The sequence below is a fragment of the Schistocerca piceifrons genome, chromosome 1 (genome assembly GCF_021461385.2).
Source record: "Schistocerca piceifrons isolate TAMUIC-IGC-003096 chromosome 1, iqSchPice1.1, whole genome shotgun sequence".
NCBI classification, from domain to species: Eukaryota; Metazoa; Arthropoda; class Insecta; order Orthoptera; family Acrididae; genus Schistocerca; species Schistocerca piceifrons.
In genome coordinates this window covers 123,280,501-123,424,679 of record NC_060138.1, presented here as the reverse complement: position 1 = coordinate 123,424,679, position 144,179 = coordinate 123,280,501, and the positions used below count along the sequence as shown (strand labels likewise).

Here is a 144,179-nt window from a genome sequence, read left to right as displayed (position 1 = left end):
CTGGTCTGGGCCGCCATTTCTTCCAAAGGAATCATTGGCCCATTTTTCAGATCCGAAACGATTACTGCATCACGCTATCTGGACATTCTTCGTGAATTTGTGGCGGTACAAACTGCCTTAGACGACACTGCGAACACCACGTGGTTTATGCAAGATGGTGCCCGGCCACATCGCACGGCCGACGTCTTTAATTTCCTGAATGAATATTTCGATGATCGTGTGATTGCTTTGGGCTATCCGAAACATACAGGAGGCGGCGTGGATTGGCCTCCCTATTCGCCAGACATGAACCCCTGTGACTTCTTTCTGTGGGGACACTTGAAAGACCAGGTGTACCGCCAGAATCCAGAAACAATTGAACAGCTGAAGCAGTACATCTCATCTGCATGTGAAGCCATTCCGCCAGACACGTTGTCAAAGGTTTCGGGTAATTTCATTCAGAGACTACGCCATATTATTGCTACGCGTGGTGGATATATGGAAAATATCGTACTATAGAGTTTCCCAGACCGCAGCGCCATCTGTTGTTGACAATTGTAACTACTGTAATTTCGAAAGTTTGTCTGCCTGAAAATGTACTGTTGTCCCAAGCATATTGCAACAAACGCTGTATTTCTATCGCTGCTCGTTTAGTTTGTATTGCCGTTTCAAATATACCGGTCATTTTTGAAACACCCTGTAGATACACATGGGGAGAACATATGCAGTTATTAAAAAACGGAACTACACAGATTCTCAGCGGCAACAGTGCCAACTAATTTGCTGAACTCTAAATTTGTCTGGGGGCAGGCCATTTTCCTCTGCTGGGATAACTCCTGATCCGGACAAGATTAGTTCCATCAAAAATTTTCCATAACTACGTATGAAGAAACAATTTAAGCTAATTGTTTCGTCGATTTGTACCCAATAAGCCTTTAAATAGCTCGGACTTACTACGTATTTGATGAAAAATGCACTGTGAATTTGAATGAGAGGTTCTGAAAATCATTTTAATGCAATAGGATAGGCTTTAGTAAATTCTCACATTCTGCGTCATACTGATATGACGCAAGATTTGTGTTTAGTTACTGATGCATCATCTTGTGGATTAGGAGCTTACTTGTTTGAGGTACATGAGGAAGACGGAATAAGAGAAATTTGGGTCGCAAGTTTTGCCACTCGCATCTTATCTGAAGGTGAGTGCTCATGCTCTGCTACCGAATTCTAAACTTTAGCAGTGGTTTGAGCGTTTAGAAAATCCAACTGTTATATTTATGGAAAGAAAATTAAAGTCTGTTGTGACTATCGGGTGTTCAGATTGAGGTACCGCGCAAACCACTACACCCCGCTTACGTGATGGTCTTTGTCTGTTGAGGAAAACAATTTTGAGGTCATCTAGATATCCAGAAGAGACAAAATTTTAGCAGACGCGCTGTCACGATTACCACAAGGCTCGTCCGAATACACGGAACTAACTGAACGAACAACTGAATATCGAGTACTGTTATTGCATGACTTGTTTTCACCAATATTACTTACACATGTGCAGGAACATGGCTGATTTGCAGCACACAAACAATCATTAGCAGAAGGTGAAAACAGTGCTTTCACAAAATCCATTGGACGAATTGAACTAGCATATTCGACACAGCACTAATGATAGCAGAAATAAAGAGAAAATAAAATAACAGACTGGCAACAATAAGAGTAACTTTCCTCAAAAAGAAAAAGCTATTATCACTGAATGTAAATATGTGTGTAGGGAAGTCCTTTCTGAAAGCATTTGTCTGCAGTGTAGAATGCTCTAGATTAGATGGGTAGATCGAATAACTGGTGAATGAGGTACCAAATCGAATCAGTGAGAGAATTAATTTATGACGCAAACAAGAGTACATGAGTAGGGTTGGTAGAATACCTCCTGAGATATCAACAAACTTTTAATTTGGGTATGGGCTGACGTACGGGGGGTGGAGGTGGGGATGATGGCTTGGGCGGTCTGTTGAAGGAGAAAGCTTCTTCACTACAATAAACAAGTTCACGTGCATGCAGCTTTCAGTAGTTATGCAAATACGAAGAAACTAGCGTAGCGGGCTGTGCAGAATCAATTTTTGTTCCGAAACCACAGAAATACCGATAAAGAGGCGGCCTGTTGTCGCCTTTTATTGTTCGCCGTTCCCGAGTTGCTTCACTTCAGATTTATGGTGGTCTTTGCGACACATACAGTACAAGCTAAGGCACATCTGTTAATGACCTTGGTTTAAGTGTTCAGACGATATCGCCGATGACACTAGTGCCGCGAAGTAAGATACAGACGTATCAGTCAAATACAGGGTGATTCACGAAGATATGCAAATATTTTAATTTCTTATTCTACAAGTAAAACTAAAGAAAAAAAAGTTCACATAAACATAGGTCCGCAAATGTTTAGTTACGGAGTTACGGCTAATAAAAGATTTTGCCTGAAATTTAGCAACTTCGCTAATGTGAAGCCATCGCAAAAATGTACGAGGTTAAAGTAAAGCACGGTTTCCATTTATTTTGTTGTTATTGGTCTGGTGAAGCTAATAAAACCTCTACCAGACGTGAATCTGCAGTAGTTTTCCAAAACATCTAGAGAGGCAAAGGTTATCACCCAAGTAATTTTTTTTACTTTCCATTAAGAATGTAGAAACGTTTATGTCATTGTTGGAAACCGTCAGTGACTTGTTTCAGTCGTTTCCTAACCTTGAAACAAGTTACTATTCTTTGCTGTTCAATGAAATAACATAATAACTAGTGATGGGGAGCTCGTGAATGAGTCGTTCAAATGAACGCTTCACTCCAGTGAAGTGTGAACTAACCACTCAATTTCAATGAACTGGTACTTCAAACTCTCCACAGATAGCACACTCCACACTTTTTTTCTAGTTCGTTCACTCACTCTCCCTCTCCCACTACATTGGCGCTACTTCACTCATTCTCCCTTCACTCAGTCCTCCCTCTACTGCCTGTCGACGAATCGCGCAGTGAAATACACTTACAACAACAGTTGCACTTTGCTTTCCCATCACCTAAATCGGCGAAGAAACCCCAAATTTCACTACTTCTACGCGATCACGAGTTGCTAGCCATTGTATAAGCGTGAACAGACACAAAAATTGCTTTCCGAATAAAATAAAGAGGGATTTTACCTGAAATCGTACCAATGACTACAGGTGACAGTTTACGTTTTGAATTTAGAGGGTTATTATTCTCAACAAAAATAAAATCTACAGGAAAACTTCTGAATAATTACTTAACGTAGGTATATAGACTTTGTGACAGTGGTAAACATACTCATTCTATTTTGGATTAAATTTTAAAAGGAACATAAAATTGGACTTAATTTCGTTAGTAGCCCTAGTTTTCAGTCCATAAATACAACAAATAAGGTTTCACTTGGCAGATGAAGACTCTTTTTGGCGCTTCATGAGAAAAGTCGAGCAAGGTTAAACGTAATACCTTCTTCATATGTGCAGGTTTCTCTATTTATCTTTCCTTTGTCCCCTTCGACTATGCTGTATTTAAGTTAACTCAGACGCTATAAGACGCAAAACGTTACGTGGACGTTACTTCATAGTTCGGCCATCTGTTGGTAAAATTATGGAGTATTACGAAGCTTTATTGTACGAGCGAGGCGAAGCGAGCGTAGCCGCGGCTGAGCGGCGAACTGGACAACTTCGCCAGGCTTCCGTACTTCATGAATGAACTACTTCATTTGAACGCTTCACGGCAAAGAGTGAAATGAATGAAGTACTTCACGGGAATGAACGAGTTCGACCCATCTCTAATAATAACAACAGTGTATCTAAGTGAAACCTCACAGTAACTGTTGTAATTGGTAGATTATTTATGAATTAGGTATGCCTTCCAAATTTCCGACAGAGGAATACGCCGATATGGTGTTTATTTACAGCAAATGTAATGGTAATGCTACGGCTGCAGTTAACGAATATCGCGCACGTTATTCAACTCTGATGATTCCGAGTGCACGAACCATTAGCGGAGTACTTCGAATATTGAGGGAGACAGGTTCTCTACCTAGCGTTCATTATCAGTACGAGCAATCGATGCGTGAAGACGATGATGAGGATATTATGCATGCTGTTCAACGTACTGCGAGTACCAGTACACGACGAATCTCTCAATGATTAGGCATTTCACAGTCTAACGTATGGCGTACAGTGAAATACAATAATATGTATCCTTGCCATATACAAAAAGTGCATCATTTACATCCGAGAGACCCTGCCCTTCGCTTGGAGTTGTGCAACTGGTTAAATGCTAATCGGCAGTTACACAAATACATTTTATTTTCTGATGAGACAGAGTTTACTCGAGATGATATACACAATTTACATAACGAGCACGTATGGTCTGAGGCAAACCCACATGTAACAGTCCAACGCAATTTCCAGCAGCGATTTAGCATAAATGTGTGGTGTGGTATAATCAACACACACTTTATTGGACCATTCATTTTTCCAGGACGTCTAACTGGCGAGACGTACTTACAGTTCCTTCAAGAAGAAATGCCCAGCTTCCTCGAAGATGCTACGCGATTGCTAATTATTTTCAACATTATAGCACCCCTCCACATTTCATGAAAGCCGTAACTACACATTTAAATGAACATTTTCCCCAGAAATGGATTGGTCGTGGTGCTACACGTCTGTGGCCACCAAGATCGCCCGATTTATCACCAATGGGTTTTTGTGTGTGGGGATGGATGAAAGACCTAGCTTATGAGGACGAAGTAAATACACATGGGCATCACTTGCTCGCATTATGAATGCAATAGACGAAATTAAGAACAACCCTGTGAAACTGAAAAGAACAACAGAATCTGTTCATACACGTGCAGCTAATGCATTGAACTCTGTGGAGACATTTTTGAACATTTATTGCGAATGTATTGTGAAACTGTATGTTCACCGTACAACTTCCTTAACACTGAGCTTTGTTTTTTTCGGTTTGAAATGAATTCACGTGTGCTGTGGTATTAATAAAAGCAGATTATCTGACACATTCATACAGTTTTAGTTAATTACGACAATTTTTCCAAAATTAAATTGTCTACAACATCTGTTGAAAACTTTGTGGAAATGTCTGGAATTTAAAAAACAAGTTGGGCCAAGTAGTTGATAAATTAAAAATTTTACGAAATTACTTCTTTGCTTCTCTGAATGCTCTGGAAAGCTACTGCAGATACGCGTCTGGCACATGTTTTATTAGACTCACCAGATCAGTAACAGCAAAATAAATGGAAATTGTGCTTTACTTTAAATTCGTACAGTTTTGTGATGGCTTCATATTAGCGAAGTTGCTAGATTTCAGGTAAAGTCTTTTATTAGCCGTAACTCCGTAACTTAACATTTGCGGACCTATGTTTATATGAACGTTTTTTAAATTTTACTTGTAGAATAACATATTAAAATATTTCCATATCTTCGTGAATTACCCTGTATACACAATGGTCAAATTACTGATATTTCAACAAACTGGAAAAAGAAATAAGCATTATTAAACGAAGTGCTCACAAAGAAGGCATACATTTTTAGCAGTTACTTCAGTCTGTGTGACATTTCTTTTCTTATCTATACATGGTGTTAAAAAAGAGTTGAATATTTTGTGAGGTGGTTGCACCCAGCAAAATGAGGAAAAAGTTCGTTAACATGGGGTCTAAATTGCATACCTGAAGAGCTGTGAGCACTCGTTCGTCTTCGCTGCTGTGAACCAAATCTCTTCTTTTGAAGGAGCACTCATAGCTCTTAAGGTATTCATGACAGACCCCATATTTTAGACATTTTTTCTTGTTTTCGTGGGTACTACCACCTCTTAAAATATTCTACACGTTTTTTAACACCCTGTATATTGCCATCGTCAGATATGTCAAAATAAAACACTATTTACTCTTAAATTGCTTTTATCTAACGTTGTAGAAGTAAGTATAGCTTTATTTTGACAGACCTGCTGACGGCAAACATCGAAGGAATGGTGGATGGGCAGATGACATACGGGAGTAAGTGGATGCGTACAGACAAAGATTGTAACACGTGCAAGAGTATAGAGGAGGCTTTTTTCCAGCAGTAGATTCAAAGTGGATGATTAAATAGACGGCATTACAGACGGAGTACAAACTCAGAGATAGGAAATCAGCCGTGTCCTGTTAAAACCAATTAGCCAGTAATTCAGTTTACGCAGTTTAGAGTAAATGCGGGTTACCGAGATCTGGAATCTGGATTACCGGACGAGGATTTTGAGGGTTTTTGTATGTCCATCCTTCTGACTGAAGGTTTGAGGGACTTTTTGCGTTTACTTAGGTAATGAAATAGAACACCTGCAGCAGTACTTTCAACGTTATTTATCATATAGCTACCAGTTTCAGTGATCAATGCACCATCTTGAGGTCTCAACGGGCGCTGAGGAAGGGGAGGGGATGGGTGGTAAACTCCAATCGTATACACGTTGGCCACTGATGGGTTCGCTGAGTGGAACGTAGCCTACAAGTCATGAGACGCACGAAGTCTGCTTTCGCAAACACTCCTCCTCCCCACAATATTTAGAGCAGGTGTCAGGAAAATTGCGTGAATGCACCATTAGTATATAGGCCTATAAATAATTCATTTCACGTGGATTCGAGTGAAAACCATGCGAATCCACGCAAAGTAGCTCGGAACAACCCCTGTCTTAAACATGTGGCGCAACTTTGCCATTACGAAACATTTTTTACAGTGCCTAGCATTAATGTAGAGCTGAAATAATGGTAAGTTTAACCATTCGTTCAGCTGAAAGCCACGTGATTTTTAAAAAGAGAACCACGTTTTAGAATTTCCACAATTATTTACTTTGAAAAGGTAATTAAAAACAACAGTTCATAATAGAGGAAATCGCTAAATGCAAAAGATGAGAAATAGACTTTTAAACTTGTCTACGATGTAAGCTATGCTGCATTGGAGCGATATCACTAAACCAAAAGTAGCTTTGTGTCCTACGATGATCAAGTTGTTAGCCCAACGTCCCATGATCGAATGCCACGAAACGACTTAACTGCTGCAAATTTTGTCGTGGCAAGAACGCGCATACGCTCGGACCCGTGTAAGTTTTAGGTACTGGATATTTTGTTACTGTTTCAGAATGGAGTCTGCACCCGATACGGTACCGGGAGTAACGTATTTGAAGAAGGTGCGTTTGGTACATGAACATCAGATTCGGGAGACCGTGACTGAAGGTATGGTCTGAACTTGTCCAACGGTTGCGAGGTCTTTTGGAGTGGCTGGTTAACATTTCCGTAAACACCATCGGGGAGGTGGGTACCGCTTGCACGGCTTGTACCAAGCTGTCGTGTGATGCCCGAGAGAGTATTGAAATTTTAGAGCAAGTGGGTAATTCACGTCGGCAGGTTTTGCGCTTTTCAGGCTTGTTGCAATCATTTATACGATCGTATCTTGGATTTGAATTTCGTAAATACGGCGGTCGTCTGTTGTTCGCAGATTCAGTGTACACTCCAATAGACAACAAGTTTATTGAATTGGCAAGGGGAGATGGAAGGTGATGTTCCACAGTTACAGGGTGTGAATTATTGGACTATATGAAATAAAATCGTCATAACTTCTGAACGATTTGCGTTAGTACGTTCAGACTGCATGGTTTGCCGCGGGGCATAATGGGAATTGTATGGTTTGGTTTAGTGATGAAGTCCACTTTCATTTGGACAGGTTCCTCAATAAGCAACACTGGCGCATCTAGGGGACTGTGAATCAGCATTTCGCGAACGAGAAGTCTCTCCATTCTCAACGGGTGACTGTGTGATGTGCAATGTCCAGTCATGGAATAATCGTTGCGATATTCCTTGATGGCACCGTAACTACCGAAGATACTTGTAGGTTTTGGAAGATGATTTCATCCCTATTATCCAAAGTTATCCTGATTTCGACAAGATGTGGTTCATGCAAAACGGAGCTCGACACCATCGAAGCAGGAGAGTGTTTACTGTCCTGGAGGAGCCCTTTGGGGACCGTATTCTGGCTCTGGAGTACCCAGAGGCCCCTGGCATGCGCCTCGATTGGCCGCCATATTCTCCGGATCTGAAAACATGCGACTCTTTTTTGTGGGGCTATATTAAAGACAAGGTGTACAGTAATAACTCCAAAACCATTGCTGATCTAAAAACACCCATTCAGGAGTTCGTCGACAGCATCGATGTTCCTTCATTTCACCGGGTCAAGCAGAAGTTCGCTATTCGTCTGCGCCACCTCATTGCCAATAATGGCAGACATATCGAAAAAATCCGAATACCTGTAGTGACGTTTACATGTTGAACAAAGTGTGTGCACACAGAAGTTTGTAACTAATTTACGTTTTTTTTCATATACTTCAATTATTGTCACCCTATAGTTAACGTACTGATTTGCAAACTGTTAGTGTGCAAACTAAGTTTAGGCGAGGGTTTGCTAAATTACCAAATCCGTTAGTATCGATTATGAATCAGTATAAAGTTTGTCTTTGGTAAACAGTAAGGATATTATGAAGCTACTTTTATTAACTGTCTACCGTGTGCTCCTGGGCAGACAATTAATAAAAGACTCTTGGTTCAAATAAAAATTAATAACTACGAATAATAATAATAAAAATGTAAAAAGATATTCTGCAGTTATGTTGTCGAGAAAATGCGGCAGTGAGTCTGTACCTTCGACCATAGATGGTCGAAGGTCTGTACATAAAAATGTATATTCTTTGAAGCAAAGCACATTATTTAACGCTTCACAGCAAAATGTAATTCACAGATAATAACTGGGACTCTCTCTCTCTCTCTCTGTCTCTTTTGTACTCTGGTCTGAAGAGCACGCACGGTCGGCCATTGCCTACGTAAGTGTAAACTATTGCAATAACTTTATGTCAATTATGTGTTACCTAGTGTAAAATTGTTTTTACTTAAGTATTTAGTCCACCCATCCTTCCAAACATTTTATACATTTTGAAGTAACAGTTGCGATATCAGCAGCATTGTCGACAATTATTAACCCTTTCCAGCCCAGTGATGCTATATGGCATCATCATATTTAACTTTTTCCCAAGGCCAAACTATTTGTCCAAAGATTATAAACATGTGTGCAGGGCTTTCTAAAGTTCATTGTTCTTAGGTCGGCTACCGTGAATTCGCTAAAACAGAGAGCACCAGGTTACAATGCCTTGACAAAAGTATTGTTGCATGGTGTCCACGGTACAGTGCACCCAGCTGGACTTTCAAAATATTATATCAAGGTAAAGGAAGCAAACTAATATAAAAGTTGCACTAATAAATTATTGTTGAAAGTGTAAATTAACTAGTAAACAGTTTGAAAATAATCCTAGTTACGGTAATTTTCTGCTTGGAAGTCACAAACATGTGTGATTCCATTTGGCATCATTGGGCATTTGTTATGTTACCAAACGTAGTACATGCAATAACTTCGACTAAAGTTTACCATGATCTGTAACTCTAATATTTTCAAGTTTCTTTTGAAGCTTTATTATACTAACTAATATTAATATTTTAAAATTTTTATTGATATAATTTACCAGTTTTTTTTTGCTGCTTTAGTAAAAAATTTCTGGTTTGTTTACCAGACGATTCGCAATCATAAATCATTATCAGAAGAAGAAATATTGCTGCTTCTCGAAGGTGATTTATCTGATTTGCACCTTGATACGTCTGATGTGGAGGAAGAGATTGAAAATGCTCGGCAGCAGGACCCTACTACACTGGATATACAGTTTCTTCAAGGAATGGACCTTGATATGGTTGAAATTCTGAACCCTCAAGCCAATGATGAAGATGATGTTCCCTTGGCTTGAAGATTACTTGCTGAGCCAAGCCTTGCACCAAGTCATTCAGCTCAGAAAATTCAGTGTGATACACACCGGGATCTTCGGTGGAGAATGAAGGACATTGAAGAAGTGTACACATCACGTAATGCAGTTTTTTCTGACTCTCCAGGGGATGAACTGACACCTTTTCAGTATTTCAGAACAATGTGTAGTGATGACATTATCCAGAACCTAGTCGAGCAATCTAATCTATACTGCACACAGAAAACAGGTGCATCCTTAGATACAAATGTTCGTGAAACAGAAAAGTAGATAGGGATAAACATCCTAGCAGGTGTTGTGAAAATGCCTAGTTACAGAATGTACTGGGCAGAGGCTACAAGATTTTCTCCAGTAGCGGGCTCAATGCTTAGAAATAGGTTTGATAAGCTAAGAAATTATTTACATGTGAATGACAACACTAAAATGAAACGAAGAGAGGTCCCTAATTATGACAAGCTGTTCAAGGTGAGACCATTTGTTGACAAAATCAAACAAGGTTTTTCAATTATTGAACCTGAGAAACATAATTCAGTTTATGAATTAATCATTTCTTTCAAAGGTCGTTCGTCCCTGAAACAGTATGTAAAAACCAAACCACACAAGTGGGGTATAAAAGTTTTTGCCCGTGCTGGTTCTAGTGGAATTGAGTACGATTTTGAAATATACAATGCTGTAAAAAAACATAAAATTGTAATGAAATGCAAGTTCCATTATTGTATGTACTATTTTTCTTTAATAAACTGAATCAAATTGTGTAATTAAAATTCAAGTTCCATTACCAAGCACTGTGACATCCCAACCACCTGACTGAAGGAAACAAATCCTGCCCAATGATGCCACATGGAGTCATCCCAAATTTCCCTCCAAAAACAAAAAAAATAACAAAATTTCTTATAAATATATATTATTACAATCATTATGTAGGGAAATACGCGAAAAAATATTTTTTCCCACAAGTAAATAAAAGTTGGGCTGGAAAGGGTTAAACGCCACAGCTAATAAAAAATTCCTTTACAGCTTCCTGTGCAATACGACTGCGAGTACAACATACACGTACTCTGGAAATAAATTTCAAATATAGCAATAACAATTTTTTTAAAAATATTAAGAAATTCAACCAGGACTACAGTTCAGTGATTTCTTTACGCCGCTTCTCGGCCGATGTTTTATTAATAGCTTTTGAAGAATTAAAGAGAAAGAACATTAAGCAAATAAATTATTAACAGCTGCATACAATATTCACAACGCGACTGCACGATAATTATTTCTCATGCTTTTTATGTGTAAAATCCCTGAGATAGAAATTCTATTTGTAATATTCTACGTACGTAGTTACGTGGCGTACATTTAGACGCTTCACACTGAATCATAGATAATAAAATAAAACCAATTAATAAAACTGTCAGTTTAGAGAAGCACTTGACCGTTTCACAGCTTTCACATAATTATGTTTTCCATACACTGTATTCAGTGACTGTAGGATTCTGAAATAAATTAGTGGGTGAAGCTGTTGAGAGTGGCATTTCAATAAGATTTATGTAGTAAAATCTTTAATGATAAGGTGCTTGTCCGTATAATGGAAGACATGATAAATGAGTAAGTTTCCCGAGTGCTGGGAGCGCAAAAGGGGAGAGAGTATTCGTGAAGTCTGTATTGTGCTATCGGTGAAATTATTGGAAGATGAGATGGTACTCATATTCACTGAGGGAACGCGTCCGCAGGATTGCTCCTGTATGATGATACGCAATAAACTGACTTCGTTCGCTGATCTGTATAAGACGACGTCAGCAGTTGAAAACATGAGGTTTGAGGACCAAAAACGTGAGTTAGCCTTGGAAGGAGACAGGTGCTAGAACGTTAAAAGCGTGCGACCACCGAAAAGGTGGTCGCCTGTTTTCAATGGCATCAACCCAGCCACTTGGTCCAAATTCTGAACAGGTATTTCGGCATCGTAGTGTGAGAGCGTTTGGCCCAGTAACCCATCCACAGAGGAAGCGTTCCACGGCCAATAGTAGTTTACTATCGATAGTTTGGCTGTGTCGCTTGAAGGTTAAGACTGATAAGTTTTCGTGACCTCTCCATGACTACTTAGGCAACATTCTGGTGTGATTTTTTAACTAAGACTGGATATATGTTAACCTATGTTGGTAAACATTATTTTTTTAGTTTAAGAAGGCGGTATAGGTTCCCTTTTGTCGGCATAGCATTTAATAAAGACTTTTTGTAGTCAATAATGATCTCAGTACCCTAACTTGACTCATTCAAGCTAAACAAAGTTTGAACATGTGCTACGTCTCCTTGAGAAATTTTCTGACGTACTCTCCTATAAGTTGTGGGTTACTAATAAGATTCAATACCACTTTTAGTTGAGCGATTGTGCACCTGTGAGACAATCTCCGCATCGGTTATCGTCACCGAAAATGGAGTTACGTAGGTTTGTGGATCAGATTTTGAAGGAGGAGGCATTAGGCACTCTCTTCCTACGCGTCATCCATTTTCCTGGTGCCTAAGGCAGGTGGGCCAGGATACCACCTGGTAATAGATAATCCTGCCTTGAATCAGAAAGTGATGCTGGAATCTTTCCAGTCCCAGATTTATGTAATTGTTTCTCTTAGTTTTCGGGAGCTTTTTTTAAGCGTTGTTGGTATTTTATCACCAACACTTTTTCTACTTGTCCTAGACTCAGTTATGAGAAGAGTCACAGCAGGCAAGAGACGAGGAATCCAGTGGGGGATTCATAAACGTTTGGAGGATTTGGATTTTGCAGACAACATAGTTTTATTAGCTCAAAGGCTGACTGATATCCAAGCTAAATTAAACTTGCTGGAAGAAGCAGCAGAGGCTGCTGGCCTAAAGATAAATACAGACCTCAGGCAACATAACGGTTTTGTTTTCTGCCAAAAAATCACGAACAAGCATTGAGCTGTGAACAGGAGCATTATCATGATGCAATTTCCACAAGTGCGTCTGCCACGGTTCTTTCCATTTTATTCAGATTGTTTCACACAAGCAGTGTGTAACTTCCTGGTAGTATTCCATATTGACTGTACGACCCTAAGGCACGAATTCATGACGCACTATTCCATTGTAATCAAAGAAAACAGTGAGAAGAATCTTCACATGTGATCAAACTTCTCAAATTTCTTTCGCTCTTGGTTCTTTAGGTAGTTTCCATTTATACGGATGGGCCTTAATTTCAATATTATACTCGAATACACAGGTTTCGTCACCTGTTATAACCTTCTGTAGAAGTTTTGGATCATTGTTGACTTCATTCAGCAATTCCTGTGGGGGTGTCTTCACATTGTTTTTGGTCAAAATTCAACAACTTCAGAACAAACTTTGCTGCTACGTTCTTTCATGCCCGAAACGTGCAAAATATTTGATTGGCCTGAGACAGGCGATATGCCAACATCATCAGTTACCTCCCTGATGATAATTCGGTCATTTTTCCAGAACCATTTCCTTTACTACTTTCACATTGTCTGCAGTAATAAATTGATGTGCTAGGGCATCCAGGACGGTCGTAGATTTCAATGTTTTCTCGACCTCTTTGAAGTGTATACACCACTTGTAAATTCTTATTTTAGTCGCCAAAGGCACACTCAACATTTTTAACGTGGTGCTGCGCTTTATTCCATTTTTCTATCAAAATTTAATACATTTCTTTGATCCATCTTTTTCGATTGAAAAAATTCACTGAGCACTTGAAAACACATGTAACATTTTCGACTGTCAATAATAAGTTGAAAATTCAAAACATTTGAAAATACAAACATGCATCAGGAACATGTTTAACAACAGGATAAAAAAATTAAAAATGGGATGTTTAAAGCCCACAAAATTTAAAAAAAAAAATCCTGTTTAATTTTCATCACATGCCGTACATGATGAAATATTTCATATTTTCACTACTACTCCTCTATCCCTATTTGGTGAGGTCATAAAGTGCTCAAGACAAAGGATCCTTTTACAGGAGGAGCAGGGCTCAATTTCCTATCAGCCCATCTTGTTTTAGGTTTTTTGCTGTGTCCCTAAACCATATCTGGTTAAATGCTTCTGTCAACTATAACATTTTAAATCTAGCCTTCCTTCCTTCCTCCTCACCTGCACATGAAAAACTGTGTATGTTGTCTTAGTAACAGACTTATTTCAGAAACTACTTCTGCAGCTGTATCCTTCCAAAAGTATATAATGACAGCATGATGACATAACTATGATGTTCTAAATACTATTTTGTTATTGAAGAACCAATATTGCATCACTGATCCTGAGTTGATATGTTGCGTGAATGTGTAAGCACATGCAGCCATGGAACACTGTTCTTGCTTGTTCTTATAGCTCAATGTGACAAAGCAGTTCTTGAGTCAAGAAAATTGACAGTGTTCCACAAGGCGATCTTTTCATCAGAAACAAAATCATTGCTCATTTGAAAGTAAGAACTTGTTTTTGAGATGAACTGATAGCTACCAACTACAGCACCACCACCAGTCTTATGCAGGTCTTCTGGCATTTTGCTGGTGTTGCAACCTCCCTATAGAAAACAGCAACCTCATGGAAGTTCTCACACTTCATTTACACAATGTTTTGCGCTTTCCCGGTTGTGTAGAATTTAAACTCACACTTACCTTCTTTGGCTAGTGTAGGTTTCTTACAGCTTTGTTTTCATTGTAAAGAATTGGTCAATTGGTCATTCACCAAGTGTGCTGAATCAAGTATGCTAACCAATTGGAATCCAGAAAATCAGAAAAACATGTTACATGGTTTTAGTTCTTCAATAGTGATTTGCATGTGTCTTAGACTTTTTATTTGCCATCATGGTAGGTTTTAATGTGTTGGTTGTGATCATACAACTTTCATTTCAGTATAACATAAGAGAAAAGGATAAATTGCTACTGATCTCATAAGAGTTGATGTTGAATTGCAGACAGACAGAGTGATAGATTTCAGTGTTATAAACTGGACTTTCAGAATTCCGTTTAATATACTTCCTCACTGGCACAGAGTCTTTTGTAAAGGTGTGAATTTCTTTTGATATGCAGGATGGGAACTGTCTAACGATGCTTTGGTGTTTGTATCTTTTGTGAAGCCATGCTTCATAATATTTGACATACAATTCTACACATATTTAATAAATTAGATAACTTTAGTATATTGTATTAATAAGAATTATTAAATTCATAATTTAGTACATAGTTTGGACAGTTATGTTCCTTTGTGCAGAAAGTTCTCAGCAAACACAAATGTAATATCAGCCCTGCTTCAGAAAAATACTGTTCCAAATAAATAATTCAGTACACAGTGATGGAGCTCAACTACCATGTATCTGGATAAATTAATATTAACTGCCCAAAATAGTTAGGAGATTACTTAGTATCTTTCCAAGATGTCCTGCCAATGATGCTTACAAGGATGTGTCATCCCATTTCTGAGAAAAAGAGGTCTTAACAGATGAACATACAGATAGTCAGATAACAAATGAAAATAAAAAATCCATTTAATATAATTATAGATTAACAGTTTTAGCATTTTCTCCCTTTCTTATTCTGTGATATCTTGCTTTTTGCCAAATTTCACAATTCTAGATCAATGAGAAATACTCCATAGGTTTTAATGAGTGTATCGGTGAGTATATGTGACATAAATGGCTGTATTTTTATTGCATTGACTTGTTGTTGTTGTTGTTGTTGTGGTCTTCAGTCCTGAGACTGGTTTGATGCAGCTCTCCATGCTACTTTATCCTGTGCAAGCTTCATCTCCCACTACCTACTGCAGCCTACATCCTTCTGAATCTGCTTAGTGTATTCATCTCTTGGTCTCCCTCTACGATTTTTACCCTCCACACTGCCCTCCAATACTAAATTGGTGATCCCTCGATGTCTCAGAATATGTCCTACCAACCGATCCCTTCTTCTGGTCAAGTTGTGCCACAAGCTCCTCTTCTCCCCAATTCTATTCAATACCTCATCATTAGTTATGTGGTCTACCCATCTAATCTTCAGCATTCTTCTGTAGCACCACATTTCGAAAGCTTCTATTCTCTTCTTGTCCAAACTATTTATCGTCCATGTTTCACTTCAATACATGGCTACACTCCATACAAATACTTTAGAAATGACTTCCTGGCACTTAAATCTATACTCGATGTTAACAAATTTCTCTTCTTCAGAAACGCTTTCCTTGCCATTGCCAGTCTACATTTTATATCCTCTCTACTTCGACCATCATCAGTTATTTTGCTCCCCAAATAGCAAAACTCCTTTACTACTTTAACTGTCTCATTTCCTAATCTAATTCCTTCAGCTTCACCCGACTTAATTCGACTACAGTCCATTATCCTTGTTTTGCTTTTGATGATGTTCATCTTATATCCTCCTTTCAAGACACTGTCCATTCCATTCAGCTGCTCTTCCAGGTCCTTTGGTGTCTCTGACAGAATGACAATGTCATCGGCGAACCTCAAAGTTTTTATTTCTTCTCCATGGATTTTAATACCTACTCTGAACTTTTCTTTTGTTTCCTTTATTGATTGCTCAATATACAGATTGAATAACATTGGGGATAGGCTACAATCCTGTCTCACTCCCTTTCCAACCACTGCTTCCCTTTCATACCCCTCGACTCTTATAACTGCCATCTGCTTTCTGTACAAATTGTAAATAGCCTTTCGCTCCCTGTATTTTACCCCTGTCACCTTCAGAATTTGAAAGAGAGTATTCCAATCAACATTGTCAAAAGCTTTCTCTAAGTCTACAAATGCTAGAAATGTAGGTTTGTCTTTCCTTAATCTTTCTTCTAAGATAAGTCATAGGGTCAGTATTGCCTCACTTGTTCCAACATTTCTATGGAATCCAGACTGATCTTCCCCGAGGTCGGCTTCTATCAGTTTTTCCATTTGTCTGTAAAGAATTCACGTTAGTATTTTGCAGCTGTTACTTATTAAAGTAATTTTCACATCTGTCAACACCTGCTTTCTTTGGGATTGGAATTATTATATTCTTCTTGAAGTCCTAGGGTATTTCGCCTGTCTCATACATCTTGCTCACCAGATGGTAGAGTTTTGTCAGGACTGGCTCTCCCAAGGCTGTCAGTAGTTCTAATGGAATGTTGTCTACTCCGGGGGCCTTGTTTTGACTCAGGTCTTTCAGTGCTCTGTCAAACTCTTCACGCAGTATCTTATCTCCCATTTCATCTTCATCTAAATCCTCTTCCATTTCCATAATATTGTCCTCAAGTACATCGCCCTTGTATAGACCCTCTATATACTCCTTCCACCTTTCTGCTTTCCCTTCTTTGCTTAGAACTGGGTTTCCATCGAAGCTCTTGATATTCATGCAAGTGGTTCTCCTTTCTCCAAAGGTCTCTTTAATTTTCCCGTAGGCAGTATCTATCTTACCCCTAGTGAGATAAGCCTCTATATCCTTACATTTGTCCTCTAGCCATCCCTGCTTAGCCATTTTGCACTTCCTGTCGATCTGATTTTTGAGACGTTTGTATTGCTTTTTGCCTGCTTCACTTACTGCAATTTTGTATTTTCTCCTTTCATCAATTAAATTCAATATTTCTTCTGTTACCCAAGGGTTTCTACTAGCCCTCGTCTTTTTACCTATTTGATCCTCTGCTGCCTTCACTATTTCATCCCTCAAAGCTACCCATTCTTCTTCTACTGTATTTCTTTCTCCCATTCCTGTCAATTGTTCCCTTATGCTGTCCCTGAAACTCTGTACAACCTCTGGTTCTTTCAGTTTATCCAGGTCCCATCTCCTTAAATTCCCACCTTTTTGCAGTTTCTTCAGTTTTAATCTACAGTTCATAACCAATAGATTGTGGTCAGGATCCACATCTGCCCCTGGAAATGTCTTACAATTTAATAACGTTCCTAGATCTCCTGTCATTATATAATCTGATATCTTTTAGTATCTCCAGGGTTCTTCCATGTATAGAACCTTCTTTCATGATTCTTGAACCAAGTGTTAGCTATGATTAAGTTATGCTCTGCGCAAAATTCTACCAGGTGGCCTCCTCTTTCATTTCTTAGCCCGAAACCATATTCACCTACTATGTTTCCTTCTCTTCCTTTTCCTACTGTCGAATTCCAGTCACCCATGACTATCAAATTCTCGTCTCCCTTCACTACCTGAATAATTTCTTTTATCTCCTCATACATTTCATCATTTCATCAATTTCTTCGTCATCTGCAGAGCTAGCTGGCATATAAACTTGTACTACTGTAGTAGACGTGGGCTTCGTGTCTATCTTGGCCACAATAATGCGTTCACTATGCTGTTTGTAGTAGCTTACCCGTACTCCTATTTTTTTATTCATTGTTAAACGTACTCCTGCATTACCCCTATTTGATTTTGTATTTATAACCCTGTATTCACCTGACCAAAATTCATCTTCCTCCTGCCACCGAACTTAACTAATTCCCACTATATCTAACTTTAACCTATCCATTTCCCTTTTTAAATTTTCTAACCTACCTGCCCGATTAAGGGATCTGACATTCCATGCTCTGATCCGTAGAACGCCAGTATTCTTTCTCCTGATAACAACATCCTCTTGAGTGGTCCCCGCCCGGAGATCCGAATGGGGGACTATTTTACCTCTGGAATATATTACCCAAGAGGACGCCATCATCATCTAATCACACAGTAAAGCTGCATGCCCTCGGGAAAAATTACGGCTGTAGTTTCCCATTGCTTTCAGCCGTTCGCAGTACCAGAACAGCAAGGCCGTTTTCGTTAGTGTTACAAGGCCAGATCAGTCAATCATCCAGACTGTTGCTCCTGCAACTACTGAAAAGGCTGCTGCCACTCTTCAGGAACCACAAGTTTGTCTGGCCTCTCAACAGATATCCCTCCGTTGTGGTTGCGCCTACGGTACGGCTATCTGTATCATTGAGGCACGCAAGCCTCCCCACCAACGGCAACGTCCATGGTTCATGGGGGGGTGCATTGACTTAGAAGCGTCAAATTTTTACTTGTGCAGGGGAATGGAGATCTTAATGTGTGACGTAAATTTGTTATCCCTTCCCATTCATGAGAAAAAGGGTTTTTGACACACGGACAGACCAAAAAGTGAAGTTATGGATTGAGGTACCAAACCCTAAAAAGAGTAAAAAAATCTGTGTACTTCCATGTTCAGAGCCTTTTGCTCCTAAAGCTGAAACCATTGAAGATAGAAAAATGCAGTTATTTTATGAATGTGGAGTGAGAGCATGCTACATTGTGACAGCACATATATTGTTATCTTAAAACTTACATCCATAAGGCTTAGTCATAATTTGTAGCTTTATTCCTGTCTAATTTTATTTTTATTTTTTGTATTCATTTATATTGAACATTTTGAAACAAGTAAGATCTTTTAACATTTCATTCATTGTTTACAGACAAATGCAAAGAGGAAGATGATGAACTGCCAGAAGTGGATCAAAATGCTAAGAAGTCACTACGATCCAGAGCTACTACAGTGAAGTCCAAATGATACAGACACCGTGATAGAGATAAATCATGAACATCACATTCCATCTTGTTGGTAGCAGAAGTTTGCACATATTTCCATACCATCATATGTCTTCATTTGGTTGTCAGTGAGAGTTTGCACAGTTTATGAAAGTTAACAGGTTAAAAAAAAAAAGAGCTCAGTTATTTCCATGGAATCAAGCAAAGGCAGTCCTTCATTGTTACAGATGCTGTATGTCTTTCACTCCTTTTCATTCAGAATGAAGTCACTGCCTTTTCACTTTTTTTTCTTTTTTTTCTGTAATCAGTTTACTTTTCTGTCAGTGGCTATGTATATTTGCTGGAGGAGCATAAGAGACCTGGTTGATTGTGATCATCATTAAACTTGTTCATTAGCAGTGAGAACTCAATTGAATATGAATTCATTAAGTGCAAGATATATCTTTAATGAACACATGGAACATAGCTCTAAGCATGTGTGTAGTAATTGTTTTGTGTGGAATTTAAGGAGCTTGCATTTATCTGACACATCTAACTGTTCACTATATAGGTTTTTGGACAAAATTGTTTTTGTGGGTGCTGAATTTTCAGATAGATTTATCTCAAAAGTTGAAAAAAAAATTAAAAACATATTAATGAAATTTTGATGTTAATGCTTCATGCTCAGATCTCTGGATTCTGCGTCTTACTAGCTACATTGTCAACTAGAGAAAGTAGCAGTAATGCTTTTGTTATTAAATGTAATGAAATGTTGAGGCATAGCTGGGTGTAGTTCCTTTTGCTCTCTCCCCGCAATATCATGTTTAAATGTTTTTATGAGCTATTATATACTTCATATACTGCAACTGTGGACTGTGACATTATAGTAGATTTTTCATTGGAAATGAATTGAAGCAAATGCAGAACACTAGCAGGGTTAGTGACGTTCCCGTGTTCGAGCTAAAGTAATGTAATATCGTTGTGTTTTTATGAATTGCATATATGTTAGATTCCTGATATTGATAGCCTTTTTAATGCTTTTAAATGAAATTTTTCATGAATGGTTTCTATTTAATGTTGTCTTCATTGGTGTGAATGGAATTGCGAGATACATATCTGAAAATTGTCTTTATATGGCAATGGTGCAATAATGTTTCATGTTGTGAACATGTCTTAAAAATTCTGTTATATTGATTGTAGTTTCATTGTATCTATACAGATTCAGGCTCTCATGACAAGCTGAATAAAGATGCTACTGTGTGAATAAACTGGTTGTGATTTTTAACCATCATAATGACTACTAATAAAATTGAAATGTTTTGTTCTTGACCATCCTATTATCACATTTTAAATGACATTGCTAAGCTCAATACTTTATATGAGACACATTTAACATTGATGGGTCCAGTATGTAGCATCCTGTGAAAACATACCACATTTAACAAAATTCAGTAGATTAGAATAGTATTGGTTCAACAAATGTAATAGTAAAAAAAAAAAAATCTGGGTAATACTAGTACTTAGCCAGCACTGACATAGTAACAGTAATTAGTAAAAGTGAAATTACTCGGTCAGCAGGACAATATTACCATCACTACTTGGTGAGACCCAACAATATGAGTGTGTCATAATTAATGATGATTTGAATAATTTCATGGCTCTGACTTTAAAGCGTGAATCGTAAATTTTCTAGCAAGCAAACTTTTCAGTAAGACTGTTACGGTTACTGGATCATTATACCTAAAATGTTGGATTTTGGAAAAAGTTAGATGAATTAAGAGAGAGAACATGAAAGTAACACATATAAGCCTTCTGGGCACTATTATCATAGTAGGATAGATCTGGTAAAATGTAAATAATTTAGGAGTAAAGGAGACCACTCATCCAAAAGTAGAAGCATTGAGTTGTTGACAGGCCATACAAAAAAGAAAAATACTAAAAAAAAGAAATACTAACATTTGGAATGAATCCTTTCTCAAGCTAGTGTACAGGTAAAGAAAAGAAACACGCACACACGCGCAGTGTTTGCAGATGACAACATATAGCGGTACAGGTGTGTGTGAGTTTGTGCTCTACCTTGAGAAAGGATTCATTCTGAAAGCTAGCCAGTTTTGTTCCTTTTTTGTGTGTGCCTGCTGATGACTCAACACTTCTGCTTTTTGGTGTGTGATCTCCTTACTCCTAAACATTTTGTATTCATATATGCCTTTTATTTTTATAAGGCATAAGGTAGCCAGAATACAGCAGAACTGTGAAGGGCATGACTGTAGAATTTTGTGTACTTTGTTTAATGAAACAGATGTTCATTCATTCACTCACTATTCATTCATTCATTCATACACACACCATTTTCTCTATATTCCATTCTGAAGGAAGGCCTTCAGATATGTGGAAGATTCAAATTACACATTAACAGGCAGAAGCAGCTGCTTCTGCAAGGTACACTCACAACAAACTGTGATCTGTGCTAATCTACTCACACCAATAATTATGGGAATTACTAAGAGATTAGTTTATGAGTTTATTCACACCAGAATAATCAGTTACCTTGAAAAAGCCACTGTTGCTCCTCTTATACTACTTAGTCAGGGTTTTTATGTAATACTTGGAGCATTTGCATAACTTTATGTATAATAGTGTTTCAGCATGTACAGTTCCTACAGTCCTGATGTCAAAAAATATCAATTTGAACAGCGGAAACAGGTAGGATCGTTGCCCTATATGGCTTAGAGATATATACAGTAGGGGAATCAGAAAGGAAAGATTACAGGCTTTTTGAGACACGGTGTTGAAGGATAGTCCTAAAGATTTCACGGACAGAGAAAATGGTGAATAAAGAACTCTTCAACCAAAAGGGAGCAGAGACTGTTGTGGGGAACTATGAAGGACAGGAGGGTGTGATGGTTGGGCACCTATACAGACATTGCTCCTTCATCACGATATTAGTAATGACTAATTAGGAAAAATAACTGGAAGGAATCCATGATGAGGAAGAAGACTTCTTTAGTACATTATACAGATAAAAACAAGATCTGAAACTGGCAACATACTCAGAACTGAAGAGACTTGCCAAAGATGGAGAACAATAATTATAAAAAAAGACATTAGAGCTGTGCAGAGTTTATATCCCTGATTCCAGTTATTCTGATCAGTTGCAGAAAGACCTCTTAATGAGATATTCCTGTACTTTGTTTCTGATTATTCAGGGATTTTCAAGCTCCAGCCTGTTCAAAGTATGTACAGACAAAAGAGCATTGTACACTGATATAGCTGAGTGAGTACTGGCCTCTGTTTTAGGAGGACTATCTCGTGCTGTGTCTGGCCGTCCTAATTTAGGTCTCCTGTTATTTTCCTAAATCATTTCTGTCAGATGCTAAGAGAGGTTAAATAGTATTCAGCTTGTTTGTTTGATTATGGTAGTATCAGTTGTGGACTTCTTCAATGATTAATGCAGCTTCTGCTCGAAGACAAGGACTTAGCACTAAACTAATTTCTGTAAATAAATACCAAACTTCTCAGATACACACATGCAAATATATTCTTCCAGTTCAATACAAGGTTCTTAATACAAATACTATTGGCTTTGTAACAGAATTGCAAACATTGCTATAACCTTATAGTTCAAAATCAGAATTAGGAGAATTGACAGTTCAGAATAATATGACAATACAATCTTCATGTATCTTCCAAAGTCTATTGCGACACTGTTCATCTTTGGCTTTAGTTGAGGGCCAATGTTTTCCTCCAACCTGGGCCAGCAGTACTGAGAGTACTGAGAGTGTACAGAAGTGCCCCCACATGTACTTCTTCTCACGAAGTTACTGTGATCACTGTCCCATCTTGAGGAAGGCACTTGTCATCTGTCTTGCCACACGAAATTAAATAATAAATTTGCACAGCAGTTGCACTGTCCACAAGTCATTATAGTGTTTTAATCATTCGTTTGCATAGAGTTACACATCGCTATGGCATGGTGCATGTTTCAAATAGTCTTTCGTCTGGATAATGGTACATCTGGATACGGTCACCGACCTGGTGTAGCAAGATACGGGATTCATATGATCAATTGATGCATTTCCATTGATCTGCAGTCCTACCCCAATGATCCTACATTCGCTGTAATCTCAACTAATGATGTTGTTGTGTCACCATGAGAAAACCTAGATGTTGTCTACCATGGTGCCCCACATTCAACAAGGTGCACTGAATGGCATCCCCCAAAACACTTGTGCCTGCGTCAACATTGTACTCAGTCATCAGATCTGGTACGGATTGTTGCCTGTTGTGCTTTACAGAGCAAACAAGCCTCTGACCCAAGTTCTGTGATGAGTCATGGATGTCCAGTATCTTGTCACCTCCTTGAAACTTTACCATCTGTCTACCACATTCAGTAGATGCTCACGACTGCAGCAGACCAATTCCTCTAGCAGCAGACCAATTTCTCCTTTTCCGAGATTATTGTTCCCCGGTGCTGGGCCATAACAATCTGTGCTTTGTCAAAGTTGCTTGAGTCATTGGATTTATCCATTTGTGGCCTGTATTGTCACAAGAATGATTCCTCATTCATCTCTACTCTGCTTATATATTTTCCTTATTGGGTTACATGCCCGCATTTCCATCAGGCAGTATTCAATCTTGCTGTTGGCAGTGCTCATAATGTTTTCTCTCTATATGTATATTGATATTGATTGTTGAATCTGTTTTATAACAACTTCTCACTTTGCCAATCATAGCAGTTCTATCCTGTCAGTATAAAAGGAAATCACTGCTTTAAACTTGGATATTTATCTCATGCCCTTAATAACACTGTGGATTCTTGTTACTCACAAGCATAGTTTTTAGAGAAAGATGACTATTTGTGCCAGTGGCTCACTGTTTTATTTGTCACAGCTATCTCATATATATATTCTGCAGTTTTTCTGTTTCCAAGAGGGAATACATTTGTGCACTAAATGGTACTTCCTCTTTTACCGTCCATTTGATGTTATGAAGTGATGGCCTTGCTTTCTATACAGTCTCTATCTCTTTTTTAATACCCCTAAAATATTCCTTTTGCTGCTGAAAGTATACTCATAATTAACAAAATTGTAGCACTAAGAATGAGTTATTTTCAGTACCACAATCTTTAAGACTGTTCACACTGTAAAAAAGGAAGACCAGTAGAATTATTCAGGGGCTAGTGCTCACGGTAGTATATGGATTACTTCACAGGATGTGCTTAAGTTTATTTAAAGATTTATTCACTAAGCTCTTATTCTGCAAAGACGTGTTTTGTGTCAGCATATTGCTAAATTTGTGTTTCCATTTAAGTGCAGTTCTCAATCAGATATTTAGGGAAGCACTAACATAGCCAGCAGTGTCCATAAACTAAGTTCATGAAGAAACGTTGTATCATGTTAAACTGTATAGGCAAAACTGTGGTGGCACAGTGTGAAAGTCTGTGAAGTCCATGGCATGCTGGTACACAAAAAAGGTTAGTGAGCCTGCAAAGTCTGCAACACTCTATTTGTGGAGAGGTGTTTCATATATTGGTTCTCACTGTATGTTATTTGCATTTTGCACATAGTATTCAAGTAATACAGAAGTAATATGGTATAGTGAACATATCTGGATGACATTATGCATATCTGGTTTATTCTCATGTAAGAGGCCAACTACAGTCAGTGTGAGGTAGTCTGGAAGTTGAATGTACAGTAGTGTTGTTTCATGGCTGTGGATAAGACTTAAAGAATGGGGAAACTTTCAGCAGCAGTACACACCAAGCTGACCATGTCTGTTAAATTTCGGGTGCACATTAAATCATACAAATTTAGAGGCTGCCAATTCAACCAAATACCTAGCTATTACAACTACAAACAAATGAAATTGGAAAAATCATATAGATAATGTTGTTGGGAAGGCAAACCAATGACCATGTTTTATTGGCAGAACAATTAGAAGATGCAACAGGTCTATTAAAGAGACTGCCTACACTATACTCGTCCGTCCTCTGTTAGAGTATTGTTACGGGGTATGGTGCACTCAACAGAGAGGATTGATGGAGGACATCAAAAAAGTCCAAAGAAGGGCAGCTTATTTTGTATTAACATGAAATAGTGGGGAGAGTGTCATGGATATGATAAGTGAGTTGGGTTGGCACTCATTAAAACAAAGGCATTTTGCACTGCAGTGTGGTTGTTTCATGAAATTTCAGTTACCAACTTTCTCTTCAAAATGTGAAGATATTTTACTGGTGTCAACCTACATAGGGGGAAATAGTCATCATAATGATATAAGAGAAATGAGAGCTCATACAGAAAAATCTAAATGTTCAAGTCTCCCATGCACTGTTAGAAAATGGAATGGTAGAGACATAGTCTGAAAGTGGTTTGAAGAACCCTTTGCCAGGCACTTATGTGTGAATTGCAGAGTAATCATGTAGATGATGCAACCCTGAACTTCTGTCCATCAGTTCCTGTCCTGACCAGAACCTCATGGCAATCTTTGGGACATACAACTCCCATCATCATCATCATCATAGTGTGTTCTGCCAAAAAGCAGGTTTTCATTAGGTAACTCTTAATGCTCTCCTGTCTTCTGCCATCCTCTTCAGGTTTGTGTAAGTTCCACTTCCCTTTATGTCTTCTATCATCTTGTATCTCCTTCCTCTCAGTATCTTCCCACGAACTACGCCTTCCAAAGTGTCTGTTAGCAAGCTCTCCCTTTTCAATGAATGTTCCATCCAATTCTTCTTCCTTTCTCTTAGAACATGTAGCATTCTTCTCTTCTCACCAACACTTTCATTATTCAGTCTTTCCATCCAGCTTAACCACTTCATGCTCCTGCACATCCATCTGAAATACTTCTAGCCTTTTCTCATCCTCTCGTGTCAGTGTCCATATTTCTGTCCCATAAAGTGCCACACTCTAGTCAAAACAGCACCAAAGTCTTTTTCTCACACCTTTATCCACTGTACCGCACAATAATTTCCTCTTTCTATTGAATGCCTCCTTTGCTACAGCAATGCACATTTTCACCACCTGATGGCATCTCAAGTCTTCAGTCATCATACTTCCAACATGTTTAAATGCTCTTACAAGGCTAGTAATAACTTATCTTAATACTTGCCAGTCTCCTTTGTTTGGTGATCACCATACTCTTTGTTTCTGCTGTATTGATTGTTATCATCCCATATTCCACACATTTCATTTAGAACTTTCAGCACTTTATTTACAGTTCGTTTACTTTTTGCTGCTAATACCACGTTATCAGCACTTTTCCATGGGACTATAAATCACTGGCTTTGAGAGACCCCACTGCTTCATTACAGATGTATTACTCTCTCAGAAAGCCACTATGTGACTCAGCAAATGTGTATCTTGAGTGGAATGACTGGTTCTGTGAATGTTGCGATAATATCATAATGACAGACAAGATACAGTTGAACGTGGAGAGTGCTTCTTGAGATCTGTTCATTTGCATGTTTTTGGAGAAGGGAAATCAATTCCGTAAAAATAAACTGGATTCTGCAAAAAGAGTGCTTTTGAAAATCCAGCTCACTCTGTTTGTCCATGATCCAGAATGTTGCAGACAATGTCACCCAGATTGAAGCCATGTTCCTTTATGTCTGAAAGTTATTCAGCACAGTTCCATGCTGTTGTTTAGAGAACAAAATAAAAGCTTACCAAATTCCAGATTGATTTGTGACTTATTAAGGGCTTCCTAATAAACTGAACGCAACGTGCTATTCTCAAAAGCACAACATTGACAGATGTGAAATAAGTACCCCAATGGGTGTTATAGGGCAATTCTAGCCTTTGTTTGTAGTTGTAATAGCTAGGTATTTGGTTGAATTGGCAGCCTCTAAATTTGTATGATTTAGTGTGCACCCAAATTTTAACAGACATGGTCAGCTTGGTGTGTACTGCTGCTGAGAGTTTCCCCATTCTTTAAGTCTTATCCACAGCCATAAAACAACACTACTGTACATTCAACTTCTAGACTTAATAGCCTAATGGGCAATGTCAGAACCTCTGTAAGGCTGTTTATAGATGATGCTGAAATACCAGAAGTCTATAGCAGAATGCAGGAAGACCCACAATAAACCAGAGATTGGTGCTGAGACTGGATGCTGACCCTGGACATAGATAAATGTAACAAGTTGAACATGAATTAGCAAATTGATCAGTTGCTGTTTGATTATACTGGTGACAAACCCCTGAAAATAGTAATAATGGTAAAATATCTAGGAGTAACCATCCATTGCAAACTAAAGTGGAATGACTACATAAAACTAGTTTTAGGAAAAGCAGATGCCAAGCTGAGATTCATTTGAATAATCTTAGGAAATATAATTATAATTAAGAAGTGGATTATAAAAAAACTAATTTGGTCATTAATCTGAGATCCTTATTAAGGAAGATTAATGGAAGAGAAAGCAAAGATCAAATTAAGGGTAGTGCATTTCTCCTTGGGTTCATTTAGTAAGAGTGAGAGCAGTATGAAGATGCTTAGCAAACTCCAGTGGTAGGTGCTACATGTAAGGCAAAGTCCATCACAGAGTGGCTTACTGTTAAAATTTTGAGAGTGAGTGTTCCAAGCCAGATATGGCAACATATTGCTTTCTCCCACTTCTGTCCTGAACATGGTTACAATGAGAAAATCGGGAAAATTAGAACTCATACAAAGTTTTCCCTTCATTCTTTTTCGCAAACAGCTCTCACAAGTAGAAGTGGATTGAGGAGGGGAGGGTGGCTGAGTGGTAGTAAAATACCCTCCAACACACACTTTACAGTGGCTTACAAAGTTTAGATGTAGATGTAGGAACATGTTATAAGCCATACCTATATTGTGAAAACACTCAGCGTGGTGGTGCCTATGCTCTTATCTGCCTTGTGTAATGCCAGACGAAACAGCACTACCTGACACAAGTACTTGTAGCATCGGTACATCTAAAGTGTCATTGCGTGATGTGGCACAGCAGTTAGCACACATGACTCACATTCAAGAAGACAATGGTTCAAATCTGCGTTCGGCCATTCTGATTTAGATTTTTCATGGTTTCCCTAAACCACTCCAGGAAAATGCTGGGGTGAATGCTTTGAAAGGGCATGGCTTACTTCCTTTCCCATCCTTGAAAGAATCAGAGTTTGTGTTCTTTCTCTAATGAGCTTGATGCTGATGGGATGTTGAACACTGATCTTCTGTCCTTCCTTCCTTCTAGAGTGTTCAGTCCACTCCCTTCACATAAATATGGTTGAATGTGGCATCTCTTCCCTATGAGCAACTTTGACAGGGCAGCACATGTTATTAAGTGGCCCTCTGTTTGGATTTCTCCACAGAAAAAGCCACATAAGACTTGACAAATTAACTTCTGGCAGCATTAAAAGAAGAAAAATAATTAAGGTGGGTGTCTATGACTTTCCCAAAGCCTTTGATTTTGTGGACCATAAAATTTTACAAGTCACATTCAAATATTATGGCATTGATTAAAGCCCTCTTATATAGATGGTATCTTACATTTGCAACAGGAATGAAACTAAACTTAACAAGGAACCCCTTGAGTGTGAGGTTGCAAGAACCCAAAGATATTTACAGAATTCGGTGCCCCATGCATTGTCTACCATGCAACCACAATTTTGATTGCTAATGCCCACAGGTGATGGGACAGGAGGTATCCCATGGTGAGCACAGCATGAGGTTATGGAGTGTAGCTGAAATGCTTAGTTGATGAGTAACTCACAACAGTAGTACAGAGCTAGTGGTGTTGATACAAAATACAGCACTATCAACAATAAACAACAAAACATTGCATTATATCTAAAAACAAAGATGATGTGACTTACCAAATGAAAGTGCTGGCAGGTCGACAGACACACAAACAAACACAAACATACACACAAAATTCAAGCTTTCGCAACAAACTGTTGCCTCATCAGGAAAGAGGGCAGGAGAGGGAAAGACGAAAGGATGTGGGTTTTAAGGGAGAGGGTAAGGAGTCATTCCAATCCCGGGAGCGGAAAGACTTACCTTAGGGGGAAAAAAGGACGGGTATACACTCGCACACACACACATATCCATCCACACATATACAGACACAAGCAGACATATTTAGGTCTCTAAATATGTTATTTAGTTCTCTCTTTTTCAGACACACATCTAATACAAAACATCTGTAACCTGTCATACTCTGAGTAATACATCTTAACCCAACTTCTACACATGAGAGATTGAAACTAAATCATTTACAAAAAAGTTAATGCTGTTTTATGGTCATTTGTCTGTGCATTCATAGCTAATGTCTTAGCCAACACTTATAGTCGGTCGTTGATTCTGTCGTTATTGCTGTTTCATTTTTTAATAAATTTTAACTTTACCATATCCTTGGGGGGGGGGGGGGGGGGGGGGAAGTGGGTCTTTCAACATGTACCTCCACAATTGTCCCCACACTGTATGTTGACATGGTATGGAGATGTACAGTGTTTTTGCATGTAAGTAACTTATATGTACATTTGGTGTTAGGAGTCGATGTCCTTTATTTGTCTGCTTCTCTTTTATTTAATGGAATGGATATGTCAGCTTATACTATGTATTAGTGTTCTACAAAAAATTAAGAGATTATATACATAATACGATAGTTCATTACATATTGGAATTTAGCATGCTGACAATAATGTTCAGTTTGCTTTGGCCTCTTTGCTGGGTTTTGTGCCCGTGCACTAGTATGTTTGGCAGCTAAGCACAAGCCACTAATGGTGAACATGCTAGTTGCTACTGTTGTACGTGTGTGCACTCATTTCTTAGTGTTAATTTCACATTGAGTGTCACACTTTCACCTGAGTATTACATATTAAAGAATTGCTGTGGTGTTTTCTTTATTCTGGGTGCAGTGTGTGTGTGCTTGTTGTTCAAAATCTGACACTGTGGCAGATCTCCATTCTTATGGCCCAGGTATCATTATTACCTGTCATACTCGCATTTTCAGTAGAGAGAACCCTGGCCAACAGCATCCGTCAATGAGGAAAGTAATGGCTCGAACAACTACAATTTGCTTATTCATGTATCATGCGTTGTGAGACACAATACTCAGAAATTACTTCATTGCACATGTATATTAATGTCACCACACTTCACCGTCCACTTTGTTGTAAGACTCATATTGCTGTCCAAAACATTGTATAAATTTCTTGTCTTTAAAGTTCACTCCTTTACACAGAGTTTGGTTCTAAATGAAAATTCATACTAGTATTAAGTTACAACATTATATAATATGATAGCTTGTACCTATGGCTGGCATTCCATCATCGCTTATGCTACAAACATACATTTCTCATATTTTAAAATGTCATAAATTTTTCATTAACTGGTTTCTGTTACTACAGTTTGTTTGTTAGTTTTAACTTACCTTTGTTCACATCACATATACAAATTACTTGTGTAACACATTATTATGATACAATATATGCATATGATACATTTATATTTCATTTTATAGACATACTTTTATCACTTACGGGAGCTCATTACTTCCTTAGGTAGAGGAGGGAGAAAAACATTCAAAATAAGACTAAAACATTATGCATTGCTGGCCTAACTATGCTTGGCACCACCTACTCGTACGATAGTGGACTAGTTGCCAAGGAACTCTTATTTCAGGGAAATGATGTGTACTGACTAATCATTCATGTACTACACGTTGTTTCTTCAAGCGCTAGTGCTGTTTACTTAAATTCATGTGTAGCTTAGTGTTAATTATGAAGGAGTTTCAACCATTGTAGCATTATCTTTCTTGATTACCTGGAAATGTCATTATTTATGCTTTCATGTGACTTGATAAAAATTAATTGGTTTTTGTAAAATCACATACTTAAAATGTTTATATGTTCTTTGCAGCAAATAGGTACTGGTAAATGTCACAGAGCTATACTGCAACAATGCATATTTTCATTTTTCATTTGCCTTATGACCTTTGTATAAGCATCCTTATAACTAAATTGTTTGCTCAAAGTGTGGCGCATTTCTTCATCTGGTACCTGCTACTCTTGACGTAATTCTCGTCTTCTGCACCGTGATGATGCACTGGTCACTGAAATAAAAAAAAAAAAAAACTTAAAACTAACTCAAAACTAATTGCATTACGTAGCTTTGTGGCCACTGATACATTTGGTCATTACATCCATCTGCAGATATTTCCATACTTTGTTTAACTTCACAGACATTTTTTAATTCTGTTACCCGTTATAATCATTTACCCTGTAAAGAGACTTATTTGACATTACCTATGGTATTCTATCGCTTCTTCTTGGCTTACACATCTTGTATACTTCTGCATAATGCTTCTTTTTGCTTGTAAATATATTGTATATAGCTTAGTACTTAGTACTCTCTGTACATATATCAATAGGTTCCTTACTTCTTAGACAGTAGATGTAATTGCTTAGTATTTCCGTTTACTTCATATTTAAGTTAGGTACTTGTACATATTGCATTCCTATTCGGTTTCACCTTCTGCCAGTCTGCCACGCATGTGCACAGGCCAATGCCTCATCTCCTGCTATTGACATCAGTGCGTATTGTTGAGCGTGCACAGCTGGGCCATAAGTTAGTTCTGTTTATACTTTTGCTTCATGTGAAGCAGTGTATTATTTGTCATTCCTGTTGATTTTATGCTTACGTGTACAAACCAAAAGTATTACTTACACCTATACACATTACTTTATCCTAATATATCTAAAAAAAGATGGTGTAACTTACCAAACGAAAGTGTTGGTATGTTGACAGAGACACTAAGAAACACAAACACACACACAAAATTCGAGCTTTCGCAACCCAAGGTCACTTCATCAGGAAAGAGGGAAGGAGAGGGAAAGACAAAAGAATGTGGGTTTTAAGGGAGAGGATAAGGAGTCATTCCAATACCGGGAGTGTAAAGGCTTGCCTTAGGGGGAAAAAGGGATAGGTATACACTTGCGCACACACACACATATCCATCCGCACATATACAGGCACAAGCAGATGTATGTAAAGGCAAAGAGTTTGGGCATAGATGTCAGTCGAGGCGGAAGTACAGAGGCAAAGATGTTGAATGACTGGTGAGGTATGAGCGGTGGCAACTTGAAATTAGTGGAGGTTGAGGCCTGGTGGGTAATGGGAAGAGAGGATATATTGAAGGGCAAGTTCCGATCTCCGGAGTTCTGATAGTACATGCCAAAAAAAATTACACTTAGAGGAATGTACATTATGTGCAATTATCTTGTGATAGAAAGAAAAATGCTACCTTGCTTCATCATTCTATAAAAGCTTCTATATCTTTGTGAGGGTGGAGACCCTTGTCTCTCCCTGTTTTCTCATAGAGTAATCTGTACTTTCCAGGGTAAGGTATTTTAGAAATTATATACATTCCAGGATAGAGTAATTGACACATCTTATTAAGTTTGGCAATTTTTGTCAATTAAGGGTGCATGTGTAAGAAGACTCATTGCTCTTCAAAAGATTGTGTAACACATTTCAGTTTCTTATTATAAATTTTCTTCTATACTTGGTGCTGTTTCCGAGTGTAATCATAGCTTGTTTGATTTTGTCTTGTAGTGGCATTTCTGTAGTGGGTACTTTTGGTATGGGTGATTCCCACTCATTTGTTTGTTTTGCCCGGAACATCAGTTCTTTAGGTGTGAGACCTGTTGAAGAATCTGGAAGGTTATTGACAACTTGCATGAAAAGAGTCACATATTCTACCCATCAGGAGTGTTTGTTGAGGGGTCTATGTCCTAATAAAATGGTTAAATTCTTTAAAGACTTGTTCTGCTGGACGTGCTTCCGGGTGAAAAAAAGTTTACTAATACATGTTTTATGCCCAGTAAGGTTATAAATTGTTTCCACTTTTGCCCAAAGGAATATGAAGCCTTATCACTTAGTAGCACCTTTGGTTCACCTGTTCTTCTCAAATAGTCTTCCTTAATTCTTTTTCTGATCTTTGTCACTGTGGCATTTTTAATGGCATACATTTTGATAGGTTTCGAGAAAATATCGTATAGTGCCACTATGTATCTTACACCTCCTTTACTTCTTGGATATGGACCAGCTATGTCCAGGGATACTATATCTAGAGTTTTTTTTTGTAAGTATTGGTTGTAGCTCAGTACATTGTGACACATTGGAATGTTTTGATTTTTGACATATTGCAAACTTTATTAATACCTGTAGGACTCACCTTTCCAAATTTGCAAAATAACAAAACGTTGCAAGTTTTTCAGTAGATTCGCCTACTCCATAATGTCCCCATACTTCACGTGTGTGTCTTATAAATTCATTGATATAATCTTCAGGAATACACAAAAAAACACACACACACACACACACACACACACACACACACACACACACACACACACACACACACAAACAAACACACACAAACACACACACACACACACACACACACACACACACACACACACACACACCATTGATCAGATTTTTCATGTTTCCTATAAAACATATCGCCCTTGTATTCTTGATACCATTAACTTACCCTTCCACCTTCATCTTGCTTAAGGTTTTGCATTACTTTCGTCCATCTCCAATCTTGTTGTTGTGTAAATACAAATTATAGTGATTATGAAGCTCAAGTGTTAACCCTCTCAGACTGTTTACTACAAAACCATAAAAGGACTGTGACTGGAAGAAGTTTCAACACTCAAAGCACTTGTTATCAAAAGAAATGTGGAGCAAAACTTTTGAGAGTTTGGACCACAGAATCATGTTGGAAAAAGTCCAAAGGTATAGTATTAGAGGCACCACATTAAAATGATTCTCCTCATACCTGACAAATTGGAAACAAAAAGTAGTGACAGCACTAGAATATATTTTTTAGATGCAGGAATAATCAAAACTGGAGTCCCTCAAGGATCCATTCTTTGTCCTATTCTTTTACTTCTGTATATAAATGACTTAGATGTAAGCATAAAATCGCAACTAAATATTATGTTTGCAGATGACGTGAGTATACTTCTTACAGGGGATACATAAACACAACAACAAGAAAACATAAATAAAGCTACTGACCAGCTAAATGAATGGTTTGGAGCAAATAAACTAATAATAAATACTTCCAGAACAACTGTGCTTAATTTCTGTTTGAAGGGGGAGGCCTGTGACACTTTTGTGACAGTAAACGCCAGTGGAATTACACCCTCACTCGAAACAAAATTTTTAGGCATATGGTTTTGAAATGATTTTAAATGGCGGACACATATAACAAAAAGGAATATGACACTGAAAAAAGTATGCTACAGCCTACATTTACTTGCACACAAAGCAAGCTTCCACACTGTTAGAATTGCATACCTTGCCCAGTTCCACAGTATTCTACAGTATGGAATCATATTCTGGGGTAACACAGCTGCTAGATCAGTAATCTTCCAGACCCAAAAAAGAGCTGTAAGAGCAATGCACCATGCAGAACAGACTGACTCATGTAGGCCCCTCTTTCAAAAGTCTTCCATCATACATCTTCCCCGTCTTTTTATTGCAGAAAATTGTAAATATGTGAGGAAAAACATCAAAGAGATAAATAAAAACTGTAATGTACATGAACATAATACCAGGAAAAAAGACAAACTCCATGTTCAGTCAGTATGGACAACAGCCTATAAAACCTCCAGTACAAATAGTGCAATGCAAATGCACAATAGTCTGCCACGTGAAATTAACGTTATTTCTTCATTTTCTCTGTTTCACAAATCCCGAAGGGCATTCTTATTAGATCACTGCTTCTTTTCAGTGTTAGAATTCTTAAACCATGTGAAGTACAACAGACATGAAACAAGACTACGCAAAAATTGCTACTGCTGCTAAAGCAAGATCAAATATAATTAACTTACTGTACTATTAAAATAAATGTTGAAGTTATATGTAACCTGTATGTGCGTGTGTCATGCAAATGACATTCGACAATGTGTAGAGATTTACTGGATGAATAAATAAATAGAAATATAATTTTCATTTACTTACAAAACTTATGGTAATCAGACTGTTGTGTTGTACCTTACATTAATAACGTTTTGATTTCTGCATCTTGCTCTATTAAATCCCTAAATTCATCTAAACCTTGTGGTAACCTAGACAAGGCATCTGCAGTAACATTTTGACTTCCTTGGATATAAATGACCCTGAAATTGAATTCTTACAAGTCTAGACACCACCTAGCTAATCTAAGGTGCAACAGTTTACAGGTTTAAAGAAATAACATGTGACTGATGGTCACAGTAAACTTTGGTATTTTTACCCCACAAAAATGCCCATATTACAGCTGAACTTTCCAGTTCTCACACAGCTTAAGATCTTTCAGCTTCTGATAATGTCCAGCTAGCCAAACTGATGACTTTGGGTACTCCTTTACCTTCTTCTTCTCACATCTGGAACATGCATGCCCCCAGCCCCTCGGATGAGGCATCTATGTATAGACAAAAATCCTTGGAAATGTCAGGGTGGCTACGAATGTTTGCATTGACTAATGCCTGCTTAGTGTTATTAAAGTTCTACTGACGCTTATAATCCCATAACCAAGGCCTATTTTCTTTTTGTAGCACGTTGAGTAATGCATCACTGTTCATCAGTTTCTGTGGTATGAATTTACGAAAAAAGGATGATAGTCCTAAATAAACTTTTAGTTGTTTTTTATTCCTTGGAACTGGACAATGGCATATGGCATCAAGCTTTTTCGGATCAGGTAATATACCTTGTGCTGACACATCATGACTTGCTCCTCACCAAAACTAGACTTTTTTTAAAAATTGGCTGTTACTCCATATTCTGCAAATCATTGAAGTACCTGTTCAATCAGCCTGATATGTTTTAACCAAGTGGGTGTGGCTATTAGCATGTTGACTGCATAGACAGTGACTTTACTGAGCAATTCTGGTCCTAAGACCTTGTCCAGTGCAGAAATAAACATGCCTGCACTAATGTTCAGTGCAAAAGGTAGAACACGGAATTTGTAACGTTTGCCACCACAAACAAATGCCGTATATTTTCGGCTTTCTTCATGGAGTTTTATTTGCCAGTTGGATGCCTAGAGGTGGAGTATACTGAAGTATAACTTTAGAAGCTGTTCATCCAAATTGTCTGGCTTTATGTGTACTGGTACTATAATCTTGTCCTCAGCTTGTGGTCTTGCAGTAGCGTTCTCGCTTCCCATGCACAGGGTCCCGGGTTCGATTCCCAGTGGGGTCAGGGATTTTTCCCTGCCTCAAGATGAATGGGTGTTGTGTCGCCTTCATCATCATCATTCAGCCCCTTTACGGTTGGAGGAAGGCAATGGCAAACCACCTCCGCTAGGACCTATTAGGCGGTGTGGGCCTCCTGCATCATCCTCTACGCTCCTCAGAGTATGAGACATCATCATCATCACTATAATCTTATTGATAACTGTAGCAACTGAACTAATCTTACAGAACCATCTGGTTTACTTATTGGTAATACAGACTACAATAGGGTGAAAATGAAGATTGTAAAATTCCCCATTTAATCATATGATTGATCTCTTCCCTTACTGCCTCTCATTTTGCCCATGGAATAGGATATGGCATAACACAAAATGTTTCAAGTGGATACACTTCAAATTTATATTCATAGTCTTTGATTACTCCTGCTTCCTGACTGAAAACATTTGCATACTTAAATAACAAGTTAGAAAGTTGTTGTCATTGCATATCATTTAGTATCTGTGATTCACTTAGTTTCTCCTCTATCATTTCATAACTAACATCAGTGTTTGCTTTTTGTTCAGTATCAAATTTGTTTGTGAAATATACAGTTGGAAAGGAATATTGTACTATTACATTTGACTCTGGTTTGTTTTTATTACTTTTATCAGGTGTTTTGACTAAATCAATAGAAAAAAATCTGATCCTTTACATAAAAGTGGCATTTACCATTACCTATGGCAGTCTGTGTTTTATATGTTCTAAATGTGTTCATGCCAATAAGACAATTAACTATAAATTTGTCAATTATAAGAAAATTGCACTTCAATGTAAAATGTTCAGTTTGTAATGGAATAAGTGACTGATGTTTTACCAATTTAGTCTCACTGCCTGTAGCAGTTTGCACCTTGCAATTTTGGACATGAAATGTTGGAAATTAGCCTCTCTTCTTCAGTTCAAAGACAAATGCATTTGACATTAGGTTGGTAGTTGAACCTGTACCTAAAATTATCTGTTTGTCAATGTTAAATATTTTCACCTTAACAATTGCTTCTGCTTGTTGTTCCTGGATATTTTTTGTTGTATCTAACTCATGCTGATACAGGTCACCCTTGACGTCACCTTCTTTGTCAAATCTTATGAAACATGTTTGTAGTTTTGCTTTGTCTCCACTCACTGGGAGGTCAATAGCTTGGGGCTTAACTATGACCAGTTGGAGATTTCTGACGATGTAGTGTGCCGTTATTTTGCTCCCCAAATATTGGGTGCAGTAAAGTGTATGGCACGGCATTGTTGCCATGCACTGGCCACTGCTGCGGCTGACTGTTTCTGTATATGTTCGACATACGGCCATGTGATGGTGGATTGTAATTCGCTCGTGCACTGAAATTACTCCTGTTGTTTTGAAAATTTCTTTTAAATCATCTGTTTTTTCTGTTCCTGTTGTCGTACTCATTACCTCTGGGTATGTAACTTTGGTGTTGTGTACCATCCCTGCTGTGTGTTAACATCATGTTTCACTGACTGCTTTACATAACTATGTTGTTGCTGTTGTGCCTGATTTCCTGTTGTTCTATTTGGTACAGGTCTTTCCTCATAGATTAAGTTGATACAAGCAAGCACTGACAGAAAGTCTTCAGTGTTGTGCTCTGGCATTGTCACTAATTTTTGTTCAATGTGCAATGGTAACCCACTTTTCAAAATTTTTAATACATCTACTTGTGATATTGGGTTTGTCCAGTAGCATGTCTTGTACAGGTATTTTTCAAAGTATCCGCGTAGACTACCATATTTGTCATTGAATGGTGTGGGGTTGAAACCCTCATGTCTGAGTCTTTCTTGTAGTTCCCTCAGACCAGTATTTGTCGAGGAAAGTTCATTCAAATTGTATATAAGTGTTGCAACTTTTGGCCATTTCAGTTGCCCATGAAAGAACATCACCTTTCGTATATCCCACTACAAATCTGGTTTTCTGTACTTCCAGCTAGTTGCGTGGGAATACATGACAAAAAGCACTGATAAATACTACTGAGTTCATTCTTTCACAATCAGTAGTGAATGTAGGAAATTGTCAATGACTCTGAAACCTTTATCTGAAGAAATAGTAGTTAGGTACTTGGCACTTTCTGTCATATTTATGTTGTTATTGTAGTTACCTGTAACTCTGCCTGGTAATTTCTCAGGTATTGGAGTTGTGGGTATGTTTACATTTTGCATTGTACAACTGTCACTGGTATCTGCTGTAGGGCTCGTAACAATTTGTGGATAAATACCAACAGGTTGTGGTTTGTTTACTGTAGCCTGTATATTATTTATGTGCATATTTCATCATCTGGTAATATTTCCTTCTAAAAGATTGTGGATCCTACCTTCTGCAGCTTGTAGGTTAATGTTTACCTTGTTCACTATTTCATTTTCTTTTTTTTTCTGAATAGCTTTTTCTACTACCTCTGTGCGTGACTTACAATCGGTTACTAATTTCTCTGCAATGATATTACTCTAATCAAACATACCTTCTTCAGCTTAACTAATGATATCACTTAGATTTTCATTGATCTTCCGTCTCTTCTTCTTAGCACATGCTGAGTCAACTTATAATGTTGCTACCCTTAAAGTAAGCTCTTCTACAGCCAGAGGCACACCTTTGTAGTCTTTGTTTAGTTTGTTAATGAGAGTGGTTACCTTTTTTCTGTCGAACACAACTGGTTCTGTGTGGCTTCAATGTTTGTGTTCACAGCTGCGATTTTCTTTATCTGTTGCTCTACTAGATCATGATGGTCATTAAAAGAAGCTACCTTCTGTTTTAACTCTGGAATGTTACTGTTAACTTCAGAAAGTACTTCATGCTCTACTTGTTTTTTTCCAATTTTTCGTCAATATCATTGCAAAAATTTTCGGCTAAGTCATTGAACTTCTGTGAGACCGTGTCTTGCAAATCCTTGAATACTTGTTTTTGTTCTTGTTTTATTGTATTATATCTTGTGTGATGGTGTTCAGTTCCTGTGTCAAATTATCAGTTTTGGTATTCATATCTCATTTCATATCACTGAAATTTATGTTCATATTGTCTAATTTTCTGTTTATGTTAGATAATAACTGCTGTAGCAGTGAGCCGTACTACTGTTGTGGTTGTCAGCTGTACTTTCCAAGTTACTGTTTGTGTTGTGAACAAGTGGTGTCTGTAACATGTTGTCAAGATTCATATTTGTATCGCTCTCCAATGTTTCATTCATGAGCAATACCGGTATATCGCTCTTGGAGATGTGTGACATTGTCTCGCCAACTGTAAACATTGTGTTATGGAGGTTATCCTGCTGTGGAGTGTCGCTATCATTTGTCACACCTGTGACACTCATCTCTGGCTTAAACTTTCTGTGGTAGGCATGCATGGCACCTGAATTTCAATTGTTCAATCCCACAATTCTGCACCATCTTGGCTGATGGCATTTTTGCTATTGTTATCAACCATAGACATGTATTTTTCTGCCATGTTGTTTGCTAATTATTACACTTGATAATTGTAATTTACGTGTTGTCAAAGCCTGTTTTATGTCTACTGAGACATGCAAACTATTGTGCTGCAATTCTTTATTTTTTACTAACAACACATATCGCACTGAAAAATTCCTGTAAATTTTTCCACAATAAAATTCAAGGAAGGGAATAATGAGGAAAATATTTCTATCCACATTCCAAAGAGGCGCTGCCAAGCATAACCAAGCAAGCAACTTGTGTAGTCGTCCAACCTTTGCTGCATCGAACAAATACAGTTTACTATGGAAAATTTTACACAACCTGGGATCAACTCTTATTTCTTTCCAAAATTTCTCCTAAATTTTTGCCTTTTTGCTTCACTTGCTCTCCATTGTGATTCATGCAAACAGAATATACAGACAATTAGTTTTTGTGACTAATAACAATGTCATAGAAATTTCTTACTATAGCAGTAGTTAACAAACCCTACTTACAACTGGTGTCCTTAACTCATGGTACTTAGGTTGCCAGTCGTATTATCATAAAAAAAAGTAATTAAAAAATTGATTGGTAATTTTCCTTTTGCTTGCAATGAAAAGAGAATATTAGTACAACATATTATTATGAAATGTTCTGTATGTATGAAATAGTGCTATTGTTCATTCAATGACCATGCATTGTTTCTTTTTCTGTGTCCATCACTATACTGTATAATTTTTAATTATATTTGTCATCTTCTGAAAGCTTCTCCTTCTGTTGATTATATGAAAATATGACCATGGACGTCTTTTGCTCCATTTCAATTGCAGATGCAGGCAGTCAACTCCAGGACACACCAGTGCCTCTCAAGATGGTATAAAATATGAAAGAATTCTTCTTAACTTGGTTCTATACCACTTTAACAAAAATACTCAATACTGACACCGGCATTCAGACACACATATAATACAAAACACTTGTAGCCCATCATACTCTGAGCAATACATCTTAACCCAACTTCTACATATGAGAGAGTAAAACAAAATCATGTACAAAAAAGTGAATGATGTTTTATGGTCATTTGTCTGTCCTTTTTTGTGCATTCATAAGTAATGTCTTTGCTGACGCTTATAGTCAGTTGTTGATTCTGTCATTTTTTAATAAATTGTAACTTTACCATATCCAGGGAGGGGAGGGGAGTCCTTCACCATGTACCTACTCACAGCACAGAAATAGACAGACAACACATCACATAGAATAAGCATCAATTACAGCAAACAAGTAGAAATTCAAAAAAGGTCCTGCAAAATTGACATAAGTGCAATCCCAAGACGGCTGTGGATCTGGCCATAGTGAAAAAGAAGCACGGGCACCCACATGATGGGTGGCACACAGTGGACTGATGGCAACAACTTGCACTATATCTCCATCAATGCCTGGCCAAAACAGGAAAAGAAAATCACATAGAGAAGTCAGAAACAGGTAGAAGAGGTAAAAACAAGAGAGCAGATGGCCATGGCTGGCCAACCACGAGAATAAAAAGGAAAAGCCAGCCACTCTGTGACACATCAAAACATCCACCCTAAAAGCAATAGAGTGGAGAACACAAAGGGACAAAAAACGTTCTAAAACATATATACAATGATAAAACCCACTGTCACATATAAAATGTAAAACTAAATTAGCTGATGAGGCATTGTCAGCTAAAATTAATGGCAACGAGTCCAGTATCTGAAGAGTCCATCGCAGGGCAGTCAAAGAAGGACAGCTCAACAGGATGTGGGCCACTGTCAGCCAGGCACTGGACCAACACTTGGGTGGGTCATCATGGTGCAGGAGGTAGCCATGTGTCACCCAAGCATGGCCAAAGTGGAGCTGGCAGAGAACCACAGAGATCCTGTGAGAGGCCTGCATGGAGGACTGCCACACATTTGTAGTCTCCTTAATGGCATGCATTTTTCTGTGCATGCTGAAGTTATGCCATTTCATCTCCCAAAGCGAAAAAACATGGCAGCATAGTACCAAACATTTCAGTTGCAGAGAAGCTGATCTCCATAAGTGGTTTCCACGTAGCCAGTTTGGCCAGCCTGTTGACAAGTTCATTGCCTGGGATTCCAAAGTGTCCAGGGGTCCAGACAAACACCACTGAATGACCGGACCGTTCCAGGGTATAGCTGGACTCCTGGATGGTTGCTTCCAAAGGATAATGAGGATAGCACTGGTCGATAGCTTGTAGGCTGCTCAAGGAGTCAGTACACAGAAGAAACGACTCCCCAGGGCATGAACGGATGTGCTCAAGAGCACGAGATATAGCCACCAGCTCGGCAGTGAAAACACTGCAGCCATCCGGCAAGGAATGCTGTTCAGTATGTCCTCCATGGACATACGTGAAGCCGATCTGATCATCAGCCATTGAGCCATCGGTGTAAACCACTTTGTGGCCTCGGTTCATATCAATAATCAAGAGGACATGGCAGCAGAGAGCCACGGGGTTAACTGAAAGGTCCAGGCAAAGCCACGGCCTAGGTGTACACCATGGAGGTGTACATGAATGGACCTCAAGTATAGGTGATAAAGGCAAGGACTCCAGTTCAGAAAGAAGGGATCGGACACGAACTGCAATTGGAAGCCATGACCTGAGCTGCTGATGCGGGAGATGAACCACCGTGGGTGGGAAAAGGAGATGGTGACTCAGATGCACAGGGGAACTACAAATGTGTGCAACATAACTGGTAAGCAATGTACACGCCTAACCTGTAATGGAGGGACTCTGGCCTCCACAAGGACGCTGGTCACCAGACTCCTTCTTAAAGCTTCTGTTGCTAGGCAAACGCTACAGTGGTGCACCGGATCAAGTAAACGTAATGCTGAGGGTGCCGCTGAACCATAAACCAAACTATCATAGTCAAGGTGGGATTGAACAAGGGCTTTGCAGTGCTGCAGCAGAGTAGAGCAATCTGCACCTCAGTGGGTGTCGCTCAGGCAACTGAGGGCATTGAGGTGCTGCCAGCACTTTTGCTTAAGCTGATGAAGGTGAGGGAGCCAAGTCAATTGGGCATCAAAAACCAGTCCTAAGAATCGATATGTTGCCACTACAGTGATTGGATAGTCATTAAGATAAAGTTCTGGTTGTGGATGAATGGTGCGACACCAACTGAAGTGCATAACACACGACTTTGTGGCCAAAAACTGGAAACCATGGGCTAGAGCCCATGACTGTGCCTGTAGGCACCACTCAGCAACACCAGTACTGGTGGAACAGTACAAAATGCAGAAGTCATCTGCATACAGAGAAGGTGAGACAGACAGCCCTACAGCTGCTGCTAGACCATTAATGGCCACTAAAAATAGACACTCAATACAGGGCCCTCCGGGACCCCATCTCCTGGATATGGGGGAAACTATGGGAGGCACCAACTTGGACATGGAAAGAATGAAGCGATAGGAAATTTTGGACAAAACTCGGGAGCAGGCCTCGGAGACCCCAGTCGTATAATGTGGCAAGGATATGATGTCACCAGGTGGTGTCATACACTTTTCATAAATCAAAAAAGATGGCAACAAGGTGTTGGCATCTGGAAAAGGCTGTTCGGATGGCAGACTCAAGGGACACAAGATTATCAGTGGTAGTCTTGGCTCTGGTGGAAGCCACCCTGACATGGAGCCAGCAGGCCACATGCATCCAGGACCCAACCCAACTGCCAACACACCATACATTCCAGCAGCTTACAAAGAACGTTGGTGAGGCTGATGGGCTGATAGCTAGCCACATCAACTGGATTTTTACTGAGTTTGAGCTCTGGAATGATGGTGCTCTCCTGTCATTGTGATGGAAAGACGTCATTGCACCAGATCCAGTTGAAGATGACGTGGAGATGTTGCTTGTATTCAGATGAGAGATGTTTAATCATCTGACTATGGATCAAATCTGGCCCAGGAGCCGTGTCAGGGCAATGTGCAAGGGCACTGAGGAGCTCCCACTCTGTAAATGGGGTGTTATAGGATTCACTGTGGCGTGTAGTGAACAAGAGGGCTTTCCCTTCCAGCCACTGTTTGAGAATGCGAAAGGCTGGGGGGTGGTTCTCCGATGCAGAGGCTCGAGCACAGTGCTCAACAAAATGCTCAGCAATCGCATTTGCATTGGTAGAGAACATGCCATTTATGTTAACACCAGAAACACCTGTTGGGGTCTGGTACCCAAAAACACGTTTGATCTTTGTCCAGACTTGGGAAGGTGATATATGGCGCCCAATGGTCGAGACATATCTCTCCCAACACTCCTGCCTGGTGAAAAGTGGCCAAAGAAGGGGCCTGCCAAGGCCCCCTTTTTTTAACATCTTGAATGCCCAATCACAAGCTATGGACCAGTGGAAAGGAAGATCTTTACATAATAATGCATGGAGTGGTTGTGTCACACTACCAGAATTTAGTATGAATTTACGGTAGTTTGCAGTTTTGCCTAAAAATGCCTGTAATTCCGTGAGAGACATGGGGTGTGGCAACACAGTAATATCATCAATATGCTGGTGCAATGATTTAGTGTCATCACATGCTGCTTCAGATGGATTGTTGAAAAACTGTGTCTTGTCCAAATTGCTCTTTAACCCTGCAGATTGTAAAACAGGAAATAAAGCATGAAGGTGGTAAAAATGTTCCTCTGTAGCAGCAGCAGACATGACCACCACATGTCATCTCAATAAGTGATACAATATGGACCTTGTGCAATACTACTACTCTAAAAAGTGTTGAAAAGTAGCTGGTGTACATGCTGTACCAAAGGTCAAATGCTGATACTGATAAAAGCCCAAATGGGGTATTGATAACAAGAAAGCAATTAGATTCCTCATTGTGCAGCAGCTATAAATATACCTCTTCCCAGTCAATATTAAAAAAATAATTGTCCCCAATAATTTTGTCAACAGTTCCTCAGGGAGCAGCAAGGGATAGGTATCAATGATTGACTGTGCATTAACTGATTTTTAAAATCACCACAGAGGTGTAATTTTCTGTAGATTTATAGGATATCATCAGTGGTGCTGACCATTCACTGGAAGGATGTGGTCAAATAACACTGAGGGTTTGAAGATGATCTGCCTCTACCTGATCCTGTAAATTTATGAGCACTGGGTGGGCCCAAAAAGAGAGAGAGAGAGAGAGAGAGAGAGAGAGAGAGAGAGAGAGAGAGAGAGGCAGACAGATTTTTAATCACAATATGAACCTGAATTCTATTGCACAATTGCACAACCCAGTCCTGGAGAAAACAGAGAAGAGAATTCGGCATGGAGAGCATCTGACTGTTGATACAAAACAATAGTATGAAAAGGATAGTTCCTATTCATTTTATAGTTGAGATGCTGAGTCACAGAGAAGCACAACTGTCAGAAAATGAACTTTCGACCTACAAGACCTTTGTTGTCCTTTCCTCTTCCCACCTCAGCCTCCTCCTTACTCCCACCACACGGCTGCATTTCCCATCATGTGCCGCTGTTTTCAGAGTGGTCTCAGCAGTCAGAGATTGCAGTCATGTGTGTGTTTTTCTATCTTAAATGAAGGCCTTGTTCATATGGAACTTACACTTCATAGTCGATGGAGAATCCAAACATTTTAAAAGCACCCAAACCAAACAGATTTTCGGTGTAAGCGTTGTCTACTACTAGGAATGTTAATGAAAAAACGACAGCGTTGTAAGTCACAGGTGCAGGAAAGTGTCCAAGAATGGGAATCTATTGATTGTTATAACTCACTAGCCTCTGTGACACTGAAGCCAGAGGGGGAAGATCCTAGTCCATGTAAGTCTGAGGATTCACCAATGTTGCTGCTGCACCCATATCCACCTGCATTCTGAATGACATGATAAACACACAGACTTCAATCTATAACTTGCTTTGGAACATCATACTGCTGACAAACTGTTCACATCCATGTTGGTTTCATCCTCACTCATACAGAAGCAATGTGTACTTTCTTAGGGCATTTATTACACATTGCCCAGTGCTCGGGACACATGGTCCATTCATGCTGAGTGAAGCTGTATGGGCATGAATGGAGTGGAGCACAAGGCTGTCACTGTTGTGACATGGACTGTTGCATTAGTGTCTATGTTCCACTGCAAACTGACTGAAGGCTGGGAGGGGTCAGAGGAATTGATTTCTGAAACTTTGGGCCAGGCTTCTATCTGACTATCTGGAGCCCGTGAAACTTCAAATGACTGAGCTTTGTTCAACACTTCTGTAAGTGCAGGATTTTCTCACTGTAGAGCTCACTCTCAAACTTCCCTATCAGAATCAAAACATATGATGGCATCATGAATCATTTGATCTGCATAGAATTCCTTATGAACATTTGTCACAAAATTACAATGACATCTAAGTCCATGTAATTCTGCTATCCATGCCCCATTTTGACTGTTTGACCACTTTTGGCAGTGGTGAAACTCCATGTGAGCAGCAGTAATGTGAGTATGTTTACAGTGATAAGTAGAAAATAAATCACACATCTTATCAAAAGAAAGACTTGAAAGTTCTTGTAAGGGGTGAGCTGACACAACAACTGACACATGTGAGGTGAAATTCATGGCAAAAAGAAAAATGGCCTCACACAGCTTGATGTCTGTTACCCCAAATGCCTGCAAATGTTGCCACAGGTGTTTCTTGTAAACATTCTGGTCTTCGGCTGCATTTCGTATGCAGGGAATGACAGTAGATGTGTTGTTGGGGGTCGGGGGGGGGGGGGGAGGGAAATAGCAGTCGACAATGCCTTCTGTTGCTCAAAAAAAGCACTGGCACCATGGAAATTAAACTCAAAGAACTGATGACTGAAGTGGAACATCCTCATCACTCTAATGCCAAGAACACTAATTTATTACGTGAACTGTGCATACATATGGGAGGCAATTTACAACACAATGAATGAAACATTAGTGGCTGGGCAGAGCCTTGCACTCCAGCCTAGAAAGTAATTAATTACAACATAACTGCTGTCATAGTAGTAGGCTGGCTGGCATCTTGAGACGAAATAAAGTACAAACTTCGCATGTAAACTATAAAGTGGCGCACACACAAGTTTCTTAGTTACAGCAGCATTGTTCTGACCTCCCTACATACCCAATAAGTTTTGTCAAAATCATTTATTTACATCCAGGAATGTTCCCTTGTTAGCATCACACTGGTGCTAAGGACTCATTGTAATTATCCACACTATACAAGCCCAACACAATCTGACTGCTATACATTGATAACATGATTGCCAATAATTAACACAAAAGGATGGCCCTCAATTGCAAGAAGTCTTAACAATAATACAAATCCAAAAAATATGAAATTAAAGAAATATGAAACTACCTCAAACTATGTTAATTACCTGAACTCATTACAATCATTCGTGGAAACCTCATTCTTTTTCACAAGCCACTTAACTCACAGAAAATCTTCATAACACAGCAGTTACAGCAAGTAGCAACAACAGCCAGCTAAATAAAAAGATTCTAACTACTACAGACTATACGTACTAGGAGGCATTTGATTAGCAAAAGAAAGATTTTGTTGAAGAGCAAACAATGTATTTAGAAAATTTTACCTTATCTTGCAACACCTAGTTCCAAAAGTCATATAGCTGTCAATAATTCCACTCCCCAAACATTATCAACAACATCCATCTGCATACATTTCTTTATGTATGTTCTTATAAACACATCACTTCGTCTCACTTTACAATGCATGTCCTACCAACACACAGTCTTCACTAAGAACAGAAGCTCTTGCCAAAGGCACAGAGTGCTGTCAGTGATATTAACACAGTCTATAGCGCTGCCAACATACGAAGAAGCTACTTACATAGCCCCCCCCCCCCCCCCCTGAAAAAGGTTTACAAAGTGTTTTGGGCAGTGGCCAAAATTTTTATATTAACAATATCAAATAGAGCAGATGTGCACAAAGATTAAGTAATATGCTGTTGTTAATACAGTAAAGTTCTCCTCACAGTCCCTAAAGACATTCATAACCCATCAGAAGAGAAGTTTACTGCAAAAAGGCTGAGCAGTATATGAAAATGCACATGTAAGCAGTGCACAGCCATGCAGTTTGAAGAAGCAGTGTTGCCCTCCCTACAGAAACACAGTGCTGACTCTTGACATGAAGTTTTGAAATGATATCATAAGATTGGTAATGTACCACAACAGAGCAGACCCACAGCATTATCAGTTGAAGTCTTGAAGAATATTGGTAGAACTGGTGGGTCACCACACAGCAGACCCACTGTAGTCTTAGTAGAGAGTATAATAGTAGTGGGCCACCAAAGTTGCAGACCCACTGTAGACCTTCTAGAGATGAGCAGCAGCCATCCGTTGTGACACTAACACAGTCACATAATCTCTGTGATTTGACACATACAGTACTACCAACAGACAAATGTGTGCATTAAAAAGAATCCCCACTATTTACCTAACTTGGAGAACTGGCGTCTACACAATTACAATTTTACAGCATAAGAATACAATTACAAATGTAGAGAAAACATTATCATAGTAAAGAACATGATAATACAAATAACATTTGCAGTGATACAGGCTTTACAAAAAGAATAGAAATAAGCATATATATGAGTATTACAGGAATTATGACATAAGTAAATAAATGATAAATGGGAATATGAGTAAAAGATTAACTTGAAACATGAATGTTAAAAGAAAACATAACAGAATAAATAATGTCTGAACATCTCCCTAAAGTAAAGAACATGGTACAAAAACAGAGATTAGGTTTGAGGATAACAGTATTCCTCATCATAGTGAATGCAGCCTAGTATTAGAAGGAAAAAATTCTGTCAAATTTATCTTATCAGGTAAACACAAAGAGATAGGGAGAACACAGAGAGATAAAGGTACACATAAACATATCAGAGGGGTCTGTTTTCAAGTGTAAATGTGTCAGAGTGTAAGTGTAACATTTGAACCTGCAGTACTTGTGGTGTGCATTTTATACCTCTGCTTCATTTCTCTCATCAATAATATCCTTCATGCTCATGCTTCCTTTACTTCCAACCAAAACTACTTCATTTCCAACCAAAACTTCATTTAATTCTCACAGACCTCTCTTACTTCTACATTTGTTCCCACAAAAATCCTATCTAAGCATGCTATCTGTATTTGTTCTTTCAACAAGTGATTATAGTTCCATATTTTTCTTACCTCATCATTTGTTTTCAAGAAAATGCTACCTAAGCCTGTTGTCACTATACCCTATTTATATCTGTTCATTTCCTCTTTCAAATAATTGTTTCTCATTATGCAATACTCTTTGGTCCTCATAGCAAATTTTCTTATATGGCACACCACCTCTTGAGCTAACTTAAATCTACTGAGCTCAGATACATAAACTAGAGAATGAGGCAATGTAGCAGCACAAAAAAATTAACACAAACAACAATGACAAAGATGCAAATTGGCAAAGCAAGCAGCAGCATATCTAAATTAGTAAAGCAAATGCAACATTATAACTAATATATGGCAATATGCAGCAAACAAGATAAATAAATCAGTGGTAAAACTGGCTTAGTGCAGCATAGTAATACAAAATAAAATTCAGTAGGGCACTGCCTGACAAACAGCAGCAGCAAATGCAATAACTTATACTTAAACACGACAAAGCACAAGCAGAAAAAATGTTGCAGTAAAGATAGCAATGCAGATAAGGGAAATATATGTGTAAGTTTACAATAGCATGTGTGCATCTATGATCATCAAAACTATGCAAAGTGCCAGCACAAGGAACAAGATCTATACCGTCTCCGATGTAAAATGCATTGGTTCTACGTCACACCTTAACACACACACACACACACACACACACACACACACACACACACACACACACACACACACACACACAAAAAAAAAAAAAAAAAAAAAAAAAAAAAAAAAAAAAAAAAAAAAAAAAAAAAACAAGTTCTTGGAAAGGAAATTATGTATGTAGTTCTCACTATCCCTTCTCCTCCTTATCCTTCTTTCCTTTCCAAATGCTCTTTTTTAAGAATGTGGATCATAAAATTACTATTTAATGGATATGTTAACAGAAAGTGTTCACATTAGCATACATATTAAATTTTATTTTATGATGCCAATGCTGCAGCACAGCTAGAACAGATATCAATTAAAATAAGCAAATATGTACAAAGTAAAGAATAAAAACATCACTCAACAGCTGGTGGCATTTCATAAGTCAAGAAATTCTCTCAACTCTCATAGAGAGACACTTGTCATAATCACGTGTGTAAATGTAAGAATATTTCTTGTCAATTCATAAGCATTTCAGTTAGTAGCACAAACTTCAAACTTCAAAGTGTAATCATGTGTTTATAAGTAGTAGTGTATGTCATGTTTGTGGTGTGTTCTGCAAAGAAATGTCAATAGCAAGGTCAATAGCCTCTCATTCCTAGAGCTATGCGAGAGCTTGCTGGAGTGAGGCGAGCTTCAAAGCGGCTGAAGCAACACCAGTAAAGTTGAAAGGCAATGCAGCAATGGGTATATTTCAAGGTGGCTAGCATGCAGTGCAGCATAGAAGAGCATCACTTCAAGGTCACGTATACTCTTTACCAAAATATTCACGACAGTAGTTTCAGGTACAATGACAGTTTTTTTCTAAATGTGACAAAGCGTAGTAGTAACTTGAAGTGAATAATTTTATAGCAAAGGCCGAGTCAGAAAGCAAATTATTTCTCAATAAAGGGTTTTACATGAGAAATGTGGTGTAATCCTTACTTTTCTTAGTATGCAAAGATTCAACTTCAACACAATTATCATGCAGTACACATTGGATCCTGTAAGGTCCATTGTAAATCAGAAAGGATTTCTGACTCAAATGTATCTTCTAATGTGACAATGAATGGGATTTAATAAGAACTTTTTGACCAATGTGTAGTTTCTTTGCATTTGTCTTACTGTGTAGTTTTCTCCTTTTCTCCACAGTGTATATTTTTAAGGGTACAGGGTACTCTTCTGTCTCAATATTATGTAAAAATCAACACCCATTTCTTTCAAGCACTGTTTGTAATTTATATGCTTTACAAATTTTTTGTTGAATACAGGTAATGCAGCACACTTTCTAGACAAATTAAAAGTATTTTGAATATTTTTGAACCTTCTTTGGATTACTAAAAAATTTACAAAGAAATTGATGCATTTTTTCCCAAACTGCTTCCTCAAACTGAGGTACCATTTAATCCAATCCTGTACATTTGAAGGACACCAAGGTTTACCAGAAATGCATGACATGATGGCTGAGGTACTAGACCTATTTAATTCCACCTATTATGTATATTACAAGGATAAAAATATCACATCTTAAATTATAATTTTTATAATTTTTTCCTAATAAAATGTTATTTTTTATATAATTTAGTTGATTCTGTAATAAAGCTTAGGTCTACTGCATAATTATGGACTATTACAAGTTACAGAAAAAAATATTAGAGCAACACTTTATAAACTTTAGGAAATATTTATACCTTAATTCTGAAAAATAAAACATGCAGGAAATTGTGAATGAAGATATGTGTCCAATTAAACTGTGCCTCAGAACATTCCTGAAGCATAGTCTTCATCCTGCAGCATTTCTACATCTTCAAGCTTCCTCTTGGTATTCCTGTTAGCACTTCTTGCTTCTTTGGTAACTTGAAGAGCGAATCTTTCAGCTTCATGCACTCATTGTCTCTCACACGCAAGCAATTGATCTTCCATATTAGAGCCACATTTTATGCCTAAATTTCTCAGGACTTCCAACCTTCCTATCACTCCATCATCGAAATGTTACCACTGCATCTAGTACACCAACTTTTAAGGTATTTAGTCCTACAAAAACATTCTTGGGTAATCTTTCCCATACGCACTGGTTGAAACTTTCATTTGTATTCTGAGTGCCAAGCAAAACAGGGTCACTCACGGCTCTAAAAATTGGTTTCATTTCATTCAAAACAGACTCAGGTTGGTTGGTTGGATTAAAAGAGGGGGGAAAGGGCCAAACCATGAAGTCATCAGTCCCTTGTTCCAAGTAAAACAACGCCACAAGTGTGAGAATAGAACAAATGAGACTGACAATTCAAAACGATATAAAAGGGAAAATCACAAGAATAATGAAGGGCAACAAACATGTAAATGCACAAAAGGAGTCAAGGAAACCACAGAAACGCAAGAAATGGGATGAAGAAATTAAATCAAGAAAGCAGATTCCCTTGGCTGGCTGACCATGAGAATAAAAATGGAAAAGCCAGCCACTCTGCAACACATTAAATCCTCCACCCTAGAAGCACTAGGGTGGAGGACACACAGGGACAAAGGACATGCACTAAAACTTAAATCAAATGATAAAACCCACCTTCATGTATAAAACGTAAAACTAAATCAGCCGATGAAGCGAGTCCGGTAAACCAAGATTTCGTCGCTGGGCAGTCAAAGGACAGTGCACCAGAATATGGGCCACTGTCAACTGGGCACTGCACCGACACTCAGGTGGGTCTTCAAGGTGCAGGAGGTAACTGTGGGTCACCCAAGTGTGGCCAATGCGGAGCCAGCAGAAGACAACTGATTCCCTGTGAGAGGCTCACATGGAAGTCTTCCACACATTCATAGTCGCCTTAATAACACACAGTTTGTTGTGTGAACTGTTAAGCCATTCCATCTCCCAAAGCCGAAAAGCCTTATGGCATAAGTTAGAATGCAAGTCAGGTTCAGAGATACCCATCTCCAGAAGCAGTTTCTGCGTACCCTGTTTGACCAGCCTGTCGGCAAGTTTATTGCCTGGGATGCCAACGTGTCCTGGGGTTCAAACAAACACCACTGAGCTACAGGAATAGTCCAGGGCATAGATGGACTCCTGGATGGACGCTGCCAAAGGATAGCGAGGGTAGCACTGGTTGATAGCTTGTAGGCTGCTCAAGGAGTCAGTACACAGAAGAAACGATTCCCCAGGGCATGAACGAATATACTGATGTGCACGAGAGATGGCCACCAGGTCTGCAGTGAATACACTGCTGCCATCGGGCTAGGAATGCAGTTCAAAATTTCATCTGTGGACGTAGGCAAAGCCAACATGACCATGAGCCATCGAGCTGTTGGTGTAAACCACTTCAGAGCCCCGAAACATGTCAAAAATCGAGAGGAGGTGATAGAGAGCAGCAGGAGTAACTGAGTCATTAGGGTCATGTGAAAGGTCCAGGTGAATCTGCAGCCTAGGTGTACACCATGGAGGTGTATGCTGATGGACCTGGATGGGAGGTGGTAAAGGGAAGGACTCCTGTTCAGACAGAAGGGATTGTATGCGAACCACAATCGTTAGTGCTGACCTGGACCACTGATGCGGGAGATGAACTGCTGTGGGTGGAAAAAGGAGATGGTAATTCAGATGCTCAGGAGATCTACAAATGTGTGCAATGTAACTGGCGAGTGGTTGTGCACCTCAGATCTGCACGGGAGTGACTCCAACCTCCACCAGGACACTGGTCACCGGACTCATTCTAAAAGCTCCTGTCGCTAGACGAATGCCAGAGTGTTGCACTGGGCTGAGTACATGCAATGCTGAGGGCAATGCCAAACCATAAACCAGACTCCCATAGTCAAGGCAGGATTGAACAAGGGCTTTGTAGAACTGCAGCAGAGTAGAGCCATCTGCATCCCAGTTGGTGTTGCTGAGGCAGATTTGCCACTTAAGCTGACAAAGGTGAGGTAGCCAAGTTAATCTGGCATCGAAAACCAGTCCTAAGAATCAATATGTCCACTACAGTGAGTAGATCATCATGAAGATAAGGTTCTGGTTCCAGATGAATGGTACGACATCAACAGAAGTGCATGACACACGACTTAGCAGCTGAAAACTGGAAACTGTGGGCAAGACCCTTGTCTGCGCCTTATGGATGGCTCCCTAAAGGCGCCGCTCAGCAGCACCAGTACTGGAGTAGCAGTACGAAATGCAGAAGACGTCTGCATGCAGAGAGGGTAAGATGGACGGCTTTATAGCTGCCGCTAGACCATTAATGGCCACTAACAATAGTGATACACTCAATACGGAGTCCTGCGGGACCCCTTTCTCCTGGATATTGGGGGAACTATGGGAGGCTCCAACTTGGTCATGGAAAGTATGGAGCGATAGGAAATTCTGGATAAAAATCGTGAGTGGGCATTGGAGACCCCACCCATATAATGTGGCAAGGATATGATGTCACCAGGTGGTGTCATACACTTTGCGTACATCAAAAAAGGTGTTGGCGTCTGCAAAAGGCTGTTTGGATGGCAGACTCGAGGGACACAAGATTATCAGTGGTAGAGCGCCCGTGGCGGAAGCCACCCTGACATGTAGCCAGTAGGCCACGTGACTCCAGGACCCCACCCAACTGCCAACACACCACACATTCCAGCAGCTTACAGAGAACGTTGGTGAGACTGATGAGAGCTATCCATATCAAGCGGGTTTTTACCGTGTTTGAACACCAGAATGATGGTGCTCTCCTGCCATTGCAATGGAAAGACACCATCGCACCAGATCCAGTTGAAGATGACGAGGAGATGGCGCTTGCAGTCAGACTAGAGATGTTTAATCATCTGACTGTGGATCTGGTCCAGCCCAGGAACTGTGTCGGGGCAATGTGCATGGGCCGCTGAGGAGCTCCCACTTCCTAAATGGGGCGTTATAGGGTTCACTGTGGCGTGTAGTGAACGAGAGGACTTTCCTTTCCATCTGCCGTTTGAGGGTGTGAAAGGCTGGGGGATAGTTCTCTCACGCAGAGACTCGAGCATAGTGCTCAGCAAAGTGCTCGGCAATTGCGTTTGCGTTGGTACATAACATGCCATTGATAGTAACACCAGGGACATGTTGGGTTCTCGTACCCAAAAAGACGTCTGCTCTTCGTCCAGACTTGGGAAGGTGACATATGGCACCCAATGTACCTCTCCCACCACTCGTGTTTCCGTCGTTTTATGAGCTGGTGTAGACAGGCACGGAGCTGCTTAAAGGCTATCAGATGCTCTAGGGAAGGGTGTCGCTTATGTCACTGTAGAGTTCGCCGACGGTCTGTAATTGCCTCAGCGACTTCCAGCGACCACCAAGGGACCGTCTTTCGCTGCAGCACACTAAAGAACGAGGGATCGCGTTTGCTGCCACAGAAACGATTGTGGTAGCCACCTCCTCAACCATTACATCGATGTTACTATGTGGGGGAGAGTCGACAGTGACATCAGTGGTGCAGGTTTCCCAGCATGCCTTGATTAAAGCACATCTGGGCAGGCTTCCATGGGCCGGTAGTGACAGGAAGATGGGGAAGTGGTCACTTCCACACAGGTCATGTGCTCTTCAGTGGATAGATGGGAGAAGTCCTGGGCTGCTAATTGATAAATCAATGGACGAGTAATTACCTCGAGCCACACTGAAATTTGTGGCGGCCCCAGTATTTAAGAGGCAGAGGTCGAATTGAGACAGTAAAGTTTCGACATTTCTGCCTCGGCCGGTAAGCACGGTGTCACCCCACAAAGGGGTTACGGGCGTTAAAATCTCCCAAAATTAGGAAACGTTTAGGGAGTTGATCAATCAGTGCAGCTAATACATTCAGGGGTACTGCACCATCTGCCGGAAGATATACATAACAGACAGTTATTTCCTGTGTTGTCTGTATTCTGACAGCCACAGCTTCAAGAGGGGTTTGAAGAGGCACAGTTTCACTGCAGACTGAGTGTAGGACATAAAAATAAAATGCACCTGACACTCGATTATAGTCGCTGTGCTTCCTACAATATCCCTTATAGCCACGTAGGGCAGGGGTCCGCATTGCCAGGAACCAGGTTTCCTGGAGGGTAATGGAGAAAGCAGGCGTAAAGCTTAGCAGTTGCCATAGCTCAGCCAGGTGGTGGAAAAATCCGCTGCAATTCCAGTGGAGGATGAGATCATCGTGAGACTGGGAAGGCATGGAACATTCAATGAGGCAGTTTATGCCTGAGTGTCACCTGCTGCCACCGACGCTTTGCCTGAACAGTAAATATCCATTGTGCATGAGGGTCCGGCGTGATCCAGGTCCTCAGTGGATGCCAGAATCTACACCCCATCCTCTGACGCAGAGCTTGTAGGTAGCGATGGTGTGGGTGCCACTGCAAGTTCCTTATTGTTGGGGGTCTTCTTTTTCGAGTTCTTGCGCAGTTCCTTGGGTTTCCCTGGCTGGGAGGACTTCACTGAATCAGTCCCTGGGACTGAGGATGAGTGTGAAGCCATACGACCAGCTGCTTTTGGGCTCTTCAGCGACTGGCAGGTGTCATCTTTCCCACTAGCAGAAACTTGGGAAGGGAGTGGCCCAATTGGGGAAGGGCGCCTTACAGGGTGCATCGTGTCCATCATGCATTGAGATCTTTAGCTCACTTTCTCGTCGTCGCATTGCAGCCTCACCCATTCTCTATCTCTTTGGCGAGGACACCTTCCTGGGTGCATATTCCACCATGCACTATCCAGTATCACTTTGTGCCGACAATGACCATGGACTTCTTTACACCTCATATCGAGCACGGTAGCCAGTCCATTGTGGTGGGGCTGCCATGCCATGTACCCTGTTGGTTGTAGCCATTGACAACACAGGGATTGCACTGCTGATGCCTGTGCCATTAACTCACTACATATGACAAGGAGTAGATGCCCATCACCCTGGGACATCAGGACTCCCTGCAACTGCCATCTTGCCAGGTGGCCTTTGCTGCAGCTGGGTGGCGCCCGTGGGGGGGGGGGGGGGGGGAGGGGGGGGCTGGTCAAAGAGGGCGGCATCACAGTGGATGACATCCATGAAGCGTAGTACGTCATCTCTTGCTGGAGGTCTGCCATCAGCAGTCTCTAAGCGGGCCAAGTCTAACTTCAATGCTAAGAAAAATGACCCCAAGTCGTTCCCCTCCCCAGCTACACCATGGGAGGAACGCCAGGCTAAGGATGGCAGTGAAGCTTATTTGCTATGGTACCTCGTATGTACGAGAGTTGATGGGGCATCTTTCATGTTCATGAAGCCCCAGTTTTTTGTGGAGCATTTGGAGGACAAATTTGAGGAAGTGGAGGGCTTGTCCAAAATGCGCTCTGGGTCAGTTTTGATAAAAACAGCATCCTCTGCCCAGACATGGGCATTACTCGCTTGTGGCAAGTTGGGGGAAGTTTCTGTTACCATCATGCCTCATGGTCTAGAGTATTATATTCCACAGGGACCTTTTTTTAAGTCTGACGACGAGCTGTGAACCAATTTAGAGCGGCGAGGTGTTCATTTCATCCAGTGTGTCCATCGGGGTCCGAGGGAAACCAGGTTGCCACCGGTGCCTTCATCTTGGCCTTCGAGTATGACACATTGCCTGAGAAGGTAAAAGGTGATGGTCTACCACTGTGATGTTCTGTGCTTTAAGTGCTGGAAGTTTGGCCACATGTCTTCCTGCAGTACTTCCAGCCCCACCTGTCGAAATTTTGAATATCCATCACATCCCAATACTTCACGTGCCCCGCCTCCCATCTGTGTCAACTGCAGAGAGCATCATTCACCTTGCTCGCCAGACTGCAGGATTTTACAGAAAAAGAAGAAAATCATGGAATATAAGACCCTGGACCGACTGACCTACAATGAGGCTAAGAGGAAATTTGAGTGCCTACATCCTGTGGCTATGACCTCCTCATACGCCGCTGCTACGAGAACAGTAGTTGCCCATCAGTTCCTCAAATTTCTGTTGCCTCTCAGAATCAGGAGATACACCTGCGTCCTTGATGTTGCGTCAAGGGAAAATTTTGAAAAATGGAGGTCAAACCCTACAGGAGACCATCATATAAAGGCCGAAATTTGTGAGACTCCTTTTAGTCGCCTCTTACGACGGGCAGGAATACCTGTGGCCTATTCTACAGGAAGAGAATGCTTATGATGGTATATCTGACCGCTTTTGGTAACCACACCAAGAATCTGCTCCTTTAGGGCAAAGTCCGTGAACAGGGTGGTCATCTGTGGACAACTTGTGAAAGTAGGTGGCCCATACAGCTTTTCTCATTGCTGTAACATAATTCAATGGCCAGTCCATAATAACTCTGAAGAAAGTCTATTTCAGTTTCTGTCAATCTGCCTTGGACAGACAGTGATTTTCCATCAGACAGCAACTTTCCTTTCATTTCTCTTTGTAGCTTCCTCAATCTACCACCCATCTTCTTTTGCACATGTCCACAACACTCCAGTTTTGTTACCAACGTATCACCATAAACACTGAACTCATTAATTTTATCGAAAGCTTTAGAGTCCCCATTGCCTAGGTACTTTGTATATCTAACGTTGTAAAGAGGCACCGACCTGTGAAATATTTTTAGAGCTCCATCACGCTCCATACCTCCACTATAACAATCATAATTCTTAGAACACTGATGTTCAATATGTCCTTCAGTGTTACCATGGTGGGTGTGACAGTACTTAGATAAGCACTCAACATCAACAACTTTTCCATTCTCCAGAGAAGTAGCACTTACAACACCATTCAAGGAATGATGTCCTCAACGTTCTCATGTCCCATCAAGTGCAACAGCAATGTCCCAGGTTCCACTAATATTTACAGTTTCTTCTACTGCACCTTTCATAGATGCTTTAGATACAACCGTCAAGGCACCTAAAAGTATTTTTACGTACTTGCTGAACCTACTGGGTGGAGAAGGAAGGTCCATCAAACCACAAAACGTTTGAGCAGCCTTTTTTCCTTTTCCTATTGCACGCATTGCACACACAAACTTCAAATTCACGCCATACGATTTATGCACAATGTTCAACGTCATTTTCGAGGTAGATTTATTGCAGGATCTACACAGAACAACTAATTTTGACACTAAACCCTTCCTGCTACCTTGTTTTTCAGTTATTTCCAGACAGCCTGCACCATCACATTGTTTACATTTCACCACCTCTTTTACCAAAGAAGATAAGATGCCCACATCAACATCAACAAATCCACTACAAACAGCGTCATTGTTAACACAAAAATCTCAATCACCAAGAGGCGTGCCATGTGGAAGTTCCTTCCCTGAAGAACTTATACATAAGTTACTTTCAACATTGTGTCTCGCTTTGTTTGTGAACTGGTTACCATGGAGTTTCCATTTATTGAATTTCTTGGTATGTGGCATAGTTCGTATTTATTGCACACTAAAGGATATGTACTTCCACAAATATATGTAGCACCTGGGCAACAAACATTCAGTAACATGTGAACAAACTGCTTCAGTGAAACAAAAGTAAATACTAGCAAAGACAATCATTTACAGATAGTAGAAACCTGCACTGTCACCAACATATACAATGTATCATATGTATAATCGCTGGAAACAGAAAGATCACAGTTCTTTTCGAAATAATACTGGTTTCTGTAACAGAAACAAAGGGGGCGTGGCGTCATACATGATCGTAACTTTAAAATTTGGTATACATAGGTCATTTTTCATTTGAAACTCTATACTGTATATATCAATGTAATCATGAAAGACTATAGAATTTAATAAAGTCATAAAAAATTTCGATTTTTCCATCATTTATAAGTACCCTGTATCCTTAATAGCCAAATCAATTATATCTTTATATCGAAGTTAACATGTACGCGGAAAAGGTACAAGCTCTCTGATCTTGCTCAGTGGTTCCTCATTCGTCAGTACAAGGGTAGGTAGTAAAGCTTGGAGTCACCCAGCATTTCATTCAGTACATTTTGAAATGAGTGTAAGGATCCATTCCAATACGGATGCTTCTTGTGACAATCATGCGTTGACATGGGTTACAATGTGGAGAGTAGAACAAAATAAAAACAGGTTTGATTTTATGATTCCGAAACACGCATGACCAAATAGCAGATCTCAACTGTGGTCCGTTATCTGAAATGACCTTATCAACAGGTCCAACTTCACATAAGAAATTTTTAACGAAGTTGATGGATAGAGGAAGTGGTGGTAATATGGACCCCCAGTTTGTTTTTCAATAAAATGTTGTACACTAATACAATAATAGTACCTTAATTGATATAGTTACACTCTGCTGACAGTTAACTAAGACATTATATTGATTAAATTTCTTAAAATGTCAGAATACAGTTATTATTATTTTGTTTCCCAAAGATGATAAATTTGACTTCGAACAAGATGTGCAGTTAATATGGTCCCCATGGTGTTCGTAATATGGACTTCCAGTATATTTTAAGGATATTTTGCAGCAAGAAAAACGAAGAAATGCTTTTTATTTAAAATACATATTTATTATGAAATATAAAACCATAAAAGTGCAAAGTATCACAGTAATAGCAACAGAAGTCACAAACATAGTCCTCTTTCTCTGCCCCCACACATTCGTTATGAACCTATAAAGAGCACATTAGGCATTGCACCCATAATTTACAACGAACATCATTTGAAAACTTCCCATCACAGAATAGGCAAAGAGCATTGTCTTTATCTGGCTGGAGTTCACCAACCAGAAGGTCACATGAAGAATCGCCAGAACCTGTTGAGAGCCCCATGATGTCATAGTCAACACAATCTGAGTCGTCACTGTCCATTTCTTCTTGCTTAATCAAAGTTTTCTTCAACTGTCGACTGTTCTTACTAATGCCTCTTCCATGAGCATATGCACCACACCCTCTACTATGAGTTTGGGTTTGAGTTCCAGAACAAGATGGCTGTGATAATATCATAAGTCAAGTTCCTTTTGATAACTGTTAATTTCTATCATCCGCATCCATGGCCACAAAGATTGGCTGCAGCTTTTTTCTCTTCTATGTAAGCTTCTAATTCGTTTTTATATGGAGTTCCTGCCACAAGACTAGCAATACACGGTTTTCGCCCACGAGACGATGTTTTCGTTTTCTCAGGTTTGGAATGGATATCCCTGAATGCAATTTTAATAGGCTCATGGACATCAGTTTCAATAGCATCAAGGTCCTCTTCAGTCTGAACTCTCTTTTCGGGTTCCTGTTGTTTTGGCTGGTCGGCAGGCGCATGAATCGGGACTTCTTCCCCAACGATGAATTCATCATTTTGAAATATGTTTCTTTCTAAAGGATAAATTTCTGTTACCCTAAACCCATTTACTGCATTAATGCTGGCTGTACACCAGAGGTAGGCCTTGCCAAAGGGAGACGTTATATCATAGGGTCTGACAGGTTTGCTTTCATGGAGCATCCACCGACGAATATTCTCGCTGTAGTGAGTCTTAAGTACACCCATAAAAGTACGATCTAGGGGTTGCAGTTTGTGTGTTGTGTGTGAAGGCAGTGACAAAATGGTGATGAAGTTTTTTCTTGCCACTTCAATCACATCTATATTCCTTACATGGGAGAAGTGACCATCAAGGATGAGAAGAATAGGCAAAGTCTCTGTTGGCTTTGTTTTTTCAACAAAATGTTTCGGTCAGTCCATGAACAGGTTTGCTTGAACCAAATCAGATGGGTGGGCTTTCCCAATTGACCCAGGAGGAGCACCTTTCATGAGATATGTCTGCCATATTCGTTCTCGGGAATATGAACATTGGGGGAACATAAGAACTTCCCGCACTCAACAAACGCTCTGCAGCAGTCAGAGAACAAATTTGGCGTTTACCTCGGATTGCAATTACTTGCAGTACCTTAGTCTGAACCACACCAAGGCCTGTTTTATTGACGTTTCGCACATTCCTCTGGATTTTTATGTTTCTGGTATTCAGCTTGTAGCAAGTTGTAGAATGAGTTAACTCTATCATGGGTAAAGCCTTTTGCTAGAGCATACAATGTTCCAGATGACTTTCTAATTGAAAGCTTATCTTGATGACGTCAAAGAAAATTCCAACAATTTCATTTCTGAAACTTGTTGCAATTCCATTCCTAACTGCAAGTTGGTAGGCCAATTTTCGAACATCCATATGACTAAAACTATAGAATTTGTCCTCCGTATACTGTAAGCAATCCACTAGTTCGCTTTTTAGGGCTGTTGGTAGAGCTGGTCTTCTTCCATGCTTTTTAGTTTCAACATCTGCCATCTGTGAGGTATTAGCCTCACACACATACCGGCGCACAGTTGTTTTTGCTACAGCAAAATGTTTTGATGCTTTTTTTTAAACTCCCATCGTTTTGCCTAGGACAGCAGACACTGCCTCTCGTATTTTGTTTTTATCCCACACCTGCCTTTTGGGGGTTGGTTTAGGTGCCAGATTAGTCCTAGGCATCTGGAAACAAAAATAAAACCATTTTACAGAGTACTTATAATATGGACCCCGGGGCCCACATTACAAACACCAATAGTGGCCGTATTACAGTCATGTACACCTTGTAAACTCTTGTAAACAACTTAAAAACGAAATAATACCACACCTTTTAATCTATTTGAAACTGTTGCCAATACTTTCTAGGTTGTATGCATGGTTATTACATTCAAGTACTAACCAATAATGGTTTGTTATTAAAGTGAAATTCACATACCTCTTAAAGTTTTGAACAGGAGGTTGAAAAATATAACGTCAATGTTACTCAACCACAGTACTGACCTGCTTCCAACGCTCCTATAGGTCAGTGAGGATACTAGTAGACTAGTTCCAGCTATGACCACTAGAGTTCAGCTAAATGTTATTAACATATTAGGGGGGCCATATTTGTTGCAGGGGCCATATTACCACCACTTCCTCTACGGAACGTACAGTGGCTTTACATAATGGTGTGAAAGAAACAATTTTGAAGTAAGTTCAATAGCAACGAAAATGCATTCAATGTTTTAACAAGGAGTCAGAGAAGATCAGCTGCAGCTAATTCTTTTAATCTAGTAGGAAACAATGGAGCACGATGTGAGACGGTGGACGATTCACCTTCTTAACAAAGTTTGCGAATAGACAGAACTCTCCTAATTCTCTTTTCCATGTTGTTAAAATAACATGTCGTCAGAAGTATATGATAACATTTTTGTGGACCAAAATGTGTGTAGCTGAAATCTATGTACCAGATGAGCTTATTAACAAAATCGTCAGGAATACAAAGAATCCATAGCTTGTCGTCAACAGTGCAACGTTTGAAGAGTACCATATGTTATTTATAGCCAGGTAATACTGACAAATTTGTGTGTGTGTCTTTTTATGCCATTTACTTTTAATATCTTTCCAAATCGGATCCTTGTCTTGCTCACGAGCAATGTCCTTTAACCCTTAACTACTCTAGTGAAATGCTCATACACTAATACTCTAGTGGGGTCTCGGAGTACCCCAATAAGAAAAACGAAACTGTAATTTAAGGAAATTTTATTTTGAATTGCACTTTTATCACTGAATATTATAAACATTTTTACATATTTGAGATATGATTACAAACAATTTTGGCACACTGAAAATCTGTGGTTGGGGCAAACATGTTTTGAGCATTTTTCACGCACTATTTTGGTTTTCTTGTCCACATTTCTTGCACACATGTAGCAGCTTGCTTTCCTCATGGGTTCTGGCTCTGAAGATGTTGACGTAAGAGGAGTACCACCAAGTTTAACAACAACATCTCTCAGTTCATGAGAAAGTGGTCGGACATCTCGACGTTGTATATGGGGCTTTACTAAATCCATTCCAAGCTTTTGTAGCAATTCGCTTCTTTTTAAATCATTTGTTTCATCAAGTTGTTTGGTGTACTGAAGCAAGACAGCAGCATTGACTCCTACTATGTTTAGAATAGCATAAAATACAGACATTGGCCATCTGCGTGTTTGCCGTGATAACGAATAGTTGGCACACATTTGGTCCAGTGCATCCACTCCTCCCTTTGTGGTATTGTAATCAATGATCATTTCAGGTTTTTTCTGTTGAGTACTAATTTTCTGATTGTGATGCATCGATGAAAGCAACACAACAGCTCGACCTTTCTGAAGAACATAAGAACAAATTGTCTTTCCTTTGTTATGTCCAAATAATTCAGATTCTACTGGGCGCTTTCTGTTTGGTTTGAATTCTTCTGGGATCTGCGGTTTGTTTTGCTTTAGAGTGCCTAAGACAGTCAACTTTTTGGCTTCTAGTTGATCACAGAGTTCAAGTGACATGAACCAATTGTCTACTGTCACATGTCTATTGCTTCCCTCAATTGGTGTTAATAATTTCAAAACATCCTGTGCTGGGATTGATAATGTACTTTTATTTGTCACTTTTCCTGTGTAAACAAATGCATTGCATAAATAGAATGTTCGTGAGTCACAAAGGCACATAACTTTGAGGCCGTATTTGGCTGGCTTCTTGGGCATATACATGCGAAATTTTCACCTACCACGAAAGGGTACTAACATTTCATCGATTGTCACGTACACTCCTGGAGTATAATACTTTTGACATTTGTCTATAAAGAGTTCCCACACTTCTCTAATAGCTGCAAGTCTGTCACCAGCCTTCCTAGCATCTCTTGTAGCAGCACAATCGAATTGCAAACAAGACAAAATGAATAAAAATCTCTGAACGCTCATAGTGGCTCGAAACACATCACGACCAGTTCCATCATTAGCAAAAAGTCCAACAACATTTTCGTGATTGGATTTCATTACTCCAGATAAATAAAGCAGTCCCAGAAATGCTCTCAGTTCTATTATATCTAGCGGCTTTATGAACGCTGACAGAGATGATTCGCATTGCAAAAACTGAAGAGCTGAGTCTCTTGTAAAGATCTAAAATGTGATGGGACCAGTTTACTCTACAGTCAATCTTCACGCCTAGAAACTTTCTTACTTCCACTCTTTTATGACCTGTGTGGCATATTTAACAGTCATTTCTTCCTCAGTTTTGGCAGTTGGGGTGAACTGAATATAATTAGTCTTACTCAGGTTAAGTGAAAGACCATTTGCAGTGAACCATTTCATTAAATCTATAAGAATAGTATTAACAGACTCTTGAACATTTTCACATTTAAGACCATTAACCATTATGTTAGTATCATCTGCAAAGATGGTAAAATTGCACTGAATCATTGAAGAATAAGGTAAATCATTTATAAATAACAGGAACAGTAAAGGACCAAGAATAGAGCCCTGTGGAACTCCACAATTTATGTCTCTCCATTCCGATGAAATCATTCCACCACACAAATTGTCTGACTTATCTAAGACTACTTTCTGTTTCCTCTCTGTCAGGTATGACTGAAGCCAGTTATTTGCTACACCACTTATTCCTAGATGGTCTGCCTTCAGTAACAGTATTTGGTGGTTCACAGCGTCAAAGGCTTTACATAAATCACAAAATAACCCTGTTGTCACCATTTTCTCATTTAGAGATTCCAAAACCTTATCTATAAAAGCATATATTGCTTGTTCAGTTGACAGACCTTTCCGGAAACCAAACTGATGTTTGCTGAGAATATTGAATTTATGTAGGTGTTCTAAAATTCTAGAATACATGAGCTTTTCTAGTACCTTTGAAAACACAGTCAGGAGAGATATTGGTCTGAAATTTTTAACATCAGTTTTCTCCCCTTTCTTAAAGAGAGGCTTCACGATAGCATACTTTAGTCTATCAGGAACAATTCCTTGCTGCAAAGAGGCATTGAAAATATGACACAGTATATTGCTTACAGAAGTACAACACTGCTTTAACAATTTGCTAGAAATATTGTCTACTCCACAGGAGTTCTTGGTTTTCATGGAGGCAATTGTTCTTTCAATTTCTGATACTGTAACAGGTCTAATTGCATTTGGATGATTTTGTTAGGGAAAGCATTTCGCAAAAAGGTCAGGGCATCATTCACAGAACCCTTGCAGCCTATTTGCTCAGACACTGACAGGAAGTGTTTATTAAAGATTTCAGCTATGATCTCAGGATTTTGCACAAGATTCCCTTCATGTTTGATTATGAAGTTTTCTACAGCTCTTTTTTTATTGTTCCCTGTCTCCTTGTTAACTATTTGCCAGACAATCTTCATTTTATTATTGGAGTTATCAATTTCTTTTACATAATACAGTGCTTTTGATGTCTGAATAACTTTCTTTAGGATTTTACAATACATGTTATAATGGCTGATTAATTCTCTGTCCCTTGACCCTCTGGTTGCAACACAAAGTTCTCTCTTATATTTACATGACACTCGAATACCCTTTGTGATCCATGGCTTCTTTAAGGACGAGGAAATATTGTTCCTAACAAACTTTTTAGGAAAAGCTTCTTCAAAGTGGGATAGGAATTCATTTATGAATATGTTGAACTTTGTATCAACATCATCTACTCTGCGAACTGAATTCCAATCTTCATGCTGCAGCTTATGGTTAAAAAATTCCAGGGTCTCTTTGTTCATAAGTCTGATTGCCTTCCAGGATGGGACTGCTTTCTTGACAGGTCTGTAGTCATGTAGAGTGAGGAGCTGTCCATCATGGTCTGATATGCCATTTACTATTGCAGTGACAGTGAAGTTCTGGTATAAATTTACATCTAAAAATATATTGTCTATCAGAGATTGACAGTCAGGTGTGATCCTAGTAGGAAAGTCAACCACTGATGTAAGATTGTAGGAACTCAGCAAATTCTGGAGCTCTACTTTGTTGTTGCATTCCATTGCAAAGTTGACATTAAAGTCCCCAAGTAAGATAATGTCATTATTTTTAGAAAATAAGGTTGATAGTAACAATTCTAACTGAACCATAAAGACTGTGAAATTGGTTCCTGGTGCCCTGTACACTGTAACTACTATTAATTTGGAACTGTTTAAGGTCACTTCTATTGCACACACTTCAAACTGTTGGTCACTGCAATATTTCCTTACATCTACAGATCTAAAAGTTAAATTATTCTTAATCAAAATTACTACTCCACCTTTTCTCATGCTATCTCTACAGTAGTAGGTGGCAAGGCTATAACTGTCTGTATGTAACATTTCAATTCCTTCTGTAATATGGTGTTCTGAGAAACATAAGATCTGAGCATTGTTCCTAAAGTTTTTGTTATTTATGTTAACTTCTCTGTTATTTATGTTAACTTCTATTCAATAGTTTGTGCTCTGTTTACTTATATTTCATGAACATTTATGTCTCTCGCTGTTCTCCTAACACTTGTGACGCAAAAATATACTAACTATTTTGTAAATTACGTACAAAACGAATTAAAAACAATCATTATTTTTACGTCGCATATGCCGTCAGAGGAAGGCGAGCTTTCTGGCCGCTAGGGGCGCTAGTGTCACTTGAACTGTCAAATGGTAACAACTCTCACAGCAGTGAGTGTCGCGACTGTATATATTAGATTTTTTTAAAACTTTATTGTTATTTTAAAACCTGTACAACAGGCAGGCTGTCAGCAGCATTCTACGCTGCTCTTCAGCCATAGAATACACAATGAGAAAAAAACAGTAAGAATACACATAAGTTACAGAATGGTGTGCAATAAAACAGTAGACACATAAGGACAAACACAGAGCCGCTCACACTCGACGATAAACCACATGGCAAACTGTTGATACGACGCACAAACACTGAAGATGGCGATGGAACAGGTGAACGAGGAAGTGCGAGGCTGAGCACTGAACACTAAACACGACGGCACACACGAGATATATATTAGACTGTGACTCCGCGTTAAAAGGCAGCACTTCACTGAGGATTACCAAGAACACAGGTGCCATCTGTTGTTCCGTTCACGTACTATGTATTGTATTCTATCGCCTGGGGTTCTCCGGGACCCCACTAGAGCAGTTAAGGGTTAAAGGTGGAGTGACGAGTTTTAGAAAGCTACATTTTGAATGTAAAGAATACCGGAATTTTTCTCAAGGTTAGCTTCTGTGTTGCTTATGTCAAGGTCGGCCGGTGCACGTCAAAGTACGTCTGCAACAATGTTTTCTGTGCCAGGAATGTAGACAATTGTGAAGCGTAATTCTTGCAGAAATAATGCCCAATGTTTCAACCTGTCATGATTTAATTTTGAAAACATAAGAAATTGCAGTGCTCGATGATCACCATAAGCTTTTCCATGTTTGCCAGAAAGAAAGAAACTAAATGTACCAAATGCCCAAGCGATAGCTGAAGCTTCCAATTCAGTGACGGAATAATTTTTTTCTGATTTTGTTAGCACATGGCTAGCAAAAGCGATAGTTTTCTGAACAGTGATGTCATTTTCTATAACTTTAGAAGATAGAAATCCTGTGATAGGCCTGGGTGAGCTAAGATTAGCGCGTTAAGTTCGTTCAGAGCATCTAATTCCAACTGTGCCTGTTTGTCCCAGCTCCAAATAGTGTTTTTGCAAGTGAGAGAACAAACTTTTGTAGTTACTAAAATTTGCTTATTCAGGAAACGACGGTAGAAATTCACGAGATCTAGAAAACAGCGCACTTGTCTTTTTGTGGATGGAACAGGAATAGCTCTGATTGCTTCCAACTTTTCAGGATCCGGCTGAATGCCCTCAGAAGAAATAAAGTGTCCCAAAACCTTCACCTTTGTCCTACCGAATTCCTTCACTTTTGTCTTACCGAATTCAGATTTTTCCAAGTTAACTGTCCCAGATTCAGCAAAAATACGAAACAAACTGTTGCGAATACGATTATGTTGTTCCCAAAAGGCTTCTGCTATTAAAATATCGTCAACGTACAAGGTGATGTGTCGTTTAAAAAACTCAGGGAATATGGAATGTAGCCCACGAATGAATGCTGCCGAAGAAATGTTCAAACCATGAGGAAGCTTCCAAAACTGACAACAAACGCCGAAATAAAGAAAAGCCGTATATTTTCTACATTCTGGATGAAGTACAATTTTCCAAAAGCTGAATCTAAGATCAATCGAAGACAACACTTTTACGCCATTGAAATTTTGAAGAAGTTCTTCCAACGTCTGCAGCCTGTCTGTTTCAGGAATGATTATGGTATTTATTTGTCTGGAATCTAAGACAAACCTGATCGATCCGTTTTTCTTCTCAACAACATTTAATGGGTGATTGTATGAGCTTTCCGTTGGTTCAATAACGCCCTCGTCAAGCGTAGATTGTATTTCCGTTCTAACACGGTCCCTATAATGTGTTGAAATTACGTATGGTCTGACGCAAAATTTTGTATTCTCACGAACACGAAATTTGTATTGAAATCCTTTAATTGTTCCTGTTTGAGTAAAAACTGTGGAAGGTGATTGTAAGATATCAAAAAGGTCCTTCCTATCAGTGTCATTACAGCTCTCAATTGTTTGAATTTTTTCCTGAATTAAAACGTTAGTAACTAATACATCATCAACATAATCCTGTCAGTACTTACAAAGGGATCATTAGTGTCAAATTTCGTCTAAAATTCCAAACTATGATCTGACAAAAGGAAATAAAGCCGGTAATAAAGCCGATTGATTTACTCGTCATGGTTTGAAACCCAATCTTCAAATTTCAAAACTATTGACTTACCATCTTTCTCTAAACATATTTCAGCTTCGTCAAAGTTTAAAATAGCTATATACTCATTCAAAAAATTTATACATAATATAATCTCCGTTGACAGTTATGCAACGATAAGAAAATTCGTAATAAATAGGTGACTTTGACAAAAGAGTTCTAAGTTAGTTCGTTGGCTACGTCTATACTTTCTCCGAAAATTGCACCTTATAATTTAATTGTACGTAAAGGAAGTGTGGGCAATCATTCGATTTGTTGCATTTACTAAAAGCTGTTTCACTAATTAGCGAAATAGGACTGCCAGAGTCAAGTACTGCCGTAAATTTTAGGTCATTTGTTATGAAGGGAATAACAAGATGTGCAGTATTGTTCCGTTTCATGTCATGTTCCTGGAGTAAAATGTCCCTAATGTCTTCCATTTTCACATAACTGATAGTCATGGAAGGTACGTCTTGTCTCATAAGGACATTTTTTAGCCGCCTGCGGTGCTCCTAACCTAACCTAACCTAACCTATCTCTTTATTGTCGCGCGTCGTTACTGGGATTTGGAGGCTTAATTTCTACAATTTCAATTTGTCGAGAGGGTTCTGCCCTATTTGAATCACGCCAGTTTTGGTTAAATTAAGATCTGTTGTCATGACTATAACGTCTGTCGTCGGTAATTACTGTAGTTTCATTCTTGTCGATTAGGTGGTGGAGAATTTCTCCCAGAATCGTAATTACGGGGCAGACTGTTGGGTCTGAAGTCATTTTGTCTCGCTTGATAATAATTATTCTGGTTCCCATATTGTCTATTTCTACAGTTGTCTCTGTCATAGTCATTACCACGGAAATGTGATCTGTCTCTGTAATTATTGTTTTCCTGCCAATGGTTGTCACACGGGTGGTGTCTGTTTTGGTGACGATTTGCTTTGTAACGGTAGACTCGTCGTGTACGGTTATTGTTTCTGTCGTCACGAAATTGTGACGGATGTGACCTGTAATTGTTGTTGTTTTCCTGCTTTCGCATCATGTGATTGTCCGTGTCGATTTCCAGTTCTTGTAATAGTCCCCGAAAAGTTTCGATATCATCTTTACAATGTCCAGCCAAAATAACATGTCTTAAGTGATCACGCAATTTAATTAAGCAAATGCAAATAAGTTCCAAGAGGCTGTATGGGTTTGACAAATACTGATTCTTGTGTAACATATTTTCAAAATATTTTACAGGGCTGGAAAATTTAGACTGTTCGAAATGCTTCATCATTGTAATACTGTGTTTTACTCGATCTTGTGTAGCCTGAGACCAATATGCAGAAAGGAAGGCATCATAAAAATCTCCTTCACTGTGACAGTCGCGAATAACCGATCGCATTCTTACAACTGGTTCATTTTTTAAATAGCCACACACAAATTCTAATCTATGCTCTAATGACCAATTGGGAGGGAAACAATGAGAAAATTGATGAAATCAAACTGGTGGAGGTATGTCATTACTAGAATTCTTGAATGCTTTAAATTTACGTGTTGTGATGAAGAGCTTATAAAGTCATCGTGTCGGCGAGTCACAAATCGGTCATTGTTACATCGTGCCAGCGGTTCCATCTCAAGGCTTGGTGCACCCTGTCGACCAAGTAGTATTACTGTGTGACTTTTCCGTATTTCTAAATCCCTCTTCCCATGTCGGAGCGCGAGTATCCTCTGAAATATGTGATTCGTGTATCAGCTGTGCCAACTGATCTTGTACTTCCCGTATTTCTCTTTTGTGTTGCGTATTAATTTTGTTTAGTCTTTTTGAATTTCCTAATTTCCTCGTACTCCTCTGTGTCAGAAAAGGCTACGGGTCTTGCATCATTGAAATCATCATCTACCTTCTTAGATATATTTGTTAATTGATCCGAAAGTTCGGCTATTTTTCCGATAATGTGCCGATTTCCTCCACGTGTTTTATCTGAGCCAAATTTTAGAGTGACCATTTGAGTCGTAATCGTATCTATTGTGTCTTGTAAGTTTTCCTGATTTTTTACAAGTTGCGCAGCCATATCGGTAGATGCAACAGTGTCAGTTTTAGCTTGCAAGGTGTCATAATTTTCGTGTACAGTGGACTGCAGTTCTTTTATTGCTGCTTCTTGATTCTGTAATGTGTCTTCATGTCGCTTCCCACGCCCGGGTTCCCGGGTTCGATTCCCGGCGGGGTCAGGGATTTTCTATGCCTCGTGATGACTGGGTGTTGTGTGATGTCTTTAGGTTAGATAGGTTTAAGTAGTTCTTAGTTCTAGGGGACTGATGACCATAGATGTTAAGTCCCATAGTGCTCAGAGCCATTTGAATCATTTTTTTTGTCTTCACGTCGCGAAAAAATTGGCAGAATATGCTCACATATTTTTGTTTTTACGTCTTCAGAAATGTTTTGATATTTCGATTCGATTTTGTGTATGTCAGCGATTAAATCTTCACGTGTTTGTTCAAGTGTTTTTTTAATTTCGTCAATTGTGTCTAGCTTTTGAATTTGTTGCTGTGTTTGTTTCTGATTTTGTTCCATTGAGTCTAACTTTCGAAGCTTTCGGTCTGTTTGATCGAATTTTCGAATTAATTGCAATAACAACGCATTAGTGACTGAAACATTTTCCTCTGTGTTTTTTGTCAGTGCACTTGTACCGGCAGTATTCGTATTTTGAAAAGCAGAGAATGTGTCTTGACTTCATTGAGAAAAGTGTATTGATGCAAAGTGTATTGGTGAATCTACGGTATTTCCAGGATTTTGTTCTGTTATTTCGCATTCCTGAGCCGAACTGTTACCGACCGATCGATCGTCAACAGTTCCCTGTTCACGGATTGTTTCAGTCTCTGACCAGTTATTCATCGTCTGGTCCATGTCAATATGCACCACTACCAAATTATTGTTTTGAACACTTGTCAGTTCGTCACTAGGTGGTGCTAACATGCTACCCTCATCGTCATTGTCATTTCTCAATTTGCTTTGCAGCCTAGTCTTACCCTTTTCACTCGCCATGATTATCACACTATTTTACACAATAACACAAGAAAATTTGAAAGGCAAAAATAAGAAGAAACACCAAAATAGGCTGAAAATAGTAAATATGTAATTAGCTGCAAAAGCGACTTCGAGATACTTAGTGCAAACCCGCATGCATGCCACAACTGTGCTCATGGCAATAGAGTAATAAAATTTTCAAACTACAACTACATAGGAAATTTCACACATGCAATTACGAGCTAGCAGTAAACAACAGCTAATTTCTAATCATGCACGAATTATTAAAACTACAAGGAAATCAGAAGATTACAGTGAAGTATCCTCGGCTAAGGGTCGTCAGGTGAAACTAACTCTTTAATTATTATTTTTTTTAAATTAAAACACTGCCCTACAGAAACTTCCCTGACAAAGACAACTCAAACTTAAACTAGTCATTTATTATCCTTAATACAAAGCCCAACGCAATCTGACTGCTATACGTTGATAACATGACTTCCAATAACTAACACAAAAGAGCGGCCCTGAATTGCAGGAAATCCTACCTACCAATAATACAAGTCCAAAAAATATAAAATTAAAGAAATATGAAACTACCTCCAACTCTGTTAATTGCCTGAACTCATTTCAATCTCGAATCCCGATAGTGGAAACTCCTTTCTTTTTCACAAGTCACTTCCCCCCAGAAAATCTTCATAACATGAACTACAGCAATTACAGCAAGTAGCAACAACAGCCAGTTAAATAAAAAGATTCTAACTACTACATACTAACGACTAGGAGGCATATAATTAGCAAAATGGCTCTAAGCACTATGGGACTTAACATCTGAGGTCATCAGTCCCCTAGAATTAGAACTATTTAAACCTAATTAACCTAATGACATAACACACATCCATGCCCGAGGCAGGATTCGAACCTGCGACCGTAGCAGCAAAATGGTTCTGGACTAAAGCTTCTAGAATAGCTCGGCTATAGCGGCCAGCCATATGATAGCAAAAGAAAGATTTTGTTGAAGAGCAAACAAAGTATTAGAAAATTTTACCTTGTTCATGCGACAGCCAGTTCCAAAAATTATATAGTTGTCAATAATTTCACTACCCAAACATTATCAACAATATCCATCCTCATACATTTCCTTACGTATTTTCTTATAAACACATCATTTCATCTCACTTTACAATGCATGTCCTACCAACACAGAGTCTCCACTAAGAATATCATATTCATACACTTCCCTATCCACTCGCTAACTGCTGGTCCGTCCAACGACAGAATTTCTTGCTGAGGGCGCAGAGCGCTGTCAGCGATATTAACACAGTCTATAGTGCTGCCAACATACAAACAGGCTACTTACACAGTGACACAAATAGACCTAACATACCATTTTCTGAACATCTGAGAGAAAACTGAAAAAGTATCAATATTAGTAATTTTCGCGCTCGAGAAAAGATTGTGGATTTGTTTTCTAATGAAACAGATATTGAGGAGATGTTAGACTTTATTGAAAGCGAATTAGATAGCCAACAGTGATTAACCAACAGTGAGAGGTGATACAGTGAACTCAGATTTCTGTGTAAAGAACTGAAATTATACCCTCCTGGAGCCATGTACCAAACAATTTGTGTGGCAAGAGCAATTTGTTGCTCAAAAATGTTCCTTCTGAGATCATAAGTTAAACTATCCATTGAAAATAAAGATGCATTGAGAGACGCCTCTCTATTCTTTGTAATATCTATACCAAATGGTCGCTTCACTGCAGTGGAGCTGTAAAATCTGCTCGTCAAAATCTCAGTTTCTTTTAATCTGAAGCCATATAAGAAGGTAAGTTCCAAAGCAGTCACAAGAAAATTTTATCCTCATTTTTAGTATTTATCTGAACCGTTCTCTCTTATCGTTATTTCATGATTAGACATATAAACCAATGTCAAAATGGTGGCAAATCTGCACAGATAGAATCTACAAATTTAAAAGGTATTATTATTTGTTTTTGGAGGATTGGATGGGTCATTACATGATAAGTTTAAAATTATTCTGATCATCATTTATTATTAATTTTTGTTCGTTAATTTATAACTCCTGATTAAATCTGATCTTCGTTTCAAAGAAAGTATTAGCCGACTTCCTGTAAAGCAAGAGCAATGATCTGCTTTCCTTTTTTGAAGATTATGGACATACACTAGTTTCATTCAAGAATGCCCTTCAACATGGACGACCAGGGCTTCATATTTAGACGCCAAAGGATGGTCCAGGAGTTAAAAGCTGTTAATGAAACTACTGAAAGGTGTCAGTGACTGTAGATGAGGAGCAGAAGGAATCTGTATTGGGTTGAGTTCAAGATCAATGTAGACTGAAAGAATGCAACAATGAGAAAACATTCTCTCGAATATTCAACGTATCCTAAGAAGTAAACGGTATTTAATTCTGATTTTATGCAGTCCTCAGTAACTTTTACACTGACTAAAAATACAAAACCTAAAATTCCTAATATTAAAATCTGTCGCTCTAGTCGGCATGGGTTAACGTCACCCTATAGAGATGAAATTTTTTTTCAGAGTAAATCTAACCAAATAGAAAACATTTAAGAGGTGAGTGTAAAATTTTTCGAAAAAAAAGAATTTTTGCTGCAAAATAAATAACACTATCCATATGCTAATTTTCGCTTCGTCCAACGTTTGTTTGTCTTTGAGGCTTTAGTTACTATTAAATATGCAATCTTGCTCTTTTCGCTTTTGTAGCAGATTTATAACATGGCTGTCGAACGACGTCGGATCTTTTTCATGCTTCACACTTTTATTCGTCATATGGGCCTGCCTATCTATATCATACTGTACGATACTCTTGAACTGTGCCAACTGATGCTCGAAGTTCAAGAGTAACAGATAAGACAGTTGGCGCGACACCGTCAGTCGTAAATAAAACTAATACAGATAAGATAACCATGTTTAAGTGCCGAGTCAGCAGATCCCAGCGATTCTGTGTTTAAACACTAAAATGGATGGCAGGTGTTTGAATGTCAGCAGCGAATATTCAGCAGACTCTGCGAGCGTGAATAAGTCGTTTCTGTAAATCGTCGGGAAGGAATACCTTAGTCTCGGTTGAGCAGGTAGTCTGCCAATTGTATTTCAATAGCGTCCTTGACACAGAATCCCTATAGGATGAGGTTGTGGCTAGTATCTTGAGTTTACCGTTATCCATGAAATGGCCAGCGGATATACAACGTCCATAGAAAGCGGTTGTCTGTTTGCTATTCGATGCCCCATTCTTGTACACTGTGTTTGGTTTGTCCAAACTGTTACCACACTAACAAGAAATTTTATAGCTACCTGCCTTTTGTAAAAGCGGATCATCCTTCGTAGATCTCGGACGGTGGGCGGAAGATCAAATCCACTTTAAGCTTATTCTTTATTTTATCAGTTTCTGAAGAAACATTTCTCAAACACAGAAGAAATGCTGTAGCATTTACATCTCCTTCCTCTTCCAGTTATACGACAAATGTTAAGGTAATTCTTACAAGGCACATTTCTAAAAACTTAGAATTTTTATTTGGCTACTCGTGTTATCTTTTCATTCCACCTGAAAAATATCACTGTGGAATTTGGGTTCAGTAGCAGAATGGGAAAGGGTGCCCATGGGCATTCTGAATCAGAATATCCAGAAAACAAAAGAGACAATAACGTGTTATTATTCCTTCATAATGAATGCACTCCTGTCCGCCTCTGGTAGCTGGGTGGTCAGTGCGACGTAGTGTCATACCTGAAGGCCCGGGTTCGATTCCTGGTTGGGTCGGAGATTTTCTCCGCTCAGGGACTGGGTGTTGTGTTGTCCTTATCATCATCATTTCATCCCCATGGACACGCAAGTCGCCGTAGTGGCGTCAACTCGAAAGGCTTACACCAGGCGAACGGTCTGCCCGACGGGAGACCCTAGCAACACGGCATTTCCATTTCCAGTGCACTCCTTAACCAATGTAGATAGATTGTTTACTTAAATTTGTGTTATAATTTCACAGATCACTCTGGCAGACCGTTCCATTCCGCTGTCTGCGCGGATGATGACAGCTGGATGGTCGTTGCTGCAATACGTTTCCCCAACCTGTGCCATACGTGGTGGAAGTAATTCAAGTCAGGGGTACGGACAGGCGAGTCCATACACCGAATATGCTTTAGTTTCAAGAGCTCTCCGACGTGCGCTATCCGATGCATCCGCAAATATGGCGTCAGGTCCGAATGCATCCACAAAAAGATACTCATGGGGAGGGAGTACGGGGTGTGTTAAAAAAGAAACAGAACTTTTGCTGTATCAGCTTTATTTCTCATTGTACAACATTTTAAGCAGTGTCTCTTTCAAAAAGACCCCTCTACTGGCAATACACCGTTCCCATCGTTTCTGCCAGTTTTGGAACGCCTTCTGGAACACATTATGACATTTTGTGGGATGGCGCGCAGGTTTCTCGTCGCATTGTCCTCCATCTCCCCTGAGATTTGGAAACGGCGTCCTTTCAACGTGTTTTTCAGTTTGGGAAAAAGTCTGCTAGCGCTAGGTCCGGATAATACTGTATATGGGGCACAAAGGGGCTGAGGCGTTTCGCTGGATAGCTGCAGACAAGGAGTGATGCGTGGGCTGGCGCATTGTCATGATGCAACATCCAACTCTGGTTTTCGCAAAATTCAGGCCTCTTCCTGCACACAGCATCCGTCATGCGCACTAGGAGTCCCTGGTAGACTTCCTTGTTTACCATCTGACCCCGTGGCACAAATTCATGATACCTTTGTAGTCGAAAAACACAACCAACATCACCTTGATCTTTGACCGGCTCATGCGTACTTTTTTTGGACGAGGTTACCCTGTGCCCACCGACTGTACCATAATCGCACACCAACATCTCATCGCCTGTAATGATGTTGTCATTGTCATTGTCATTAACAGTGGCAAGCAGTTCCTCGCACATTTCAACACGGGTCAACAAAAGCAGTACGAATTTTGCACTGAGATGATGCACCTCAAGTTTTTCACTGAAGATTTGATGGCATGATCCTACTCTGATGCCCACCTCCTCAGCAACGTCCCGAACACTTAAACGACGATTTCAGCGAATAACAGCACGAACGTTATCCACATGGTCGTCATCTGTTGACGTGGAAGGACGTCCAGACTTGGAATCATAACAGACCGACATTGTGCCCTGTTGAAAACGTTTAAACCACTCGTAACACTGCTTGGCTAAGCATTAGAAATGTCTCTGTGACATTTCACACACACAAACGTTGTTCTTCGAGCTCCTTCATTGCACTAATCCGACGACCAGGCCGTGCGCATGCTTACTACAGCGGCTTGTGGTTCGCTTGTTAATTGTCCGGACGACGTGAGGAAAAGGCAGTTTGTTGTCTAATCTGCCGGCACGGTAGCTCAGCGTGTTCCGTCAGAGAGCTGATTGGCCTCTGTAATAAAAAACTGAGTGAAGGGATCAACAACGAACTTTAACGGATGTCATGTGACGTCCGCAGCGACCAAACGCAACGATCAACAACGAACAAAATGAAAAACAAAAAACCCCTGCCGCTAGGTGCGCTCAGTAGCTGCAGTGCGCTCTGGTTGGAGCGCTATTTCAAAAGTTTGGTATCTTTCCGAACACAGCTCGTAGAGTGTCACAGTAACGCTGACCAGTGAGTGTGCCGCGTTCATAAAGATCCGGAGATCAGTACGCCAATGCAACATTGTGCTTCCCCATACAATAACACGGGGACCACATAAACGACCATGTTCGACAATGTTCCTGGGTGCATTTTCCTGAAGAACACAAACGAGAACCAAAAATTATTTTGTTTCGTATTTCACTGTGTTTTAGTTATCTCCAATGTAACCCTTTCCCCGTTTTGCATGTAAAATGTAAGTGTTACCTGCACTATACACTAAGGTGGCAGAAGGCATGGAATAATTCCTAATATCGTGTCGCACCTCCTTTTGCCTGGAGTAGTGCAGCAACCCTAAGTGGCGTGGACTCAACAAGTAATTGGAAATGCCCTGCACAAGTTTTGAGCCAATGTGCCCCAGTAGTCGCCCATAATTGCAAAAGTGTTGCCTGTGCTGGATTTTGTGCAATAACTGATCTCTCGTTTATGTCCCATAGATGTTCGATGGGATTCATGTCGGGCGATCTGGGTGGTCAAATCATTCACTCGAAACGTCTTCAAACCAGTCGTGAACAACTTTGGCTGAGTCACGTGCTGCATTGTCATTCATTAAAATTCCATCGTTGTTTGGGAACACGAAGTTCATGAATCGCAGCAAATGGTCTCCAAGTAGCCGAAGATAACCATTTCCAGTCAATGATCGGTTCAGTTGGACCAGAGGACCCAGTCCATTCCATGTAAACACAGCCCACACCGTTATGGAGCCACCACAAGATTTCACAGTGCCTTGTTGACAAATTGGGTCCATGGCTTCATGAGGTCTGCGCCACACTCAACCCTGCCATCAGCTCTTACCTGCTGAAATCGGGACTTATCTGAGCAAGCCATGGTTTTACAGTCGTCTAGGGTCCGACCGATATGCTCACGAGCCTAGGAGAGGCGCTGCGGGCGATGTCGTACTGCCATGGCCCGTTGTGGCCAAATTTCGCCGCGCTGTCTGGGATACGTTCGTCATACGTCTCATACTGATTTTTGCAGTTATTTCACGACGTGTTGCTTGTCAGTTAACACTGACAACTCTACGCAAACGCCGCTGTTCTTGGTCATTAGGCGAAGGCCATCGGCCATTACGTTGTCCATGGTGAGAGGCAAAGCCTGAAATTTGGTATTCTGGGTCACTCTTGACACTGTGGATCTCGGAATACCGAATTCCCTAACAACTTCTGGAATGCATTGTCTCATGCGCCTAGCCCCAACCATCACTCCACGTTCCAAGTCTGTTAATTCCCGTCGTGCGGCAATAATCACGTAGTAAACCTTTTCACACGAACCACCTGAGTAGAAATGACAGCTCTGCCGATGCAGTACTCTTTTATACCTCGTGTAACCTATACCACCGCCATCCGTACACGTGCATAAAGCCGTCCCATGACTTGTGCCACCTCAGTGTAATATTCCCCTAGAATTTCGCACATTCTACAAGAAAATTCACAGGAATACGATGAATTTTTCGTAGGACCTAATGCCCCCTCCCCCCCCCCTTATGACAAGTGGCCGCACGGTATTATTGAATGGAAAATGAACTTCAATAATTTTCACATCTACACTCCTGGAAATAAAAATAAGAACACCGTGAATTCATTGTCCCAGGAAGGGGAAACTTTATTGACACATTCCTGGGGTCAGATACATCACATGATCACACTGACAGAACCACAGGCACATAGACACAGGCAACAGAGCATGCACAATGTCGGCACTAGTACAGTGTATATCCACCTTTCGCAGCAATGCAGGCTGCTATTCTCCCATGGAGATGATCGTAGAGATGCTGGATGTAGTCCTGTGGAACGGCTTGCCATGCCATTTCCACCTGGCGCCTCAGTTGGACCAGCGTTCGTGCTGGACGTGCAGACCGCGTGAGACGACGCTTCATCCAGTCCCAAACATGCTCAATGGGGGACAGATCCGGAGATCTTGTTGGCCAGGGTAGTTGACTTACACCATCTAGAGCACGTTGGGTGGCACGGGATACATGCGGACGTGCATTGTCCCGTTGGAACAGCAAGTTCCCTTGCCGGTCTAGGAATGGTAGAACGATGGGTTCGATGACGGTTTGGATGTACCGTGCACTATTCAGTGTCCCCTCGACGATCACCAGTGGTGTACGGCCAGTGTAGGAGATCGCTCCCCACACCATGATGCCGGGTGTTGGCCCTGTGTGTCTCGGTCGTATGCAGTCCTGATTGTGGCGCTCACCTGCACGGCGCCAAACACGCATACGACCATCATTGGCACCAAGGCAGAAGCGACTCTCATCGCTGAAGACGACACGTCTCCATTCGTCCCTCCATTCACGCCTGTCGCGACACCACTGGAGGCGGGCTGCACGATGTTGGGGCGTGAGCGGAAGACGGCCTAACGGTGTGCGGGACCGTAGCCCAGCTTCATGGAGACGGTTGCGAATGGTCCTCGCCGATACCCCAGGAGCAACAGTGTCCCTAATTTGCTGGGAAGTGGCGGTGCGGTCCCCTACGGCACTGTGTAGGATCCTACGGTCTTGGCGTGCATCCGTGCGTCGCTGCGGTCCGGTCCCAGGTCGACGGGCACGTGCACCTTCCGCCGACCACTGGCGACAACATCGATGTACTGTGGAGACCTCACGCCCCACGTGTTGAGCAATTCGGCGGTACGTCCACCCGGCCTCCCGCATGCCCACTATACGCCCTCGCTCAAAGTCCGTCAACTGCACATACGGTTCACGTCCACGCTGTCGCGGCATGCTACCAGTGTTAAAGACTGCGATGGAGCTCCGTATGCCACAGCAAACTGGCTGACACTGACGGCGGCGGTGCACAAATGCTGCGCAGCTAGCGCCATTCGACGGCCAACACCGCGGTTCCTGGTGTGTCCGCTGTGCCGTGCGTGTGATAATTGCTTGTACAGCCCTCTCGCAGTGTCCGGAGCAAGTATGGTGGGTCTGACACACCGGTGTCAATGTGTTCTTTTTTCCATTTCCAGGAGTGTATGTTACAGCATTCTGAGTACTAAGAGGGTAAAAGAAATATAAACAGGATTTTTTATTTTAGGCTCATGTTTCTAAACGAAGAGTGGCGCGATCTCCGCCGTTACTTTCGTTTCCAGCGATTGTTTTCCACAGCCGGAACGTTGTTCTGCCGTTTCTCCGGTCAGAAACGCAATGTCAGAGCAAGAGGTAACGTCACCTACTGCGCAGCGCATTATAATCAAGTTCCTCGCATCAGAGGGCGTAAAACCCTCTGACATTTTGAAAAGACTTGCGGCATACTTCGGGGACAACACCCTGAGAAAGTGTACGCACCCCGATTCAAACAGTTTTCACGAGGACGAGAAGCAGCTTAGATTGTAGCTCACTGACGTCTCTCGAGGACCAGCATGATAGAGGAACATATGGAAGACAATCGCCGAATAACAGTTGCTGAAATTGCTACTGAGCTTGGCATAGGCTACGATAGTGGAATTCGGAAAGTTTTCGCAAGGTGGGTGCCTCGTCTTCTCAACGCAGGACACAAATTTCATTACCTCGAGATGTGCGAATGGCTGCTGGTACGCTACTAAACTGAAGGGGAACATTTTTTTCATTTTTTGCACTGGATTGTGACCTGCGATTGAACGTGAGTGCACCTTCACTCCCCGGAATCGAAAAAAATCAGTATGGAGTGTCGCAAGAAAAAGACGAATCTCCCCCCCCATCAAAGTCGAAAACTATCACTTGGCGGGGAAGTTCGTTGCAATCGTTTTTTCACTTTTAGAGGAGTTCTTCTCATCGATTTTCTCCACGAACGTGGTTCTGTGAACATTGCATACTGTTGCCAAATTTTGGACCAAACAAAAGTTGGATATCATCAGAGAAGGCTTGCGTTTCCAATCCGGGATGTGGTCGTGCTTCATGACAACGCCCGACCCTATGCAACTGACCGAACACAACAAACATTCTCCCTACATTCCGAATTTATCGCCTCGCGATTTTCATTTGTTTGACCGCTAAAAGAAGCAGTCGCAGATCACAGATTTGACGACGATGACACTGTGGAAATGTTCGTGCGCAACTGGCTGCTGTCACAGCCTCGTTCATTTTACGAAAACCGGATGAAAAAAAACTGCCTATCCGCTGGTAAAAATGTGTTTCCCGTTCAGCGGACTATACAGAAAAAAAGTTCGGATACATGAATTTTCCTTAAGATTAAATAAACTTATAAAAAGAAATCCGGTTTATATTTGATTCACCTTCGTAGATGCAGCTACAGCAATCAGAAAATATGTAATAAGAGAAAAGTGAAAGGTACGGAGACCGAAGAGCAGGGAAAGTAGTTTGAGTACCATTGTAATTTAGGACGCTGTATTGGCAGTGCAAATAGATGGCCAGTGCGGTCGCAACTGTTTGAAGGCCGCGGCTTGGATGCTGCGATAAAAGGACAGTGGTGCGAGTTAGCCAACTGCGTCTGCGCACGAACGCTCGCCCACCTTCCTGGGGCAACGCTCGTGCGACGCGTCTCAGTCGACCAAGTTGAGCGCAGTACTTGCGAAGTTGTCGCCTATGGGAAGCCATAACCCTTCCAGATTGTCAACTTCGCTGCAGGTATGGAAATTGCATTTCACTGATCGCCTTAAAATTGTGTGTTGACACCACGTATGAATCATAAACTGCCTCTCAGATATTGGCAGACATGCATAAATGTCGAGAACGACTATTTGATCGGTGAGCTCTGCAATACCTGTTTATCGGCATCTGGTTAGATTCATCTGTTCCAGTTTACGTTTGGTGTTCGTTTTCCTGCAGTCGTGGCATCAACTTCTGTACTTAATATTCAGTATTTGCAGCAGTTGTTTTGATTTAGCAGAACGGAGCGCCATTGATAGCAATAGCTGCGCTGCACTAGTTCATCTGTGCGTTTGTTCTTCACTCACACGAAGTGTTGAGTGCTATCGGCAAGGGATTTCAAATTGATTTCGTATTTCTAAAATTCCAGAAAGTTTTTGACGTAGTACCTCCCAAGTGGCTTGTAATCAAATTCCTCGCTTATGGAACATCGTCTGAGTTATGTGACTGGATTCGTGATTTCCTACCAGAGAGGTCACAGTTCGTAGTAAGTGACGGAAAGTCATCGAGTAAAACAGAAGTGATTTCTGGTGTTTCCCAAGTTAGTGCTATAGTTATAGGCCCTCTGCAGCTCCTTATCTATAAATCGTTTTAGGAGACAGTCTGAGCAGTTCTCTTACATTGTCAGCAGATGATACTGTAGTTCATCGTCTAGTAAAACCATCAGAAGATCAAAACCAATAGCAAAACGATTTAAATAGATATCTGTACGGTTCGAGAGTTGGCAGTCGACCCTAAATAATGAAAAGCGCGAGGTCATCCACATGAGTGCTAAAAGGAATCTGTTAAACTTCGGTGACACGATTAAACAATCAAATCTAAAGGCAGTAAACTCAACTAAATGCCTAGAAATCACAATTACCAGCAATTTAAAGTGGAAAGAACACATAGAAAATGTTGTGGGCAAGGCGAACCAAAGACTACGATTTATTGGCAGAACACTTAGACGATGCATTAACGGAGTACAACGAGCAAGTTCAAAGAATACCAGTACGTTTTGCATTATCGAGAAATAGTGGAGAGAGTGCCACGGACATGAGACAAGATTCGGGGTGGAAATCATTAAAATAAAGGCGTTTTTCGCTCTGGCGAGATCTTCTCATGAAATTTCAATCACAAACTTTCTTCTCCGGTTGCGAAAATATTTTGTTAATGCCGATTTACATAATAAAATAAGGGCAATCTGTGCTCGCACGGACAGATATAGATATTAGCGTTTTCTGTGCGCTGTTCGAGAGAATTATTGTGAAGGTTGTTAGATGAAACCTCTGCCAGGCAATTTGCCTAGTAGCCATGTAGCTGTAGATACATCGCCACCCACCAGTCACCGCGCTATTGACAAGCCAAGCAGTTAAATGGTATTATTGGGCTTTCTGCACTCGCATTTGGTAGAAGTTCACTTCAGCGTACGATCATTCAATTGAGATTTTTAGTGATTTCCCTAATCGATGACTACGAATGCTCGGATATTTCCGTTGAAAAGAACACTATGAAATTTCTTCCCCATTCTCATTGTGCCTGGGCGAGTCTCCAACTCTACTGACCTCGTAAGGGATGTTAACACCGAATACTCCTTACATCTGTTGTCTGTTCATATGAAGTACGCGAACTGTTTTCTTCGACTATGATTTTCTTTACCATTTTTGTGAGTCGTCTTCCAACATCTGTATACTCTGGGCGTTATTGTAAACTGTGTGAGAAAAAGATACTATTTATTGCAACATACTAAGCATCTGGCAGAGAATTCATCGAAGCACCTTCAAGCTATTTCTCTACCGATCCAGCCTCTCGAAAAGCGCGGAAAAACGAAACACTTAATCTGTAGTGAGGGTTCTGATTTCTCTTCTTTTATTATTATGACCATTTCTCCCTCTGAGGAAAAAGTTGGTAATCGAAATTTCGTGAGAAGATCCCGCCGCAACGAAAAACCCCGGTTCATATCTGTGGCACTTCCTCCCGTATTTGGAGATAATACAAAACGAGCCGCCCTTCTTTGGACTGTTTCAACGTCCTACATCAGTCCTATCTGTTGCGGATCCCTCACCGCAGAGCAATACCCAGAAGAGGTTGGACAAACGTAGTTTCAGCAGTCTCATTAGTTGACCTGTTTTATTTTCTCGTTGTTCTGCCAATAAATCGCAGTCTTTGCTTTCCCCGCAACGTTATATATGTAATCGCTCCATTTTAAGCTATTCGTAATCGTAGTCCCTAAGTGTCAATTGCCACTTTCAGCACCCTACAGATATCTTGTCTAAATCGTTTTTCAATTGGTTTTCATTATCTGATGCTTCTGAAAGACGGCAAATGATGGCATTATCTGTAAACAATCTAAAGGGCTACTCAGATTGTCTCCTAAATCGTTTATGTAGATCAGGGACACCAGAGGACCCATAACAGTTCGCCTCGGGCATGGATGTGTGTGATGTCCTTAGGTTAATTAGGTTTAAGTAGTTCTAAGTTCTAGGGGACTAATGATCACAGCAGTTGAGTCCCATAGTGCTCAGAGCCATTTGCACCATAACAGTTCCTCAGGGGAACACCAGATATTACTTCTGTTTTACTCGACGACTTTCCGTAAATTACTACGAACTGTGACATTTTCAACAAGAAATCATGAATCCAGTCGCACAACTGAGATGATACTCCATAGGAACGCAATTTGATTAGAAGTCACATCTGAGGAACGGTGTCAAAAACGAAGCTATCCTGTCGATAGCTCTCATTAATTTGTGAGAATAAAGAGCTAGTTGCGTTTCACAAGAACGATATTTTCTGAATCCGTATTGCCTATTTGTTAATAAATCGCTTCCTTCGAGGTTATTGTTAATGTTCGAACACAGCGTAGGTTCCAAAATGCTACTGCAAATCGACGCTAGTGATATGGGTCTTTAATTAAGAGGATTACTCCTATTTCCTTTCTTGGGTACTGCTGCGACTTGTGTAACTTGTCAGTCTTTAGGTACGGATCTTTCGACGAACGAGCAGTTATATATGTTGCTAAATATGTAGCTATTGTATCACCATACTGTGAAAGGAACCTGACTGGCAGAAAATCTGGGCCGGAGGCCTTGCCTTTATTAAATGATTTAAACTGCTTCACTATACTCAAGATATCTACCTCTAAGTTACTCCAAGTTACTCATGTTGGCAGTTGTTCTTGATTCGAATTCTGGAAAATTTACTTCGTCTTCTTTTGTGAAGGAATTTAAGAAAACCCTGTCTATTAACTCTCCTTTAGTGGCGCTGTCATCACTAAAATCACGATAGTTATCGCGTAGTGAAGGCACTGGTTGAGTGTTGCTGCTGGTGTACCTTGCAAACGACACCAATCTCTTTCGCTTTTCTGCCAGATTTCGAGACAGAGTTTCGTTGTGGTAACTACAAGCTCTCACAGTGAACTACGAGCTAAATTTCGAGTTTCTGTACAACTTCACCTTGGGTATTTCGCGTCCTTTTAAATGTGGCATGCTTCTTTTGTTCCTTCCGCAACAGTGTTCTGACTGTTTTGTGTAACATGTGGGATCAGTGCCAACTTTTATTAACTTGTTTGGTACGTATCTCTTAATTTCCGTCGATTCTGTTGCTTTGATAAATGAAATGTATTCACAGTAGCGAATACGAAAAACCATCACATTCATAAGGGAATGGCGACAATGAAAATCTGTGCCGGAGCAGGAGTCGAACCCCGAATTTCCCGCTTTACGCGAGCGGTCGCGTTAACAGCTTTGGCTATCTGTGCACGGCCGATGGACAATCCAGACCTCCATATAATGTTATTTCCACAACACAACTTGTTCTTGTACATACATTATGTAATTATCGTACACGGGATGACACTTTAATTGAGGATAGCTGTCTGGTATCGGTGGATAAATTCAACACTGCAGAACCTGTGGCATTAAGAAGAGCGAAGCATTCTTCCTTCGGACATACATGCACGCAAGTGCAGGTTGTGACGCAGGACCGACGACATGGAAGTCTGGGTCTGTGTGTGTGAAATCTTATGGGACTTAACTGCGAAGATCATCAGTCACTAAGCTTACACACTACTTAACCTAAATTATCCTAAGAACAAACACACACACACCCATGCCCGAGGGAGAACTCGAACCTCCGCCGGGACCAGCCGCACAGTCCATGACTGCAGCGCCTAAGACCGCTCTGCTAATCCCGCGCGGCGAAGTCTGGGTCTGGGTGTGAGACGTGCATGGATGGTATAGTGTTTCCTTACTTTAAACTACGTACGATGAGAATTTAACATTATTTTCATTGCGTAGGTAAGACCATCATATGCTGAATAGTTTGTTCCAATGGTTCCAACATCTGAGGTGAGCAGTCCCCTAGACTTAGAACTACTTAAACCTAACTAACCTAAGGACATCACACACATCCATGCCCGAGGCAGGATTCGAACCCGCAGCAGTGAGGTTCCGGACCGAAGCGCCTAGAACCGCTCGGCCACAGAGGCCGGCAATACTTTGTAGGAGGCCAAATAAATGTTTGATTTTATTTTAGACGAGTGCCAGGCTCCCTACAAGTTTATAATTTCGCGAAATAAAGTCCAGGCCAGGATTCACATATCGGCCCCAAATGGTATCGCTGAAAATATCTGACCTCTCGCAAATTTGAATTACTGAAATACTCAAACTCAAATTAAATAAGGATTTGAAATGATTTCGTGAGCTCTGCTATGAAGGAAAATTGCAAAATAACATAGTATTTAAACCTGCGGCGTAAGAGCAGCCAAATGTTGCCAGTCAGCGATAACGGCTTTTGCGCGTCGTAGCAGCTGAAAAATACTAATTAATGTCTGTCGTCAAGTGAAACATTAAGATGAGGTGCTTGCATTATCATGAAATAATAGCATGAGTTATTTTTATACATGTATTTTAAGCAATAATTTACATACACACCTTACCATCGTCTAGAAGAGAAAACAATAATAACATCTGCAAACATTAAGCGCTACACACAATCTCTCTAAAACAAAGGAAATAGAAGAAGATCGATTTGTTTTGTTTATCTTATATATAGTTACACAAAGATATAAATATTTTATTTCAATATACTTTTTACTGCGATATTAATTCTCAGCGACAAGGTCTTTTTCTCATCAGAGTGTTTACGTTACAGTTTTTTGTGAATATTAATCGTACATTTCTTCACAAATGTCTCTCAAGTCTTGTTTTATTTTATTCGCGTTTTTTATATGCACTGCACACGCACTGTCCGTAAAAATCGCCTAAGGGGCACTGTGTCGTCATTGCCTTACACAGCTGGTGGCTGTTCGTATTCGCAACTGCGAATACGTTTCACGTATTTCGTAACGGCTGTAGCCGCCGCAGCTCTTCTTAACAACACAGGCATTGTATTATCCTATTGCTTTGAATTTGAACCACATTTGGTCTACAATTACACAGTCAAATTGGAAGGAATAGAGACTGCGTCCTAGGCCTGTTTCACAAGTATGCGGCTCTATTCGTTTCGGTTCGGTTCGTTTTCGGTAACGCCGACAAGACTGAAACCGTGCTGCGGTTTCCATTCGGTACCTAATACAAACAGTAGGCATCGAATACTCTCTCGACACGTACAGATTTCATCATGTTTTTATACGGTGGGAGCTCATGTACATAGAACAGACAGCAATCGAGGCGAACACTCGATTCGGGTTATTTTAAACCCGATAGCGAGTAGATTATCCCTTATCATTAATTTTTGAAAGTTGTTGTCGCAGTTTTTCTGATAAAATGAGCGGTTTGCCAGGTGCTGATGGGTATCGGCTGGTTTCAGCAGTGCAAGCTCAACTAGTGCTGTGGGACATAACTTGTGAAAACTACAAGGATACATTTAAGGCACAGGAAGCATGGAAAGACACTTGTGTTAAAATTTTCAACGACTTTCATGAATTTGATGTCACTAAAAAGAAAGATTTGGATAAGTACCGAAAAATTCATTTTTGTCGAATAAGAGACGTAGTACATTAGGACAAGTGGGAACTGCCCGCGATTTTGAGGAAATTTAAAAGGATATGAAGAATATAACCAATGAAATTTATTTAAAATACGTATCAATTTATAATGCAGTACACGGTTGATTAAATTCGCTCATAAATGTATTGGCTCTGAGGACCATGGGACTTGATTGCTGTGGTCCTCAGTCCCCTAGAACTTAGAACTACTTAAACCTAACTAACCTAAGGACATCACACACAGGATTCGAACCTGCGACCGTAGCGGTCGCGCGGTTCCGGACTGTAGCACCTAGAACCGCTCGGCCACTTCGGCCGGCGCTCATAAATGTATCTTGGCGTTGAAGACGATCCTTTAGCTGTACGTGTAATTCATCAAATGATTTCGTTGATGTCCTGAAGTAATTTAAAAAATTGTCTTCGTGCTCTTGTAGCTTAGGGAAAATGGTATGAATACTCCAAATTCCTGCCGTAAAGTAATGAGAGGATTCTCCCAGTAAATTCTAGTACTCCTCCGTAGTTTGTTAATTCTTCTATAGAGAAATAACATAGCAACAGCTCAACTACTCTCTAGGATCACTACTCAGCCAATATACGAAAGGAAACAAAACCTAATTTGAACCGTGTGACAACCGTGTATGTGTGAAAGGATTTCATTCGTTTTCCTTGCAATAGAAAACTAACCAAACCGTATGGAACCTCGTACGTGTGAAGTAAGTCTTAGGAAGGTGTCAAGCGAATGTTTTACTTGCTTTTTTAAATAGAAGTCTTTTTTTGTTAATTTTTGGTGGATTTTGATGTTACTGTATTCAGTCTAGCTGCAACAACCTTGTGGTCACTAATACTTGTATCTGTCATGAAGTTCCCTATTTACTCAGGATTATGTGTTGCTAAGGGCTCAAGTATGTTTTCGCAACCGTTTACACTTTCGATGGGCTCCTGAACTAACTGTTCAAAATAATTTTCTAAGAACGCTTTCAGTAAGATTTTATGCCTAACGCCGGCTTCAAACATGTATTTTCACCAACATATCGAGGGTAGATTGATGCCACCACCAAATGTGGTGGGGTATCTATTCGAAAAGACTCGCAAGTTTTCTTTGAACTGTTCAGCAACTCTATCGTCTATACCGAGGGGTCAGTAAATGGACCCAGTGATAATTGATTCTGGTTGTCTTATAATGATTCGAGCTTCAGAGCTTTCTAATAGCGCTTGGAGCTCTGGTTCTTACCGAACAAAACTAGACAGTTTACCACTTTTTTTCAGTCTTCTGACTGGTTTAATGCACCCCGCCACGAATTCCTCTCCTGTGCCAACCTTTTATGTCAGAGTAGCAGTTGCAGCCTACGTCCTGAATTATTTGCTTGGTATAGCCCAGTCTGCCTTCCTCTACAGTTTTACCGTCAACACCTCCCTCTAGTGTCATGAAGCTTATTCCCAGATGTTTTAGTAGATGCCCTATTATCCTGTCCCTTTTTCTTGTCAGTGTTTTCCACATATTCCTTTCTGTGGAGAACCTCTTCATTCCTTACCTGATCAGTCCCTCTAATTTTCAACATACTTCTGCAGCATTATATCTCACATGCTTCTATTCCCTTCTGTTCCAGTTTTTCGTACAGTCCATGTCTCACGGCCATAGAATGCTGTGCTCAAAACGTGAATTATCGGAAATTTCTTCCTCAAATTAAGTGCTAAGATTGATACTAGTAGACTTCTTTTGGTCAGGAATGCCCTTTTGGCCAGTGGTAGTCTGTTTTTTTATGTCCTCTTTGGTCCGTCCATAATGGCTTATCTGCTGCCTAGGTAGCAGAATTACTTAACTTCGTCTACTTCATCACCAATCGTGATAACTTTCTCGCTGTTTTCATTTCTGCTGTTTCTCATTACCTTCGCTTTTCTTCGATTTACCCTCAATCCATATTTTGTGCACATTATACTGTTCATTCCATTCAACAAGTACTATAAGCCTTCTTCACTTTCATTGAGGACAGCAATGTCATCAGCGAATCTTAACATTGATATCCATTCATCTTGAATTTTAATCACACTCTTGAACCTTTCTTTTATTCCCGCCACTGCTTTTTCGACGTATAGATTTAACAGCAGGGGCGGAAGACTACATAGCTGTCTTACACATTTTGAATCCGCCTTGTAAATAATAATTTCAGCTATCAGTCGTCCTTTTGAAATTTTATTGGCAGATCTAGATTTCGGCTAGAAACTAGCCATTCTCAATGCACTATCATTTTTGGGCAATGTATGTAATGCCTGTTGGTCGGGCTTCATCCATAGTTCATTGAAGGAGGACGAGGAGCTAAAATCAGATTTTCATAAATTCAGCTTTAAAATGCCTTCATAATGAAATATTTTCATAAACATTTTCATCCCCTATTTCACCCCCTTAGGGGTTAAATTTCCAAAACACTGAGAGACGTATTTTTTATTTGTAACCAACAAATCAAATACCAATTTTCATAGATGTAACTTTAAAATGCTTTGGTAGTTCTTTAACAATGATTTATTTTTAGAAAAACTTTCACCCACTAGTTCACCCCAATAGAGGTTAAATTTCCAAAAAGGCTGAAACAGCTATTTCTTTATTTCTGACCGAGAAACCAAATACCAATTTTCGTAGTTCTAGCTTCATAATTACCTTTGTAGCGACATATTAAAAAAAAATTCATCCCCTTAGGGGTGTAATTTCGACGGATTGCTTCTTAAACGACACCTATAGTATAAGGTCAACACCCTCTCGTCAGCGGTTTTGGGTGTGCGATGATGATTCAGTCAGGGCACATCTCTTATATGTAGAGATTAGTATTGCCTTGCATTTATCCATGCGTTACACGAACTGGAAGTCCGTTTGCCACGATGGGTGTTAATGGTACTGCACCAGCAGATACACGTCAGTAGTGTCCACCACTGTGGAACAACTGGGTAACGTGTATATACAGGGTGTTTATAAATGAATATCGGGATTTTAACGCTTAATAATATTTATTATATTAAACTTACAGTTATAAATGATATGTCAGATGAAAGAGCAAATCAAACAGTTTTACCAAGCACCTTACAAACGTTCAATGTGAGCACCATTTGTCACACACATCAAGTCTATAGCCGAGTTCTTCCCAAACGTTGTGTGTCTTCAGTGATTGTAGCAACAGCTGCTTCAGTCTGGTTTCTTAATTGAGGCAGGTCTGCTGGTAGCGGAGGCACGTAAACACGATCCTTGATGAAGCCCCAAAGGAAAAAATCGCATGGCGTTAGGTCGGGTGAACGTGGAGACCGTGCAAAGCAAGCCCTGTCATTGGGCCCCTTGCGGCCTGTCCAGCACTTGGGTACAGTGAAGTTCAACCAACCGTGTACTTCGGTATGCCAGTGAGGTGGCGCACCATCTTGCTGGAAAATGAAGTTCTCTGGCTCATCTTCTTCCAACTGATGGAAGAACCATTGCTATAGTGTATCAGGGTAAGAAGTTCCAGTTACAGTAGCTTCACCAAAAACGAAAGGCCCATAAACTTTCTGCTGGGATACGGCACAAGAAACAGACACTTTAGGGGAATCTCGTTGCATTTGTGCCACCTCATGAGGATTTTATGAGCCCCAGATGCACACATTTTGAGTGTTAACATGTCCACTAAGGTGAAAGGTCGATTCATCACTGAAGACAACATGATTCAGAAAATCTTCGTCATGAAACAATATTTCGTTTGTGAAGTTGGCACGTAATGTCTGCCAGCTTTAGACCCTGTAATAACTGTAAACGGTAAGGATGTAGTTGTACGCATTTTCTTAAAACTTCCCAAACAGTCGACACGGGAACTTGTAATTCACGAGTAACCTTCCGGACTGATTTCTTTGGGCTACGAGTGAACGACTTCTCACTCGCTCAGCAGTCTCTTCACTAACTCTTGGTCGTTCTGTGCTCTTCCCTTTACAAAGGCAGCTGGCATCTTTAGATTGATGATATCATCTACGAATGTTGTTATCACTTGGAGGATCACGACCTAACTAAAGCGGAACGCACGTTGCACAGTAACTACAGATTCAGTCTTTGCAAACTGCAAAGCACAAAACGATTTCTGTTCACTAGTCGCCATCTTCGCTACCACCGTTGCCTAGCGGATTGCGGCGGAAACATTGCGCGCTGCGCATGCGGGCTGGTGCCAAACACAACTCTGAGTTGCTCTTTCATTTGACATATCATTTATAACTGTAAGTTTGATAGAATAAGTATTATAAAGCGTTAAAACTCCGATATTCATTTATAAACATCTTGTATAACTGCGCATCGACAACAGTACTTCAACTGTGTGGATACTGCACAAAGTATACAAACGCTAGTAGCGCCACTGTGAGAATATAAATCAGGAGGCTTTAAATACACGCTGCAACGGTCGTGAGTCGTTTGTTACGTTTGAGATTGGACGTGGTGACTTGATGTTAGTTAAGAATGCCTTCAAGACGACAAAGACGTCATTGTCAGTACCTCATGGAGTTTGAACGAGGTAGTGCAACAGTGCTACGAGAAGCTGGATTTTTCTTCTGTGATATTCCAGAAAGGCTTGGCGGGAGTGTAGCCACTGAACATGACTGCTGGCCGCGGTGGTTGCGAGAATACACGGTCGCAAGAGGACCGGGATCTAGACGGCCACGTGCCACTACCGAGATAGAAGAAAGTGGTGTCGGCGTATGGCTCTGGCGCATCGTACTGCATCTGCAGCAGCAGTGTGAGCAACTGTTGGTATCACAGTGACAGAACGAACTGTTACAAATCAGTTACGCCGGCTGGAGTAGCCGTGCGGTTCTAGGCGCTACAGTCTGGAGCCGAGCGACCGCTACGGTCGCAGGTTCGAATCCTGCCTCGGGCATGGATGTGTGTGATGTCCTTAGGTTAGTTAGGTTTAATTAGTTCTAAGTTCTAGGCGAGTGATGACCTCAGAAGTTAAGTCCCATAGTGCTCAGAGCCATTTGAACCATTTGAAATCGGTTACTTCAAGGACAGCTCCGAGCCAGACGACCTGTAACGCGCAATCCACTGACCCCAAACCACCGCCATTTGCGACTTCGGTGGTGTCAAGTGAGACTTCATTGGAGGGCAAAGTGGAGGTCCTTGTGTTTTCTGATGAAAGCTGGTTCTGCCTCGGTGCCAGTTGAGGGCCTGCAACCAACCTGTCTCTGTGCTAGACACACTGGACCTACAACTGCAGTTACTAGTCTGGGTGGATTACATATGACAGCAAAGGCACTATCGTGATTAATCCACGCATCCTGACTGTAAAATTATACCTCAGTTTGGTGAGCTACCAATCCACGGGTTGTATTCTAACAAGATAACGCTCGCCCACATTCACCGTTGTAACTCAACATGCTCTACAGAGTGTCGACATACTGTCTTGCCCTGCTCAATCACCAGATCTGTCTCCAATCGAGCACGGACGGGACATCATCGGATGACAACTCCAGCGTCATCCACAACCAACATTATTCGTCCTTGTATTGACGTACCAACTGCAACATGCACGGAAAAACATTCCAAAAAATGACATCCGGCACCTGTACAACACAATACATGCATGTTACACATAATATTAATGTGCCAACGTTTCACATTTTGAATGGCTTAAATTGGGCTTACATTAATCTGCGATCTTGCGAGATGAATCATTCAAATATATTACCTAGACAAACGTATTCCCGAAATTTCATTACTCTACATTTATTAATTTTTGGTGTTGCGGTTTTTTTCCGTCAGTGAATTAATTTTACGATTATAAGTTGAACTGTTTAAATACTTTCATATTTTATAACTAATCGTTTAACATTGCGAGGAATAACATAAATCGAAAACAAGCTATGATGTCAGCAGAGGAAATCGAATCTGAGTCAACAAATTGTCCATCCGTGCACTTATCCAGTAGGTTACGGAGCCGAGATATATACCGCTGCTCGAAAATCCTTTGAGAATTTAAGTGCTATTGGCGAATTTGAACGTCCATTCTGATGACCCTCTCACAGCTGCGTACGGATTACCTCCATATATCGGCGAATAAAAAAGTTTTGAGTATTAATGATAAAAGATACACTGATCAGCCAGACTATTGTGACGACCTCCCTGACAGCTAATATGCTCATCTTTTGGCACGGATAACAGCGACGACGCGTCGTGACATGGAAGCAATGAGGCCTCGGTAGATCGCTGGAGGGAGTTGGCACTACATCTGCACGCACAGGTCACCCAAGTGTGGTAAATTCTAGGGAATCGGTGATAAGGTCTGACGCCACGTTAAATCACATCCCAGATGTGTTCGACTGGGTTCAGATCTGGAGAGTTGAGGGGCCAGCACATCAACTGGAACTCGCCACTGTGTTCCTCGAATCACTCCATCACACTTCTGTCCTTGTGACTTGACGCATAATCTTGTTGAAAAATGCCACTGCCGCCGGGAAATATGAGTGTCCTGAAGGGGTGTATGTGGTGTCCAACCAGTGTAAGATCCACCCTAGCCGTCATGGTGTTCAAAATGGTTCAAATGGCTCTGAGCATTATGGGACTTAACAGCTGAGGTCATCAGTCCCCTAGACTTAGAACTACTTAAACCTAACTAACCTAAGGACATCACACACATCCATCCCCGAGGCAGGATTCGAACCTACGATCATAGCAGCAGCGCGGTTCCGAACTGAAGCGCCTAGAACCGTCATGATGTCTAGCGCGAGTTCTACTGGACCTATGAATGCCCACGTTAATGTTCCCCAGAACACAAGGGAGTCGCTGCCAGCTTGTCTCCGTCCCGCAGTACAGATGTCAAGGAGCTGTTCCCCTGGAACCCCATCGACATGATAAAGAAGGTAACGGGATTCATAAGATCAAGTAAAACTCTGCCCAGGATCAACATGCGAGCCGGCTGCAGTGACGGAGTGGTTCTAGGCGCTTCAGTCTGGAACCACACTGCTGCAGTGGTCGCAGGTTCTAATCCTGCCTCGGGCTTGGATGTGTGTGATGTCCTTAGGTTAGGTTTAAGTAGTTCTAAGTCTAGGGGACTGATGACCTCAGATGTTAAGTCCCATAGTGCTAGAGCCATTTGAACCATTTTCAACACTCAGTGCCAATGGTAACATCCCCATTTCAGTCGTGGTTACTGATATCGGCTTTGTTAACATTGGCATATGCGTGTGTCGTCGGCTGTGGACGTCGATCTTTAGGAGTGTTCGGCGCACTGCGTGTTCAGACACACTTATACTGTGCCCAGCATTAACGTCAGATGTTAGTTCCGCCACAGTTCGCCGCGTGTCCTGCTTTAACGGTCTGCTCAGCCCACAACGTCCGACATCTGTCACGAGGAGCGGCCGCCCGCCCCCACGACGTACGGACGTGGTCCCATCTCAGTTTCGCCACGTGTTGAAGACACTCACCACAGCACTCCCCGAACACCCGAACAGTCGCGGAGTTTCCGAAATGCTCGTGCCGAGCCTCCGGGCGATCACAATCTGCCCTTGGTCAAAGTCAGATACATAGCCTGCCTTCCCATTCTACACACGGACAGTACGCTCACTGATACTACATCCATCTTGTGTGTGCCTTACTAGCGATCATTCCTTGCCAGGTGTCGCTGCTATCGAATGACAGGTTTATATCGATAATAGGCCAGTGGGCATAATGGTCTGTCTGATCAGTGAACATGCCTGTTTGCATTTGTTTTTACCTCTGCAAACTGCTTAAAATTTTGTGCAGCGCTTTACTTACTTTGATGCAGCACAGTAAATATGATGTATAATGAAAAGAAATTCTTTCTTTTGTCAAGCAAAGATCTCAAATCTTAAGACAAGCAAAAATATATTTTTTTTTACTGAATACTTTTCTTAAAATTGGATTGTAAGAATTTCGTAGTGGGTGGAACGCACAGGTAGCAGAATTAGGCGAACAGTACAGCGATACCATAGCCGCTCTCAGCGTGGAATATAGGGATCATGTCTGTAGCAGCGAAAGTGTCCAAATTTTATAATTAATAGTTTACCATTAAGAGGAATAAAATAGAATAAAAAATTTGGTAGCAGTGGGATTTGAACCCAATCCAACGAATTAGGAGCCTGTATTGTAAACCACTTTTTTCCAGGATTTTTTTACGAGAACCGGTGTATTTTTTCTTTTTGTATGAAGCTCGAGAGGGTGTCGGGGGGAAAGTGGACAGGGGTCGCCTTCCGAGGCCTGGCCACAATGCCCCATTCCCGCCCTCTCAGAGCCGAGAAAGGAAAGGGGTCTTACAGGATCAAGAGAGCTTTATTTGAACAAATTTACAAATTTATTTTGTCATTTCTAAGTACATTTTTTTTGTAACCGTGTCTTACTACCGACACCAGAAGCTTCCGAGTCCTCTTCACGCAAGTTAATGGAGAGGGGACTCGCTCTAAGCCGTTTCCTCAGAGGATCAATCATGTAGCGTGAATCGTCTTGAAGTGCGTTGTCTAGTACTCTGAACGCCCCAATGGGCAGAAGGATCGTCGAATAATTCCCCTAAATAATTCGATAGTCATGTGCGATACAATGCATGACGGCAGAACGCCTCATGGCTCGTCATCATGTGGAACCTCAAGTCGAGAGCGTATTCAGGCACAGCTAGCAAAATGTAATACAGCACCATGACCTTCAGCCAGTTGGCGGCGTTCGTTCTGGTGGTAGAAAAGCAAACAGTATCTGGGCATAGTAGTCGGCGTAATAGACTCTGGCTGTCGTCGCAACAGGAGCACCAGCATACATTGTGTAAGATCCCAGCAGCTGCCCGTCGCAGCACATGTCGGGCAGTGTGTGTCTGAATCGACGACTGCGCAGTGTGGACGCAAAGGGTCGTCCATAGCATAGATGAAATGGAGTCGCTGGCGTTTTGCTAATCTGTCGTGCTCCACCACGTATCACAAGGAACGTGTGTACGTGGGCAGGTATGGGATGTGGATGGCGCGACACACCCTGGTCCACCGGATTGTCAGGTGGTGCTGCTCAACGTTGTTGAGGTGAGGGGTTGTTGTTCTTGGTGGATGTGGTAATAGTCTCTCGTGCTCGGCACCCTTGTCGCCAGTAGATCCTCGATCATGCGGCTCACTTCGGCCAAGAAATCTTGGGTGTGGACGAAAGACAGAGCTATATGTCCCACGGCGAACGGCGGTAAAAGATCTCGGGGCGCGACAATCTGAAGCAGCGTCCTCATCAAGCTGATGCTGGCCGCGGTCCACGCGAGTCGGTCGTACGTAGGTATAACGCCCGTACGCCGTTGTGGACATGGCTCAATGGAGGTCCCATTAAAGTAATGTAGCAGACTTTGAATATGTGACCTGTGCTCACAAAATGGGCCGTAGTGACAGTTAGGGGAAGAATGTCTCCAAAATAATTAAGTTTGGACACTACATGTTGAGGAATTTGCTGTGACGCAGCAGCGCACCTGACCGTTGTAGTAGCCGTCGATATGTGGCTGCAGCAGTTCGGCGAACTGTACTGGAGAACTGCATCCCCAATGCGGTCAGTGTGGGAACTTCTGGAAGGGGATCTCTGTCGGACGGAGAAGGCCCCTTCCGACATCCATGTACGTCACCTTGCGCATGTTGACGACGCTGTCTGATATAGCGCCGTAGTGACACAACCACTGAAGAGTCACTTGGATTTCGTCGTCCGACCGCGCGTAGAGCATCATGTCGTCAGCAAGGTCACGTCTCGTATTCAGATCCCTTCCAGTCGTTGGCGAAGGCCGTGCGTGCAGGTTCGAAGGCCACCACAAATAAGACTCCTGATAGAGGATGTCCCTGTTGCACGGACTTCCAAGAGTGATGTATTCGGTCTGGTTGCCGTTGACCATAATCCGGGAGCGCGCCCTGTGGATTAAACGTAGGATCACCCTTGTTGACGCCTGCGAGAGGCCTACGTGTTCAAGTACAGCGCAAAGGAAGCCATGGTCAATACGGTCAAATGTGTGATCAAAATCGACGGCGACAAGGGCGCCTTGGAGGCGTAGGCAGCCAACGCCGTGACGTCACGGTAGGTGCCAAGTGCCCTGTAGGTGTTGTTGCCGCCGCCTAAATAAGTCTGGTGAGGACGGATCATGTGTCCAATTGTGGCCTGAAGATGTGTGAGAAGGATTCGGACAGAAAGTTTATAATCCGTGTTTAGGAGGGTAAGAGGACAATAATCGTGACAACAGTGAGAACCGCTCAGTTTTGGAACCAGTATCGTGATGCCATCGAGGAAACCCATGGGGACGGTAAAATCGTCGTGGAGGAGGTCTTGAAGCATCTGAATCCACCTGAGCTCCCATCAGGTGACAGAAGGCGCAGTAGCATTAATTCGGTAGTCTGTCTGGTCCCGGTGATTTGTTCGGACACCGTGTGCCAAGGCTGCTGTTAAGTCTTCAAAAGTTATGGGAGCCAGGAGGGCGTCGTCCTGGGATACTAATTTGGGGACAGGCAAATCGCACAGGATGCCTTGATACTTGTGGATGGTCCGTGGGTCCTCGACATAAAACGCCCTGTAATGCTGGATGAATGCTGCAGCGATGGCACAGTGCGTGTTGATGCATCCACCCACTCCTGTCTCGACTGATGTTATGGGCTGGCTCTTGCGGTGGCAGCTCTCTCTGATGACTTGATATGCAGCCGGCCGGTGGTGGCCGAGCGGTTCTAGGCGCTTCAGTCTGGAACCGCGCGACCGCTACGGTAGCAGGTTCGAATCCTGCCTCGGGCATGGATGTGTGTGATATAGTCAGGTTTAAGTAGTTCTAAGTTGTAAGGGACTGGTGACCTGAGATGTTAAGTCCCATAGTGCTCAGAGCCATTTTGGACTTGATATGCAGATGCCATTTCAGTGGCTTCGAGACTTAACCGCTGACTGCCGGTCACGTGATGTTCCTCAGTGTAATGAAAGTCCAGCTATTCCCGTCTCCAGCACGCTCTGTCGTGGCGACATCCCACGAGCGTCCGTCGGAGGGCCGCCTTGGCGCAGTCGAGCCACCAATGTAGTGTGGAAGGATGGACGTGCAGACTCCGAAGGCAGCGGTCTCCCGCCGACATGCGTCATCGTACAGGTAGCAAACATTCCGCGTCCATGGACCACCGCTTCAGTATGTGCGTTGAAGGGGGAGTGTGACCGAACAAATGGTCACTGAAGGCTATCGGCCACAGTTCCGCGTCCCTTGTTGTTGCTCAGAGGCTTTGGGAGATGTAGATCCAGTCGAGGCGGCTATTAGAGTGGTTGGTGAAGTACGTATAGCCACAGCAGTTCCCAAGGAGGAGATGCTTTGGAAACTCAAACAGAAATCACTGGAGGGAAGGAAACGTTCTTTTCGAGGAACGTGATCCAAACGTTTTAGCCGTGATTCGTGAACTGTACTATTTGCTAGCATGTAAATTATATATATTGAAGGACACTGATTATTTTCATGTCTTTGTAAATACGCAAAGTATTGTCACTTTAATTTACTGTAATAAACCCCATTAATAAGATTTGCTTGAATCTAGCTATGCGAGGAAACCGCTTCCTAGGCACCCTACATTAAACGAGTGGGATCCCTGTATGCACTCCTTTCCCTTGCATATCCTTTCCAGCAAGGTCCTCCGACCGGCCGAGATGGCCGAGCGGTTCTAGGCGCCACAGTCTGGAACCGCGCGACCGCTACGGTCGCAGGTTCGAATCCTACTTCGGGCATGGATGTGTGTGATGTCCTTAGGTTACGTAGGTTTAAGTAGTTCTAAGTTATAGGGGACTGATGACCTCAGCAGTTAAGTCCCATAGTGCTCAGAGCCATTTGAACCATTTGAACCAAGGTCCTCCTCTTTTCCCAGTATTCATAGATGGTGCAGTTTCCTTAAATGTCCTTTCGTCAGAACTCGCTATATCAGAAAAATTTATTGTTGCACCTTTCAATTCTTTTTATATAAGGCAATATCATTATTGTTCTTATGCCGTTGTTATTTAGCGCATAGTCAGTTTTACTTACTCGCGTCGTCAGCAGAGACAGTCAAATCATTTTAATACTACGAAGAGCATTCAGTAAAGACCTATTTATTTCTGCAATGGTTTACATCAGTTTACAGCTTGAACATTTCGCTTTTTTTCGACATAATCACCATTCTGTCGATGCATTTTTGTAGACGCTGTGGCAGTTTTTGTATGCCCATGTCATACCAGCTCGCCGCCATGCTGTTCAGAAAGTTATGAACATCTTCTTTCACCACGTCGTGGGAACTGAATCGCTTTCCGGCCAGGTTTTCTTTTAATCTAGGGAACAGGTGATAGTCACTGGGCGTCAAGTCAGGCTATAGGGTGGGTGGGTGATTATGTTCCATTGAAACTGTTGCAGGAGAGCAACGGTTTGCCGAGCGATGTGTGGGCGAGCGTTGTCATGGAGAATGTGTACGCCCATGCTCAACATTCCTCTCCTCCGGTTCTGAATTGCCCGTTTGAGTTTTTTCAGAGTCCCACAGTACCTGTCAGCGTTAATTGTGACCCCAGTGGGCATAAAGTCGACAAACAATACCCCTTCCCCATCCCCAAAAACGGTTGTCATGACTTTACCGGCAGAATGTGTTCCGCGGAGAAGGATGTCGCCACTGGCGTGATTGTTGCTTTGTCTCAGGTGTAAAATGGTATGCCCGGGTTTCGTCACCCGTGACAATTGAGTCCAGAAAGTTGTCCTGTTCGGCTGCAAGGCGGTGAAGAAAGGCGCGGGAAGCTTCAACTCGTTGCCGCATGTGGTCCTCAGTCAGCATGCGTGGGACCCATCTTGCGCACACCTTCCAGTAGTTCAATGTTTCCGTTAAAATTCTGCGAATGGTGCTTCGGGAAACCTCAGGAACCAACGTGCAGAGATCATCCAGGGTGATCCGCCGATCTTCACGCATGCTTTGCTCAACCTTCAACACTGTCTCCTCAGAAATTGACGGTCTCCCGCTCCTTTGTTGTCGTAAATTTCGGTCCGGCAAGTTGCAAACTCCCTACACCACTTACGAAAATTTATGACAGCCATGCACGACTCACCATACACTTCCGTCAATTGGCGATGGATTTCTATCGGCGCAGTGCCTTTTGCGTTCAAAAACCGAATAACTGCGCGCAATTCGCACTTGGCGCTAACATCCAACGGGAGCTCCATTCTCAACGGCTGCCAAGACAGCGCCTCTGCGCGGCGTGCGCATGTTTACACACAGCGTGTGAAGCACTCTTCATAACAGTGTGACCAACTGCCACACAAACAGTGTTCTGTACTTATAAAAAATAACTTTTGGGATTACCCTCGTAATGCAACACATTTTTTCTGAATGCAAATTGGTTTATTCAGGATTCCAGTAAATCATACTATTCCCCAATTTTTTGGACACAAATCTCTGTTTTTTTCGATTTCCATTCAATGCGAAGGCCTTACACCACGTTACTGGAAGAAACCTTACGCCCGCATGGTAGTACACTACTGGTCGGCGACGGAGCCAACGTCTTGCTGCATCGATAACCTCCCCATCGTCCATGTACTGCTTCCCGCGGAGTGCGTCCTTCATTGGACCTACAGATGGAAGTCGGGAGTTGCGAGATCCGGACCGTAGGGTGGATGAACAATCCAATAAAGTTTTGTGAGGTCCTCTCGGGTGTGAGGCCTTGCGTTGTCATGGAGAAGTTGGCATTTTTGTGGCGACGGACACGTTCAAGGCGGTTCTTCAGTTTCCTGAGGGTACACTTGCATCATGGGGGAGGACATGAAACAGAATAAACCCTTCAGTGTTCCAGAAGACCGTTGCCATGACTTTACCGGCTGAAAGTTCGGCACTGAAATTTTTCCTCAGTGTGGCGCCACTCTATGGATTGCCGTTTTGTTCCGGTTCGAAGTGTTGAACCCATTTTTCATCGCCTGTGATGACGTTCGACAAAAAAATTGTCACGATCAGCTTCGTAAAACGCAAGAATCTCCACACAGATGGTCTTTCGTCGCTCTTTGTGGTCTCCTGTTGGGCGACGAAGAACCCAGCGGGCACACACCATTGAGTACCCCAACTGGTGGAGGAGTGTGTCAGCACTACCAACAGTGAGGTGCAGCTGAGCAGCGAGGTGTTTGATTGTGATCCGTCGATCAGCTCGATTGAGAGAGTCTGCGCGTTCCAATACTGAAAGTCACAGCTGCGTGCGGCCGGTCGATACGCGGGAGATCGGACGGGTTTGCGATCACAAAAGCCGCGCCCAATGACTCAACGTGCTTTTGTTCACTGTCAGGTCTCCTTAGCCATATTACAAGCACATATGAATATTTATGACGCTCCGGTTTTCCACCAAAAGAAACTCAACTACAGCCCTGTTTGGAACTCACCTCCGTTTCAGTCGCCATTTTTAAGGGTCGCCACCGATCGCAACTTCATAAAACTATATTCCACGATTTCCTACAACGAATTTCGCAATTTTTCAACCGAAACTGGCTAAGAAAAAAATTGTTGTACTGTTACTGGACGCCCGTTGTATTTATCACGTTGAAATTGTTATTTCTTAGGTAATTGTGATGTAAATAAATGTGTGACGCCCTGGCCCGATGTAAGACATGGCCTGATGGGGCAAATCAGATCAAGTTAAGTAATTAAAAAAATAATTGAAAAGCGGGAGACCGGCGTTAACTTTCACTGCAGTTCACTTTCCTCCATTTCACGGCTATACTGTGCCCCCCTATGTGATGGTACCTTTTAGATATTCTCACATCTGGCAGCTTTCATTGTTAAGCAACGTGGTGCAATTGGATATAGCATATGATTTAGATTGATCAGCAAGCGCTGCATGAAGACAATTTTAGAGTCTAGAGCACAGTCTAGAGCACTACCTCACACTGCCCAAAATCCACTTATGACTCAGGTCAAACAGTTCTTCCTTTTCAGTATTAAAAAATATGTCTTTTTGCTCTTATTTCAAGTTGAGCCAACTTAGTATTCGTTTTATATGACGAAGCCCCTTTCGCGCTGATTAAGCACCATTTTCCTTACTTTCCAGCCAGGGTACAATGTCACCAGTGACGGTGGAGAAGATTACCGAGCCCTGCAAGACAGGAGAGGGGCCACACTGGGATGCAGACAAGAAAGTCTTGTACTTCGTCGACGTCAGAGGAAATCGGGTGCATAAGTACGACCCGGCGACCCGTACTCTGAAGAGTCTCACTCTGGGTAAGTACTGTTTTACTCGTTTGTACACAACACACCGATGAGCCAAAACTTTGTGACCACATGCTCAGTTGTGTCTTGGTCCAAATCTGGAACGCAATACAGCCACGATTGTACGAGGCACTGAGTCGACAAGACTTTGGTGGGTTTCCAGAAATGCAAGGTATTGAGGAAATTGGATAGTTTTTTTTTATATCGTCCATTTCAGTTGCATTGATATAAAATTCAGGTGTAGTTGTTACCTGGTCCGAGCTGATACACACGTTTCCAAACCACACGTCTAAACATGACTAAGTACATGTCATAGAATAATGTGTACGAACAGTATGTATGTCCATGTTGCACGTATTTCTACATCTATACATCTACATATACATGGTTACTCTGCAATTCACACTTAAGTGCCTGCCAGAGGGTTCATCGAACCATTTTCATACTACTTCTCTACCATTCCACTCTCGAAGGGCGCGTGGGAAAAAGGAACACCGTTCGAGCTCTGATTTCTCTTATTTTATTATGATGATCATTTCTCCCTCCTTGGTGGGTGTCAACAAAATATATACGCATTCGGAAGAGAAAGCTGGTGATTGAAATTTCGTAAATAGATCTCGCCGCAAACGAAACCGCCTTTGTTTCAGTGACTGTCACCTCAACTCACGTATCATATCAGTGATACTCTCACGCCTATTGCGCGATAACACGAAACCAGCTGCCCTTCCTTGCACTTTTTCGATGTCCTCCGTCAATCCCGCCTGGTGAGGATCCCATACCGCGCAGCAATATTCCACCAGAGGACGGACAAGTGTAATGTAGGCTATCTCTTTAGTGGGTTTGTCGCATCTTCTAAGTGTTCTGCCAACAAAGCGCAGTCTATGTTTTGCCTTCCCCACAATATTATGTGGTCTTTCCAGTTTAAGTTGCTCGTAATTGTAATTCCTAGGTATTTAGTAGAATTGACAGCTCTTAGATTTGTGCGATTTGTCGTATACCCAAAATTTATCGGTTTTCTTTTAGTGTCCTTGTGGATGACCTCGCACTTTTCTTTCTTTATTGCTAATTGCCACTTTTCGCACCATACAGAAATTCTCTCTAGATCATTTTGTAATTGGAATTGATCGTCTGATGATTTTACTAGACGGTAAATTACAGCGTCATCTGCAAACAATCTAAGGGGGCTGCTCAGATTATCACCTAGATCATTTATATAAATCAGGAACAGCAGAAATATTTATAGGCATACCTTGCTATTAGATGTAATTATTCATACAATATGTTGCCAAAAGAAACAATAGAGTATACGGTGGGCAACGAAGTATTCTCACTGATTTTAGTCTACATGTCCGCTGATGCCGACTGACACAACCAAACTGACAAATATTACCTACGGTAGTCAACAGGACACCTCTATTGGTGCCTCTCTCGTACATACGTGCACGCTAGTGTGGCTGTTTGTTAGTTTTCTACGGTGCTGCCCTAACCATTGTCTTTGTTATTGATAAGATTTTAAAAGCAAAGAAGTATCGAATGTACGGTTTAGAAAATGTTGACAATTTTGTTTTACAAAATAACGCGGCATCAAAATGAAAATATAAATTTTACGTTACAGGAAATGTTAATTTTTTTTTTCGAAAATAACGCAGCGCCCAAATGAACATACAAAGCCAGGAGGCGACAAAATAGCGTATCCTCGTGTGTGGAGCCCTGTATTTGTGTAGCAGGGTAAAGTACCAAGCATTACTACCTTGCATACAAGAAGCCAATGCTAAAACCTAAAATATGTTGTTCATTATTGCTTTAGACACATACTGTCTAAAATAAAATAAGGAGAAAGATATAAAATATTTACAGCTTTACAATTACATTATTAGCGTAACCTTTGATATCAAACCCAGAGTAACGCATTAAATAAACATTACACAGCACCATACTGAGCATCACCGGACGCAATCATCATTCATGGCGGGAAGGCCAATTTCAAAGACAGAAGTTATTTCTGCATTGATTATACAAACACAATAACCGTAGGTAAATTATTGTATAAAATGTTGATTGTATGTCATTACATAGGACTACATTACAAAAGACCATGTTACAACTACCATGCGCCATCACGAGGCGTGCCGATTTTAGTCATAACATTTGAACAAGTGTATCAAACGCAATAATAATACACCAACTGAACTTTTCGCTCAGGAAGGAAATAAACATGAGTACCATCGCCACATACAGGACAGCGCATTTTTGTGTGACCAACGCGTACTATATCATACAATGTCTGAGCGGAAAGCATATGTTGTCAGATATTTTCAGTCTTTGTTCGATTCCTACTTTTATTACGGGAAATAACTGTCCGCCACCGTAGCTGAGAGGACAGCGCGCAAACTAGTCATGCCGGGGAGAGGGTGAGGGAGCGGGTTCGATTCCCGGCTGGGTAGGAGATTTTCTCCGTTCAGGGACTGGGTGTTTGTGTTGAGTTCATCCTCATCGATGCTCAGGTCGCCCCACGACATTTCATTTACGGGAAATAACTGGAATAAAAAACCGAAGATCTGTTATTTCAGAAACCGGTTATTTTAAGTGATGTGGGTAGAACCAAAAAACGGTTGTCTCAGCAATAACCACCATCCCACCTTGCTTCGAGCAACCGTTCGCCTGGATGACGGCATATCTGAAAGTAAACTCAACTCCTCCTGCACAGGGCATGAAGGCCCAAAGATACCGACTGGCCGCCGTGTCATCCTCAGCCCACAGGCGTCACTGGATGTGGGTATGGAGGGGCATGTGGTCAGCACACCGCTCTCCCGGCCGTATGTCAGTTTCCGAGACCGGAGCCGCTACTTCTCAATCAAGTAGCTCCTCAGTTTGCCTCGCAAGGGCTGAGTGCACCCCGCTTGCCGGCAGACCGGATGGTCACCCATCCAAGTGCTAGCTCAGCCCGACAGCGCTTAACTTTTGCAATCTGACGGGAACCGGTGTTACCACTGCGGCGAGGCCGTTGGCCTGACGGCGTATCAGGACACGACAGTCGAGCTGGGGAAATAAGAAACGTGGTTCATCCGACCACGCGACAGTTTCCGATTGATACGCGCTCCAGTCTGTAAGATTCCGTGCCCCACTGCAGTCGAAACTGATGATGTCGTCGGATTAACGTAACACGCGGGGCCATCTGCTGTGGAATACCGTGCTCACCCATGTGCGCTAAATAGTGTGCTGCGAAACGCCTGTACCGGCTCCAGCATTGTATTCTGTCACTCGATCTACCACAGTTCGGCGGCTATCTTTCTTTACAGACCAGACAAACTGCCGACCTCCACATTCCGTGATGGGACATGGAAATCCAACAACTTGTCTCCTACTTGTGGTATCACCGTCGCACAAGAGCTTTCATGTCCGGCAATTTATTATTGGGAACTGTAGACCAAATGTACGTGCCATAAAAGAGCAACACGACGACATAAAACACTCCGTAGATCAGCGAAGGGAACCATGAGAGTGGCAGGCTGAAGAAGAGAGAGGGTGGACAGGGTAGAGAGCTTCTTGGAGACTGAGGAGAGAGCTGAGCGAATCTGAGCATATAATATACTGTATCCGCTGATGGCGACGGAAGTATTGAACAGCCTGGAGAAAAAACCGAAGACTGGTCGGGAAGCCGAAATCGATTAGGGGTGTCGCCAACAATATAGGCACTCCGAACATCAAATGATGTTTTTGAGCCGTCAGTGTAAATAAATGTGGCATCCTTTATTTGTGCGCATAGAGCAGCAAATGCCCGACGATAAACAAGAGAAGGGGTACCATCCTATTCTGTGCACAATGTGCTGGCGTTTTCCATGTCCTCCTTTTTCCGTCCGTCATGGGTTATTTCGCTGCCTAGGTGGCAGAATTCCTTACATTCATCTACTTCGTGATCACCAATCCTGAGTTTCTCGCTGTTTTCATTTTGGTTACTTCATTACTTCCGTCTTCGATTTACTTTCAGTCCACATTCTGTACTCATTACGCTGTTCATTCCATTCAGCAGATCATGTAATTCTTCTTCACTTTCACTCAGAACAGCAATGTCATCAATGAATCTTAACACTGATATCTTTTCACCTTGAATTTTAACTCCAGTCTTCAACCTTTCTTTTATTTCCGCCATTGCTTCTTCGATGTATAGGTTGAACAGTAGGGGGGCGAAAGACTACACCCCTGTCTTACATCCTTTTTAATCCGAGCACTTCATTTATGGTCATCCACCCGTATTACTCCCTCTTGACTCTTGTACATATTGTATATTACCCGTCTCTCCTTACAGCTTACAGCCGGCTGCTGTGGCCGAGCGGTTCTAGGCGCTTCAGTCCGGAACCTCGCTGCTGCTACGGTCGCAGGTTCGTATCCTGCCTCGGCATGGATGTTAGTTAGTTAGGTTTAAGTAGTTCTCAGTCTAGGGGACTGATGACCTCAGGTGTTAAGTCCCATAGTGCTTACAGCCATTTGAATCCTTACAGCTTACTCCTATTTTTCTCAGAATTTCGAACGTCTTGCATCGTTTTACATTGTCGTGCGCTTTTTCCAGGTCAACAAATCCTATGAACTTGTCTTGTGTTTTCTTTAGTCTTGCTCTCATAATTAACCGCAATGTCACAATTGCCTCGCTGGTGCCTTTACCCTTCCTAAAGCCAAACTGATCGTCATCTGACATCCTCAACAGACAAGCACTATACGGCATAAAAAGCACACACAATGAAGGCTTTGTTAACCGGATATCTTGACCGCTGGTAAATCTTCCAGGTTGTATGATCGTCGTCGATGAAACTTTTTCGTTCCGAACGTTTCGTCGCCAAGACTTAGCTGAATCAGGAGCGCTTCTGGTGGTGTCCAGTGCAGTTCTGAGCGAAACCTTACGAACTACGAGTTAACAACCCGGATGATTTAGCAGCATCTTTAAAGAAAATACAGTGCATAGACCTGAAAACTGTGAATCTCCTTCATTTAATGCAAATACCGCGCATGCGCCGAATTACAATTGTAGTGCTGCCGCGGAAAGAAATAGAAACGGAACTTACGTTCTGGGTGTAGCTCATATTTCAACCACACTACTTATCTCAGAATAATAAGAGCGTCATTATTAATGACTAGGCCGTAGTGAGCCCTAAACATGAAATCGTCCTCATCGTACTTTCGTGAGAAATGCACGTAATTTCACTAATTTTTGTATGTATTAATGTAGATAATGTTTCGGAAGCAAAATGTCACTAGTCAATTACTTTCCTGACAATAAATGGACTGTAGCAATGCACACAGAGCGGTGAAATTACAAATAAGCCATGCCCAAAAATCACTCATTTTGAAACTATGTTGTGACAGTTCAGCTCCGTCACGGACGCATGCAGATCCGAACGCCCACCCAACCGCGCTGTCACAGCCCGTGCTCGCCCCCCCCAAAGTAGTGACCATGTCGAACACAAGCGTCCAGAAGGCCCTCTGCAGACGCATCGGCGATGCCGCCTTCTCGTCTGCTCTCAGTCCCTGTGTGGCGGCCAGCAGTTCGCCCAGTGCGTGAACACGGCAGGAACGACTTTGGTCTCATGGGCACGTCTTGCTGGGTGTGCCGTCCTGGCGCGAGCTGGAAATCGTTAACGGATCCTCTGCCCGGTATATGATGCCTGCTTAGTTTCTCTTGTGTTTGTGAAATGTTTGTTTGGCTTGCTGGGGAGTCGTACAGTGGCAAGCTAAGCTGCACTGTGTTACTGGCGCTGAATCACACAAGATGAGTGTGCACATTACAAACTGTGGCCATTTATCAGTAGCTGGAGTTAAGAAACACGTGTTATCTTGTGCTATCTGTTGGATGGCCGTCACTGCCCGTTAATTCAAGAACATTCAGCAGTATCAGTTGCTTGTAAGATTCGTTTTGATCGGTATATATTTTGCTGGACCCTTTTATTTAAACTGAGGTTCTCTCACGCCTTACGCTGGGGTCGTTTTTGCAGCGATTCGAGTATCGTTAACTTGATATTTAAACTGTACGATACTGTTACTGTTATACTTTCAAGCGAGTGTCGTGGTCAGGTTACGTCCTTAATTTTCTTATTGCCTAAATCTTATTTAATAAATTGGGAAAGGGTTGCACAACTTCCTAAATAATGGCATTTTGTGTTGTTTAAATCATTGTAATTTAGGGGGTCATGTCATAAAATAATTAAGATTTTACATTTGTATTGTTGTAAATGATTTTACATCTTGGGGGGTCTTTTTATACGCTTACTGTAAAATTGTAATTCAATTTCGGTGTTAACGTTGTGCAATGTTGTAACGCACACCTCTAGAACCCAGCACCACCACTCCCTCTACCGCACGTCTATCGCCTCTTTCGTACATGATTATTTCTTTATTCTAGCACTTTTAAAAACTAATCCTACTGACAGAACAACTGTTTTCCCTCGCTAGACAGAACAACTGTTTTCCCTTGCTAGCCTTGATATACAGATCTGCGCAACAAGGTCTGTGAAGTTTTCACAAAGTCGTTATTTCTTAGTATTTTTTGTCGCCTAGCAGAAATTGCAGCTTAATGACACATTTAAACGTATCATCAATGTGATACTTATCGTATGCACTACTTCTTTGGGGTAGCTGAGTCTCATTCCGCTCAGCGTCATGTCCCTCCTCTCGTTGGTTGTATAACATCGTCTTGCTTAACTTATCAATTCGCATACGTGTCGAGTCACCTTTTTCTTCAGATGTGCCACTAAATGGCTCTGAGCACTATGCGACTTAACTTCTGAGGTCATCAGTCGCCTAGAACTTAGAACTAATTAAACCTAACTAACCTAAGGACATCACACACATCCATGCCCGAGGCAGGATTCGAACCTGTGACCGTAGCGGTCGCCCGGCTCCAGACTGTAGCGCCTAGAACCGCACGGCCACTGCGGACGGCTCAGATGTGTCACTCCTTACCGCTTCTCTTCCCCAATATACAGGGTGAGTCAGTAACTATTGCCACCTAGAATAACTCCGAAAGTATGATAGTTGCTGAAAAGTTTATGGAACAAATGTTGCATGCGACAACGGGGCTCATAATATGACGTTGGTTTTTTGTTGCTAGGTGGGGTTGCGTCAGACATATGAAGGTCAACTTTTTTTTAAAAATTGGATGCTGTAGTTTGGTACTTATTTTCTGATAGCGGCTACCGAGACAAATCCAATGATGTGTAACAGTAAGGTCTTTGAAGGTCAACGAATGTCAAAAAGGTGGCATGAACGTCCATTTACAGAAGGTGTTCGAAGTGATGACCATTGGCATCAATGCGGTGCTGCAATCTTCTTATCATGGATTGAGTGGTATTCCTTATCACTTCGGCACTTATCGAAGTACATGCTCTGACAATTCTCTCTTGTATATCGTGCAAATAGTAAATATTCGGCATGCCAACCGTTAGTCGAGCTGCGGTCATGTGTCAAATAGTTTCATCTTGTGACTTCGGTTTTATGTATCTGATGGAATAGAATGACCACGAGAGCAGTTGTTTTTTAATTTTTATTTCTGCGACACTGATTTTATATCAGCTGGTCTGGTACTGTACTAATAGTAATGTATATAGCGTAACTCATGTAAGCCCTCCCTCAGAGCTGTCATGTTATATCTTCACAGATCCAATGATGGCACCTTTAGTGTGTTGAAACCGGCCATTTAGTAAACAGTGTTTAACCGATGCTGGCTTTTGAATTATTCTTATTGCCTCGTTGCTGAAGCTATATTTTCCAGGTCACTCATTTGAATAATTAGGGATCCTGTCTATGATGTTGCCCACTCCATCCGCTATTACCAGGTGTCTTACCTCGTGAACTGTCTGCGAAGTGAACCTACATCCTCTATCACCTGATCTAGGCTTGCAATAGTTTCAAAAACCTTGTGACCTGGTAATCTGACCCTAGTTCATCCTGCAACAGGTGGCAAACACCTCTACCAAGTGAACTACTTAACAACAAAATTTTCTTCTTCTTTACCACTTTTCCTGACCTCTTACTTTTCAAACACTTTTTGAAAGTTTGTTGTTTTCTGTCTACTGCTACATCTACTTGTGACAACAGATCAAACTTGTTTTCCACACTGACAACAACAATGTCTGAGAGTCTTATTCCTATTTCTTCTATAACCTGTAGTCACTTCCCACCTCCCTTTTTCCCTTCTCCCCCTTAGCCTTTCAAGATCTTGTTTTGCTTTATGTAGTTCGGTCTGAAGGGCAACAGTCTTCTCCTCCTGTTCCACTATCTTCCTATCTGTACAGGAAATTCTGCACAACCTGTGAGCCTTGTTTATTTCTCCATTCCCATACCACTACAGTCAACCACATGAAAGGAACTGCAACAACCCTCACACCACACCCTGGAACTAACAATCCTACAGTAAGTCATACACTTCCCGCTCATAGCAAACAAATTTTAGCTTTAGTCTAAGTTAAATAAGAATAACTTCCTAGACTACTTAATTAATGAATTAAATTTCTGGAACGTTTAGGCCTAAAGTTCGGATACTGATTCAAAACTTCTGGAGAAACATAAAGGTTTAAACCTGTATTGTTTACGTGACGAAACAACAAATAAACGAAGAACTTAGTCTACGCTGTACAAACTTGTCACTTATTTCGGAACTTTTAACTTCGGCTACTTACTAGAGAATCAAATGGATAGTGTGTAAGAATACCATAACAACACAAACTGTACTTTGTTGAATTAAACACGTAAATTACAGTATACAATATTGCAAATAAATCATAGTCCAAAACTCGCGCATGTGAAATGTTTTCTTTTGCCAGAAAATACGCTAAAATGTGAAATCTTCAATTTATACCTACAATAGGTATTAATTTACTTATTTATGATGTAATATTGCCTTAATTAATTGTTATTACTCAATTAAATACTTATCTTTGAGATCTCTGAATGTACATCATTCATCAACAAAAGATGTAGACAATGCTCTTTGAAATGCATCTGCAAGAAGAATAATACCACAAATGACTTGATACTGTGTTTATGCTAAATAGAGTTAGTAATGAGTCCCATATTAACTGCTTGAAGATGATGACTTCATCTGAAGGAAAACCATGCTGAAAGATTAAAACACTGATATTTTTCTTAGCAGAGGGAGTACATTTCATTATTCCAGTTAAAGGCAAGGCAGACAAATTCGTTATAAGCATGGGTCGTAATGTGGTGCTGATGACTTGGGATGGGGAGAGCAGCGAACCCGCCGCTCTGGAGGTGATAGCGACCGTGGACGACGAGGACGGCAGCCGGGACAACAGGATCAACGACGCCAAGGCGGACGCTGCCGGCACTCTCTGGGCAGGTAAACGCTTTCATATCGCCCTACTTTGTTTCGCAGTCGTTACAGAAAGTTAATAACTCTGGAATCTTCTAGAAGTCTGTCAGTGAGTGACTGAGTTAACTGCAGTGAAATATCGGCGAGAATAACAATATGGCTGCCACCAGTGTTGCCACCATACCGTTATTCAAACGGAAATACGCAGTTCCATCTGAAGAACACAGACCAAACTATCACTTATCGCACCACTCACTCTGCAAGTAGCTAACTGGTGGTAACTGCCGTTAATGGTCGATGCAGTTATTTGTACAATGTTGGCTTGTGAGGTCATTCTTATGCCGTCAACCAAGACGTACACCACGACATCTTTTGAATCATTTATTATGATTTACATAATTTCAAATGATGCTGAAGAACAGTTTAAACCAAAATTCACTAGATAATAACTATGAAATTCGTGGACCCCCATGGGTTCTATTCACATATAAATCATATTTATCACATATTGATTTAATCGGTTTGATTTTGGCTTGAAACATACAAAAGCGAAAATCACTAAAAAACGCCAAATTAAAAGTTGTGCAGAATGTGTTTCGTATGTAGTACATCTGAAACTTGCATGTGGTTAGCAAATTACAAACCTGGAAACGGATTTTGCCAAGGCGCAGTATTTCAGAAGTTATTGGTGTATTTTTGGCTATATATTACTTAATAATAACTAAAACGTCATTTCTTAGCAGCATCGAGGAGTTTTGACCTCACAGTTAGATTCTTCATACAGTATTTCGAAGCAATTGAAGTAAGTATCGAAGTTCGTATTATGCTTGGTGGGTTTAATTGCAGCTGGGCACAAGATTCTTAATCTGTCAATCGTTAATTAACGAAGTTGACTTTTCGAGTGACGGATTAACTTTACATAATTTTAAAACCTCCGTTAATTATCTTCGAGTCCGTTGGTCGTTAATTAGGTACCTATTATTTACAACAAAACTGACGCCGTGCCGCGAGCGGAAATCATATTCTGCCAAGTTCGAGTCATGTTGACATGCGTCTACGGCTCTACGCTGTGGCGCACGCTGTCGATGACCAGGTGGGAGCGAACGAGAATAATTAAGTGTTGGCCGTTTATTGTTTGCTTACTAAGTTCGCGTTAAGTACTACTTTTCGTCAGTGGATAGTAAATCATGAAATAAGATTCTAGCTCTGCGACTTATGAAAATACCTGGCCGCCTGTAAGTGATTACGTTAATTTTGCATCCTCACTGAAAGAACAAGTACCTTTGACTGTAAACTGCTCGCCTAAAACATCAACAATTAGAGTTCATATTACAGTTTGATACAACACATAATGAGAGCACATTAATCTTCGTATGAATAGTTTGAAGAAACAGTAACGGTCGAGTCCGGACGAGGAAAAGCAAAAAAGAAAAATCAGTCTTGAGCATTCAGATACTGACAGCGGAATTAGTAGCACTAATGCGGTTAAAAGAATGCGACAGAGAAGCACTTGAGTCTTTTGACATCGCAGCAATTGGTAAACTATGTTATCTAAAGTATCCGGACACCTGGTTGATAACGACTTAAAAGTTCGTGGCGCCCTCCATCGGTAAAGCTGGAATTCAGTATGGTTTTGGCTCACCCTTAGCCTTGATGACAGCTTCCACACTCGCAGGCATACGATCAGTCAGGTGCTAGAAGGTTACTGTGGAATGGCAGTCCATTCTTGACAGGGTGCTACACTGAGTAGAGATATCGATGTTGGTCGGCGAGGCCTGGCACGAAGTCGGCTTTCCAAAACATCCCAAAGGTGGTCTATTGGATTCAGGTCAGGACTCTGCAGACCAGTCCATTACAGAGATGTTATTGATTTGTAACCACTCAGCCATAGGCAACGCATTGTGAACAGGTTCTCGATTGTGTTGAGAGATGCAATCGCCATCCCCGAATTGCTCTTCAGCAGTGGGAAGCAAGAAGGTGCTTAAAACATCATGTAAGCAGGCTGTTTATGTTTTCTCTATGTAAGTAGGCTGTTTATGTTTTCTCTATGTAAGTAGGCTGTTTATGTTTTCTCTATGTAAGTAGGCTGTTTAGGTTTTTTATTGGTAACGCCACTTCTGTATGACAATCACTGGCTGTGCTGTGGGCAGTCTGTGTCTGCTTTGCATTGTTGTAATACTCGCCATTGTAGTGTTAGGCAGCTGGCTGTGAACAGCGCGTAGCGTTGCGCAGTTGGAGGTGAGCCGCCAGCAGTGGTGGATGTGGAGAGAGAGATGGCGGAGGTTTGCAATTTGTCATGAACTGATATATATATTATGACTTGTGATGATATTAAGGTAAATACATTGTTTGTTCTCTATTAATATCTTTCATTTGCTAACTATCCCTATCAGTAGTTAGTGCCTTCAGTAGTTTGAATCTTTTATTTAGCTGGCAGTAGTGGCGCTTGCTGTATTGCAGTAGCTTGAGCAGCGAAGATTTTTGTGAGGTAAGTGATTTGTGAAAGGTATAGTTTAATGTTAGTCAGGGCCATTCTTTTGTAGAGAGTTCTGAAAGTCAGATTGCGTTGCGCTAAAAATATTGTGTGTCAGGTTAAGCACAGTCGTGTAAGAATTGTTCAAAGGGGACGTTTCAATCAATTTAGACCTGTGTTGTAATAGTGCCACGCAAAACAACAAAAGGTGCAGCTCCTTCCATGAAAAACACGACCACACCATAATACCACCGCCTCCGAATTTTACACTTTAATGAGGTTAACTTTTTTAGTGACGGATTAATGGTTAGTAAAGTTAACTTTCTGATTAAAGTTGTCCAGCTATAAGTTTAGTTCATGGAGGCTTCCTCACAAAATCTTCAACGTCACTACAAATAAGAGGTGACTTTCAATAAACGTTTTTCAGTAAATATAACTAAAAAGGACTGAAATGAAAAGAGGTGTATAATGTCTATCAATTTAATGCTACAGCTGAAAGTTTCTGTTATACATGGTCCAGCCACATTAATGTGACCAACCGTCAGTAGTCTGAATAAAGTACCTTTTGCAGTGGGAACATGCAAGTAGTCACTGAGGTTCTGGAAGGTGCTGAACGGGATGTGGTGCCATGCTGAGTCCAGTGTCGTGGCCATCTGCGCTAGGTTTCTCAGTTGAGGACCCATGCGCAAACTGGTGTATCGAGGTGGGCCCAGAGATTCTCGATTGGGTTTAAATCCGGGAGCTGGGCGGCCAGGGGAACACTGTAAACCAATCCAGGTGCTCTTCAAACCATCCACATTCACTGGGTTGCATTCCTTGTTGGTAGACTGGTTCAACTGGCTCTAAGCACTATGGGACTTAACATCTGAATCATCAGTCCCCTAGACTTAGAACTACTTAAACCTAACCTAAGGACATCACACACATCCATGCCTGAGGCAGGATTTGAACCTGCGACCGTAGCAGAAGCGCGGTTCCGGACTGAAAGTGCCGAGGAAAAACTAACTGCATCTAAAGGTGAACAAGATGTGCAAGAATAGACGCATACTTGTATTGATACATTGAGCCTTTACGAGTTACTAGATCACCCACGGAAAGCCACGAAACGTTCCCCATCTCATAACGCTCACTCCTCCGATCTTGACTCTTTATTTTGTCACATTTACGTATTTTACGCCAACGGCCATCTGTTCGATGGAGCATAAAACATGATTAATCTGAAAAGGTCACATGCCGCCATTCAGTGGTCATGAAGGACACAGTGTTGGTAGTTCTTGGTTCATCTAGTTGGTCAGTTACTGAACAGTTGTACGTCTATTCGTCCTTACACAGCCGTCATTCACCACTGTCATCTATGGCCTGAGGTGCACTGCAGTCTTCTCAGAGCCACTTTCAGATAGGCCATTTTCTCGTGTACTTAAACCGTGGCGGAATGTGAACAGTAAACAAACTTGGCCATTGCAGAAACTGTTCCACGCTTGCCCCGAAAGCCGATGGTCATGCCCTTTTGACATCAGGTAAATCGGTCTGTTTCCGCAATACGACGACTGCACTGTTTTACACATCCTCCTGACATGCTTTATATATCCTCCATTGCTGGTGCTGCGGCCTGCCATCTGAGTGGTTATTGCACGATGACGTCTAACATAAGCAGTTATCACGTTACTGTGAGTGGACTATGTATATACATACATTAGGTGCCCCTTAAGTGAAAATTGTACGTGAAATTCGTTGAAATTTTACGTTTTCTGTTTTCTACTCCATAATGTTCTTTGGACTTTCCTGAACATTTTGGTGTATAATACATGAAAATCAGACAATTGTGAAACCTTCAAATAATATTTTGATGTTGATGTGTGACTGTCAAATTTTGCGGCTATGCATATACTGCCACAGTTGAGCAGTCATATCTTGGGAACTATACAGTCTAGAAGGCTGTGAATTGTTTTGTTTTGTGCCTACTGCTACGTCCCAGACGTATGATTTACGAATAAACAAATCACTCCTTCGTTTCTGATACTAGTTTTCGTTGAAAGTAGTGTGATAATCGGCTATTTTTGTAGTAAGATAACTTCTATTGCTTTTTATACGTAAATAAAATGACTAAGCGTAAAAGTAACTTCAAGAAACTTAAATTTGCGGGTAACATACGGACTATGGGTCAAGGCAATTCTAGGGCATAGAAGACGCAGAAATGTAAGTCTGTATAAGAATTTGTAATTAAAAAGTTTTAAACCTCAATATCTCTGAACTGTGTTAACAGAATCTTCCATCTGTTCTTCGTAGAACAACATTATAATAAACGCAAAACACGAGTTTACTTTTGTTCTACAATATTTTAGACAAAAGTAAACGGGTGCTTTTCATTTATTATCTCTGAACTGCATTTTTTGCAATAAATGACCCATCTTCTAAAAACCGTACTGATGGTAGAGACATGAAGTATTCACAGCATACCAAGTGTGAGATTCAACACATATAGAACTAGAATAATTAAAATATCCTGTGTTTTTTGTTTTTATCTTCATTTATTTACAAAATTCAGTCAAAAAATTGAGTGTTTGAAAAAAAAAAGATAACATGCCCCACTATACAATTTTAGTAATAATTGTAGTTCAGTGTATCTAGGAAGGTGCACTCAATAATTATGGAAAGTTGCAAGTTGGTGTCTTAAAACGTTTCCAAGATAATGGGTCACAAAATTCGACAATTTAACATTGGCGGCATAGGGCCCCCCTTAAGGTTTCTGTTGTTACCGAGTTGTCTAAGGTTATTGTCCTCAATTTATATGTTATTATATGGGGAATTAACACATTTGAAAAACTTAGTGCGAATTCCTAGTTTGTTTGGTCTGTGGCATGGCCTCTGTTAATTGTGTGATTTATAATGTTAATAAAAGTAAATTACAGTTGGCTAAAGTCCAGAAATTGCACAACCGCAGACAAACTCTGACCCAACTGAAATCGTGCGGCACAATTGCGGAACCAAATTCAGAGGTTACAGTGCCACATGCATTTAGTATGCACAGTGCATCACATAAGACTGCTATGGAAAACTTAACATCGCAGACAGGCGAACTCACACTGCAAGATGAGGCTCTCGGAGCATATAAAAGATGGAGAAGCCGAGAGACAGTTAACAAGACAAAGGAACACACCACACCTCGTGGATCCAGCAGAAACAATCCTCAGACACAGGAAAGTTTCTACTGCAGACCATTAATTCTGTACGCAGGGCACGTCGATGCTGATGTGTGTGCTGCTGGTCTGGGAACGCGAGTGGCGGCGCTGTGCAGTTGAAGGGCGAGCCTGCCAGTAGCAGTAACGTGGCCAACAAAAGAGGCACCGAGATGCAGTTTCCACCCGACACAAGGCCTGTTCACAGGGACACTCCCATGGCACCGGAGCCCATGCAACGACTTCGATCTCATTGCAGCAAACGATTCCTCCATGTGACCCTATGGGAGGTTGACTTTATGTCTGAACCGAGGCTTGTAGAAAGTTTCTGAGTGGCTCTCTGTTGTCGCTGATGTCATCTACTCAATTATAGGCCGCTAGTTTCTGTCCTGACCTCATACCTGACATGCAGCATTGCTACTTGCAGGACCGAACCACTTCAGTGAGAACGCTCATCCAGTGCAGTGCCACCACTGCACATTTAATCACAATAACATTCCCACTCCTGCATCTCCTAACAGAATATAAAATATTTTTCTGTTTCTTTTTATATGAATGTCGTTATTATGTGGTGGGCTTTTCTCAAAATTAATTGCTAATTTGGTTATTAGGTTAATTTTGATTTTTTCTTTGATTTGAATTAAATTGCTTTTTGAAAGACGGTTTATTCAATGAAAGTTAATCCTTAACAAAATCATTAATCACGTTAATAATTGTAAGACACATTGATCTTGTAACAGGTTACATATAAATAACATGTTACGTTTTTAGGTTCTTGCCTCGGCTAAATGTTTCTGCTCAAACATGAGATCTCTGATTATTATTTGCATCTGCCCACACACGCGCGAGAAACTAATTTCTTACCATTTTCTTTCGTAATGCATTGTAGTCTGAGTTGTGGCTCAGGATCTCAGCTGTTAAACTGAAAATAAAAATCTTAAAGCTATGTCTTCCGTTGCAGCGGCTGGCGGCTGTGGAGAAAATGTGTATTATAGTTGAAGCGGGCGAATATTTCACTTCCGCTAATTTCATAAATTAAAATTGCCACGTAATGGCGGCTGAGGCTGCAACGGCGGCTGCAATTGTTGCGCTGAAAATAACTTGAATTACTGATATTCAGAGGAAGCGGACATGAGATAGGGCTCACCTCTTAGAATTAAAAGTGAATAATAGCATGAAACTAATATATAATCTGATTACAAGTACAATAATGCTTACATTCACCAGCACTTGCCAAAATGTCCGACTACTCGCATCGAAGACAAGATATATATCTTTTTTTATTCTTTGCACTCGAAAATGACGCACAGAATTTTATATGATGATGATGATGATGGTGTTCAAAATGTTCAAATGTGTGTGAAATCTTTCTGGATTTAACTGCTAGGGTCATCAGTCCCTAAGCTCACACACTACTTAACCTAAATTATCCGAAGTACAAACACACACAGCCATGCCCGAGGGAGGACTCGAACCTCCATCGGGACCAGCCGCACAGTCCATGACTGCATCGCCGCAGACCGCTCGGCTAATCACGCGCGGCTAGTAATAATAATAATAATAATAGTACACATGAGAGAAGATTACATATCCCCTGAGCGGTTAATGTTCACATATAATGCAGTATTAAATGTTTTTTTCAAATACCACTTTCAAGTTTTTGTAATATTTCTACTAGGGACGATACAGACTGCACCCCCCCCCCTCTCCCTGCCTCCCTCCCTCCCCCACAGCAGCAACAGTAAGCCATATACGGACGACTACAGCCAGCCCTTCCGCCTTGCTCACCAAAAACTTCGGAAGGGCAAAGTGGAATTCGATGCATTGGTTCGAGCAGGCAGAGTGTGATCGTCGGAAAAAACATTTAATATGGTAGGTGGGTGGGTGAGCTCGCGCACACGGAAAGATGGCCACGCGACCCAGGAATGCATCAAATGCCAGGAGCACAGTGATGTATAGCGCGCTCAAAACGCCATGTCCGCTAGATGTGCAGTCGGATGGGGAAGTGTAGGGAGAGTGGCAGTGGATAGGTGGGGGTCGCTCAGAGCGCTGTAGGGGAAATACGGAGCGCTGGAGGGGAAGCGCCATCTACACTGAAGCCTAGACTCACACTTTTTGTAAATATTAAGAGGGGCTCCTCTACGCCCACACATGCATGGAGATAATTCAGAATGATCTACAGTCACCTCTGCTTTCGTTAGTATCTGAAAATAATTGCGCCAATAATGCAGCAGTTTATTTTCGACTGGCTTGTTAACCATTTGTAACTTTCTCAGAAGCGTCATGAGAGGCGAATTTTGAGTGAAACCTAGACATTTCTCTCGTTGCCATGTCAAAATTTACTTCTTTTGCCAAAACACAGTGGAGTTTATACTGTCTCACCTCACTAGCCTGTTGTGCAGACACAACTACGAGAGAATTCTGAGAGAGCAGTTTATTGAAGTCGGTAGCTGATGAAATAGCACATCCTCGATGCAAAAAAAAGGGTAATATCTTCACATACGGTGTTCCAAAACCCATAGCATTCCTTGTTCCACCAGCTATCAGTGCCCCTTCAAAATTACATTCTTTCACGGAAAAAGTCTGTAGTTACTGGAATAACAGGGTAGATAATGAACTGTTACATACTAACGTTATGGTAAAATACTCTCTTCTTTGAGTGCTATCATTTGCCGAAATCTCATTTCGGTAACTGAAACCTTTACTGCATATGTGGAATGTGGGGACCTGCCCACTCGTCTCTTATAGGGTGCCTAAAGGCTGCTGCGTTCTCGGAATGCTATACAACAGTTGAAGCAAATAACCTCACTGGGGCTCCGTCCCCACACTTGACAACCTGGATATACTCTCGGTCGCTCCAGAGATGGTACAACAGTGCACTTATCGATACATGCTGCTGCTGCCGCTCACGGGCAAGTAAGTCTGGAAGTTAGTAACGCCAGTAAATGGAATAAAAAAAACGAGGCTGCAGTACCGTAATAAATGACAAACAATAAATGGCATGAACACGAGCCGTGCATGGCTCAATTTCTGTTTGAGTTTCTGAAGTATCTCCGTAATAACTGCATATTGTTCGAACCTACCAGTAACAAATCTGTCAGCTCGCCTCTGAATTGTTTCGATATCTTCCTTCAATCCGATCTGGTGCGGATTCCAAACACTAACAGTACCCAACAACGTGTTGCACTAGCATCCTATATGCGCTCACCTTTACAGTTGAACCACACTTCCCTGTAGATTCTTCCAATAAACCGAAATCGACCATTCGCTTTCCTTACTACAATCCCTACATCCTCATTTCATTTCGTATTGCTTTGCAATATTAGGCCAGATATTTAATTGACGTGACTGTGTCAAATAGGACACTACTACACTAGTCTAATGCTGTACTCTAACATTACAGGTCTGTCTTTCCTACTCTTCTCAACTGACACATATTCATCTGCTTTTAGAGCTAGCTGCCATATCACACCTACTAGAAACTTTGTCAAAATAATTTTTGAGCCGTGCACGGCTAGCATTTATCCCATTTATTGTTTGTAATCTTCTATTACGGTACGGTCTTCTCGTTTTCTTATTCCATTTAATGGCGTCACTAACTTCCTGCCTTGCCCGTGAGTGGCAGCAGCAGCGCGTAATGATATGTGCACTGTTGTACCATCTCTGGAACGGCCGGTAGTATTTCCAGGTCGTCATGTGTCTGGCAGTCAGTTGAGGACGGACCAGCAGTGCAGTCGGGAGGCAGCAGCAGTCTGTTGTTGCTGTCCAGCACGGTGTGTAGTTTGTCAGCTGAATGTGTAATTCATTATGGGCGCCGATACCTTCTCTGTTGTTCCACTGAACTCCCTGTTGTGTGCTGGTCAGGTGGAGCAGAAGTTATCCTGTCGCTTGGTCCGCAGACTGTCTGTCGTTTGGGTTGCCGTCGGATTGAGAATTGTTGGGCCGACTGCCTGTCTCAGGACGGACCAGCAGTGCAGTTGGGACGCAGCAGCAAAAATGGTTCAAATGGCTCTGAGCACTATGGGACTTAACTTCTGAGGTCATCAGCCACCTAGAACTTAGAACTCCTTAAACCTAACTAACCTAAGGACATCACACACATCCATGCCCGAAGCAGGAGTCGAACCTGCGACCATAGCGGTCGGTTCCAGACTGCAGGGTCTAGAACTGCTCGGCTCCCCGGGCCGGCGACGCAGCAGCAGTCTGTTGTGGCTGTCCAGCACGGCGTGTAGTTTGACAGCTGAATGTGTAATTCATTGTGGGCGCCGATACCTTCTGCATTGTTCCACTGAACTCCCTGTTGTGTGCTGGTCAGGTGGAGCAGAAGATATCCTGTCGCTTGGTCCGTTGACTGTCTGTCGATTGGGTTGCCGTCGGACTGAGAATTGTTGGGCCGACTTCCTGTCTCAGGACGGACCAGCAGTGCAGTCGGGACGCAGCAGCAGTCTGTTGTGGCTGTCCAGCACGGTGTGTAGTTTGACAGCTGAATGTGTAATCCTTGTGGGCGCCGATACCTTCTCTGTTGTTCCACTGAACTCCCTGTTGTGTGCTGGTCAGGTGGAGCAGAAGTTATCCAGTCATTTGGTCCGTTGACTGTGTGTCGTTTGGGTTGCCGTCGGATTGAGAATTGTTGGGCCGACTGCCTGTCTCAGGACGGACCAGCAGTGCAGTTGGGACGCAGCAGCAGTCTGTTGTGGCTGTCCAGCACGGCGTTTAGTTAGACAGCTGAATGTGTAATTCATTGTGGGCGCCGATACCTTCTGCGTTGTTTCACTGAACTCCCTGTTGTGTGCTGATCAGGTGGAGCAGAAGATATCCTCTCGCTTGGTCCGTTGACTGTCTGTCGATTGGGTTGCCGTCGGACTGAGAATTGTTGGGCTGACTTCCTGTCTCAGGACAGACCAGCAGTGCAGTCGGGATGCAGCAGCAGTCTGTTGTGGCTGTCCAGAACGGCGTTTAGTTTGACAGCTGAATGTGTAATTCATTGTGGGCGCCGATACCTTCTGCATTGTTCCACTGAACTCCCTGTTGTGTGCTGGTCAGGTGGAGCAGAAGTTATCCTGTCGTTTGGTCCGTCGACTGTCTGTCGTTTGGGTTGCGCCAGATTGAGAATTGTTGGGCCGACTTCCTGTCTCAGGTCGGACCAGCAGTGCAGTTGGGACGCAGCAGCAGTCTGTTGTGGCTGTCCAGCACGGCGTGTAGTTTGACAGGTGAATGTGTAATTCATTGTGGGCGCCGATACCGTCTGCGTTGTTCAATTGAACTCCCTGTTGTGTGCTGGTCAGGTGGAGCAGAAGTTATCCTGTCGCTTGGTCCGTTGACTGTCTGTCGGTTGGGTTGCCATCGGATTGAGAATTGTTGGGCCGACTGCCTGTCTCAGGATGGACCAGCAGTGCAGTCGGGACGCAGCAGCAGTCTGTTGTAGCTGTCCAGCACGGTGTGTAGTTTGACAGCTGAATGTGTAATTCATTGTGGGCGCCGATACCTTCTCTGTTGTTCCACTGAACTCCCTGTTGCGTGCTGGTCAGGTGGAGCAGAAGTTATCCTGTCGCTTGGTCCGTTGACTGTCTGTCGTTTGGGTTGCCATCGGATTGAGAATTGTTGGGCCGACTGCCTGTCTCAGGACGGACCAGCAGTGCAGTTGGGACGCAGCAGCAAAAGTGGTTCAAATGGCTCTGAGCACATTGGGACTTAACTTCTGAGGTCATCAGTCACCCTGAACTTAGAACTACTTAAACCTAACTAACCTAAGGACATCACACACATCCATGCCCGAAGCAGGAGTCGAACCTGCAACCATAGCGGTCGCGCGGTTCCAGACTGCAGCGCCTAGAACCGCATGGCTACCCAGGCCGGCGACGCAGCAGCAGTCATTTGTGGCTGTCCAGCACGGCGTGTTGTTTGACAGCTGAATGTGTAATTCATTGTTGGCGCCGATACCTTCTGCGTTGTTTCACTGAACTCCCTGTTGTGTGCTGGTCAGGTGGAGCAGAAGATATCCTGTCGCTTGGTCCGTTGACTGTCTGTTGATTGGGTTGCCGTCGGACTGAGAATTGTTGGGCCGACTTCCTGTCTCAGGACAGACCAACAGTGCAGTCGGGACGCAGCAGCAGTCTGTTGTGGCTGTCCAGCACGGTGTGTAGTTTGACAGCTGAATGTGTAATCCTTGTGGGCGCCGATACCTTCTCTGTTGTTCCACTGAACTCCCTGTTGTGTGCTGGTCAGGTGGAGCAGAAGTTATCCTGTCATTTGGTCCGTTGACTGTGTGTCGTTTGGGTTGCCGTCGGATTGAGAATTGTTGGGCCGACTGCCTGTCTCAGGACGGACCAGCAGTGCAGTTGGGACGCAGCAGCAGTCTGTTGTGGCTGTCCAGCACGGCGTTTAGTTTGACAGCTGAATGTGTAATTCATTGTAGGCGCCGATACCTTCTGCGTTGTTTCACTGAACTCCCTGTTGTGTGCTGGTCAGGTGGAGCAGAAGATATCCTGTCGCTTGGTCCGTTGACTGTCTGTCGATTGGGTTGCCGTCGGACTGAGAATTGTTGGGCCGACTTCCTGTCTCAGGACGGACCAGCAGTGCAGTCGGGACGCAGCAGCAGTCTGTTGTGGCTGTCCAGCACGGTGTGTAGTTTGACAGCTGAATGTGTAATCCTTGTGGGCGCCGATACCTTCTCTGTTGTTCCTCTGAACTCCCTGTTGTGTGCTGGTCAGGTGGAGCAGAAGTTATCCAGTCATTTGGTCCGTTGACTGTGTGTCGTTTGGGTTGCCGTCGGATTGAGAATTGTTGGGCCGACTGCCTGTCTCAGGACGGACCAGCAGTGCAGTTGGGACGCAGCAGCAGTCTGTTGTGGCTGTCCAGCACGGCGTTTAGTTAGACAGCTGAATGTGTAATTCATTGTGGGCGCCGATACCTTCTGCGTTGTTTCACTGAACTCCCTGTTGTGTGCTGATCAGGTGGAGCAGAAGATATCCTCTCGCTTGGTCCGTTGACTGTCTGTCGATTGGGTTGCCGTCGGACTGAGAATTGTTGGACCGACTTCCTGTCTCAGGACAGACCAGCAGTGCAGTCGGGATGCAGCAGCAGTCTGTTGTGGCTGTCCAGAACGGCGTTTAGTTTGACAGCTGAATGTGTAATTCATTGTGGGCGCCGATACCTTCTGCATTGTTCCACTGAACTCCCTGTTGTGTGCTGGTCAGGTGGAGCAGAAGTTATCCTGTCGTTTGGTCCGTCGACTGTCTGTCGTTTGGGTTGCGCCAGATTGAGAATTGTTGGGCCGACTTCCTGTCTCAGGTCGGACCAGCAGTGCAGTTGGGACGCAGCAGCAGTCTGTTGTGGCTGTCCAGCACGGCGTGTAGTTTGACAGGTGAATGTGTAATTCATTGTGGGCGCCGATACCGTCTGCGTTGTTCCATTGAACTCCCTGTTGTGTGCTGGTCAGGTGGAGCAGAAGTTATCCTGTCGCTTGGTCCGTTGACTGTCTGTCGGTTGGGTTGCCATCGGATTGAGAATTGTTGGGCCGACTGCCTGTCTCAGGATGGACCAGCAGTGCAGTCGGGACGCAGCAGCAGTCTGTTGTAGCTGTCCAGCACGGTGTGTAGTTTGACAGCTGAATGTGTAATTCATTGTGGGCGCCGATACCTTCTCTGTTGTTCCACTGAACTCCCTGTTGCGTGCTGGTCAGGTGGAGCAGAAGTTATCCTGTCGCTTGGTCCGTTGACTGTCTGTCGTTTGGGTTGCCGTCGGATTGAGAATTGTTGGGCCGACTGCCTGTCTCAGGACGGACCAGCAGTGCAGTTGGGACGCAGCAGCAAAAGTGGTTCAAATGGCTCTGAGCACTATGGGACTTAACTTCTGAGGTCATCAGTCACCCTGAACTTAGAACTACTTAAACTTAACTAACCTAAGGACATCACACACATCCATGCCGGAAGCAGGAGTCGAACCTGCAACCATAGCGGTCGCGCGGTTCCAGACTGCAGCGCCTAGAACCGCTTGGCTACCCAGGCCGGCGACGCAGCAGCAGTCATTTGTGGCTGTCCAGCACGGCGTGTTGTTTGACAGCTGAATGTGTAATTCATTGTGGGCGCCGATACCTTCTGAGTTGTTTCACTGAACTCCCTGTTGTGTGCTGGTCAGGTGGAGCAGAAGATATCCTGTCGCTTGGTCCGTTGACTGTCTGTTGATTGGGTTGCCGTCGGACTGAGAATTGTTGGGCCGACTTCCTGTCTCAGGACAGACCAGCAGTGCAGTCGGGATGCAGCAGCAGTCTGTTGTGGCTGTCCAGCACGGTGTGTAGTTTGACAGCTGAATGTGTAATCCTTGTGGGCGCCGATACCTTCTCTGTTGTTCCACTGAACTCCCTGTTGTGTGCTGGTCAGGTGGAGCAGAAGTTATCTTGTCATTTGGTCCGTTGACTGTGTGTCGTTTGGGTTGCCGTCGGATTGAGAATTGTTGGGCCGACTGCCTGTCTTAGGACGGACCAGCAGTGCAGTTGGGACGCAGCAGCAGTCTGTTGTGGCTGTCCAGCACGGTGTGTAGTTTGACAGCTGAATGTGTAATCCTTGTAGGCGCCGATACTTTCTCTGTTGTTCCACTGAACTCCCTGTTGTGTGCTGGTCAGGTGGAGCAGAAGTTATCCTGTCATTTGGTCCGTTGACTGTGTGTCGTTATGTTTCCGTCGGATTGAGAATTGTTGGGCCGACTGCCTGTCTCAGGACGGACCAGCAGTGCAGTTGGGACGCAGCAGCAGTCTGTTGTGGCTGTCCAGCACGGCGTTTAGTTTGACAGCTGAATGTGTAATTCATTGTGGGCGCCGATACCTTCTGCGTTGTTTCACTGAACTCCCTGTTGTGTGCTGGTCAGGTGGAGCAGAAGATATCCTGTCGCTTGGTCCGTTGACTGTCTGTCGATTGGGTTGGCGTCGGACTGAGAATTGTTGGGCCGACTTCCTGTCTCAGGACGGACCAGCAGTGCAGTCGGGACGCAGCAGCAGTCTGTTGTGGCTGTCCAGCACGGTGTGTAGTTTGACAGCTGAATGTGTAATCCTTGTGGGCGCCGATACCTTCTCTGTTGTTCCACTGAACTCCCTGTTGTGTGCTGGTCAGGTGGAGCAGAAGTTATCCTGTCATTTGGTCCGTTGACTGTGTGTCGTTTGGGTTGCCGTCGGATTGAGAATTGTTGGGCCGACTGCCTGTCTCAGGACGGACCAGCAGTGCAGTTGGGACGCAGCAGCAGTCTGTTGTGGCTGTCCAGCACGGCGTTTAGTTTGACAGCTGAATGTGTAATTCATTGTGGGCGCCGATACCTTCTGCGTTGTTTCACTGAACTCCCTGTTGTGTGCTGGTCAGGTGGAGCAGAAGATATCCTGTCGCTTGGTCCGTTGACTGTCTGTCGATTGCGTTGCCGTCGGACTGAGAATTGTTGGGCCGACTTCCTGTCTCAGGACGGACCAGCAGTGCAGTCGGGACGCAGCAGCAGTCTGTTGTGGCTGTCCAGCATGGTGTGTAGTTTGACATCTGAATGTGTAATAATTGTGGGCGCCGATACCTTCTCTGTTGTTCCACTGAACTCCCTGTTGTGTGCTGGTCATGTGGAGCAGAAGTTATCCTGTCATTTGGTCCGTTGACTGTGTGTCGTTTGGGTTGCCGTCGGATTGAGAATTGTTGGGCCGACTGCCTGTCTCAGGACGGACCAGCAGTGCAGTTGGGACGCAGCAGCAGTCTGTTGTGGCTGTCCAGCACGGCGTTTAGTTTGACAGCTGAATGTGTAATTCATTGTGGGCGCCGATACCTTCTGCGTTGTTTCACTGAACTCCCTGTTATGTGCTGGTCAGGTGGAGCAGAAGATATCCTGTCGCTTGGTCCGTTGACTGTCTGTCGATTGGGTTGCCGTCGGACTGAGAATTGTTGGGCCGACTTCCTGTCTCAGGACGGACCAGCAGTGCAGTCAGGACGCAGCAGCAGTCTGTTGTGGCTGTCCAGCACGGTGTGTAGTTTGACAGCTGAATGTGTAATCCTTGTGGGCGCCGATACCTTCTCTGTTGTTCCACTGAACTCCCTGTTGTGTGCTGGTCAGGTGGAGCAGAAGTTATCCTGTCATTTGGTCCATTGACTGTGTGTCGTTTGGGTTGCCGTCGGATTGAGAATTGTTGGGCCGACTGCCTGTCTCAGGACGGACCAGCAGTGTAGTTGGGACGCAGCAGCAGTCTGTTGTGGCTGTCCAGCACGGCGTTTAGTTAGACAGCTGAATGTGTAATTCATTGTGGGCGCCGATACCTTCTGCGTTGTTTCACTGAACTCCCTGTTGTGTGCTGGTCAGGTGGAGCAGAAGATATCCTGTCGCTTGGTCCGTTGACTGTCTGTCGATTGGGTTGCCGTCAGACTGAGAATTGTTGGGCCGACTTCCTGTCTCAGGACAGACCAGCAGTGCAGTCGGGACGCAGCAGCAGTCTGTTGTGGCTGTCCAGCACGGCGTTTAGTTTGACAGCTGAATGTGTAATTCATTGTGGGCGCCGATACCTTCTACGTTGTTCCACTGAATTCCCTGTTGTGTGCTGGTCAGGTGGAGCTGAAGTTATCCTGTCACTTGGTCCGTTGACTGTCTGTCGGTTGGGTTGCCGTCGGATTGAGAATTGTTGGGCTGACTGCCTGTCTCACTTAAGTGAGTGTTAGTGTTTGATTTCTGTTCGGACCCTTGGAAACTTCTGAGTGCCGTTTAATGTGCTGCCATTTCTTATTTGTCCTTGTTGTTTGTTTACATATGGCTTCTAGTCGATTTTAAATTAAACTTGCTTTGCCCTTAAGGCATGAGATTGTTTGGGCTTTCAGCCTGATTTTAAGAAATTTTAGGATAAGGTCTCCTGACTTTTAAAATTCCAATTCCCGCGTTGAGCGTTAAGTTATTGGCCTTCAGCCGATTTTAAGTTACAGTTGTTTTGCCCTTAGGGTGTGAGATTGTTTGGGCCTTCAGCCTAATTTAGAAAAATGTTTTAAGATAAGGCCTTCTGAGTTTTGAACTCTAATTCCTGTTTTTGAGTCTTAAGTTATTGGCCTTCAACCGGTTTTAAATTAAAATTGATTTGCCCTTGAGAAGTGAGATTGAATGGCGCATTTGGCCGGGAATTAGGTTCTAAAATTAATGTTGGCTTTCTCTGTTTTTAATGTTTTCTCTACTCTTGTAATGTTCGCCAAATGAATAAAGTTGTGTGTTAGAGTGCAACTGACAGCCACTAATTTTGGCCTCTTTCCAGAAATGAAACTATCTGTCCTGTCCTGCGGGTATAGCAGGGGATCTCAGTCTTGTATCGTCCTAAAGTTACTCAAAGGCGACACCTTCGATACACGACAGCATCATCAGCGAGCTCCCGCAGACAGTTGCTTACCCTGTCCGCCAGGTCATTTATGTACATAGAAAACAACAGCGGTCCTGTCACACTTCACTGGGAAACTCCTGACGATACCCTGGCCTCTGATGAACACTCGCTGTCGAGGACAACATACTGGGTGCTATTTCTTAAGAAATGTTCGAGCCACTCACATATCTGTGAACTTATTTCATCTACTCATCCTTTCGGTAACAGACTGCAGTGCGGCACGGCGTCAAATGCTTTTCGGAAATGTAGAAATAAGGAATCTGCCTCCTGCCCTTCATCCATAGTGGATAAGATTACATGTAAGAAAAAGTTATGCTGAATTCCGCACGAGTGGTGCTTCCTAAAACCGTGCCGATTGTGGACAGAAGCTTTACACTCTCAAGGAAATTTATTATATTCGAACTGAGAACATGTCGTCTTAGCAGTTATATATAAATTACAGCAGGTCTTGTGCGAAACACGTGGATTTACTTATTTCTATCACAGAGATAAGAGTAAAATCATCACTTTTTGGACATTTTGATTTTTAGGGTTCACGCTGTCCTCTTACCACGTATCACAAATTACATCTACATCTACATGACTACTCTGCCATTCACAATCAAGTGCCTGGAAGAAGATTGATCGAACGACGTTCAATTCATTTCTCTACCGTTCCACTCTCTAACAGCACACGGGAAAAATGACTCTTCAATCTTCCCGTGCGAGATATGATTTCTCTTATTTCATTACAATGATTGTGTCTCCCTATGCAGGTGGGGGCAACAAAATATTTTCGCATTAATAGTAGAAAGTTGGTGATTGAAATTCCGTGGAAATATCCTGCGGAAACAAAAAATGTCTGTTTTAAAGATGGCCACCCCAATTCGCATAACATATCAACGACCTCTCATCCCATATTTCGCGATAATACAAAAAGAGCCGCCCTTCTTTGTACCTCTTCGTTGTCCTCCGTCAATCCTATCTGATGTGGATACCACAAGGCGCACCAATACTCCAGAGGGGGATGTACAAGTATAATGTAGACAGTCTCTTTATTAGTTCTGTTGTATCTTCTAAGTAAATTGATGACAGTCTTTGGTTAGCTTTCCCCACAACATTATGTATGTGACCGCTCCAGTTGAAGTTATTCGTGCAGTTTAAGTTATTCATGATTGAATCATTAAATATTTAGCTGAACTAAAGCCTTTACATTTGTATGATTCATCGTGTAGCTGAAATTTAGCGATTCCTTTCAGTTGTAAGTGGGCTGCTTCTGTGTTGGCAGCGCTGTGTAGAGCTTTGCATTGGATCTCTGACTGCGCTTTCTTTGTAAGAGATTCTGTGGTTGGCCAGACTCGTTGGAAGTTAATCGCCAGTAGTGTTGGGCAGTTGGAAGTTAGTCGCCAGCAGTGATGGAGGAACTGTTGGGCAGTTAGAGGTGAACAGCCAGCAGTGGTGGATGTTAAATGTGAGAAGTTAACATTGATGGAAGGTAGAAGTCTGAAGTGTTAGCGTAGGCTAACGACCTGGAAGAATCCGACTTGGAGATTGAAAATTATTCATGATTATATATCTTTGTACTGGATGTCAATGAGGACTTATACTCATGTTTGAACTGGATGTCACATTACTAAGGTAAAAAATACATTATTTGGTTCGCAACAAAATCTTTCCTTTGCTAACCACATGCCTATTAGTAGTTAGTGGCTTTAGTAGTTAGAATCTTTTATTCAGCAGGCAGTATTGACGCTCGCTGTATTACATTAGTTCGCGTAATGAAGATTTTTGTGAGGTAAGTGCTTAATGAAATGTATAGGTTATTGTTAGGATTTCTTTTTAGTCAGGGCCATTCTTTTTGAATTATTTATTTATTTATTTATTTTTTTTTTTTTTTTAGCTGTCATATTGCGTTGCGCTAGGATATTGTGGGTCTCAGTGATTCAGCAATTTAAGTACAGACTCACACACATTTAATTAAAGAATTTTCACAGTCTCACGTGAGTGACTTAACGCTACGGTTTCTGGGCCGTTATTAGCTTTGCTCCGCCCTTATTCATTTATAACCCTTCCTTCAAGGTAAAAAACACCAGCTCCATCCTCTCCTTATTGGTCAATCCCTCCCTCTGTTACCCTCCAGTACTGTGTTATACTTCTGCTTGGTACCTTCCCTTCAAGCATTAGCGTCACGCATCACATGAGTCAAGTGCAATGATCCGCAGCACCGGTATGCAAAGCATGTTTAGAAAGACCAGGCTTGATGTGAACCGATGGAACAGAGACGGGCCAAACCCGTCCAATACATGTTCTACTACATTCTAAACCAGATTACATTATATTAAAAATCGATACTTGTTGCATATTTCAGTACCGTCTTGCCAAATAGTCGATCTTTGACCACAGTTTTTCACTGAAAATGCGAGGAGGACGCAGTTTTATTACAGATTTTCTTGCATTTCTAGAATGCAAGGGATCGTGCTATGAAGTACGAATACGTGACATTTTCTTCACAAAGTACAATATTATTAATACACGTTTAAAAAATTGAAGAAGTCTTCTCTAACTCCAAAAAGTGAAAGTTATTTGTCAACAGACATTTAAAATTGTTGATTATTTTTGTTTCAGGGACGTTTGGACCAGTAGTAAATAATGAGATCACTCCAGAAAAAGGAATATTATTCAACCTTGCCAAGGACAGAAGCACTAAGACGCACGTAACAAAAATCAGCATTTCAAACGGTTTGGCGTGGAGTCTGGATAACAAAACTATGTATTATATAGATTCTGCCACAGGAAAAATAGATGCCTTCGATTTTGATATTACCGAGAGCAAAATAGGTAAACCACATACATAATTGAAGTTACTCTAGTGTTCTCAAATTGAGGTTTGTCCTGACTAAAGCGTTTCTTTTGTAGGCAACAGAAGAACCGTTTTCAATTTTAAAGAAAATGGCGTGGAAGGATTGCCAGACGGACAAACTATTGATACAGACGGAAACCTATGGGTGGCGTGCTTTGGCGGCAAGCAGGTAGTATTTTCATTTCTGTTGGGTCAGAGACTAACCTTCGTAGTCGAGATCGTCAAAACACGCGTGTGTGTGGTGGCTCTAGAATCGAAAGTAGCTCGTTGAAACCCTTCTGGCATAACAAATTTTCGCTGACGATATAAGACTGTCAAAATCGAGGAGACGTGACGGCGTGAAGTTCCTGTTCTCTAGGCTTGTAGCGTATGTCTTGGGTCAAATTCGAAACCTCTCTGCAGTGTGTCATGGAATGAGGACATGAGACACTGTCAACTGTGATCCGCCATAGTGTTACATTTCTCTCATGCCTAGTCCCTAATCCATACTGATACCATGATTGTCCAGAAAGTAAGTTCCGAACGATCACTAAATGGGAACCACAGTGAAAATCGGAAACTTTCTATTTGCAACTGTTAACTGCATCTTCCAGCAACTTGTCTACATAGTCACCCCTCCGCAGCGTTATACCAACTTTTCAATACCTTCGTCATAGAAGGCAGCCGCCTACACTTTCCGACTATTTTAAACGCTGGTCTGCAGCACGTTGCCTGTTCCAAAACGTTGTCTTCACTACCAGTGTTTCATGTCAGTAGAGATGAACGCCAGATGGGACCAAGTCCGGGCTGTATGGTGGGTGATCAAACACTTCCCATCGGTAACGCTGTAGGAACGTCCTCATTGTCCCAGCAGGGGGCGGCCGAGAACTGTCATATTGTAAATGCATAACTAATTCTGTTAAGTTTTCACAACTAAACCAATTTCGATGGAATTTGCTATGAAGATAGCTTGAACCCCGAGGAACGAAGTAGGCTGCTTTAGAAAGCGTGTGGTATAGAATAATCATCGAATTGAAGAGTACAACGAGAATTACGGAAGCATATTTAGGCTTAGAAGAAACCTATTTACTCTTTGACTTTTAAACTTTATTTTGTAAAAACACTTTTATTGTTTGATAGAGTCTACGCAAAACGATTCAACGTAATGAATACAATGCATATAGAAGTCTCAAAGTGTTTAATTCATACTTCCATATTAATATTATAAGCGTGAAAGTAACTGTGTCACCATTTCATGTCTATAGCGCTGAACCGATTTCGATGAAATTTGGCATGGGATGATGGCAATGAGGAACAAAGGCTACTTCAGAAATTAAAAGAAGTGGCACTAAAAAATGTAAAATCTGTTGTATTAAGTACATGTTGTACAACGTATAGCTATTGGTCAATCATAATATTATTGCACCGGGTGCATCAGGGAGCGAGAGCACTTTGGCTGGCTTATCATGAGTTAGCACCTAATTGAGATAGTATAAGCAAAACTGACTGGAAAGCATTGATAGTGCGATGAAATTTCCAGAGTCATCACTGTACTTGTTTACTGAAACGTAACCCAATGTTTCTGATAACGCCGAAGAGCAATAATATGGCGGCTGACTTCATTGCACTTACAATATCTTACTTACCATTGCTCATAATAACAAAACTACTGATATGCGGACACTACCGCAGATAACGGCTAGTATCCTAACACAGAAGCAGATGCATCACTTGTGACTAATGACCTTGGTTCCGTACGAATACACTGGGTAAACGCTTTTCACTGAAGGTTGCAAGATGTCATTAAGACCTATTTTCCGACCGCCTAAGAAGATGATGGGGATGCTACGCCATGTTAAGGACAGTCTCGGCCTCAGGATTCCTGTTATTTATAAAATCCCTTGTGAATGCGGAAGCAGTTACATCAGTCAGTCCACCCGTACCGTTTCCGACTGTTGTGCAGGACGCCAACGGCATATCAAAAATCGAGAACCTGATAAATCTGTTGTTGCTGAACAAAACCTTAGAAACATACACGAAATACTCTTTAACGAAACGAAACAAAAGTTTCGTCCCAGGTTCCTACATAGCGGGATTGTGTAATTGAAGTGGCTGTAGAAACAAGAATGTTAGAGAACTTCAGCCAGTGGATATAATCTTAGCGGTGCATGGTAGCTACACTACTGGCCATTAAAATTGCTACACCAAGAAGAAATGCAGATGATAAACAGGTATTCATCGGACAAATATATTATACTAGAACTGACATGTGATTACATTTTCACGCAGTTTGGGTGCATACATCCTGAGAAATCAGTACCCAGAACAATCACCTCTGGCCGTAATAACGGCCTTCATACGCCTGGGCATTGAGTCAAACAGAGCTTGGATGGCGTGTACAGGTACAACGGCCCATGCTGCTTCAACACGATACCACATTTCATCAAGAGTAGAGACTGGCGTATTGTGGCGAGCCAGTTGCTCGGTCACCATTGACCAGACGTTTTCAATTGGTGAGAGATCTGCAGAATGTGCTGGCCAGGGCAGCAGTCGAACATTTTCTGAATCCAGAAAGGCCCGTACAGGACCTGCAACATGCGGTCGTGCATTATCCTGCTGAAATGTAGGCTTTCGCAGGGATCGAATGAAGGGTAGAGCCACGGGTCGTAACACATCTGAAATGTAACGTACACTGTTCAAAGTGCCGTCAATGCGAACAAGAGGTGACCGAGACGTGTAACCAATGGCACCCCATACCATCACGCCGGGTGATACACGAGCATGGCGATGACGAATACACGCTTCCAATGTGCGTTCACCGCAATGTCACCAAATACGGATGCGACCATCATGATGCTGTAAACAGAACCTGGATTCATCCGAAAAAATGACGTTTTGCCATTCGTGCACCCAGGTTCGTCGTTGAGTACACCATCGCAGGCGCTCCTGTCTGTGATGCAGCGTCAAGGGTAACCGCAGCCATGGTATCCGAGTTGATAGTCCAGAGACATTTCCAAGACCATCCCAGACATGTTCCCAAGGGAGGGGAAAAAGAATAGGAAGACGATAGGCACGCAGCACGGAAGGGAAAAGATGCTTCAAAGCCTGGGGCCCCTTGGTAGCGAAGCATGAACTCGCCAAAGAATGGTGAGCCCCCTCGAGGAATTCATGCTGGTTGATGTCCCCATGATAACTAAACAAGTTTGCTTATTTTTTTATTTCGCTTCTGAATATAACGATTTGGAGTGGTCAGGTTAAATGGGACATCCTGTGCTCGCGGAAATACAAAGGTAAAATAAGAGAGGTCCAAGATCAGACAGAACGTATCAACAGTCTTTCGTTCTGCAGACCATTCATTACTGGAACAGAAATGAGTGACTTGAGAGAACCATAAACCGGGTATACTTCGACTGCCGTGGTTACCTTTGGCTATCATACACCAGAAGCTTAACAGCTCTCTGTTGGATCGCAATTGGGAGTTTAGTACACACTGTTCAGTGGTAGATTTCGATCAATATACTTTAAATGGCGCCAAGAAGTGCCGATTTTCTTGCGCAACAGTTGGAAAACCTGTTGCAACTTATAGTTGTATACGAAAAAGTCAGTTACTCAGGTTGTGCAAAATCCACTGATGTCATTTAACTGCAAAGCGATTGGTGTTTCCAACTAATTATGTATGTTACTCGATTAATTCTCTAAACAGATCACGTGTTTATATCTTCCAACTACATTGCGATTTCTCAGGTAATGTATAAGATTTCTCTGTTTCGGAGCTATTTTGATCACAGGTTATGGTTACCCAAGGACCACAGATACACAACTTATTTAACAGTACCAATATTGACGCCAATCACAGTGTGAACTAAGAAATACACATGTTAACCATCGGTATATAGACGAAGGCTCATTTGTAATTGTTAATGCGCCTACTAAGAAAAACAAAAGTCAGTGAAATGTTTCTCAAATTGTAAGCTGTTATGGTTCAGGTAATAATTCAGGTACAAATTATAATGTCAAATGTCTCTGGAAACAAATGTGAAGTTTGTTTGGCTACAAGTGCCTGATATTGTCTGGATAAATGAAGAATAGATAACTTTAATTCTATCTGCAATGGATGTTTTGGAACTGGGATTTAGGTTAAGATGGATGAAATTGAAAGTATTTTGCTCAGCTAATTTTGGAGCTATGTATGTGGTACTCCACCTTAGTACCTTTCATTACAGTTATTTACAATTTTGATGTTGGACCGCACTGATATAAGTACCATGCGTGGGATTCTTCTGTTATGAGGCTTGATAAAGCACTTAAGAAAAATTTAACTCAAGGTATTTATTTCTGGGCGGTCAAAGTTGGTCTGTTTTTGAAATATTGTTATCCTTGCTAACTTTGGCTATGTTCAGTTTTTTCCCATTACTTCCTCTGGATTTTACGGATTTTAATGTACTAATTATTATGTAATCTTTTCATAAAAGCCTCTAAGTTCACTAACACAAATACCACAGATGTTAAAAAAACCTTTGAATGTGAAAATCAGTCAAAGTGTACCCATTACACATAAATGATTGATCGATCGATGCATTATATCAGGTGAATATATGCAGCAGTTAAAACTGTCATAATATACCCTGAAGAGCCAAAGAAACTGGTACACTTGCAGGTTTCCCGCGAGCACGCAGAAGTGCCGCAATACGATGTGGCATGGACTGGACTAGTGTCAGAAGTAGCGCTGGAGGGAACTGATACCATGAATCCTGCAGGGCTGTCCATAAATCTGTAAGAGTACAAGGGGGTGGAGATATCTTCTGGACAGCAAGTTGCAAGGAATCCCAGATATGCTCAATAATGTTAATGTCTGACGAGTTTGGTGGCCAGCGGAAGTGTTTAAACTCAGAATAGTTTTCCTGGAGCCGCTCTGTAGCGATTCTGGACGTTTGGGGTGTCGCATTGTCCTGCTGGAATTGCCCAAGTCCGTCGGAATGCACAATGGACATGAATGCAGGTGATCAGACAGGATTCTTACGTGCGTGTCAACTGTCATAGTCGTATCTAGAAGTATCAGGGGGTCCGACGTCACATCAACTGCACACGCCCCACACCATTACAGAGCCTCCACAAGCTAGAACAGTCCCCTGATGACATGCAGGGTCCATGGATTCATGAGGTTGTCTCCATACTCGTACACGTCCATCGGCTCGATACAACTTGAGACTCATCCGACCAGGCAGCATGTTTCTAGTCACCAAAACTCCAATGTCGGTGTTGACGGGTCTAGGCGAAGCGCAAAGCTTTGTGTCGTGCAGTCATCAAGTGTACACGAGTAGGTCGTCGGTTCCGAAAGCATCGATGATGTTTTGTTGAATGGTTCACATACTGACACTTGTTGATGGCTCAGCATTGAAATCTACAGCAATTTGCGGACGGATTGCACTTCTGTCACGTTAAACGATTGTCTTGAGTCATCGTTGGTCCCATTCTTGCAGGATCTTTTTCCAGCAGCAGTGATGTCGGAGATTTGATGTTTTCCCGGATTCCTGATATTCACTGTACAGTCGTGAAATGGTCACATGGAAAAATCCCCACTTCATCGCTACCTCGGAGATGCTGTGTCCCATCGCTCTATCGCCTCCTATAACACCAAGTTCAAAGTCACTTACATCTTGTTAATCTACCATTGTAGCAGCAGTAACCGATCTAATAACTGTGTCAGACACTTGCTTGTCTCATATAGGAGTTGCCGAACGCAGCGCCGTATTCTGCTCGTTTACATATCGCTATATTTGAATACGCATGCCTATACCAGTTTCTTTGTCACTTCAGTGTAAAACTGAATGAAAAGTACAGCAGCCCACAGTAGCTGCTTTTATTGAACTCTATTAGAGATTTGTATGGGGGTCTCTAATCGACTTCAATAAAAACAGCTACTGCGAACTATTAGACTTTCCATTCAGTTTTATATTCTAATACACTACTGGCCATTAAAATTTCTACATCACGAAGATGACGTGCTACAGACGCGAAATTTAACCGACAGGAGGAAGATGCTGTGATATGCAATGATTAGCTTTTCAGAGCATTCACACAAGGTTGGCGCTGGTGGCGACACCTACAACGTGCTGACATGAGGAAAGTTCCCAAGCGATTTTTCATACACAAACAACAGCTGACCGGCGCTGCCTGGTGAAACGTTGTTGTGGTGCCACATGTAAGGAGGAGAAATGCGTACCATCACGTGTCAGATTTTGATAAAGGTCGGACTGTATACTATCGCGATTGCGGTTTATCGTATCGCGACATGGCTGCTCGCGTTGGTCGAGATCCAATAACTATTAGCAGAATATGGAATCGGTGGGTTCAGGAGGGTAATACGGAACGGCGTGCTGGATCCCAACGGCCTCGTATCGCTAGCAGTCGAGATGACAGGCATCTTATCCGCATGGCTGTAACGGATCGTGCAGCCACGTCTCGGTCCCTGAGTCAACAGATGGGGACGTTTGCAAGAGAACAACCATCTGCATTGGCCTGAGCAAAGGTTGGGAATTTGTACGGGCGCTGATAACCACGCAGTTTAGCGCCCAACAAAACAAACATCATCATCATCAACCGTCTGCACGAACAGTTCGACGACATTTGCAGCAGCATGGACTGTCAACTCGGAGACCATGGCTACGGTTACCCTTGACGCTGCATCACAGACAGGAGCGCCTGCGATGGTGTACTCAACGACGAACCTGGGTACACGAATGGCAAAACGTCATTTTTTCGGATGAATCCAGGTTCTGTTTACAGAATCACAATGATCGCATCCGTGTTTGGCGACATCGCGTTGTACGCACATTGGAAGCGTGTATTTGTCATCGCCAGAACTGGCGTATCACCCGACGTGATGGTATGAGGAGCCATCGGTTACACGTCTCGGTCACCTATTGTTCGCATTGACGGCACTTTGAACAGTGGACGTTACATTTCAGATGTGTTACGACCCGTGGCTCTAGCCTTCATTCGATCTCTGAAAACCCTACATTTTAGCAGGATAATGCACGGCCGCATGTTGCAGGTGCTGTAGGGGCCTTTCTGGATACAGAAAATGTTCGACTGCTGCCCTGGCCAGCACATTCTGCAGATCTCTCACCAATTGAAAACGTCTGGTCAATGGTGGCCGAACAACTGGCTCGTCACAATACGCCAGTCACTACTCTTGATGAACTGTCGTATCGCGTTGAAGCTGCAGGGCAGCTGTACCTGTACATACCATCCAAGCTCTGTTCGACTCCATGCCCAGGCGTATGAAGGCCGTTATTACGGCCAGAGGTGGTTGTTCTGGGTACTGATTTCTCAGGATGTATGCACCCAAACTGCGTGAAAATGTAATCACATGTCAGTTCTAGTATAATATATTTGTCCGATGAATACCCGTTTATCATCCGCATTTCTTCTTGGTGTAGCAATTTTAATGGCCAGTAGTGTAGGCATATAGAGCATATAGAGCTAATGTAGTGTATGAATTGATCAATCAGTTATATGTGACTACCCCAGTTGTGGCTGCCCTAGTTGTAAAATTATCTGACAAGTATACCTGATTTCCGGTACTACAAAAGTACCTTCTGCCACGCCAACCGATGGCTACCGGAATAAAGATGCTGATGTAGTAACTACCGCTGCTTAACATATAAACATACTCCCATTATATCTTCTTTCAATTGGAATCTTATTTTTAAGCGGGGCAAGTACCTGCTTATAAACACTGGGTAGATGAACAGTAATAGCCGGTGTTTGCAGGTGATCCAGGTGGACCCGCGCAGCGGCAAGCTGCTGCGGCGGGTGGAGATCCCGGCGCTGAACGTGACGTCTGTGGCGTGGGGCGGCGCCGGCCTCGACGAGCTGTTCGTCACGACGGGCTCCATCGGCATGGACCGCCCCGACGAGTTGCCCATGGCCGGCTGCACCTTCCGCGTGACCGGGCTCGGCGCCCGGGGACTCCCCGCGCAGTCCGTCGTCCTCTAAATGTGTTGCAGAGATTGGGGGCTATAAATAAAAAAGCCTCGGTGCAGGCCTATACGCTATAAGACCAAACTATTTTATTTCTGTGTCCAATTAATTTCTTTCTATGTCTATATGACGGTAGTATCTGTTCCCGAAAGAACAGTTACCGTTGATGAGCATGCAGCTTTGATAGAATGAAATGACAATTAAATGGACACCCTAGCTGCAAAGAGGCATTGTTCTTTCGGGAACAGATACTACCGTCGTATATAGTTAAAATATGGCTTCCCGGCCATTGACCACCTTGTGCGAAAACACACGCTATGCCCGAACTCGTACGGGACTTAGTAGATTAATCTGCCACGAGTAATGAGTATGATGGGCAAATATCTATTAGGCACACTACGAATGTAGTGTTGTGGACATGTTGGGAATGTGGATCTCACGGGGAGCGTTCAAGGGAAAAGTCCTTGCAGGCGCACTATCCTCTGCGCCCTCGGTGGCTCAGATGGATGTACTTGCTTCGGCAGTACATATACTAAAATTGGAACGATACAGAGAAGATTAAGGAGTGCGGCTCTCGCAGCCGAGCGAAGCAGACGTGCGGTGTGTGCTCTCCGCTGTCAGAGAGGGCCCGCGCGCCTTGTTTACTTTTTTCGGCCGACACTAACGTGACGCCGTAGCGCTACAAGACCATGGCAAACCAATACAGAAGATCAACCTTGAAATTCACATTTCGGAACGACTTTACCCGACCAAAGGCGCTCGAAGTCGAACGCTTTTTAAAAGAGGAAGCCAAGATCCCGGCTGCCGACATTGTCGGCATTCACTTTTCGATCGTCAGTAGCACGGTCTATGTAAAGCTCATAAACGAAATTACATGCGACAAGGTGCTTCGTGAGATGAAACAAGAACTCCGCTTCTGCCACGCAGATGGCAATGTTGGCAACGTCGAGGTCGGCCATGCTGCAATGGGACTGCGGACTATCCGCATATTCGAACTTCCATTTGAACTCCCGGCGGCAGAAGTTGTAGCGGCGCTCCGCCCCTACGGCACGGTACACGAACACGTGGCTGAAAAATGGACCCAGTTTAAGACGTATCCAGTACTCAATGGAGTACGCCAAGTGCGCATAGATCTCCAACGACACGTGCCATCCTATCTACAGATAGGAGGATGCCGGGCCATAGTTATTTATGACGGCCAGCCGAAGACGTGTTCCGGATGCGGCAAAGAAGGACACCTTCGTTCCGAGTGTCTCCAGCGTCGGATCACACAACTCCCACCGAAGGACGTTGCGCCACCAGCGGCGAAGACTGTTCTACCCGTGACTTACGCGGCGGCGCTCACGACGTTCTCCACACAACAGACACGGCCGACCGCTTCAGCGGTACAAGAATCACTTTCCACGGACAAAAACCTGGATGATCCGCCGACCTGGCCAGTGGTGGAAAATAGTACTACAACTCTGGAGCTACCGAACGCGACAGACATTGACGCCGGCAAGATGGCAATTGATTCCCTTATTGTACCGACCGAAGCGTTTGTTCCGGCGGAGCGTGAGTCAGTGCCGTCTTCTGACAATGAAGGCCATGTACGGAAACAGCGATCACCGAAACGCCGAAAGCGCCGTCGTCGGACCGTGTCGGAACACAGCGGTTCGCATTCGGCCGGGGAAGAACAACTAACCACTCAAGAAGCCAGCCGCGAAGCTGAAGCTGTTTCCACTGACTCCAACCTTGCAGAACAGACAGAAAAACATGCAGCTTTCGAACATCAGCCCATTGACAGAAACAGTGAGCAGCGGGAAGGTACCAGTGCAGGCAGCGAAGTCGCCCGGTCCCTTACTACCAAACATTCCGAGGCTATGGAACATGAACAGACATCCGCGCCCGCTTCGTGGGCCGAGGACGTCGAGACACAAGATCCCGACCCGCGGCCAGCTGAGGCGCCGCCGGATCATGCAGCATAAGCAGCACAAGGAGGACCGCGTTTGGCGGGGGGTGACATCACTTCCGATGTTCGCTTCTCTCCAACTTCAACATGGATAACCTCGCCCAAACAACGCGTTGCCAGGCTTACCGCCTGGCGACAATGAATATCAACATGATCAGTTCTCCTGTCAAGACCCAACTTTTGATAGAAACCATACGAGCCATGGGAGTTGACTTTGCTTTCCTACAAGAAGTGAAAACGACTGCACTCCCGCACTTTTACGGTTACGCCACACATGTGACGCCCGGAAGCCCTGCAGACACCGGAGTGGCAATATTAGTGCGTGAAGGTATTGAAGTTACCGACGTCACGTTTCTTCCCTCCGCGAGAGGAATAGCATTTACGGCACTCAACACCCGATTCATTAATGTTTACGCGCCGTCGGGTACCACAAGACGTCACGACCGCGCCAGATTCTACTCCACAGATGTCGCTCCCCTTTTCCTTGGACGATACGAGCACAGCGTCTTCGCCGGCGATTTTAATTGCGTACTTCACCCCAAGGACCAAATCCCACATTACATGCCTTGTCCGGAACTGGGTGCGATGATCCAAGAACTTCACTTGTGCGACACGTGGGAAAAAGTCCACGGTAACCGCTCTGGCCACACTCATCTTACCAGTCATTCGGCCAGCCGACTTGACCGCATATATGTGTCACAAGATCTCACACACGGTGTGGTGGACGCCGAATTATGGCCTCAAGCCTATTCCGATCACAGTGCCTATATCTGCACTATACACCTACGCCCCCAACAAGTCTGGCGCAGCAATGGCTTTTGGAAGCTCAACATAACTCATCTCCAGGACCTGGACTGCCGTCGGCAAGTTGCAGCAACGTGGATTGACTGTGAACGCCGCCACCCACGATACACCTCGACCCTGGAGTGGTGGCTCCTCTGTGCCAAACCAGCAATCCGTAGGACACTTATGCGTTATGGCAAGGACGTGACTGCGTGGCATCGACAGACCCTCGATTTTTACTACGCGGCACTCAGGGACCTCGACGCCTTACCCCCTTCCCCGGAGAGACAACATGACCAAAGCAGAATCAAGGCTCACATACTATCATTGACGAAGCGTCGACTAGAAGGTGCAGTAGTCCGCTCGCGACGGCACGATCGAACGGTTGCAGAGGAACCCACTATGCACCACGTTGTGGCGGATAAGCGCCGACAACGTCAACATTTAATCACACAACTCAGGACACACGACGGTCGCTTATGTACGACCCAAGCAACCATAGTAAAGGCGGTGGAGGATCATTTTCGTCATCTTTACAAGGAAAGAACCGTCATTGACGAGGCCACTACTGAAGTGTTACAGCAGATAACCCGTACTATCGACGAGGATACCGTGAATGCACTAACAGAGGAAATCTCACTCGAAGAAGTCGAAGACGCCGTGGACAAAGGTGCGACCAATAAAT

At 42.1% G+C, this 144,179-nt stretch overlaps 2 protein-coding genes across 3 annotated transcripts; one reads left to right on the top strand and one right to left on the bottom strand.

Annotated features, from left to right (window-relative positions):
• Nucleotides 1–63,900: 63,900 nt before the first annotated feature.
• LOC124787996 lies at nt 63,901–77,506 on the bottom strand (the record flags this gene model as incomplete). The annotated part of the gene is made up of 3 exons (XM_047255075.1): nt 77,485–77,506; nt 64,450–64,514; nt 63,901–63,978 (listed from the first exon to the last, which is right to left on the bottom strand). Coding segments are annotated over exons 1-3 (165 nt in total), but the record flags the coding sequence as incomplete, so codon positions are not given.
• A 4,837-nt stretch (nt 77,507–82,343) lies between these two features.
• Nucleotides 82,344–140,782, top strand: LOC124803652 (regucalcin-like). 2 transcript variants are annotated; one of them, XM_047264691.1, is made up of 6 exons: nt 82,344–82,469; nt 103,460–103,629; nt 112,757–112,963; nt 132,561–132,773; nt 132,852–132,964; nt 140,551–140,782. In XM_047264691.1, exons 2-6 carry the CDS (start codon nt 103,470–103,472, stop codon nt 140,773–140,775), a joined length of 918 nt encoding a protein of 305 aa, XP_047120647.1. In that variant the 5' UTR covers nt 82,344–82,469; nt 103,460–103,469; the 3' UTR covers nt 140,776–140,782. The 2 variants fall into 2 exon arrangements, with proteins under 2 accessions (XP_047120647.1, XP_047120646.1); XM_047264690.1 differs by having other exon boundaries at nt 112,754–112,963.
• The last annotated feature ends 3,397 nt before the right edge of the window (nt 140,783–144,179 follow it).

Excerpts from the sequence above, each read along its gene's own strand:
- LOC124803652 (XM_047264690.1), top strand. The coding sequence starts at position 103,470 with ATGTCACCAGTGACGGTGGAGAAGATTACCGAGCCCTGCAAGACAGGA. Across the intron at positions 103,630-112,753 it reads TCTGAAGAGTCTCACTCTGG|CAGAGGGAGTACATTTCATT; the intron begins GTAAGTACTGTT and ends TATTTTTCTTAG. Across the intron at positions 132,774-132,851 it reads TATTACCGAGAGCAAAATAG|GCAACAGAAGAACCGTTTTC; the intron begins GTAAACCACATA and ends TTTCTTTTGTAG.